Below are 144,179 nucleotides of genomic sequence, written 5' to 3' on the forward strand. Positions count from 1 at the left end.
CTGCGCCACCAGGGAAGCCCCGATTATATTTTCTAATTGGTTTTGGCCGATACATATAAAAAAGCTGTAAATTATGATGATTTGGCCACATTCCTATATAAACTCATTTCTTTTTCACATTGATTTTGTTGTCTAGAACTGTCAGGAAAATGTTGACTACTGCTGGTAATAGCTAACAACTTATCTTCTTCCTGACTTCACTGGAATGCCACAGTCTTCTTAATCTCTCTATCCCATACTTCTCCAGGAAAACTACCAAAACTTGTGGCCAGTGCAACTTGAAACCTCAAAATAAATTTAACACCATAATAAAACAAAACAGTGGTAGTTAACAAACATGATTCTTCCGAGTACACTTTGGGAACTTGAGTGATGATCATATATGGTTTCTCACTTAACTCCCTAAAGTTTATGAATTACATATATAGAATTTTATTGTTGAACTATCTTGCATTCCATTTTTAACATTCTTGGCTGTGGTGTGTTAACCATTCAGTGAACTGCAAGATTTGATTTGGTGTTATTTTATTGTGGAATTTTGCAACTGTGAGTGATGCTGGTTTATAGTGTTTGGGAAGAGGGAAACGTGTGTGTCTTCACATTTGTGTCTATACTTTGTCAGTGTTTTCAATAATCTGTTCCTATGAAACAGCCATCTGAACACAGTGGCTTTAAATGACACCATTTTATTAGCTCTCCCAGTTCTGTGGGTTGACTGGGCTCAGCTGGGAGGTTCTGCAGATCTTGCTTGGGGTCCCTGATGCAGTTGCATTCAGGTGGTGGCCTGGCTGGGATGGCTTGGCCTCTGGTCTGCATGTGGGCCTCTCCCGTGGTTCTCTCCAGCAAGCTGGCTGGGCTTCTCACCTGGCAGCTTAGGACTCCTGCAGGGTTAAGAGGGTGGATGTGGGTGCTGCTAGTTTTCTTTCTTTTTAAATTTTTTTTATTGTTTAAAAAATTTTTTTATTTTTTTGGCTGTGTTGGATCTTCATTACTGCGCGTGGCCTTTCTCTCATTGTGGCGAGCAGGGGCTACTCTTCGTTGCAGTGTGCAGGCTTCTCATTGCGGTGGCTTCTCTTGTTGTGGAGCACGGGCTCTAGGCATGCGGGCTTCAGTAGTTGTGGCACACAGGCTTATCTGCTCCACGGCATGTAGGATCTTCCTGGACCAGGGCTCAAACCTGTGTCCTCTGCATTGGCAGGTGGATTCTTAACCACTGTGCCACGAGGGAAGTCCCACTGCTAGTTTTCTGAAGGGCTAGGCCTAGTACTGAACTAGTACCACTTCTGCCAAATCCAGTCAATTAATACAGTCATAGGCCCCCAGATCCAGTGAGGAGGCCACGTGAACCACATGAAAGCAGAATGAGAGGCCCCACAGTCAGATGGGGTGTCAGTGTCTGGTGTCTCTTTTTAGTGGTGCTTGTTACTTTATTTCTAATAGAAATGTACCTTTTAAAATAGCATTAATACCTACAGAACCATCTCAGTATGAGTCTTCTTTGGAGAGAGATGATGATCTTTGATGAATTTTTTATTTTCTTTAGTTTATGGTCAAGTTTTCTACTTTTTCTTAAGGAAATTTCAGTTAATCATGTTTTTCTAAATATTTTATTCTATATTTCGAAATGTTCTGAGGAATTTTTTTCTTTTCTCTACATATGGTCATTCCTAATATGTATGTCTTCCCTTTTTTGTCTTAGTCATATAACTAAAAGAAGTATCTGTAATGATAATGCATTAATCTTTTAGGATTTAGAGGAGGGAGATGTAGATTTCAGATGATCTATTGCTTTTCACAATTGATAGTATTTTTGGATGAGTTGAATTTATTCTATTTTGTAACTTTACAAAAAACAATGTTTTCATATAGTACAAAATGTAATAGCAAAGAAAGCAGCCATCTGCAAGTCAAGGACAGAGGCCTCAGGAAAAACAAACTTGCTAATAACCTTGATCTTGGATTTCTAGCCTCTAGAACTGTAAGAAAATAAATTTCTTTTGTTTAAGACACCCAGTCTGTATTATTTTGTTTTGGTAGCCCCTGCAAACTAATAGAGGGTGTTAAATACCTTTTGAAAAAAAAATCTATTTCCTTATTGATGGACACTTGAACAGTTTCCATCCTTTTGCTATTATAGACAAACCTATGTGAGTAACCTTGTACATATATCATTTTATACATATACAGCTTTGTGTATAGGACAGTTATAATTTTGATGGCTTTTGCCACAATATGTAGGAATTAAAATTTGTACTACCACCAGAAATAATGAGAGTCACTCCCCCTTACCCCCTTTGCTAATAGTATGTTATTCCCAGTTTGGGGCTGTTACAAAAAAGGTGCCAGGAACATTTGCATACAAGTCTTTTATGGACATGTATTTCCTTTCCTTTGAGGCAAATAACTAGGAGTAAAATGGCTGGGTCATACTGTAGGTGTAATTTTAACTTTTTAAGAAACTTCCAAACTCCTCCAGGGTGGTTGTGCATTTTGCATTCACACCAGAAGTGTATGAATTCCAGTTCTTCCAACACTTGCTACGATTAGCCTTTTAAATTTTACCCATTCTAATAGGCGTGTAGCGCTATCTTGTTAAGATTTTAATTTGCATTTCCCTAATGACTAATGATGTTGAGTATCTTTACATGTGATTATTTGGAATGTGTATATCTTGCGTTGGTGAGTTTGTCTAAATCTTTGTCCATTTGTTAAAAAACTAGGTTGTTTTCTTATTGAGTTTTGGGAGTTCTTTATATATTCTGGATATAAGTCCTGTATGAGATATATGTTTTGCAAAGATTTTTCTCCCAGTTTGTGGCTTGTCTGTCTATTCCTTTTTTTTAACAGAATCTTTTTTTTTTTCCTTTTTAAATTATTTATTTATTTATTTTGGCTATGCCAGGTCTTAATTGAAGCAGGCTGGATCTTTGGTTGCAGCACGCGGACTTTTTCATTGCGGCATGCATGCGGGATCTAATTCCCCGACCAGGCATCATACCCAGGCCCCTTGCATTGGGAGCACAGTCTTACCCACTGGACCACCAGGGCAGTCCCTTAACAGAATCTTTTGAAAAGTAGACATCTTTGGTTTTGATAAAATCAAATTTATTCGTGTTTTTTAATGCTTTTGGAGTCATATCTAAGAAATTTTTTTCCAGCCCAAGGTCACAAAATTTTTTTTCCTTCATCTAGAAGGAAACTTTTAGGTTTTACACTTAAGTTTATGATCCCTTTTGAGTTAATTTTTGTATATGGTGTAAGGTGTGGATCCAAGGTCACGGCAGGGGTGTGGGGGTGGTATATGGATATTCAACTGCTGTAGTACCTTGTTCTCACAATATGCAAGTGAATGGTTTGCTGTGCCAAGCAGTCTATTCATAAAGTAGGCCCTGGGGCTGGGCTTCACCCACAGCATGGAGTTTGCCCACCTCTGTTCTATTCCTTGACCTCTGTAGTGATCTTCATGATTTCCTTCTGTCTGTTTACTTCTGGTTTAATTTCTTCTTCTTTTTCTAGTTATTTAGGGTGGAAGCTGAGGTCGCTGATTAGAATAGTTCTAGAAATAGATAGCATTATCTAGTTTGCTCCAAATTTCAACTTTTTCTTATTTGTCTTGGCTGTGCTAAGTCCTTTGCTTTTCATATGAAATTTAGGGTCAGCTTGTCAGTTTCTACCAAAAACAGACCTGGTAGCATTTTGTTTGGAACTGCATTGAATCTGTGTGATTCAATTTGGGAAGAATTGACATCTTAACAACATTGAACCTTTCAGCCCATAAACAGCCCAGTTATTTTTGTCTTCTTCCTTTTCTCTCAGCAGTATTTTGTAGTTTTCAGTATACAGGTCCATTGTATCTCTTGCCAGCATTTCATAGTTTTGATGCTGTTGTAAATGGTATTGTTAAATTTCAAATTCTAATTGTTTATAAATAGAAATACAATTGATATTGAACTTGTGTCCTGCATCCTTGCTAAACTCACTTTTTAGTTCTAATAGCTTTTTTGTAAATTATATCAAGTCTTCTACGCCACGGTCATGTTTTCTGTGAATCAAAAGTTTTATTCCTTCCTTTCTAATCCAGATGCCTTTTATTTCTTTTTCTTGCCTAACTGCACTAGTTAGAACCTTTAGGAGAGTACCGGATAAAAGTGGTCTGAAGAGAAGTCCCTATCTTGTTCCTGATCTTAGGTGGAAAGCACTCAGTCTTTTACCATTAAGTATAACATAACTCTGAGTTTTTTGTAGATGCCCATTATCTGGTTAAGGAAGTTCCCTTCTATTCCTGGTTCACTGAGAGTTTTTATCAGGAATGGATGTTGGATTTTGTCATATCCTTTTCTGCATCTGTTGAGATGATCATAGAGTTTTTGTCTTTTAGTTTATTAGGGTCATCAAACTTTATTTTAGACTGCAGTCCACACAGTCTCTGTTACAGCTGCTCAGTGCTCAGTTGTAGCACAAAAACAGGCCATGGGCTAGCTTTCACACACAGCATGAAGTTTGCCAACCCCTGTTCTTCTATTCCTTATTCCTACAGTGATGTTTATTATTTCCTTTCTTCTGCTTACTTTGGGTTTATGGCTCTTTTTCTAAGGTGGTAGCTGAGGTCACTGATTTCAGACCTTTCTTTTATGATCCATTTACTTAGTGCTATGAATATTCCCCTAAGTACCGCTTTTACTCCACCCCCACAAATTTTAATATGTTTTCATTTTCAGTTAATTCAAAATATGTTCTAATTTTTTCATTGCTTTGTGGGTAATTTCAGTTTCCAAATATTTGGGATTTTCCAGATGTCATTCTGGTCTTGAATTCTAATTTAGAAAACCTACTTTTTTTTTTTTTTTAAATTTTATTGGAGTATAGTTGATTTACAATGTTGTGTTAGTTTCAGGTGTACAGCAAAGTGATTCAGTTATATGTATACATATATCCATTCTTTTTCAGATTCTTTACCCATATAGGTTATTACAGAATATTGAGTAGAGTTCCCTGTGCTATACAGTAGGTCCTTGTTGGTTATCTATTTTATATATAGTAGTGTGTGTATGTTAATCCCAAACTCCTAATTTATCCCTTCCCCCACCCCCCCCATTTCCCCTTTGGTAACCATATGTTTGTTTTCAAAATCTGAGTCTGTTTCTGTTTTGTAAACAGAATTTGTATCATTTTTTAAATTAGATTCCACATATGAATGATATCATATAATGTTTGTGTTTCTCTGTCTGACTTACTTCACTTAGTATGATAATCTCTAGGTCCATCCGTGTTGCTGCAAACGGCATTATTTGTTCTTTTTTATGGCTGAGTAATATACCATTGTATATATGTACCACATCTTCTTTATCCATTCATCTGTCGATGGACATTTAGGTTGCTTCCATGTCCTGGCTATTGTAAATAGTGCTGCGTTGGGGTGCATGTATCTTTTCAAATTATGGTTTTCTACAGATATATGCCCAGGAGTGTGATTGCTAGATCATATGGTAGTTCTATTTTCAGTTTTTTAAGGAACCTCCGTACTATTTTCCATAAGCTTGTACCAATTTACAGTCCTACCAACAGTGTGGGAGGGTTCCTTTTTTCCCACACCTTCACCAGTGTCTTCTTTGGAAAAATATCTATTTAGATCTTTTGCCCATTTCTTGATTGGGTTGTGTTTTTTTTTTGACATAGAGCTGCATGAGCTGTTTGTGTATTTTGGAGATTATCCCTTGTTGGTCGCTTTGTTTGCAAATATTTTCTCCCTTGCTGTGGGTTGTCTTTTTGTTTTAAAGTTTCCTTTGCTGTGCAAAAGCTTTTTAAGTTTAATTAGGTCCCATTTGTTTATTTTTGTTTTTATTTTCATTACTCTAGGAGGTGGATCAAAAAAGATATTGCTGCGATTTATGTCAAAGAGCGTTGTTTTGTTTTTTTAATTTATTTTTTGGCTGTGCTCTGCTGCTTGTGGGATCTTAGTTCCCCGACCAGGAATCGAGCCCAGGGCCCATGGCAGTGAAAGAGCTGAGTCTTAACCACTGGAACACAAGGGGGTTCCCTAAGAGTGTTCTGCCTATGTTTTCCTCTAAGAGTTTTTACTCTCTGGCCTTACATTTAGGTCTTTGATCCGTTTTGAGTTTATTTTTGTGTATGGTGTTAGAGAGCGTTCTAATTTCATTCTCTTACATGTAGCTGTCCAGTTTTCTCAGCACCACTTTTTCCCATTGTATATCCTTGCCTCCTTTGTCATAGATTAATTGACCACAGGTGCGTGGATAGAAGAACCCACTTTATGGTGTTGAGTCCTCCTATCCAAGATCTGATCTTTCCGTCTATTCCAGTGGTTTAAGGTTTTTCTCATTCAAGCATGTACAGTGACTGTACAGATAGTGGGGAGGTGCAGCAGCTTCAGGACAGCGGTTGCCTCCAGGAAGGTTGAATGCAGTAGAACAGGGACTGCACTTCTATCCAAAATGTTGTAACAATGTTTTTAATACATCTGAATGTTTATGTAATACATATGAATGTTTCTTATGAAACTATTTTTCTATATCTTTGAAATATTTAATAGTTTAAAAAATACTTAGGGACTTCCCTGGTGGCACAGTGGTTACGAATCCGCCTGTCAATGCAGAGGACACAGGTTCGAGCCCTGGTCTGGGAAGATCCCACGTGCCACAGAGCAACTAAGCCCGTGCACCACAACTACTGAGCCTGCACTCTAGAGCCCACGAGCCACAACTACTGAGCCCATGCGCCACCACTACTGAAGCCCGAGAGCCTAGAGCCCATGCTCCGCAATAAGAGAAGCCACCGCAATGAGAAGTCCACTCACCACAATGAAGAGTAGCCCCTGCTGGACACAACTAGAGAAAGCCCAAGCGCAGCAATGAAGACCCAATGCAGCCAAAAATAAATAACAACAAAAAAACACTTAGAAATCAATTTTAATAGAAAAGGACTTTTATTGCAAATACAGTGACTCTTCATATTACAGTAGTTTATTCTGATAAACCAAATGGCCATAATTTATGTATATTTTGGATATAAAACTATACTTTTTTTTTTTTTTTTTTTTTTACAAATAATATACTTTCCAGTGTGATGACACTTCAATGAGGAAAAGATTGCATTCACAATAGAAACCATCCTCCCTGAGTCCACAGTCCTAAAATAACAAGCACTGTCCAGACATCCCTGCAGTGGAGCTGACCCTGACAAAGGGGCTTCCCCTCCTCTATCCCTCATTGCCAGTTGACAGTCACAGGAAGTGAAGCATTTCTGGAGTGTCTGTATCCACCCACTATGGAGAATGCCAGTGACTCAACCAGAGCAGCAACAGTGAAATGGTAGAACTGCAGAGCCCTGACTTTGCATTTTAGTCTCTGTAGCCAAGGTCAGAAGTAAAACATTAAAACTATTTTACCATTTACCTTGCTGAGAGCCCCCATAACCTGTTTCACTAGTAAGCAGCAAAATTAGGAATTTTACCTAGGGGACCACTAAAAAAAAATGTAGTCTTTTCCAACATGTCTGTTTTCCCCAGCATCTGGCACATAGTCGACCTTCATTAAGTGCTTGTGGGGCGAACAGAGAATCATAATCCTCATCTGTCCAGGGGTGTGTGGCCAATGAGCCATAGAAGTTATGGCATCACAGTGGTTTACTTTTAAAAGATGTTCTTTCAAAATGAACTCCAGGAAGAAAAGTCTACACAGAGAGAGATGCTGAAGCGATCTTATTGAGTAGTTTGTTGAGAGCTCTAACTCTTTCTTCCAAGAATCGGGATTTTTTCTCAGCACCTCGTTGCTTCTCTTCAGTGACCTGAAGCGCTTTCGTTAGGTGAGCATTTTCCACATAGAGCTCCTTGAGCAGCAAATCAGATCGTGTATTCTTTTCAAACTGGACAGGGGAGAAAGCCACACTGCACCGTGAATCTAATGCAGAAATGCCACGCTACCAGCTTGCCCCTCCCAGTCTTCCACGTTGTTCAAACCACAGTTTGGGGATTCTTACAAATTGGAAACAAATATTGGATGTAATGACAATTTTTGTTATCCTGGCGGGAGAGAGGAAATTGAGAATCTGATGAACTATGTGGTAGAGAAAACTTAAGCCAATTTTGCACAAATTGATTTTTACCATAAAATGAAGACAAAAAGACCAAAATCTGTAGGCCTCAAAAAGAAGGAAATTGTCAAGAATACCCTGTCAAATTGGGTGTCAAAGGAAATTGTCAAGAGTACGCTGTCTGCGCTCTCACCTGCCCGCCCAAGTCCAAAACCTTGGAGTCCTGATGGACCCCTTCCCATCTCATCTTTCAGCTAGGCCTTCAGCGTGGGATACAGAGCCCCCATCTCTTGGGTCCTAACAGCTGGTGTCCTCGTTTCCTTTGATGTGCTTTCAACCAAACCTGGGGTTTGGGTTGAGGTTTTGCCAGGAGTGACTGGGGGAGTCACCAACTCTGACTGCTGGGAAGGAACGTGAGGACCAGGGACAGAGAGGGTGGGAGGATGGCAGTGCCAGCAGGGGAGGGGCTGCAGAGATGCGGGGGTGGTCAGGAGCGGGTGGCCTGCACAGAGTCACGCTGCCTGGGAACCTGCAGCTCCGGATGCCGCAGATGAACCAACCATACTTGACTGCTATGTAAGAAAAGTATCTCTACAGATTCTCACATTTCATTTCCTGGAGCTCCAAGTAGAATTTTTAGGACAGCAATGGCCTCTCTCTCTCCTCTCCCCCTCTCAGCAATTCCACAGGACATGGGGTTCTCTTGGGTTATGTCTCCCTGATCAGCTACTTGAATGCCCAAACGAGGCGTCATCACTCACCTGCTCTTTCAGCTCACGCACTTTCTCTTGGAGGAGCGCTTCCACGTTCTTCAAAATCATTTCCACCTCCTCCACCCGCTCTTCTGCAGCTTTCAGCTGTTTTTCATGTGCTTCCTGCACAAAAGGAGCTTAGAGATCAACACTGTACATTTTAAAAAGAATCATCGCGGGTTTGTTTACTTTAGAATGGAAATTAGCTGAAGTGTGCAAATCTGAGCATGTGGATAACCTTTCATCCGTAGAGGGAGGGTTAGAAATGTCTCACAAGCCACAAAGCTGCATTTCTCATTGTAGTCTAAGCAGATCAGCAGACTGCTTTGTGCTAGGATTTGTCCTTTGAGTCCTAAATGACTCAAAGGTGAGTTTCCCCAAACACATTAGTCTTTCTAAAGGATTTCTGACTAAATTTCTTTGTTTTGTCAATAATCTCTCACAGCTTAACTGTCTCTCCAGCATAACGTTTTTGCATAATGCTGAAAGGCTATTCTTCGTTAGAATTTGTGTTTTACAAACGTCGAATTTCACCCACCTTTGCAGGCTTGGCCAGTTCCTCCCTCGTGAAGGTGCCTCGCCCTCTGGCCCCACCCCCACCCCCACCTCATGAACTCTGAGGACCAAGTTGTGCCCCGCAGGCTTACACTTTACGGTGCTCACTCACTGATGCCTGAGAGGCTGCTTTGAGGTGGGAACCGCTGCCACCAGAAGTTGACAGAAACAGAAGCACAGAGAGGTTAAACAAGTGGCCTGAGGTCACTCGGCTGGGGTGGTGCAGCCAGGATCCAGATCCCTGCAGCGCGTGCTCTGAGCCACTGTCCTGCTGCCCTTTAAGGCTGCGACTCTGTTTCTATGTGTCTAGACGCCTAGGGCAGCACCTGGCACACAGCCGGGCTCCCCAAGTCTGTGCTGTCACTGCGCTGACCTCTTGTCCAACCACCCCCCACGCCCTGGCTACCTTTAAACATGCCGAGCACAGCCCACCTCAGGACCTTTGCACCTGCCTGTGCTCTCACAGGGCTACACAGGCAGGGACCCTGCCCGTCGCCTCCCTCGCGGCCCCTCTATCACCATTTTTCAGGCCTGGAAGCGGGGACCGTGTGTGTGGCTGTGTGGCTGGCTGCAGACACGTGCAGCCCGGAAGACAGACTGGGGGGCTTTGGGGGGCCTTCAGGGTCAGCTGCTCAACGCCCCCCAGTTCTCAGGGAAAGTTGGGTCCCATAGCTTCCATAAACCAGTCCTCACGTAGTGGGACATCTGCGGGGCCATCTTCCCCTGGGCACCTGGGCAGCTTTTGGCTAAGTCACCAGAGAGCCAGCCTCCCCCTCCCCGTCGCCCTCAGGCGGCCCTTGGGCCCCTGTCCTCACTTACCCGTTCCTCCTCCCGGAGCTGCCGAGCCGCCTGCCGCTCCCCTTCCAGCAGCTGCTGCAGCTCAGCCACGCGGCCCCGAGGCACCAGCCGCTCCATCTGCTCCTGCAGCTGCTGCACCTCGTGGGCGTGCTGGGACCGGGCCAGCCTCAGCCTCATGGTGGCCCCGTGCAGCTGCCCGGGGAGAAGGCACCCAGTGTTGGGGTGACCGCCCAGAGCTACGGGGTCACTACCAGACACAGAAGACTGCATCTCTACCTTTAAGGTCACCCCACAAGGGAAGTGTCTGCAGCAAAACCCACGGTTCCTAAAGAGCCTGTTTAGCTGAATTCTGACGCCCAAACTCCATTCAGCGGGCGCTTCTACACAGTGAGAGCCAGGAAAGCCTGCCTGTAATCCTCCACGTGACCTCCCGCCGGATTACGTAACCTTCTGTCATGTTTACCTTCCGGGTACATTACTGGGGTGTAATTCCTTTAATACTGTGACCCACGCCAGCTGTGTACGGCAGCCTTCCTCTAAGTGAAGAGTTCATGCGCCTGACACTTGGCTGCGGCCGGGGTCCCAGAGGTGGGTTACACGGTGATCAGCCAGGGGCTGGGAGCAGGTGTGGATGTACCTCAGCACCCGCTCCCTGGGCACAGAACCCACTGGGTTGTTGGTACCAAGCTGTCCAGAACCTGGCCACTTCCCCTGACGGACCACCTGGGAGCCCAGATCTCAACACCACTTATATCACTTGGACTCTGGCAGCTTCGTCTGGAACACACAGATCTTCCCTCTGAGACCCCACAGACAGGAGAGACAACAGCTCTGCCAGGGGTCCTGCCGAGGCAGGTTGGAGAGGAGGGCGCTGGCCACGCCAGGCAAGAGCGAGGCTGTGAGCCCACAGCCCCACTTCCCTCACTCTCCCATGTCACTGCGTGTCTCAGGGGCCACCCCAGGCGGTTCTCCAGGACGGGTCCCCCCAGAGACACACCCGTACACACGGGTCCAGCAGGGCAGCTACCATGCTCTTTGGGATGAAGAGAGGGGAGGATAGTTCTCACACACCCTCCACCAGATGTAGCCTCCTCTCAACTTTCGAGATTCAGACGGTCACTCTGCAGTCACTCTGGCCCGTGTCTGAGCCCCGCCCGCCCGAAAATGCTCTTCACACCCCCTGCCCAGGCTCCTCGCCGCCCGCTCTCCACTTGGCTGGGTGGTACATCAGCACCGCCCAACTGAGTGCCCCGAGCCCCCTCCTTGTGAAGTGAGGTGCGGGTGGAGGCTGGGCTGCCTCCGGAGAGCCGTGCTCAACTGCCATGTGAGAAGGGGGACGTCCCCAGGAGAGCAGTGGGGCCACTGCAGCCGGGAAGCCAGGGCCTTCACGTTCTGGATGCCAGGGCGGGGCAGCAAGCCCCTCGGACAGCAGCCCCTCCTGCCCTGAATCCAAGCTGGACCGGCAGAATGTGGGGAAGTGATATTCAGAACTCCCGGGCACTGGCCTCAGAAGCCTAGCCACCTGTATGCTCTTCTGGGGGCGCCTGTTGCCGCACCACGAGAACCCCATGCCGTGGAGAGGCCGGTGCGGGTGCCCCAGTCCGTGGCACCCCTGTAAGTGCCCTCTCGGACGCCTGGCTCCCCTGCTGGACCTGTGACCTTGCAACCACTCGTGGCGCACCGGTGACCACGCCCTCCTCCGTGGCTCTGTGTGCACCTCACCTCCGCACACCCAGAGGGTCCCTAAGTGCCCTGGAAGCTCCTTACTTCCCTTCTCCACACTTTCATCCAGGTGTGTTTCACGGGGGTCCTCGTCTAAATCACTAAAAGGGACGCCAGCTCATGTCACAGCAGCCTCTTTAAATGCAGTATCTCCTGCCTGTGACGGCGGCTGCATGCTGGGCATCCCAGCGGGCACGGAAACCTCTGGCAGCCCAGCCCTTCTGCCAGCAGATGGATCTGACTGCTTAGCCTCGAAGGCTCAATCTAGTCCAGGCAATTTCTCAAGGTTCCTTTTGCACTAAAAATAGAGAAGGGAGCCCCCAGTACGTGGCGGCACCTCGGGGAAAGTGCCTGCTTACAGCGGGGGGCTGAGCCCACAGGAGCCTGACAGCACCTCATAAGGCCCCGGTGGGGGGTCCCGCACCCAGACTGACCCCTCTGCGTCCCCGGGCCATCTGAGAAGTGACTGTTCACACCAGGTGACCACAGACAAGTCCAGGAGTCAGGCCAGGGGCCAGTTGGGGAACCTGGTGCAAAGGCTGGGCAGAGGCATGCGGGCTAGAGACCCTCTCCTTTTCCCACTGCCGTACCCTGGACCCCCAAGCACACCCCAGGTCTGAGTCCACACTGGGCCTGTGGCCCTCAGGGAACCTCACCCCGTCACCTCCCTTCTGCTCGAGCTCCTCAGAAGAACCAGCCCCGCATCCCTGCACCTCACGCTGTCAGGCACCCGCCGTCCCTCCTGGGCCCGCTCTGCTCACATCTGTTTGTCCCAGACCGCGAACTCCCTGCCTCCCCTGAGCCTGGTGCGCGCTGGACAAATGCTGCTGCAGGAGAGCGGGTGGAACACCCACAGGAACGTGACACCTGGGCTCCACTGGGGGCGCGGAGCCGGGTCACCTCGGGGGCTGCTCTGCCCTGTTGGCCTGGACCTCAGAGGCCACCTGCCGCATTCCCTGGCCCCTGCATCTGTAGAGGGCACACCTGGAGGCGCTGCTATGGCCTCCTGCCCTCGTGAGGAACAGGCGCAGCTCTTCACGTGGCTCACTCGAGTTCAACCCGACCCTGGACTGAGCCTGACTCAGTCCTGGGCCTGGCGGGTGCCCAGCTAGCCGGGTGGCCTGAGGCAGACCAACGATGCCCCTGGCTGGACTAGTCCCGGCCAGGCTGTCAGAGGCAAGGCTGACCCCTCCCGGGCTGGGACCACCACGCACACCCACCTGGTCCCGACTCTCTTCGAGGGCCTCTCTCAGCTGTGACTGTGCCAGTCTCAGGCTCTGACGTTCCTGAGTCACGTGTTCAAGTTCAAGTTCAAGTTTTTGGATTTGGTTATCCTGTTTTTTAAAAATCAATTTCACAAGTATAAGAAGTATCTTAGCAATGTGACACACGTTTAATGCAGAAACTTCAGAAAAGCAAAAATTACAAAATTCAACTCATCCATAATCCCAGCAGCCCAAGGACCACACCCGACGTTCTGCTGTATCTCCCGGCCCTCCCTCCACACACACGGACTTCTGTCACTAAGACGTTGTATGCTGTGCTTTCCCCCTCTTATTATATCTTGAGTGTTAAATACTTTTCAAAAACATGGTTTTTAATGGCTGCACCATCATTTACTGACTAATTCAATACTGTTGATGATTCAAAGCTGATTCCAATTCTGTTTTGCTATTATAAATACCACAGCAATGAAAATACTTCCAGCTAAGTCCGTACACAATGCTCAGTAAAGTTCCCACTAGCAGAATCATGAAGCCAGAGCACATGGACATTCTTGATGCTCTCGATGTATATTTTGCCATATTGTCCTCCGGAGAGGTGGTACCAACTTACTCTCCTATCATCAGGATTTAATTCCTTTCTGCTACTTTTTCTAGATACCAGGCTTTGCAAAAGCTGCTGAAGTCCACATATTTTCAGGGCTTGCTTGTTAAGTCCCTCACTTTACCTCCAGGCACATCAGGGCCGTTCCTGATCTGTTTCAGGCCAGCCTGTCTGCCCCTCCCTGCCCCGCCGGCCACTCACCTGCAGCTCCTCCCGGCACGCCGCCTCCTCCAGTCTCTGTGTCAGCAGCTGAACAGTGATGTGATTCTTCTTGCTCTGGGCCTGGTGGGTAGAGGCCTCCTCTCCCAGCTGCAGGACCCTGTGGTTGAGCTGGGACAATTCGTCCTTGCATTTCTGACTCTAGAACAAAAAGGGATAAAACATAGATGAAAAAGTTATTTTTTTAAACCAACAGCATTCCAGTGGTTCTCAACCAGAGACCCTCTTGCTCCCCGAAGAACGCTTTGCAATGTCTGGAGATCATTTTGGTCATCACAGCTAGTGGGGTGGGGTTACTACTAGAAACTAGTGGGTGAGGCGCTCAGCGTCCCCAGAGTGATGGGCTCTCAGGCCACGGGGCAGAGGATGAACTCTGGTCCATCCAAGAAGCAGCAGACTGGGCACCAGGGGCGCTCACAGCCCATCAACCTCCAACCACTGCTCTGGAGAACTGGCATGGTTTTCTTGTTTCTCCCACGGTTATTTCTAACATTATCTTAAGCAATTTGAAGGGAAAAAAAGCCCTCGTTATACTTGAGGCACGTGATTCTCTTCAAATCATTGTCATTAAACACAAAAACCGAGGCTCTCGGTGGGGGGAGCACACTGATAAAATTGCCCACTTTGCAGGCAGCGGATGCTGGACCCTGGGCGGTGCTGCTTGGGATGAAACAGCAGCCAGCAGGTGACACACGGAAGTTTGTTATTTCCAACCGGGTGTCACACACCTTCACACAAACCATGTTTCGCTCATCTGCTTTTCCCCAGCAGCTGCTCTGGAGGCAGAGGGTCTGCAGCCCTCCGTGCCTCAGAGCGGGTCTACGCACAGCTGGTGGGCGCGTCACTGTCGCCCCAGGGCTGGGTGTTCCCACCACATCAGCCAGGCGCAGGAAGAAGCAGGCTGGGGCGAGAGCTACAGGTCTCTCCAGGGGACAGCAGAGGTCTGAGAAGCCAGAGGTGACAAAAACACTCCCAGAGGACTTCCCTGGCGGTGCAGTGGTTAAGAATCCGCCTGCCAGGCTGCACTGAATCCACCCGGTTATGCCTTCCACACACACACACACACACACACACACACACACACACACAGAGGCATAATGACTGACTGCTTAGAACGAGTTCCTCTAGCATTACCTTTTTTTCTCTAAATTAGTTTTTTCTTTAAATTTAACCTTCAGGTTTGAGTCAATTAGTTGGCTGTTGCATCATATGATTCTTTGGTTGTCTCCCAGTGATGCCAGATGGGATCAGCACAGCCCCAGGTGCTAGTTGCTAATGCCTATAAAATACGACCCACCCCCACAAAGGAGAATCATTTAAGAGTTCTTTGGACTTCATCTTCAAAAGTAGCCAAAGAATTCATGTGACAGGTTATCCCAGAAAATCTTTTGCAGTTAGTGAAATTAGGGTATAACTAAGAACATTCAGAATACTACACACACAGTTTAGGTGATCTTGGTATAGTGGTGGGACAGCAGTAAAGTAATTAACATGTACATGCTCTGCTGGGGGAGACTAAAGGGAAAGAGGTGTTCAGCCTAGAAAAACACTTCTTAGTGGATTTCCTATGAAGTCAATGTGTCTTGGGTTTAACTTTGAAACAAATTAAAAAATTTAAAAACTGACTTACTAGCATTTGTGGATTTCAGATTGAGACCCATGTAAAAGCAGTGTTTTATTCTGTGAAAAAAAAAGAATCCACCAGCCGACGCAGGGGACACAGGTTCGATCCCCGGTCCGGGAAGATCCCACATGCCGAGGAGCAACTAAGCCCGTGCACCACAACTAATGAGCCTGCGCTCTAGATCCTGCGAGCCACAACTACTGAAGCCCGTGCTCCCTAGAGCCCACGTGCCGCAACTACTGAAGCCCGTGTACTCAAGGGCCCGCGTGCTGCAACTACGGAGCCCACGGGCTGCAACTACTGAAGCCTGCGCACCTACAGTCCGTGTTCTGCAACAAGAGAAGCCACCGCAATGAGAAGCCTGCGCACCACAAAGAAGAGTAGCCCCCACTCTCCACAACTAGAGGCAGCCCGCGCATAGCAACGAAGACCCAACGCAGCCAAAATAATAATAATAATAATAAAATTTTAAAATTAAAAAGAAATAAAAACACTCCCAGAAAGAATAAGAGCTCAGCAAGGTGTCAGGACACAAGGTTGGCAGGTGAAAATCCAGTGTACTTCTATGTCCTGACAGTGAACATGCAGAATCCCATGTGAAAAACAAAACACCATTTCTGGCTTCTGGTCTGGCCTGTAAAGAGCTTGAAGTCGTCACTACCATCCTCCCAACAAGAAAAATCTGAGTAACTGAAAACTCAACCACTCTTCTGAGACCCATCAGAGAACTGAGGTCACAGGGCAAATCAATGCCCTGAAAACTGGAGAGACGGCCAAAGAGAGTCACAGCTCACCAGGAGCTGATGGCTGGAGCCCGAAACAAAGTTCCTACTGTGGGCGGAACTGTGTCCACAAACTCTCGGCTGTGTCTGGAGACAGGGCTTGCAGCAGGTAATTAAGGTTAAATGTGCTCACGAGGTGGGGTCCTAATCTGATAGGACAGTGACTTTATGAGAAGACACAGTGAGAGGGCATCGTCTGCAAACCCAGAAGAGCCTCGCCAGAACCAAGTCAGCCCTGCCTTGATCTTGGACTTCCGGCCTCAAGAACCGTGAGGCAATAAACTCCTGTGGTTTAAGCCACCTGTCTGTGGCATTCTGTACAGAGCCTGAGCAGACTAAGACAGTGACCATTTTGAAGTACACAGAGCGTTCTGTTCTCCTGCCCTCAAGGGAAACGTCCTTTTTACCAGATCAGAACCAGCGTGGGGAAGGGGATACCCAACTGCAGCCCCCTCTAACCTTTCTGACTCAGTACACACCTATCCGAGTGGCTAAAATAAAAGAGTGACAACACAAGTGTGGACAAGGATGTGGGGAAACTGGATCAAGCACACATTGCTGGCAGGAACGGAAACTGTTACAGCCACTCTGGATAACAGTTGGGCAATTCCTTATAAAACTAAACATGTAACTACCATACAACTCAGCAACTGCTCTCCTGGGCATTTAGCCCATGAAATGAAAACCTATATCCACACAAAGACCTGCCTGGGAATGTTCACGGCACCTCTGTGACAGCCCCAAACTGGAATCAGCCCAGCCGTCCTTTAAAAGGTGAGCGTTAAAACAAGCTGTGGGCGACTTCCCTGGTGGTCCAGCAGTTAAGACTCCGTGCTCCCAAGGGCCCGGGTTCGATCCCTGGTCAGGGAACTAGATCCCGCAGGCCACAACGAAGATCCCGCGTGCTGCAGCTAAGACCAGGCGCAGCCAAATAAAGAAATAAATATTAAAAAACAAAACAAAACAAGCTGTGGGACATCAATGCCTTGGAATAGTGTCCAGCAACAGGAAGAAGCTAACTGTGGACACACAGCCGGGAATTATGATATGCGAGAAAAGGCAACCCCAAAGTTCGTATTCTGTATTCCTTTTGTATCACATTTTGAAATGACACAATTTTGGAAATGAAGGGCAGTTAGTGGTTTTCAGGGGTTAGGAGCTGGGGTAGGTGGGCAGGAAGGCGGTGGGTGTGGTTATGAAAGAACAACGTCAAGGATCCTTGTGGAGCTGGAGCTGTTCAGTATCTTGACTGTGGTCGTGGAGACACGAACCTACACAGGGGATAAAATTGCATAGAACTTGATACACACACGAGTACACAAGTAAAACTGGGGAAGCCCGAGTAAGGCCCATGGATTGTATCAATGTCGACATCTTGGTTGTTGATATTCATTATGGACTGAGCCCTGCCAATTCACATGTTGAAGCCCAAACCCCCAATACCTCAGAGTGACTGTATTTGGAGACGGGGTCTTGAAAGAGGTGATTAAGGTAAAATGAGGTCATATGAGTCCAATATGATGGTGTCCTAATAAGAGATGAGGACACAGACACATCGAGGGACGACCATGTGAGGACACAGGGAGGGACAGCTGTATACAAGCCAAGGAGAGAGGCCTCAGAAGAAACCAGCCCTGCCCTGATCTTGGACTTCGAACCTCGAGAACTATGAGGAAATAAACTTCTGTTGTATAAGCCACTCACTCTGTGGTACTTTGTTATGGCAGCCCTAGCAAACTAACACAGATATATTATACTATAGTTCCATAAAATGTTACAACTGGAAGAAACTGGACAAAGTGTATTTCTCTGTAATATACTTCTTATAACCACCTGGGAGTCTGCAATTATCAATACTAATTTCAATTAAAAAAAGAATTAAAAAACAAAAACAAAAACAAGAATGACACATCCCAGCTTCTGTGCTTCAGTCCAAAAGCCAGTAAGTGAGACCAAGTACAGAAGGCATTTACTTATGGGGCAAAGGGAGACCAGTGTGGAGGTCAGTGCTGAGTGAGACAGGGCATTTACCCGCAGGGTAAAGGGATTAATCAAATAGTTAAGTAAATCTATTGAAGATGAGGAAACCAGGTTTTTCATTGCTAGAGGCAAGAGTTACAAATATGGAAACGGAGAAAACCAGAATTATCCCTGTGATGTTGGAATTGCAGATAAGAGTTTGAATTCATGGTTTTCAGTAGGGAGATATATAAATAAATATACCTGAAACCATGTGCATGTGAGCGTAATAAATATACGTATACACTCCCTAGCTCTATGCACTAACTGCACCTGGACATAGCAATGCCATGAGCACTCCTAGTGCCCAGATCTTGGTCTCTAAATACCATTCGGAACTAAAGGTCACCAAGGGCTCCTTGGAGAAATGACTGCTTCCAGGACTGGGGCAGGGAAGTACTAGATGAACCTGGAATATCGTGGGGCACCAGAAAGTGAGGAAGTGCTCAAAGAATGACCAGGACCTGTCAGGAGGACCCAGAAGTCACCCTGAGGGGGCTCTTATTGGCCAAATCTGGGACAATCTGAGCATAAAAATAAATACTGATGGTAACATATTAATAACCCATTGAATAAAACAGGAATCTATGATAGTAACATAATGATGAATAAATAAATGGAGGGCTTCCCTGGTGGTGCAGTGGTTAAGAATCCGCCTGCCAATGCAGGGGACACAGGTTCGAGCCCTGGTCCAGGAAGATCCCACATGCCGTGGAGCAACTAAGCCCATGTGCCACAACTACTGAGCCTGCACTCTAGAGCCCGTGAGCCTCAACTACTGAGCCCATTTGCCACAACTACTGAGCCTGTGCTCTAGAGCCTGTGCTCCTCAACAAGAGAAGCCACCGCAATGAGAAGCCCGTGCACCACAACGAAGAGTAGCCCCCGCTCACCGCAACAAGAGAAAGCCTGCGCACAGCAATGAAGACCCAATGCAGCCAAGAATAAATAAATAAAATAAATAAATTAAAATAAATAAATAAATGGAGAGAAGAAAAAGCTCTTCCTTACACTAGAACACCAATTAACAAATATAAAAGGAAGCTGGGATTAGTCACCATCACATTACTGGCCACCATCACAGTAATAACTGACTCCACCAAGAAACAGAGGATGCTAAAACAAGGAGGTAAGAGTTTGATGAAGAACAAGATATTCACATCATATCAAAGCATTTCCCCATAAAATATTCAGTAATTACCAAGGGGAAAGTAACTTTGTGGAGAAGCCTGACCAACACCACCTGACCAAGAATCTAAGTTGACGTCACTAATGCTTGTGTCCCCGGACTGGATGGGATGAGAAGGACACAGCATCACTTTGGGGATATTCACACATAATCTGAATCCAATCACAGGGAAGCACCGGATACACCGAAACAACCACTTGTAATCTTCAAAAGCACCAGGTCCTAACAACAAGGACAGGCGGACTGAAGCCACACGAGGTCCTGGGCTGGCTGATGGGGCAGTTTCATATCCACACTGATTTCCTAATCTGGGGTGGGAGAGGGCTGATGGGTCAGCAACTCACTCTCAAATCTTTCATAACAAAGTTCTGTGCTTCCTTGTAAGCTTGAAGTTATTTCAAAATAATGGAAAAGGGAGGGTGGCATCAGCTTCATGCCAGGTGTCAATACTTCACCTGTGTGCAGAGCTCTTCCATCTCAGAGCAGGCCTTTTCCTTCTCTCTCTTTAAAACCTCAACTTCCTTCCTGTTGAAGAAGCAAAGTTAACAGTTATCACTGACCACTCATTGCTCACGGTCACCTTGGCGGCTTGAATTTGTACACCTGCTTCTGGTACCCTACAGCCACTGCTCCGTCACTGTCCTACGCTATCGCTGCTGCTGGTCCAATCGGATCCCAGCTTCGGAACCAGAGGAACCCTGCCAGCACTGTAAGAACAAACCCTCCATGACGTTCCTCAATCACACACGTTAATCTCTCTCTGGCACATGCGACTGCTCTTCACACCCAGCAGCATAAACACCAACACAGGCTTACATTCACTGACATCTGAGGTCAAAGGGGTCCCAGCACCAAACTTAGGGAAAAATGGTTCCTAGAGGGAAAAACCTTGCAGATTTCAGAACTGCTGTAACGTAACAGCGATCGCTTATTGACCATCCACTTTGGATCCCAGGCTTTCATCATCAGGCACTTTTATCAAATCAACACCGCATTCTCGGCAGTTTAGAGCTGAGCTCATCTTGAACGTCATTAAAAAGAAAGCCAAACAAACCATCCTTGGATGAGGCTCTGATGGTGAAAGCAGAAATCCACTGACAGGCATCCCGAGCCTCCACCGCAACACACACCCACACACACACAGCTCCTGCCTCAGTGCTCAGGCCCCCGACCCCTGACTCTGACTCACTGAAATCGACAGACCAGGAATGAACCTCGGAGAAAAGCACAGCTGAAACCATTATCAGGACAAGAACAAACAGATTCTACTCGCCCAGAAAGGCTGCAAGAGTATCTCTCGCCCCTACGAGAATGCTCGATGCCTCCCCCGAGCCCTGAGCACAATGTGGAGTTATTTCTGCAGGGTGAGCAGTGCTTGCAGAGCAGCGTCAGAGGCACAGGGGCCTGTGCTGGAGCTGGTGGCGGTGGTGCTGACCTGGCACCTCCTACTTCTGCGAGTGAGGAGCTCAGGAAGGAAGGTGGCTGCTGACATCTGCAAGGAGGCCCGAGACCCCCTGTGCCTGGCAAGGCTGGTCAGAGGGCAGCACAGCTCTCCTGGAATGCGGGTTATCTGTGAACACGTCCCACTTTCTACAGCAATGCCTTCTAAGCTTACTCTACGAAGAGCAAGCCCTGTCAGGGACCGGGCGGTCGGGGCGGGACCATTGAGACGGCCCTTACCTCTGTGCAGCCTCTGTCCTTTCTGCAGCTTCAAGCTCTTGCTGGATCCTTGCCAGCTCATTTTTCAAAAACGTGTTTTCTTCAGAAAGCCTATCCAACTTGATTCTGCATGAGAAATTTAAGAAAGGAAGAAGAGTGGGACTTCCAGAAGCTGGTCACCCCCACGCGCTCCAGTCCTGCAGTGACCCTGCAGCCACACTTCCCCTTCCCTAGATGAGGGCACAGGACACCACTTCCTTCACTTTCCTGTATCCCGTGTTAACCTGCCCTGGTTTGCATCTCCCAAGAGATAAGCTATAGAAGACAAAGCTTTCTTAGCTTCTAAAACGGCCACACAATCAACAACTCCCTGGTGTATTCAGCACCTTGGTTCTCTGTGTTCACAGCTAGCCTGTTCCTGCATCTTATAACCTCCACTGAAATGTGAGTGTGCCCATGGCTGGCACCAGTGCAAGATGCTGGGTGAGTCCTCGCGAGGTCACTGCAAGGAGAGTGGCCACCCCCTCCACCCAGGGGACTCCAGCACAAAGCTGAGGAACACAAGGACTGGGGAGGCCGGATCCTAAGGGAAGAGCGCCGCATCCTACATCCTGAGGTCAGTACCAGGAGGAGCCTGGGACGATGCCCGTATCAGTGGACAGAGGGCGACCTGATGCAACATGGAGCCTTCAGGGGGAAAAGCAAGTACCGACAGTGGCTGCCGGGACCAAGTCTGCCCGGAGCCCCCCTGGCTTCCGATGCTCTTAGAGTCTCCCTGGGAAGGTAACCCCATCGATGTGTGACACACGAGCAACTGACCAGTAAAGATCATGGGGAGGCAGCCTGAAACCCACTCCTGCTGCCCAGAGAGTCTATCCTAAACGCACGTTGGTCTTGCGGACACTTATTCCCCTAAACAGGTCTCTACCTGGCATTAGCTTCTTTTCAATCTAAAAGTACTCAAAGCCACATGACCTCATATGTTTATGTATTATTCTTATAATGTCAAGCATAAGTATCTCCTTCATAAGCATAAGTACCACTTCATTTTTCCTCATGAGGAACTAGAGAGAAAAATAAAGACATAGAAGTCAACGGAATTTTAAAAGCAGCAAAGGGTTTCAAGCAGGGGAGTGACACAAATGAGGTCTGTGTTTTGAACTGTCATTCCGGCTCCAGGATGGAAAACAAATTGATTCAAGGCAGGTGTGTGTGTGTATGTGGTTGGCAGGGGATTCTGCCGCCAGCTTCCTGGACCTCAAATAAGACAGCAGTTGCTCCACCCCAGCTGCGCACACTCACCAAATAACCAGAGCAAAGCTGATCATCTAGTGTGTGATGTCCTCACAGAAGGTAACGGAAACCTCCAGGGGTCCCCAGTCAAAAAAACCCGGAAGCTGAAACCAAAGCCATGAGCATTAAGCAACACAAAAGTGGGGTTACCCTGAGGCCAGCACCTACACCAGTGTGGAGAAACCACACCGAGGATACATGCACTGGGCCAGTTCCCTGGAAGAGGTTAAAGTGGTCTCAGATTAAGAGGCTCCCAACTCTTGGCAAAAGCAAAACACATCCTTTCTGCAGGGAGCAGCCTCTACCACAGCTCCCAGGATTCCCAGAGATAAACATCACGTAAACATGAGCTCACAATTAAAGATCACAATATACGTGGAAAAGGACCACCTATGAGAGTCAGAAGAAGCCAGAACAACAGAATTAGATCCTGTAGGAACCTCAGATACTGGAATTATCAGACACAAACTAAGGATAAATATTATGAAATGTTTACTTAACTAAAAGATGGAAATTTAAAAAGGACAAGCAACAAGAAGCTATCAAAAATGATCAGACAGGACTAACTAAACAGAATTTTGGAAAATAAAAAGTCAATGTCAAAAGAAAAACTCACTGGCAGAACGTGCCGTAGACAGAAAAGAAGTCGGAAGCAATGAAAGAGGTTAAGAAATGGAGGAAGAAGGATGCTCAACATCACTAATCATTAGAGAAATGCAAATCAAAACTACAGTGAGGTATCACCTCACACCAGTCAGAATGGGCATCATCAGAAAATCTACAAACAACAAATACTGGAGAGGGTGTGGAGAAAAGGGAACCCTCTTGCACTGTTGGTGGGAATGTAAATTGATACAGCCACTATGGAGAACAATATGGAGGTTCCTTAAAAAACTAAAACTAGAACTACCATATGACCCAGCAATCCCACTACTGGGCATATACCCTGAGAAAACCATAATTCAAAAAGAGTCATGTACCACAATGTTCACTGCAGCTCTATTTACAATAGCCAGGACATGTAAGCAACCTAAGTGTCCATCGACAGATTAATGGATAAAGAAGATGTGGCACATATATACAATGGAATATTACTCAGCCATAAAAAGAAACGAAATTGAGTTATTTGTAGTGAGGTGGATGGACCTAGAGTCTGTCATACAGAGTGAAGTAAGTCAGAAAGAGAAAAACAAATGCCATATGCTAACACATATACATGGAATCTAAAAAAAAAAAATGGTTATGAAGAACCTAGGGGCAGGATGGGAAAAAAGACACAGACCTTCTAGAGAATGGACTTGAGGACACGGGGAGGGGGAAGGTTAAGCTGGGACAAAGTGAGAGAGTGGCATGGACATATATACACTACCAAATGTAAAATCGATAGCTAGTGGGAAGCAGCTGCATAGCACAGGGAGATCAGCTCCGTGCTTTGTGACCACCTAGAGGGGTGGGATAGGGAGGGTGGGAGGGAGGGAGACGCAAGAGGGAAGAGATGTGGGGATATATGTATATGTATAGCTGATTCACTTTGTTATAAAGCAGAAACTAACACACCATTGTAAAGCAATTATACTCCAATAAAGATGTTAAATAAATAAACAGGGCTTCCCTGGTGGCGCAGTGGATGAGAATCTGCCTGCCAATGCAGGGGACACGGGTTCGAGCCCTGGTCTGGGAAGATCCCACATACCGTAGAGCAACTGGGCCCGTGAGCCACAATTGCTGAGCCTGCGCATCTGGAGCCTGTGCTCCGCAAAAAGAGAGGCCACGATAATGAGAGGCCCGCGCACCGCGATGAAGAGTGGCCCCCACTTGCCGCAACTAGAGAAAGCCCTCGCACAGAAATGAAGACCAACACAGACATAAATAAATAAATAATTAAAAAAAAAAAAATAAATAAATAAATAAACAGATAGATAGATAGATAGAAAGAAAGAAATGGAGGAAAAGTAAAAAGACCTAACATCATACATCCAGTTGTAAAGGACAGTGAGGGGAGAAGCAATATTTTACGAATAATGGCTGAGAGTTTTTCATAGGACACAAATCTATACATTCAATAGACAATGTTTTCTAAGTAGGATAAGTAAAAAGAAAACCACACCTATGTCCTACGACCCAACAATTCCATTCTTATGTACACCAGCACCCAGAACAAAAAATGGGGCTCCCCAAAGCCTTCAAGGGTTGCCACTATCCTGACTTGGAAAAGTGACCCCTGTGGGGACTTGTGCTGGGGACACAGATGTGCCTAATTCATCAACAATTCTTCCAACTGCACAAATGTGTGTATTTTTCTTGTGCGTATAACACTTTAATAAAAAGTTAAAGTGAAAGAATACACACCTAAACATACCAAAGAAAAACCAAAGAAGATGGAGAAGTTAACAGCAGCCAGAGGATACAACTCAGATCACCATTCTCAGGTTCTAGGGTTCAGTCCCTAGAACCCGAGAATGAGCTGTTTCATGGCAAAGGGGAATCAACGCAACAGAGTTAAGGCTGCTAATTCGCTGACCTTACACGGGAAGAGTGTCCTGGACTGTCCAGGTGGCCAAGGTGGGCACAAGGCTCCTCAACTGTGGAAGAGGAGGCAGAATAGTGGTCGTCAGGATGGAGTTTGAGGAGGACCAACCAGTCACTGCTGGTGTTAAAGAAGGGAGGGGCCGGACCAAGGAATGTAAGGCCTACAGGTTCTCCTCCAGAGCCTCGGGCAAGGAAGGCAGCTGCCGACACCCAGAGTTCTGCCCAGTCGTACCCACTTCTGACTTCTCGGCTCCGACACTGTGAAATCCTAAATCGTGATGCTTTAAGCCTCTGACTTTGTGGTAATTCATCACAGCAGCAATAGGAAATGGATGCTCACACAAGGCGGCAACGGTTGGATGGAGCAGACTGCCCAGGTCAAAGGGCAGAGGGCAGCCCTTTGACTGCTCATCTAAGTTCGTGCTCCTAGAAAGACCATCCTTCAGAAACAGGGGAGAATTTGAGACATTTTCAGATAAACAAAAAACTGAGGGAATTTCCTCCAAAGAGAGTTTCACTAAAGGCCACACATCAGAGGAAAGAAGATGGTCCCATAAAGAGGGCATCTAACCAGGCATCCAAGCTGAGGGCCGTTCAGCAAAATGCCTGGTCTGGATTCTTCAAAAATGTCCATGTCCAAACGCCCAGAAACAATCTACCAAAACTGACTCAGGAAGGAACAGAAGAGCTGAACAGACCTGTAACTAGGGTTACAGGTGCTGGAGCATGGAGTCTCCCCCGAGCCCCACCTGGGCGGGGTGGGGCGGGGCGGCTGAAAGCTCCAAACACGTCTCGCTCCTGGCTGCACCCCCGGCTGTGCTGGCACATGGCAGTGCCCAGGAAACAGTGTCCAATGATGCAGACCCCACTTAGACGCAAACTGTGACTTTAGCTATGGGGCCAACAGGCCAGGGCAGGCAGCGGGGCAGGAGGAGCAGGGAGAGGACCAGGACAGCCTGCTGGGCCTCGAGGCGGGGGCTGGGATGGAGAATTTGGACAGCACAGGTCTGGGCTCACGTGTCTGTCCACCGGGAAGCACCCGAGATGGACAGCAGAGTGGGATTCTGGGCGCAGGGCTGCGTCTGTGCCGAAGGCCCCTGTGTGTGCCTGGAGCCTACTGCGGACTCGCGTGTGCGCTGGGTCTGAAACCAGCCTGTCAGCAGCAGCCAAGATAGTAGACGTGTGTCCACACATTCACCTCGGGCTCTGTGCCGCTTGTGTGGCCCGGCACCAGCTCTGCTTCATGGTGGAGGGAATTCAGAAGTCAGGCCACCACAACCAAGGTTCCACGTCATCTGGGACACCCATCTCTGAGGCAGGGGCACAGAGCAAGGTCTAGATGGTGGTAAACGGTCCAGGTACCTCCGGGAGGAGTGAGGGGGTCTGGGGACAGAGCCCGGGGCTTCTGGCTATGCTAATGTTTTCTTTCTCAAGCTGGGAGGTGCACTGACATTTATTCCTTTTGGTTTATCACAAATCCCACGTAACCCTTTTTTTTTTTTTTTTTTTCCACGTAACCCTTTTTTTCAGTGAAGCAGGCTGCCCCTGGTCGCCCAGCGAGCGGGAGCTGGAGCCTCAGCCGGACACACCCGCGCCTGTGGCGAGCCAGCGTCACCTGCCTGGACAAGTGACACGACACCTCACGGAGCCTCTGTCTCCACGGGACCTTGCAGGTGTGCTGTGCGGGGGTTAATGGGGCCAAAGACACTGCACGCAGAGCAGTAACCAAGTGCCTGCATCACCTCTGCAGCACCTGGAAAAGCCCTTCTAGAATCTTGGACTCCTGAGATGGAGCGTGTGCCAGCCTGAGCCCCCGGGGGGGCCGGGGAGGAGGGCCAAGCTGCACACCTGGGCGCTCCCCTCACCCGCCCACACACCACCGTCTCCGGCCACCTCCCCACCCTGAGGCTCCCCTGAGGGATCTCGAGGCCCCCAGCCTCCCGGTGGAGCCCAGAGGACAGGTGTGTGGGCCCTTCTCCTGTAACACAAAAGACCATGTTCCAGTTTTCCAAACTATCCCTGTCTCTCCTTTGCTCACACATCTCAGCTTTTTCAAGAACCCCACTGACCCAGACTAACGGCCTTTCCTGTTATTTTGGGGCTTTTAGGCCTTTTATCCACCTCCCCAAGGACCATGAGATGACAGACGATGGAGACCGTGTTGCCCTTGCTACCAGGAGAGTCAGAGGCAGGAGGTAAAGTGAGTTAAAATTCTACAAAGCAAAGGGCTTCAGGGCCTAAGCTCTAGTTAATACGTATTTTTGAAGTCAGAATCTTTGGGACTTCCCTGGTGGCCCAGTGATTAAGACTCCGTGCTTCCACTGGAGGGGCATGGGTTCGATTCCTGGTCGGGGAACTAAGATCCTGCATGCCGCGTGCACAAAAACTGAAAAGTCAGAATCTTTGTAAAATAACCTGTTCTTTCAGGGCTCACGTGTCTGCACCAACGAGAACCACTCAGGTAACAGCCATTGTGATTCTGAGCAGTTTGCCCAAATCCAATTTCAAATTCGGGTTCTGAGCAAGAAACCCTGGACACAAAATCCCAAAAGGATGCAGTGCCGGACCTGACCCGCTGCAGCGCCTCCTCCAGCTGGTCCCTCTCCTGGGCCAGCTGCCGCGCGTGGCCCCGCTCCAGCTCCACCGCCCGCTGCAGCCGGTCCCGCAGGCCTCGGACAACCTCCTGCGACTCCTGGTGCAGCGTCGCCAGCTCGGCCTTCTGACCCTGCAGCACGCCAACCTCGAGCTTGAAGGCCCGCTCCAGCTCCTTTCTCTCCTCCGCAAAGGCCCTTTTCATCACCTCCATTTCCCTTTCATAGTAATTCACCTGGGAAAAGAAGCGTGAGCGATGTCAGCCAGGGGCCCCTAAACACGATCTGCCTGACGATACAAGGCTGCCCGGCACAGCATCCAAAGAGCGGGGGGCCCGGCCTCAACAAGGTGCTGGGGCCTGTGAAAGGCTCCCCAGGGCCCGTGTGGCCGCCTGCTTCTGTCACGTCCCGTAACCTTCACTGCGGCCTTGGGGGGCAGGCCTGGCAGGCACAGAAAGGCTGCTGGGGGCCGAGCTGGGCTGGGTGCCTGGCAGCAGCAGCAGCAGGAAGGCAGAGGGGGGACAGTGCCTACCGCGAGGCCGCAGTGGCTCTGAACCCCCAGGAGACCTGGCGGGCAAGGCCACAGCAGGAGCCCAGGGGCAGGACCGCAAGGAAGAGGTGGCCCTGCCTCGCTGGCACAGTGACACCTGACGACACATGGGTACCGTCCCTCAACAAAACCCACCACAGTTGGGTCACGGAGCAGGAGGCATGTTCAGCCAAGAAGACAGGCCTGGCCAGGGTGGCCCGGGAGCCCCCCACGCAGGGCAGTCCCAGGGTGCTTCAGCTGGAACAGAGTCGGGAGCTATGACTCCCCAGCACAGAGCAAGCAGGGAGGTCTGGCCTCAGCGCAGCCCTCGTGACGCTGGGATACCACAACCCTGCTCCCTCCCATTAGTAGTTATGCCTTCTGTCCTGCCTGCTTCCGAAGTGGGTGTGAGAACATCAATGGCATGCACGTTTCCCTGCAAACCTCCGTCCCCCTGAGCGCGCTCACTGTGGGGCAGACGTGTGCGCAGAAGCGTCCCAGCAGCAGGAAGCTCCCTGACCCCTCCGGCCTCCCTCAGCCCCCCTGACCTTGGTCTCCAGCTGGATCTCGAGGTCTTCGTAACGTTCCTTCACCTGCTCCAACATTATCTCCGTCTCTATACTCACTGGGACGGAATTACCCACAAACGTGACAATGCCTGCAACAAGAGGACACTTCCGTTTATGTCCTGCCCAGGATGCTGCGGGGTCTGATCCAACCTCCAAGCCGACATCTGGACGAAGCACAGCCTTCCGCGGGCACTTTCCGCAAGAGGAATGCAATGCTGGCAGTAAGAGGACATGGGCCATGGACAGTCCGTTGCGCCGAGTTCTCAAAGCTGGCATCTTTACAAACCAGCATTTCGAGTCTTTGCCAGACGCAGATCAACTCAAAGGTATGAACGGCAAGGAAGCTCCCTGCCAGATTTGTCAGGCCCTTGAATTCCCTGAAAGATGCCACATGGGGTACATGTCCTGCCCCCGTGACCGTGGAAGGCACACAGAGGGATGGGAACAACGGGAAAACGTGACCACAGCACAAATAGTGCTTTAGGATGAGCCATGACGAAGCTCTGTCTTCGTTCTTTATTTCGGCTTCCTCCTTTTCTCAGAGGCCCTCCCTACTTTCTATCACATCACACAAATCATGGCGGGGGGCGGGGTCTCAACAAAAAAGTCAGGCAAACTAAGCACTTGTGGAAGCTCTGACAGATCGTAGGAAGAGGGTGTGAGCTACACCTGGTCCAGAAGATTCTCCCCACCGGCAACATCACCCGTCCTTACAGCTCATCCCCAAAGGGCGCCTATGAACCCACAAGCGCGGCCAGCCCTCCTGGGCCCAGGGGTCCCCCACGTTGTGCGTGTTGGGGGGCACACCCAGGGCTTGACTCGGAACGTGGGTGTGACCGCCGCTGCTGGTCCACAGGCCGGAAAGTGAAGGGAGCAGACGCACCCTGACCTCTCGCCCAAATTGTTTTCCACGAAAAAAAGTGACAGGCTGAACGACATCCTGAGAGAACTCAGAGTAAGTATCTCAGGAAAGAGGGCATCCCGTTGCCCTGACAACTGGAAGCCGCCACCTGGGTCTGGCCAAGTGACACCCGTCAGGAGTGGCCCCAGCTGGATGCACTGCCGGCCCAGACTCCACGATCCACAGGTCCCCGCCACCACAACTCTGCTGTCCTGACTGTCCCTCCTCCTTTGAAGGGTCCAACAGGACCTCTACGGTCAGACGAGGGGGGAAAGTGTAAGAGAAAATGCTCCAGCTGGGAGAGCACTCTGGTTGTATCAGTGCCAACACGAAGCTTGGGGCTGCCTTCGGTGCCACACCTCAGAGACTTCTGGACACGGCACCCTGGGCACAGAACCCGTCTCTCCGCTCCCTGCGTTACAGATCGTGGCTCTCGACAAGGGTCACATGCTCTGTGCAGCTCAGTCCCCTCCAGGGACAGAGGAGGTGACAATAACCCCCTTCCCCGTGGCCACACTGGCACCAGACCCTCATCTGGGGATCAGGTGATACCAGCGCACCAGCCACATGCCAACACCTTCTGGCAGAGGGCAGCAGGGCTGTGGGTCTCGGCAGCCATCAGCTCCACTAATGCAGCTGCAGGTGAGGGGCTCCCTTTGGGCCCAGGTGCACAGAAGACCCCACTGGGTTTCCCTTGGAGACTCCCATGTTGACTTTCCTGTTTTAAGTAACAGCTTTAGGACAATACGGGAGCCCGATGCTCTCAGGGTTACAGATGAGAGCGACATGTCCTCTGGGGCTGCGTCTGCGTGACGTGTGGCCACAGAGGCGGTCGGGCTGCTGGGCTGGGGCTGTCACGGTGGTTCCCACGGCAGCAAGGGGCGTGGAGCCTGGAGCACGCAAACCCGAAGGGCCCGCCCCGCCCAGCTGCCAGGGAGGGCGCAAGCAGCCAAAGCCCGTCCTCCTCAAGGACAGCTGTGGCCTCAGAACCTCCAGCCCAGTCTCTAGAAGGAGCCAAGAACATTAACCTCTTGGTGCTTGCAGCCCGTGGAGACCTCCCGGCCGAGGAGGCAGGAGCCTGGTTTTTCCGAGTGACGCCTTTGGCGTCGGCTCTGCATGCGGCAGGTGGAAGGGCCCTTCCCAGGTGCCACGGCCCCGCCCCGTCTCAGACCCCTTCCACAGCGGCCCGCCGGCCTCGGTCCACATGGTTGAGCACCCGCCTTGTAAGAGCCGTCACAGACCCGAGACCAGCCTGTCCCCTGTCCCCCCAGCCTCCTCTCTCCTCCCCTCCCCCAGATGACCGTCTGTGTGGAGCATCTCCTTTGATCACCAACTCCCCCCACCCCTTCCCGGGACCCAGGAGGCTCCCTGGGACATGCCTGCCCTGAGGTCATGGCAAGGTCATCGTAACCTTCACCACTTACTTCTACCCAAACGGTAGAACCCTCATCCTCCTCCATCTCCCTTGGGGCTCTGGGGGTCGCACAGACCCCTGGCCTCAGGTAGGCCCCTTCTCCCACACAAGAGGTTGGAAGGGCTTGTGACCACCTGTGCAGCTGGCCAGCCCCACGCCCCACCCCCAGCCCCGGGAAGGAGCACACGACCCACCACCTCGAAACACCGGGCTCCTACCTGCCGGGCCATGTCCCGGGGGCAGCTGGCCGTGCCGACTCGGGGGCAGCTGTGCCCGCAGGCCTTCCAGCGCGGCCTGCAGCTCGTCGTTGCAGTCCTGCAGGTCCTGTGGGCAGAGCCAGACCCTTCCTCCAGCCGCTGTGGCCACTGGGCCCAGGAGCGGGGCATGGAGCCGGCGCCCGGGGAGCCGCTCAGCCCCCAGCTCAGCAGGGCGGCGGGGGCACCGAAACCGCACCCAGGCACCTAACTGCTCCACGAGCGACACAGGAGCAGGGGTCATCTCCCGACATCTTATGCCGGGCACCACCTTCCATCACGGGATACAAGGAAGGGACTCAGGGAAAAAAAGTGCAGTGAGAGTGAGAAATGGAGAAAATACAGAGAAACCACAGGTGGTTGGGTGAGCACGCACATAAGGGGAAGAGGGCACTTGGGGGTGTGAAGGTTTAAGAGGAAGGGTCTCTGGGAATTCCCTGGCGGTCCAGCGGTTAGGACTCGGCGCTCTCACTGCCGGGGCCCGGTTCGACCCCTGGTCGGGGAACTAAGATCCCGCAAGCTACACAGCGCAGAGGAAAAAAAAAAAGAGGAAAGGTCTCATTTGTGACAAGCGTCATTTGTCCACCCACGAATGAAATACACCTGAACAAGCACATTTGGTCACCTGACTTTCAGAAGGCCAGAAAGGTCAGCGTTCACATCCCACCTTCCCAGGTGGCCCCAGAGCCGGCACCACGGCCACATGGCTCTGGGTCCACGTCCTCCTCCCCCCAACCCCGGGTGGGCTGTGGCCGCCACACCTGGAGGACGGCATGCGTGATGCAGCTTCCACCCGGCTTCTCCTCCCGGGAAACTGGCTCTGGGGGAAGCCAGACCAGCCAAGGCCACGGCACGCCCTCAAGGCCCCACCTCCCTCCCTGATTTTTTTTTTTTTTTTTTTTTTTGTGGCCACGCCCCATGGCATGCAGGGTCTTAGTTCCCCAACCAGGGATTGAACCTCTGCCCCCTGCATTGGGAGCGCAGAGTCCTAACCACTGGACTGCCAGGGAAGCTCGCTCCTCTCTGATTTTTTTTTTTTTTAAAGGAATTCCTTTATTTTTATTATTTATTTATTTATTTATTTTTGGCTGTGTTGGGTCTTCGTTTCTGTGCAAGGGCTTTCTCTAGTTGCGGCAAGCGGGGGCCACTCTTCATCGCGGTGCGCGGGCCTCTCACTATCACGGCCTCTCTTGTTGCGGAGCACAAGCTCCAGATGCGCAGGCTCAGTAGTTGTGGCTCACGGGCCCAGTTGCTCCTTGGCATGTGGGATCTTCCCAGACCAGGGCTCGAACCTGTGTCCCCTGCATTAGCAGGCAGATTCTCAACCACTGCGCCACCAGGGAAGCCCCTCTCTGATTTTTTAATCTATTTGAGTTTCTTCTCCAGGCAGCTCTTGTCAAATAAACCTCATCTTCCTGAACTCCCCGGTGGCCAGTGCCTGGCTTGTCTCTGCATCCGCCCTTGGAGAAGGAACCTTTCATCAGCAGTTCTAGGCCGTCTGGGAGAAGGGACAGGCCCTGCAGATCTCAGAAGAAGCACAGATTTACTAGTATCACTGTACCTCCTTCAGAAACTCCTGGGCAAACACACAGTTTCCCCACAGAGGGAGCAGCTCCTTCCTGGGGGAAAGGGCAGGGCCGGGATGTGACAGCCATGGGGTAGACCTGCGGGGCGGCAGGTGTGGGCACCCCCGGCCCCTCTACCCTACGATGTCGCCACGCCAGCTACTGAGCATGTCAGGTGTGGTCAGTCTGGATTGAGGTGTGTGTAGCATAAACTCTACACCGATCTTAAACACTAGATTCCCAAAAAGGGATGTAAAATATCTCATTTAAAATGTGTTTATATTGATTATATCTTGAAACAATGACATTGTAGATGTAATAGAGGAAATAAAATGTAATTAAAATAATTACTGTCACCTATTTCTTTTTACCTTTTTTAATGTGACTACTGGAAAACTTGAAATTACACGTGTGACTGGTATTTTTACTGACAGTGCTAATCTGGCAGGAAACACTGACAGAATCATTTCTACCCAATGTCCTCCCCCCTCGGTGGTTCTTTCTGCCCCTCAGATGGGTATTTTAAGAGCATATGCACATCCCACAAATTCAGCAGTGCCAGAAAACAGGTCCTTAGGTGCCATGCTGGGCACAGACTTCTCTGCTCTCAGGCACCACTGTCAGTTCTAACCGATGAGGGTGACATGTGCCGTCCTGGGTCCCAGCCGGTCTACACAGCGGGTGTCCCAGGGCTGGGAGCCAGGGTGCCTGTTTTCATGTGGGCTGCATGTGAATTTGGGGATGCCTGTGGATGCCCAGGGTGGTCACAGGGTCATAGGGTGTTACTGTGCTAGCCAGGAAAGGCAGCAAGTCCGCTGCACACACTGTAGCGCTAAGGCTCTGAGGGCTCTGGACCTGTTGAGGCTTCTCTTCTCGTTAGCGGGAGAAGCGAGCTCAGCAAGGAAGCAGGGGAGGGGGGGATTTCAACAGCAGCTTGGAAAGCATCGGAGAGGAATGCAGAGGCGGCAGACCAACTGGGGAGCCGGGCCGTGCTGAGTCAGCACACACAGAGGGGCTGACCACCCAGGCACAGGCAGTGGGGGGGACGTCTGTCAGGGCTGGTGCGTGTCTCAGTCCATCCGGGCTATTGTAACAAAATTCCACAGATGGAGAGTTTATAAACAACAGAAATTTACTTCTCACAATTCTGGAGACTAGAAGTCCATGACTGAGGTGCCTGCAGATTCAGTGTCTGGTGGGAGCTTCCCGGTTCATAGACGGCCGTCTTTTCCCATGTCCTCACTTGGTGGAAGGGATGGGGGAGCTCTCTGGGGTCCCTTTGTAAGGGCACTAATCCCCTTCATGGAGCTCCACCCTCATGACCTAATTGCCTCCCAAAGGCCCCACCTTTGAACACCACCACACTGAGGGAACAGGCTTCAACATATGGATTTATGGGGGCATACACATTCAGGATGTAACAGGGTAGAAATGGGTAAAGAGAAAATCTGTATCTGGCACTTCTGACCAAGGACAAGCTACTCCATTATGGTGTCCACCCGAGGCAGCAGTGAAAATATGAAACCACAGAGAACCCCTAAGGAGGAAGCGATTAACATTTTACACTTCCCCCCACTTTTTTTTTTTTTGGCTGCGCCTCACAACATGTGGATCGTAGTTCCCCAACCAGGGATGGAACCCATACCCCCTGCATTGGAAGTGTGGAGTCTTAATCACCAGACCACCAGGGAAGTCCTTACACTCCCCTTTACCAAAGTCAGCCTTGCCCAGAAAACTGAGGCTGACAGTTGAAAGAAAGAAAGAAAGAAAGAAAAAAAAAAATCTAAGACAATAGTTGAATAGGAAGGAAACTTGGCAACAAGGGAAAACATGGTTCCTGTGCTAGCAAATATCCTGCTTACAAGCACGGGGAAATGTCAAACAGTGACTTTGGAAAGATGGGTGACACACAGCAGGGAGGTTCAAGGTCGTCTCTACTCTGGAGACCGACGATAAGAAACACCCTAGGCCTGAGGCAGCGCCCCCAGGAGGCTGAGCACACCCAGCACGCAGATCTTGGTCTCTAAAGCCATTCTCTCCAGTTAGGAGCCAGGACTCATTGGAGAAATAGCTGATTCCAGCGCAAGGGCAGGGGAAGCAGAAGATGAGTCTGGAGCATCTCACTGTGCTAGAAAGTATGGAAGAACTTAACAAAACATGACAGTGACAAGTCACAAGGTCATGGCTGCCGGCCGGAAGACACTCCCACTGGCCAAATCTCACACGACTTGAGCACCAAAGTAATTCCACATAGTAACGAATTATCAATACAAACCACTGACGAGAAGGGCGATTCCTGAGCCCATACCAACCAGATACACAGATAGATAGACAGGACTTCTCTGCCTGATGGCAGATGCCAAGTGCCAACTGACGGATGTGGAGTGGATGATGGAAAACCATCCTTTTGCAACAACCATTGTGGCAAAGACGGGAGTTGGCAGGAATCACTAACTGATACTGAATCCAGTGAAACTTCTGATGAAGAGCAGGACATTTGCATGGTCTTAAAGTGTCACCCCACACTGTGACCAGGTGATCAAAATTAACATCACCTACACTGTGCAGCTGAGAAGGCATAACCTCAATTTAATCCAAAGGAAGTATCATGAAAACACAACATGAGAACATTTCTATTGAAAAGGAAGGAGAGACTGTATTCTTCAAAAATATCCACGTGAGGGACAAAGAAAGGCTGTGGGAATGTGCTACAGACAATGTGTCTCCCTAAATTCATATGTTAAATCCTGATCCCCAGTGTGATGGTATTTGGAGGTGAGGCTTTTGGGAGGAGATCAGGTCAGGAGGATAGAGCCCCAGGACGGGGTTTGTGCTCTAATAAAACAGCCCCCAGAGAACTCCCTCGCCCCTTCACAGAAGGACACAGTGAGAAGACAGCCGGCCACCTGCAACCCAGAACAGAGCCCTTACCAGACACCGAAGCTGCCAGCACCTTGGTCTCAGACCTACCAGCCTCCAGAACAAAGGAACGAAACCTCCATGGCTTACAAGCTCCCCAGTCTATGGTATCTTTGTTACAGCCACCTGAATGGACTAAGAATGTTCCAGATTAGAGGACGTCAGACAGACATGACAGCTAAAGGCAACACCTGGCCCTAGACTGGATCCTGCACTGGAGGAAGATGCTCTAAAGAACATTGTTAGGGGAATTCCCTGGTGGTCCAGTGGTTAGGTCTCCGAGCTTCCACTGCCGGGGACCCAGGTTTGATCCCTGGCCGGGGAACTAAGATCCCGCAAGCCAAGAGGCACAGCGAGGAAAAAAAAACAAAAAACATTGTTAGGTTGACTAATAAAACTGAAACACAACAAGCAGGTTAAAGGACTGTGTTGGTGGAAATTGTGAAGTTACTAAGTATCCACAGCTACCTAGGAGGTGTTCGGAAGAGGGCTCTCTAGGAAGAAAAGCCCAGCTTTGTAGCTTCTGCACGTTTCTTGGTGTAAATAACTCCCCCATCAAAGATTTATTAACAAGAAGCCAGCAAAGTTCCTGAACAGGTAACATCAACGCTGGGCACCTGGACAGCACCGCGAGGTTGAAGGGTCAGCCTGCTCTCAGGAAGTGCGTGGACCGGTTCGGGGTGGAGGGTCATGATCGCCCGACTCTCCTCCGATGTACGCGTTCGCGTCCACGTGCACACGGTGAGACGTACACAGCAGGTGGACTGCGGCAGAGGTATCCAGCTGTTCCCCAGACTAGTTTCACTCTTGTAACTTCACGTATTAGAAATTACTTTCAAATAAAACGCTTTTTTAATGCTCTAAATGTTAGTTTGAAACAGCCAAAAATATCCCAAATAATAGAGAGGGCAAATCTCTAAATAAGTAGCTTAGCACTAAAATGTAAAATATTTCTGCTGATATTTGAAAAAGTAAAAGTTTGAGAACCAAAAGTGAAGTCCGCAGCAGCAGTTAAGTGACAGAGTCATGTGAAAAAATGAAGCCGGTTACATTGGTTTGAAAAAATTCAGGTGCACTAAAGCAATGTATTAATTGATGGTTAGTTACAGGTGCTCAAAGTGAGAGGGAAAACACAGCAGGAAAGAGAGTTCCTTTCAGAAAGTCAAGCGGCACATTCCAGCTGCACCACATCCCCTAACCACAAACCACACACACCACTCGGGCACCCAAGGAGGGTAAGAGCTGACCACACGCAGGCGCACCCGGGATTCAGGGTGTGGAGGGCAGGAGGTAAGGGTCACGTCACACTGCAGACCAGCACAGGCTCACCTTTATCCTCTGGTGTGGCCAAAGCATCGTGTGCAGAAAGACAGTTCTTAACATTAATTGGGAGGGAAATCATTAAGAGGCAAATGGATACTAGACCCCTAACTCCAAACAATAATGTTCTATCTGCTGGGTTCCTCGGTAATCTCGAGAGAGTAATGGGTTACGATCTGTTTCCCCAGCACTGACGTTGTGTCACCACCTACGCCCTCTTCTGCACAGCGGCAGCGCCAGCTGAGCGGGCTCACATTGGTAGATTTGGCCCAGGAAACGCAAACACTCAACCACAGGAGACAAGATGAAGCCCTGCATGATGCCCGGACACACAGAGGGGGCCTTAGAACAGGGGCCGTCTCGCCACCTGGGCAGCCCGTGTGGGGCTGGGCACACGTGCTGAGCAGGCAAGTCCCACCCGTCTCCTTTCAGAACACGAGGCTCGGAGGACCCTGCGGGCAGAAGGCAGGCCGAGATCAGAAGCTCTGCCTGCTCTGCTCGTATGGGGATACTCCTGTGGACCCGGGCTGGACCACCCTCCACGTGGAGGCCAGGGGGTGGGAGGGACCACCCGGGTCTGAGCGGACAGACCCTGACGACCCCGGGGGTAGGGGGGCACATACCCGGCACTTGAGCTGGTAGTCCTTCAGGACCTCTGAGAACCGCTCCTCCTGGGCCAGGAGCTCCGTGCTCTGCGGCTCCAGCTGGAAGCCAGATGCAGGCAGGAGAATGAGGGCCGGGACCTCAGGCCAGGCAGAGGGTGTGTTGTCACCCCCAGACGCTGTCCCCACCAGGCTCATTAGCATCTGCAGGTACAGCCGCCCATCCCTCCTCTTCTTCCCCTCCCCTTGTCTAAAAGGTCTCAGGGCAGAAGGATGTTTGGAATTTACGGAAGGCGGCCATGCTCCCACCTGGAGCCTGGGCTGCCTTCCTGCCTTGGCCACCTGGGAGGCCCCCTGCCTGGACCCTGCACCTCCCCTCCCCTCCTCCTCTGAAGGTGATGGTAAGGGCCAGCTGGGGGGGCCTCTAACCTCTCCTCCGTGCCCCCCACCACCAAGACCCTGTCACTGGGGTCTGTGCAGAGGGTGCTGACTGCTCCAGGCTTTGTCACTAAAAGGCCAACGTGCAGGGCATCACCCGGGCGTCACCAGCACCCCTGCACTGCATGAAGGGGAGGAAGACACAGGGAAAGTAGCCGTGATAATTTTCTCTCCATTATAGAATTTTAGTAGAAAAAACCCTAAATTCCATCGCCTGTGTATTCTTCGTCAAGACCCTGACGCCCTTTTCCCAGTGCCCACGGGCGCCTCTCTGGAGACTCAGAATCAGCAAGAGGACCCACCTTGTCCTTCAACACAAACTCCAGATCATTCTGCAGCTTCAGGACCAGCTTCTCCGACTCTGCAAGCTTCTCCACGACTTCAATCATCTCCTTCTGCAGTCGACTGTTTTCCTACAAGACACAGGCCAGCGGTTGGCCGGCTTTGGGGGCGGAGGAGGGAGCTGTGTGGAAGGGCTGCCCCCTCCGAGCGAGAGGCAGGGCTCATGAGCAGGGAAGGTGGACCCCACGGAGCCCTTGCGGATACCCCCCCTTTCCCACCGCCTCGACTTCTCCCACCCACCCAAGCTCTCGGGCAACCCTTCCCGAGCCGTCTTCTAAAAAACAAATTGAAAGCTGTACCACGACGGCCCAGGTGTCCACCAGGAGGAAGGCAGTGTCCTCAGACACGGGAACCAACAAGAAGGCATGCCCAGCCTCTCCTCCAGGGGGACGGAGGCGAGGGAGGCAGGGCAGGTGTGGACAGAACCCGCAGCCCCAAGTTAGGGAAGGAGGAGGAAGAGGGGCCGGGGACACCTCACTGGAAGCAAAGGCAGGGTGGGTGCCGGTCGTGGGACGCTCTCCACAGCCCAGAAGACTGCGTCTGCCCCAGGGCTGGGGGCGCAGGCTGATGCTTTTGTCTTTTGCTGACCTCACTGGTGCTCTGGTCCCAGGGGTGCAGCAGAGGTGGCTGTAGCCGCTGACCCAGAGGCCCTCGGGTCCCCCGTCCTGCTGCCCACACGGCTGGAGATGAGGGACCATGTGTCTCCCAGAAAAGCCAGGACCCATTCTGCTTTGGCTGAGACATGGGCTCTTTCCATGGCTGCAGGAAATGTTCTTTAGTGTGAAACCCCCAGCACCACGGGGAGGGTTTAATCCTGGACCAGGAAGGTGTGGGTGTGGAGGATGGACCCTTAGGCAACCTCGCCTCCGTCTTTCCGGGCGGGAGGCCCTGGGGAGGCGCCCCTCCGCCCCCCGAACACCCCTACCTTCAGGGCCAGGGTCAGCTTCTGGCGGAGGCTGGCCTCCTCGGCCCGAAGGCGCTGCAGGTCCTCCTCCAGCGCAGCCCTCTGCCGCCGGGCCTGCTCCCAGAACAGCTCGCGCTCCACCTCCACCTCGGACCGCAGGAGACTCAGCCGCCCCCTGTACCCCTGCTCCAGGCGTCTGCAAGGCACGTGGCACATGGCTCGTCGGGCTCCTGAGGGGCGCCACCTGGGCCCCTCCCTCCCCGGGGTCTCTCGCCGGAGCACTCGGCCACCGCGTCTGGGACTCTTTTGTCCCCCCTGGCAGATGAGACAGCTGCAGATGCAGTGCGGCGGGGCCTCCTTAAATCCCTCCTCGGGGCTGGTGGAGGTGACCCCACACAGACAAGGTGAGCCAGCGGGTCCCTTGGCCTCTGGGGTGAGCTAGCGGGTGACCTCTGGGTAGGTCTCTGACGCTCCTCGGCCATTCAACCTCCTCCACATCATCAAAAAATGACTGAATAAATAAAGGCAGCACCAAAGCCTTCGGTGACCAAACGCGCACAGAAGCCAGCCTCTGTCACGAGGACACAGGCATCAGAAAACCAGTACGTGGCGAATCCCAAAGCAGCCAGAGAAAGGTGCGGAGGCCCTTCCCCTCAGACTCTGCAGTGATCTTCTGCAATAACCATTTCTTTGTGTTTTTTTTTTTTGGCTGCACCTTGCAGCATGCAGGACTTTAGCTCCCCAACCAGGGATCGAACCTGTGCCCCCTGCAGTGGAAGCACGGAGTCTTAACCACTGGACCGCCAGGGAAGTCCTCGCAATAACCATTTCTATCAGCAGGGAAAACAGTGCTAGATCTTAGCTTTATCACTAAAACAGTTGCTTAACAGGATTCTCAGACCCAGTCTATCTAGATTGAAGATGAATGAAACTCTTCGGCAGAGCTTGGCCACGTCAACAATCGAGCATGAGAAACACTGGGCTCGGCCTCCCTCAGTCTCACCCCAGAGCTTCGAGGCGAAGGAGGGCAGCCATCACTTAGGGAAAAGGTTTGACGAGTGTGATTAATCTAACAGCCCACAAATCCTCGGGCTAATTTTACAAATACAAATTTGATCATATCACTCCACTCTTTAAAGGGGAAAGGTGCAGTAAAATACGGCAGAACAGACCCACATCATGGGTGCTCTGTGGCCATCAGAAAGTATATGCAACACAACACCATTCTGTAAGTAATCACGTGCACGGAAAAGCGAGGGACTCACAAAAAATGTTAGGAGTGATAACCTCTGTGGATGCGAGACTTTTGCTTTTATTTTTCCTTTTACTCGTATTTTCTTTCTTTTTTTATTATTTATTTATTTATTTATGGCTGCATTGGGTCTTAGTCGTGGTGTGCGGGCTCTTTGTTGCAGCACGAGGGCTTAGTTGCCCTGCGGCACATGGGATCTTAGCTCCCCAACTGGGGATCGAACCTGCATCCCCTGCATTGGAAGGCAGATTCTTAACCCCTGGACCACTGGGGAAGCCCCTACTTGTATTTTTAAAGTTTTCTACAATGAACATGTATCATTTATTACTTTTGTAATAAAAACAACCTAACACAACCACAAAAACTATTTCTAAAAACGTACCAATGATGCCCCATTGCTCACTGGGCAAAATCCAAACACTCGCGTGGCCCTTGAGGCTTCGTGTGTTCCCCGACCAGATTCTTGGACTGAGATACGGCCTTCGAGTCTCTGGTTCTCCGACCCAGAGAGAACTTCCCTGAGTCCCTTCTGGGCCGTTGGGAGAGTCAGGCCGACCGGGCTGAGACCAACGCAAACCAGTTCTCAGCTCCCTGACCGATCGTCTAAAATCGTCCACACTTAAGCTTGTGGGCGCTGGGGAGGGGGGCAGCACAGGCCACAGAGGAAGGACGTGTGCGGGTCAGGCTGCTCCAGAGCAGGGAGCCCCAAGGACCCCGCGTCCCCAGGCCTCGCCTCAGGACACAGCCCCACGTCCGCCCACGTCAGGGATGCGGCAGAGCACAGCCGCGGTAAAGAGCCACCGGGAGGCGGGTGGCGCCTCAAGAGAGGGGGAAAGCCTTTCCAAAAGGTCAGAAATTCTTTCCTCTGGTTTGTCCACCACCAGCCCGGCCAGCTCACCAGGAGTCCGCTCAGGCCACCCCATGGGCGATGCCCGGTGTGCGGTTTTGGGCTCCGGGCTCCCTCCTGCGGAGCCAACAGGCTGCAAAGGCATTCCCTGGTCCTCTCAAAACGTCCACCCGTCTCGCTGATCACAGGCACAGACAGAAGACTCAGCTTGAGTGGGACAGACCCCGACAGATGGAGCAGAGAGTGAGGTCAGCAGAGCACTTTTCCCCGCAGACGCTCGTCACAGGCACTCGGCCAGACGCCACGCTCCCAAGCGAAGGGCAAGACTGCTTCTTAAAATGCACCGTCTTCCCTCAAGGAAGGACGTCAGCAGAGTGCTGGGCTCAGGTGAGACAGCAGGGCCTCAGCTGGCGGCCGCCCACGTCCACTGCCCACCCTCGGGGCCGGGGACCCCGGCGGGACCTACCTGACCTTCTCCTCTGCGAGCTGCTCCAGGGCAGAGTGGAGGTCGTCCGTCTCCTTCACAAACTCCAGGTGCCTCTGCTCCGCCTTCTCCAGGTCCTGCCTCGCCTTGTCTCGCTCCCTGGTCATCTGCTCTACCTGCCCCCTGCGCGAAGGAGGCGGGGTCAAAGGGGACACCGCTCTGGGCCCAGCCAGCCCGTCTGCAGGAACAAACACGGCTGGCCTAACGGCGCTGAGCAGCGGCCAGCGCTGGGCTCTGACCCGCCTCCTCCCAGGGCCGTTTCTACAGTTACTGTGCCCAGTTTACAGAAGCACATACAGTGACAGGCCAACTGCCTGGCAAAGGGGTTTCTAGCAGGTTTCCGAACCAGGAGGTCTGAGCCTAGAACGTGCAGCGTGCCGCCCCTCCAGATGGCCTCAGGACAGGCAGGAATTTATCTACGCTCCCTCTTGCCTGCAGCTGGGCCTCAGGCCCCAGGGATCCCTAGCACCTAACCTGGGACTGGATGCATGAAGGGGAGAAGGCTGGCCACCCATTATCCTGCCTGGCCACAGCGCTGCCACCTGCAGCCTGGCATCAGAGTGACTGTGCAGGGAGTTGCCCAGAACAGAGGAGATTCCTGTATGTGGCCCTGTCCCTGTCTGGTCACCCTGGGTCCCGCCCAAGGCTCTGTGCAAACCACCTCTGGCACCAGCTATTCTGGTGCCTGTTTCTCCCACTGAAGAAGCATCTCTGTCCCAAAGCACAGTCTTTCTCTGGTCCCCTTTGCCGAACTGCCTGACAGGAGGCTCATCTGCTGGTACCTAATGAGATGCAAAGTCTTGAGGATCGAGATGGGGATTTCTGCCAGCCTTTTCTGTAGCTTCAGAAAATCCATAAAAACACGAAAAACAATCTTTGTGCCAACCTGCTCAGCAGATGGACGGCCTGAAAAGCCAGCTCAACCAGAGCCAAACCCAATTAAAATGGATTGTGTTCTTGGCCCAACTGCCGTGCTGTGCTTTGTGACTGTGTTGGAAGCATCCTTCTTTCTCCTCCTGCTGGATGCCTGAACCCGGGGGCAAGGAGGCCGGTCTAGCCAGCGGCACCCACACACCCTCCCCATCGGGGCTCTTACTGGCGGAAGCTCAGCTCCTGGCGGTAGCAGGCCAAAGCTGCCTGCTGAGTGGCGCTGCCCACCATCATGAGCTCGTTCTCAAGGGCCCAGGCCAGCTCCAAAAGGTTCACCTTCTCGTCCACACTGAAGTCGAGGCTCTGAAAATAGCAAGGCCCATCAGGCAGGCAGGATGAGTGGGTCTCCAGACACTTCCTGGCTCCCTCAGGACAGTCAGGCCCAGACTACGTTGTCCCTGCACCTTCCTTTTCTCTCTGCAAAGTCTCTGCCTCTTGGGTGGAGCCCTTCCCCTGCCCCATCCCCGCTGACGGTGCCCCCATCCCTGTCAACCCGTGTCCCCCCATCCCCACTACGGTCCCCCCATCCCTGTCAACCCGTGTCCCCCCATCCCCACTACGGTCCCCCCATCCCTGTCAACCCCAGTGTCCTCCCCATCCCCACTATGGTCCCCCCATCCCTGTCAACCCCAGTGTCCCCCCATCCCCACTATGGTCCCCCCATCCCTGTCAACCCCAGTGTCCCCCCATCCCCACTATGGTCCCCCCAACCCTGTCAACCCCAGTGTCCTCCCCATCCCCACTACGGTCCCCCCAACCCTGTCAACCCCAGTGTCTCCCCCATCCCCACTATGGTCCCCCCATCCCTGTCAACCCCAGTGTCCCCCCATCCCCACTACGGTCCCCCCATCCCTGTCAACCCCAGTGTCTCCCCATCCCCACTACAGTACCCCCATCCCTGTCAACACCAGTGTCCCCCCATCCCCACTACAGTCCCCCTAACCCTGTCAACCCCAGTGTCCCCCCATCCCCACTACGGTCCCCCCAACCCTGTCAACCCCAGTGTCTCCCCATCCCCACTACAGTCCCCCTAACCCTGTCAACCCCAGTGTCTCCCCATCCCCACTACGGTCCCCCCAACCCTGTCAACCCCAGTGTCTCCCCATCCCCACTACGGTCCCCCCAACCCTGTCAACCCCAGTGTCTCCCCATCCCCACTACGGTCCCCCTAACCCTGTCAACCCGTGTCCCCCCATCCCCACTATGGTACCCCTAACCCTGTCAACCCCAGTGTCCCCCCATCCCCACTACGGTCCCCCCATCCCTGTCAACCCCAGTGTCCCCCCATCCCCACTACGGTCCCCCCATCCCTGTCAACCCCAGTGTCCCCCCATCCCCACTACGGTCCCCCCATCCCTGTCAACCCTAGGGTCCCCCCGTCCCCATCAATGCTGGGGTCCTCCTTCTCCCTGTCAATACAGAGCTCTCCCCTCTACTGTCCCTGCCTCAAGGGTGGGCATGACCCAGGCTGGACAGAGTCCCCCTCCCTGGACAAAGTGACAGACACAGAAGGGGGCATGTCCCAAGCAGAGGACTTTGGGGATTGATAGGGAGGCCAGAGAAGGGCTTTTTCCCTGTGAAAGCAGGTGTTGCATAAACCACGTGGGCCCTGGGGAGCTGCACAAGGGGACTGGACCTGAGGCCAAGGCCCCCAAGAGGCCAGCAGAGTCCAGACAACACCCGGAGCTGGGACCCCCGAGCCTAACGTCCTTCTCCGACTGACCACGAAGGTCCCTAACGTCCTCCTCCTGCCCAAGCTAGTTTGACTTGGGTTTTTGCCATTTCAGACTCAAAGAATCCTGACTAATATGTCTCTGAACTATACAAACAGATACAGGAACAGATGGGGGTTCTGTTGGTGGACACACGATCTATCAGAGAGAGACGAGCCACAGCCCAGCATTCCAGAGAGTCACACTCATTCACCCTCGGGATTCGGAAAAGTACAGTTAAAAGAATGGAAAAATTTTGTTTTACGTTATTTTACCATAATAAGAGAAAGAGAGAGTAGGACAGGAACGCCCGTCCATCCTGCTGGCTGCCCAGTAAGAACAGTTTTGCCACGTCTGCTCTTTCAGCGATGGGTGCCCTTGGCTACAAGGCCCAGACACACGGGCGGGGCAGGCACGTGGCAGGGCCCACGCGGAGGCCCTTCCTTTAACTTATGAGGTGGAGACTTGAATCTCCGTCCTTCCCCACGGCCGCGAGTGCTTCTGGAGAGAAATGACACTCAGCTGAAGCGTGTGCAGCAACTGGGAAGCTGAAGTCCTGACACAAGCGCACACTTCTCAGCAACGAAATCACGGGTGGGGGCAGAGGACAGAAAGTGGTCCCAGCAGCAGTTTTCCAATTAGAAAACCACGTGGCACAATGTGGGCGCCTCCTGGCATTCATGCCCACGTACTCCTGCTGTGCTGACCGGGATGGACCTACGTAACCCCCAGGATGGTGCCAGGGTGGCAGTGTGTGGCTTCCCAGGCCAGGGCGTGGGAGGCCGAGGCCCCTCTCCGCTCTCCTGGATGGGGCTCTGGGGAAGCCAGAGCCACGCTGGGAGGAAGCTCAGGGTGCCCTGGGGAGGAGCCCACGTGGCAGGGAGGGGAGGCCTCCAGCCTCCAACGAGGTCCACTCCCCATCCTGCTGGGCCTCGGGAAGACCACAGGGCAGGCTCCTGGAGCCCCCAGGCTAGGAACACCCAGCTGCGCGGCTCCCGATTCCTGAGGAGGTCAGGGATCCGCACAGAGCAGCCCTGGCGGTGGTCCCACAGACACTCGCGTGAGGTCCTGAGAAGCTGAGTGTGGGAGGCCAGCACGTCCAGGCCAGGGCTCGCCTAGCGGGCTTCCTCCCCCAGGGAACACACCTCTCTCTTGCAGGTGGGCTCAGGGCAGCTGGCGGTCCCGTCCAGTGTCACAGGTGAGCAGTTATGGACCTGCTGCGCCAGGACACCCCGACTGCCTGCCAGCTCGCCCGAGAGCCACCCCGTGTCAGGGGGACAGATACGCCTGGGGGGCCAGGTGGAGAGTCCTGCTCAGGGGAGTTCAGTAACATCGCTGCCTCTCAATTCAATGGAATCAAACCCTGAGCAAACTGGAAAATCATCAGTTGCTAAAGGAATGGAAACATGCTGTGACAGCAAGAGAGCGGTAAAAAGAGTAAGTCCTGAAGTGTCGGGGGCAAGCGTGAGACTCGTCACTGGCCAGATCCTGACGGCAGCCAGCCCACCTCCAAGTGCAGGGAATCAGGAGCAGCGGCTTAGGGAGAATCTCAAAACCATGAGCCTCTGGGACTTCCCTGGCGGTCCAGTGGTTATGGGCTCCATGCTTCCACTGCAGGCGGCACGGGTTCGATCTCTGGTTGGGGAACTAAGATCCTACGTGCTGTGTGGCACAACCAAAAACAAACAAAAAAACCCCATGAGCCCCTCTCCTCTTGGCCCTCCCCGGGGGCCCATTTCAGTGGTCCGGGCTCAGCCTCTGGTTGTCAGAATAGTCCTGTGGGCCAGCTGTCCAGGGATGGCCTTGCGTCGGGCTCTGCCCGGGCTGCTGGGCAGCGGGACTTGGCAACGGCTAAGCTTAGGTCCAGGAGAGTCTGGCCTGAGGAGTCGGGCAGATTGTCTTAAAGGCTGGTTTCTTGCTCCTTCCTGTTCTATTGGTTTGTGCCAATAAGGACATTTTTGGAGGCAATACAATAGAAGCTATCAAGAGGTAAAATGCGTACCTTCAGGAATCCGCCCTACCGAGAAATACCAGCATAGGGGCAGGAGGGTATACGTACATTACACATGACGAGATTCATAACAGGAAAAAAACGTACGTGTCCCACAATAGGGAAAGCGTAATGTAAATTAGCAAGGTATACGGTATGACACTAATTTTGCAAAAGAAAATTTTTAAATGGGAATGTCTAAATATGCATTTCTTTCCTGTGCCAGGGAAGAGCTCGCAGAATGCCCACCAGACCTTTACCTGTCGCCATCCCTGGAGACCAGGAGCAGAGGGGGGCAGGCTTTATTATTCTATAGATTTCTGTAGAGCTGAAGCTTTTTTGCACAACGGAAAGTGAAATTCGGAAATGAAACTAACCCATCTAGTTGGCCACACCTGCCCCAGCACCCCTCCCTTGCTGTGCCCGCCCTGTGTGCACCTGACTTGCCACCCAGGGCAGAACTCCCTCCAAAGCCCCAGGGCTGCCCTGTGTCCCCACAGAGGGGACTTGACTGACCAGGGAGAGTACAAGCCTCCTCGTGCGCGACCACTGGAGGGAGGTCAGAGGGCGAGTACGGGGAGAAGAACTCCCCGCAGAGCTCGTCCGGGGCGAGGAGAAACGCTCGGACGTCTGTGACAGTGGTGTCCACTAAGACGTCCCTCCTCCAGGTCAGCAGATCAGCTCTGGGGCTGACACGCACTGGGGGGGGAGAGTCTAAGATGCTGAAACCTACCTTCAAATGGATTTGTTTCAGGCTGTGGTTTTCTCTGCTTTTTACTTATTATGTTTTTAAGACTTCCTATATCTCAATATCAAAAAATAAAGAAAAAAGTATTACGATGGGCCTTCCCTACACAGGGCCTGTGTCTGCGGGGGGCGACAGGGGAAACTCCGTCCAGCCTCCCCTGTGGGCAGCGGCCCCGCCCACCTAGACGCCTCTGCTGGGGCAGCCGTGCGCGACCGGTCCAAACCTGCAAGACCTCCCTGCCGTTGTGCACCCCCTCCTGGGCCCATAGGGTGACGATCTGCTCCGGGAAGGCGAAGCCGGTGCCGTCGTCCACGCTGCACAAGAGGCGCGGGCCCGAGCTCACGGACACGAGGGATGACGTGGTAGTCTGGCCACCACCCTCCTCTGGGACCTGCACGTCAGGACAAGCTCTGTGAGCCCCCGTGGCCTCCTCATGCACCCTCCCCGACCTCCCCGCCTGTGTGGCCTCACTGAGGCCTGAGAACAGCGCTGATTCCTGCTCCAGGGAATGGGGCGCCCGCAGGATCTGACTCAAGCCCAGGGCTTAGCGCTGTCTACGCCAGGCCATGCAGGGGACGCCCAGCGCCTGCCAGGTCCCGAGGTAATTTCTCCCCAAACCACTAATGGCTTCCTGCTGAGGGAAACCTGGTCTGTGCAGAGAAACCCAAGATGGGCTTCAGAAGGAGGGTGGGGGTGGCCCAAGCAGAGGACGCGTGTCCTCAGGATTCAGGGTCAGGGAGTTTTAAGACAAGGGCAAAAAAATCCCTCAGCCAGAAAGCTGACCGGTGAGGCCGAGGTGCTGCAAGAATCCAGCTGTGCTTCCTGCCCCTTGGAGGGCAGGGCCCTTCAGACACGCGTCTGCAGTCGGGGCCAGAACAAGGAGCAGCAGCTGGGGCCCCCCAGACCACCAGGCCCACCCGTTCCCCTGATGGAGCAGGAGGATCTCTGTCTGGGCCCAGGTGCGAGGCCCCACGTCACCACTCCAGTCACGCTGGCATCCACATGCACAGGACGCAACCCCATGGTCATGTCAGCACTTCCCGGGCAGGAACGGGGGCCGCTGTACCTCGGAGGAGGCCCTCCCTCCCACAGGCTCTGGGCACGATTGCACTGCGGTCTCTGCCCTCAGGTGGCCTGGCACCATCCCTCATCTCTTCTGGTTCCTTCCCTGTCTCGGTGGCTTCAGGTGCAGAAACCTGACTCTCAGACGCGCCTGGCCTAGCAGAGAACAAGGTCACCGTTCCTGCATCGCCGCCCACAAACTGCGGGATCAGCCACGTCGCCAAAGAAGCCTCAGCAAGACTCCCCAGGACAACCGTGCCCTGTGGTGGGAGAGGGAGCCTGACTGTCCTGGGATTGAGAGAAACCACATGCACCGCACATCACAATTTAAATAACCACCTAAAATCTGCTCTCCTCCAGCTGGCCTCGTACAGGATAAAATTCAGGAATACAGGATGGGGAGAGCACAGCTCCAGGAATGCTTGTTAAGGCTAATCCTGGGGAAGGCATGGACCCGTCAGTGACTCTGCCCTCCGGGGAGGAGGGAAAGGGGGTGCTCGTGTTGGAACACAGTGTACCCCACATTGAGGCATAACAAGGAACTGCCAGGGAATCCTCATAAGACCCCTATGAGGTAGGTGTGTCCATTTTACAGACAAGGAACCTGAGGCTCAGAGAAGGTGAGTAGCTCACCAGTGACACACAGCTAGGCAGGAGCAATGCCAGATCAGCCCAAGGTTGCACAGCCTCCCATAGCACACGTGTGTGTACACACCCCGACCAACTCCTGGGCCCCTCTGTGGGGACCAGGCAGAGAAGTCAGGCCTGCAGAAGATGCTGAAGGCCAGAGAGTGACGGCAGTCGCTCTGGGGTTCAAGAGTTAATTGTCCCATTTTACCTGGTGATGAGACCAGGACCCGCTCGGTTTGACAAGTGTGGAAGATTCCAAAAGTTGAGGGGATCCATGATTGAACAGGCCAAGCTGGAATTCCTCTAGACTCACTCTGCCGTCGCCGTCTTGGTCCAGCTTGTTGAACAGGTCTTCAAGTTCCTAAATAAAAGCCCCCAAGCATCTGCTCAGAGGCTCTCCCACTGCAGCCGTGCCCACCCCACCCAGGCCTGGCCCCCACCCTCCCCAAGCAGGCAGCTCGCTGTCCTATCCAAACAGTGGTCTCCCGGCTCTGGCTTGTGAAATCCACACACATGGTCAGTTTCCATCCTGCTGTGAATGGCCACCTGCGCTTCCCCAAACCCACACACACCCATCCCGTGTCTGCCGTGCCAGGAGCTTGCTGGATGGAGGGACATGTACGTATGGAACATGGCCCGGGCCCCCAGCAGTTGAGGGTCAGCAAGGGCGGGGCTGAGGGCACTTCGGTAAGGAGGGGCCTGTCCCATCATACTGCCCTCCTCTTCCCCTGGCCCCCGCAGGAGGAAAGGGGTGAATACAGCTGCTGGGAGCGTAGCCAGACGCTGCGGGCACCACACTTGGGCTGGGTGGCAGATCTGGGCCACTGAGGACGGGTGGGGGAGGAGTGCTCCCGGCAGAGGAGGATCCTGCGTGAAGGCGGCCAGAGACGGACCTTCAACACAAGCCCTGGGAGTCAGCACAGGATGTGAGACCAGAAGGTGACAACTGAATCAGTGTCTGACGGTGAAGGGGTTTTCCAGGCCCAGCACCAGCCATGACCACCACAAAGACCCAGCCCATCAGGGAGGTCCACCCCACCCTCTCTCACCTCCTTCTCCAGGCCCTGGAGCCCGACGCTCTGGCAGAGCAGGGCCAGCTCCTGCTCGGTGAGGTGACCGCTGCTGCCCACACCCAGCTCTTCCCAGAGGCCCCGGACCCGGCTCTCGGGGGTGTCGAAGGAGGAGTTGCAGGGCTTCCGGAGGCTCCCGAAGACCTCGGAACCCCAGGCTGGCAGCTGGCCTGAAGCGGGGCACACATACCAAGGCTGTAATTTACTCTGAAATCGGATGCACTGATGAATGGGCAGAGGGACAGGCACATGGACACATGTGAGAGACAAGCTTCAAAGGAGGAATCTAGGTGGTGGGTGCACAGCGCTCACGGTACAATTCTTCCACTTTCGTTCTATGCAAATTTTCACAATCAAGTGGAGGAATCTGCTGCCTGTGGGGAAAGCATTTTCTTTTTTCAAAAGAATATTTATTTATTTAGGTTGCTCCGGGTCTTAGGTGCAGCATGCAGGATCTAGTTCCCTGACCGGGGATCGAACCTGGGCCCCCTGCATGGGGGTCACGGAGTCTTGCCCACTGGACCACCAGGGAAGTCCCAGAAAGCATTTTCTGAAGGGAACCTGCGAAGCCACAGCACTGACAGCACAGCTGCAAGGTTTGTACTTACGATAAAAAGGCCGGGATTAAAAAACTAATTTTTAGAAACTCTTCAGACCTACCCAAAGTAAAGAGCACAGTCCAGCAAAGGCCAGTGGTCCTGTCCCTTGGGCAGCCGGCCACATCTACCCCCGTTTATTCTTGCCCAAGTATTTGAAAGCAAATTCCAGCTGCCGTGTTCTCACCCCTGTGTGTTTCGTGTGTATTGCTGATCCCAATGCCACTATCACCCTGCAAACCAACAATGATTTACCCAGCTCTCTCTCAAGAGTCTCCCGACAGTTGATTTCTTTGAATCAGTATCAACACAGAACCCTCCCTGTGCATGTGGTTATTCCTCTCGAGTCTTTCGATCACGAGCACCTCACTGCCTGCCCCACTCTGCCCTCGCATCCCTCCATCACTAACATCGTCTGTAAACCGGAAGTTAGCATCAAAGCCTAGTTTGGATTCAGGCTCAGTTTTTTTTGTTGTTGTTATATGTGAGCATGTTTTATTGCCTTTGCTAGACTATAAGCTTTTTTTTTTTTAACATCTTTATTGGAGTATAATTGCTTTACAATGGTGTGTTAGTTTCCGCTTTATAACAAAGTGAATCAGTTATGCATATACATATGTTCCCATATCTCTTCCCTCTTGCATCTCCCTCCCTCCCACCCTCCCTATCCCACCACTCTAGGTGGTCACAAAGCACCGAGCTGATCTCCCTGTGCTATGCGGTTGCTTCCCACTAGCTACCTATTTTACATTTTGTAGTGTATATATGTCCATGCCACTCTCTCACTTCGTCCCAGCTTACCCTTCGCCCTCCCCATATCCTCAAGTCCATTCTCTAGTAGGTCTGTGTCTTTATTCCCATCTTACCCCTACAGGTTCAGTTTTATCTTTTTTCTTTTTCTTTCTGGCAAAAACGTCCCAAGGTGGGCGGTGTTCTCCACACCACCTCACAGCAGGAGGCACAGGTGTCTTTGAGATGCAAAGACACCTCGGTGAGTTTGGATGACAGATGGCCAGGTTTCATAACTTTTCTACTTTAGCCAGGTGGCTTACTGAGGTTTCCGAAGCTTTGCCAGAGAAACACACTTTAGAAGAGGACAGACCTTGGGGGTGCCCACAAGGAGCTCTCCTCGGATGCGCGAGGCTTCAAAGCAGAGTCCCCTCCACGCCCAGGCCACACCACCCAGCCCAACACAGGAAGAGGGCTGCCTGCACCTGACCAGACCTGGGCTCTCGGCCAGTGGTCTGGAGTTTTCAGGAGAGGAGCCACCTTGGCGTTACTTTGATAACCCAACTAACGATCAGAAAGCCACTCTGCCAAGGAAAGCTAGGGCCTGTGTGCTCACGAATGATGCTGTGGGTTGGGCTGAGGAAAACACAAGGAAAGGGCCACCTCTGAGATCCCTTCCAGCTTAAAACATCTGAAAGTTCTACGTAACAACAGAAAAGCAATTCTGACACCGGGGTGTATTCTCATGGCTGGCAGAGGACTTATTTAAGTCCTCTGAGGTCTGATATGACTGTTCACACACCAGTGTCAGTTCTAACCTGGGGGGAAAGAAGAACTCCAACCTGTCTCTGGGCAGAGTCCGAAATGACTCGGTGAATAACCTCCCCAGGAGCCCTTCCTCTCGTCCCCTAGATTTACACTGAGTCCAGGGAATTTAGGACATGATTTGGCTGCTCTTCCGGACACAGAAGCGTCCATCTGCTTCGTCCAGTAGCACAGGCACTCTGGTCATTCCCCTGACGTCACCAAGCTCAATGCTGAGCCGCCAAGAGCCTCAGCCCCCAAGGACCCCAGTCTGGATAATGCTCAGTGCCAGTGCAGACTTCTCACTCAGGAGAAGCTCAAGGTCAGCTCGGGTCTCGCCCTCGAGCCATGTTCCTGCACGTTCTGCCCTGTGACACACTCCCGTGGGAGGCGTCCTTAAGGCACCTGCAGACCCATGTGCTGATGCACCCAGATTTGCTAAGCACGCCTGCGGCTGCCTTCCAGGTGCTCCGTCAGGCTCTCCAGGACCAGAACCACATCTTACCCTCGACTCGGAGCAGATAGGGCCCCAGGTGGCGGGGAGGCTGCTGGCCCATGCTGGGAGCTTCAGGAAAGAGTCCCCAGGCCCACGCCTGCCGGCTGGGGTCATGCTGGTCCTCCCAGACCGTGAAGCTGCTCCCTTAGCCAGCGGCCCCCCGCCCGAGGGTCTGACCTCAGGGGTCTCCCAGAGCTGGGACCCTGCCCCCAGGAGAAGGGCCCCCCAGGGACACCACCCACACTGGGCACTTCCCAGGAAATTGTCCTTGGCTGGTGGCCCGCTGCCTGGCAGCCCAGCACTGGCCAAAGGTGGCACCGACCACAAGGCCAGGCTTTACCTTGTGCTTCAAACAACTCATTCTGAGGGTCCTTCGCACTTTCGGTTTCTTCATCGGACTTGAGACTCTGGAAAAACAGAAAGAAAAGGACGTGTGAGTCCCCAGAGGAAAGGGCAGCGGACAGAGCACCGGGAACAAGCAGAACGGTCTGGTGGGGCTGGGGGGGGGGGACACCTGAGGAAGGGGAGCCCCAGCCCACAGGGCAGCCCTGGTGGTCAGCCACGAGGCCCCGCGCACACCAGCTCCCTCCCTCGGACCGCACGCTGCGGCCTGCACTCGGCACCCTCTGCATCCCGCCCCTCATCACCCATGTCTGTCGGCAACAGTCAAGGAAGAGCAGGTCTCTGGCCCCCAGGTGCTCCGGAGACAGCAGGTGATCTGCTGAGACCTCAGTGCCCAGTGCCCAAGGGGCTGGGCCACCAAGAAGTCCAGTAAAACCTCATGCTTCTGTGACCGTGTCCACGGACCACAAAGTCAAAGTCTGCTTCTGATTTTGGAAGGAACGCTGGCTTGACCAGGACTCAGCACTTGGAACCGGCGCTGAACTGAGGCTGGAGCTCTGGGGGCAGGTGGTATATCTCATTTTTCTAATGCATTCAACCTGCTGACAACCCTAAAGGCAGCACCCCTGGGTCCTAGTTCTGGGGATCAAAGATGGTTTTAAGAAGCAGAACGGCACCACAGAGATGGCGCGGACATGTGAAGCCTTCCATCCCTGGGGCCAAATTTAAGAGAGAGAATAAAGCAGCAAAGGCCTAGGATTTATTGGTGCCGCCCAAGTGCAGCACATCCCTGAGAGAAGCGACTCCAGGATCTAAATACATATTTATTTGCTTTTCCTATTGGCCTCAACAAATGTTGAAAATATAAACAATTAATATGGGGGCCCAGAGCTGTCTTATTAAAGGGAAGCCCCCCTAGAGCCTCATCAGACAGAGGTGGACATCATGGGGAGGAGCCAGGAATCTTCTGGAACCCCGAAAACAGGTCCAACGGGCCACGGTTAACCCGTGGGGTGTGGATCTGCCCCGTGGACATCCTTCCTGACACAAAGCCCTCGAGGCTCCTGCGGTGGACAGCTCAGGGAGCCTGGGGTCCCCGGAGGCATCTGGCATGACATGCCCGCCAGGTTGTGGAGGGTGAGCGGTGGTCACACCCAGTGCTGCTTTCTCTATCCTCAGCTGATTAACCTTCCTCTCCTTCTGGCAGTGCCAGGGGAGGGGGGTAGTGGTGAGCGGGGGATTCTCCATGGCCCCCGTGTCTGAAGGAGGACGCCAGAGTTTCCCTGCAGACAGCGAGACCCAGAGACATCTTAAAACTAAATGTCACTTCCCAAAGTGCTCTGGCGATGAGATAGATGCCCCCTCCCATCTTCCCGTATCATGTCACGTGAGCAGTGACTATGGGGGAGGTGTGCGTACTTGGGGGAGGGCAAAGGGGGGGTCGACCCACCTCCACACTTTCCAGGGACGCGGAGCGGCGGAGCTGGCTTCTCACACTGGGCCTGGCAGGCTGCTCCGGTAGACACTGGTCTCCACCTGCAGCGTCGCAGGGCTCGGGCCAGCTCCGACGGCCATACCACTTAGAGCCGCTCACGTACTTTGGGGGGACGGCCCGGGGGGCACCTGGAATGAAAATGGGAGGTGTTCTCTCAAACAGCCTCTGGGCCCACACGTGCTGCCAAGATGCCCTTTACGAAGGTGCAGGTTTGGGCGCAAAGCGTGGCTCTCAGGGACACACACGGAAAACGCCTGGAAGAACACAGGGAACGGTCGACAGCGGGGCTGGGGCTGAGACAGCCAGGCTGGGAGGCAGGGACTTTCCATCCTAAACTCTAGGTGCTGTTTAAATGTTTCCAAGCAAAATACGCTTTTGTTATGCAATAAAAGACTAATACAAAAATCTAGCTTTTTACACAAGGAGAAAAGCCTCCAATAATCCAGCAACATACTGCTCTAGAGACCAGAAGGTCACGTCCCACCCACCCCCCTCACTACAGGACCCCCCCGCCCCCCGGACGGGATGCGGTAGGCAAGGCCCTCAGCATAGCTGGGGAGCCTCAGACTCCACGTGGGTCTAAAGTCTGGGACAGAGGCAGGAGTGCATTTTAGTTTGGGATTCATGAGAATCCCATAAGCCCTAATAAACCCCTTGCACTTTTCTTCCCTCCTTACCTGCCCACGTCTGCAGAGCAGTGGGGACCCCGCAGGCAGAGAAGAAATGGTGCTGACTCTGTAGGGAATCTGGGCAGCCAGAGAGAGACTGGGGAGGGCGACGTGGGCCACGGCCAGGAGAGGACACAGGTTCAGAAGGAAGCAACCAGAACGGGCAGGTTGGGGGATAGGATCCAAGGAAGTAAGGCCAGGTCAGGAAAACTGAGGACCGTTTCACACAGATGCGTCACGCTTCCTAAGGCCGAGTACCACCTCCCTTCTCTCCTCCGCACCAACTCTGCAGCCCCTGACCTTGGGACCATCAGAGGAGGAGGCTGGGTCCCACCTGGCCAGTGATGCCACTGACCAACAGAAACTGGGAACAAGGGAGGAGTTTGGGGAGGAAGCTGCTGAGTTCCAGGGCTGCTGCCCGGCCCTGTAATCTCTCCCGTGTGGGAACTCCCGGGGCTGCTGGAGAGCAGGGAGCGGACGCCCTGGCAGGGAGGAAACAGGAGGCTCTGAGTGCCCCACGCAGCGGGGAGGGGCCAGCACACAGGCTCCCCACCTTTACTGCGGGGGGAGGTGCGGGAGAAGGAAAGCCACGGGAGGTGGGAGTGGGCAGCTGCAGCACATTTGGGAAACCAGCTGCAGAAGACGAGGAGGGGCCTGACGCACGTGGGCCCTCCCAGCGGCCCGGCCCGCTCGCGGCTCACCTGGAGGTCGTGACCCAGCACCACGTCTGCCCCCCGTGGCTTGACCTTGCTCCTGCCCTTCCCCTCCTGAGTTCCCCGCCCTGGTCCGTGTCCGGAGTCCCACCCGCCCTGGACGTGGCCCCATTTCTTCATCATTTCAGCAGGTCAGCACTTTCCTCAGAGGAATGAGACGCCCAGAAAACACACAGCTGTTTCATAATGTTCCCCAAACGTGTCACCCCCCTCCCTCCAACAGAGAGAAACGCTTCTCTAGAAAAGAGTGTCCACGTGGCAAATCATGATAGGAAGGGGGCAGCTTCCCACCACCCACAGAACACAGAGCCGTGGCCTCTCGGCGGGAGGCACTGGGGGTCACGGCCAGTCCCCACCCGCTGCCCAGACGGCCCGCAGAGCACAAGGCCAACGGTGCCCTGTGCTGGACACCCGGCTGTGCCTCCTGTGTGTGCGTATTTATTTATAGGAGCAGAATCCCAAGGTCTACAAGTGAAAAGACATTGGTTGTATGTTCTGTAACAGCCTTTACTAAAAGGAGCCGAATGATGGGGAAGCGGGATGTTCTTCAAAACCCCGGGGCGTTTGGCCCCCTGATGACGTGCTCATCCCTGGAGCATCAAAGCTCCAATCATTTTTCCAGTCATGGTGGGAGACGGTGGGAAGGACTGGCAGACAGATTAGAAAGCAGGAGAGAGCGACACTGTGGACAGGGCCGGGGAAGGAGGGATGAAGCCCCTGGACGGGGGAGGCTGGGAAGGTGGCTGCGGTGAGAAACTGAAACGCGCCCGGCCCTGGAGGACGGGGCAGGGCTCGCCCCGGCTCTCACAACGCGTGGCTGCAGGGCCACCCGGCGCCCTGCCTCTGTGCACAAGCCCCGTCCGAGCCGCCTCACGTGGGCTTACGACCGTGTAATTGAGGAAAGCACTGAAAATCAAAAGAAGAGAAAAACAACACAAAACAAAGCGGAGGGCTTCCCTGGTGGCTCAGTGGTTAAGAAGCCACCTGCCAATGCAAGGGACACGGGTTCGATCCCTGGTCCATGAAGATCCCACATGCTGCGGAGCGACTAAGCCCATGCGCCACAACTACTGAGCCTGTGCTCTAGAGCCTGCGAGCCACAACTACTGAGCCCACGTGCCACAACTACTGAAGTCTGTGTGCCTAGAGCCCGTGCTCTGCAACATGAGAAGCCACAGCAATGAGAAGCCTGCGCACCACAACAAAGAGTAGCCCCTGCTCGCCACAACTACAGAAAGCCCGCGAGCAGCAACAAAGACCCAATGCAGCCAAAAATTAAATAAATTAAAAAATTTAAAAAAACAAACAAAAAACGGAACTGGTGCGGAAAAGCGCCAGTCCTGAAACAGCTTCTCCCGTCTTTGGAGGAAGTGAGGACACACCCCACAGACGCACACGTGTTCCAGCATGGAGAGGGGGGCAGTGACACGGGCGCGGCCTTTCTTGGGCACATCCACGTCCACGGTCACACGATCACACTCCAAAACCCTGAGTCGGGAAAGGCAAGTGGGCTTCTTCCCATCTCAAGGAAGACAAGTGGGAGACAAAGCAGCCAATGACGTGAGCCGCAGGGCGGTGGGGCTGCTCGCGGGCTGACTCCTCCCCCGCATCAGGGCTCCAGCAGGAGGGGGGCGGGGCAGCTGACTTCAGCCCCAGGGGCGGGGGCGGGGCCTGGCTCCAGGCTGCAAACCACCCCCTGATAACAGGCAGGAGCAGCCACAGGACTTCTAGGACGGGTCACTGGAATCTACATACAAGGTCCATTAGCTCCAAGCCTGGCACACAAAGCCTCCCTCACGGTACCCCTGGTGCCCAGATCATCGTGCACCTGCTCCCAACCAAGGACCTGCCCGGGGTCCAGGAGGAGACCGGGGGGCCGCTGCGGGGCAGACTCCTCAAACGCCTGCCCCACGTGGGAGGGAGGGACCCACTACCACTTCACTCTCCTTCCCAACACTCGTCAAACGCAGCCGTGACCAGCCGGGGCGCATCAGGTGCTGCCAGCAGCAGCCGAGCCCGAGGGTCCAGCACGGCTTCGAATGAGCGTGTCCGCCATCACCTTCCGACTGGAGCCCGCAGTCCACACATCGAGCGGGCCTCCCTCCAAAACCCTCCCTCCACCTCCTGACCAAAGCCACCACTTCCGTTTGTTCTGAAATGTTACCTTTGTCCCACTGGCCCTGCTAGAAACCAGGATTCTCACAGGTCCTAGGAGCACAGAGCACTAGTGTCTGAGACAGAAGACAGGCTGAGGGCTGCCTCGGCTGGTGGCATCCTGCCTGCTCCGCCAGCCTCCAAGGCCTGGCTAACACCTCACACCTGCCCTGCGCTTTTGATTCTGCAATGCTTCCACCCCCAACACCCACTTTATCTTGTCAACACCCTATGCTGTAAGGACAGCACGCGGTATTAACTTGACATTTGTGATACTGTGATTTATAATAAATATGTATTTGGTCTTCCATCCCCGGCACACCTCCTAAAACCCTTGGAATTTCCTAAGCGATGAGAGCAACCACACCTGAGTTTATGTAGATGCGGTGACTTTTGGAACTACACCTCAGGATGGGCTGGTTGCCATGGAAACCAACGATGTAATCAGAGTGTTGGAACTTTCAGCCCCACACCCTGATCTCCAGGGATGTTGAGTTCAATCCCCGATGCCCAATCATTTGATCAGTCGTGTCTGTGTAATGAAGCCTCCATAAAACCCAAAAGGACGGGGTTCTGAGAGCTTCCTAGTTGGTGAACATGTGCAGACTGGGGAAGAGTGAGGCCTGAAGGGGGCATGGGCGCTCCGAGCCCCTTCCCACAAGCCCTTCCCACAAATCTCTTATCCTGAGTCATATCCTTTTGTAATAAACTGGTGATCCAGTAAGCAAATGGGTTTCCCTGGGTTCTGCTCTAGCAAATTAATTGAACCCGAGGAGGTCGTGGGAGCCTCTGATCTATAACAGGTGGGTCAGAAGCACAGGTGACAACCTGGATTTGAGATGGTTGTCTGAAGAGGGTGCAGTCTTGGGGGGCTGAGCCCTTCCCCTGTGGGGTCTGACGCCGTGTCCAGGTAGACGGTGTCAGAACAGAGTTGAACTGTAGGACACCCAGCTGGTGTTGCAAAACAGCCTGGTGTGGGAAAAACCACATATATCTGGTGACCAGAAGTGCCAGTATATTCAGAGGATTGTGTATATTGTAGAGGAGAACAAAAGAGTCTTCCCCTTACAACACCATTTTACAAATAAGGAAGCAAAAGAAGAAAAAACCCAAACGTCAGTTCCAGTCTACGCAGCTTGGCAGAGACAGATCTGCTGCGTCGTTCGGTGAGAACATCATACTCCAGAAGTCACGGAATCACGGGAAGAGATGTAACAGAGACCGGGCAGGCTTCTTACCTGGCTCCAAAGACCCACTGTCTTCATCTGAGGAGCCGACGCCAGCCTGTGATGACAAGACGGCCACGAAACCGTCCTTAAATTCCTCAAAGTTAACCTGTGGATTTGAGAAGAGAGGTCAACGCTACTTTCTACAGGTCACATACGTAACACCCTGGCCTTTTGGGTTTTCTCAGATGGAAGATCTTATGTTGCCTTCAGCACTGAGGACATTCATTTTTTCAAATATTTACTTAAGATTTAAAAGAACTGAAGATGTAATAAGGCAAGTAAAAGTGAACCATAACCCCATCACCAAAAAACACTATTAACAACTCCGTAAAAGTAAATCAGACCACATAATTAGAAAGCAGTGTAGAAAAGAGGTGTCTGATGACCACAAACATTAACACATAAAGAAAAAGAAAAATCCACGTTCTCACCACCCACCAAGAAAGAGAAAACGGCAGCACCTGGGCGAGCCCTCCACCACGGTTCCTTTCCTGATTAAATCCCCCGGCCCCTACTCTGACTCTAATAACATCCTTGCTTTTATACCTCATTTGCATGCACCCCTAGACAATACAGTTTACTTTTGCCTCTTTTTAAATTTGATCTAAATGGAATCATGTGTATATACTATTTTGTGTCTTAGACTCAATATTACTTCTGTAATATTCATGTAACTTGCTGTGCCTGGTCCACCCATTTTCTCTGCTCTGCGGTGTAACCGAGCAACAATTTATTAATCTACCCTCCTGCTGGTGGATATTCCCATTGTTTCCAGGGTTTAGTTATTTTAAAAAAAACAAGAAAAAAACCCGGCTTTGAACAGTTACACATGTGTCCTTAGGCATTTCTTTGGAGTATACGCCTAACAGTGGGATTGCTGGGTCACAGAATATACATTTAAATCCTCTTGGTGAATTTAATCTTTTATCACTATAAAATGCTGACCCTCTTTAGTTCAGTAATGCTTTTAGCACAAAGACTAGCTTTCTTATGGAGTATTTACGTGTTATATCTTTTTACCAAACTTTGCTTTTTTAACCAAACTTTTAATAATGTCAACTTTTTATATCCTTATGTTTTAGACATGTCTCTTATGAACAGTATATAGTTGGACTTTTTTCCCCCAGTCTGAAAATCTTTATCTTTTAACTGAAACATTTTACATTTAATGTCGTTACTGATATATTGGGTTGGCCAAAAAGTTCGCTTGGGTTTTTCCATAATATTTAGATTTAAATCTACTATTTTATTTGTGCTTTCAATTTGACCTGCTTGCTTTTTCTCCTTTCTTTCCTCTCTTTGGATTTACTGATTTTCTTTTAGGACTTCATTTTTCCCCTTATTAATTCATAAGTTATACAGTCTATTTCCATTCTCTTATTGTTTATCCTAAAAATGACAGTACACATCCTTAGCTTGAAAGTTTACTATCAATCAATGCTTTTTGTTTCAGCAAAAACATAATTTATTAAAAGACTAGTGGAAATGATCCAGATGTCCAAAAAGAGAATGGGTAAATAAATTGTGATTCAGTCAGACAACGAAAGATGACAATAGGGGGAAAAAAAAAACAAACCACCGACAGAGACAATATATCTACATTGTGTGAGTATAGCTCACAGACATAATACGGAGTAAAAGAACCAGAGAGTATACACTGAGCATATGCTGTGTATTTTCCCTTGTATAAAGTTCAGAAACAGGCAAACAAATCTATGCTGTTGGCATCAGGACAGTGGTAACTGTTGGAGGCAGAAGGACCGCAAGGGCACCTGAGGAGGGATGCAGGATGCTGGCAGCCCAGGTGTGTTCAGGGTGGATGTTCACTGAGCTGCACTCTTCAGCTCTTTTCTCTACCTGTGCTTCTACTGAAGTCCCACAGAAAGAAATTAGCACAAGAGCTTACTGTCACCAGTAAGTGCAGAAAAAGCAGGCCTGGGCTGTAGGTCCAAGCATGCTTCCCACACCTGGCACAGAACTTGAATGAGCACATTCTGTTGCTGCCGATGGGCACTAAACGCAGCTGTTGGCTTGGGGGCACCTCTGCCTCAGTTACACACGTATCAGATCTGACACTAGATTACTTGTTTGTTTATTTTCTGTCTCCCCAACTAGCATGTGATCTCACAGTGACACACTGTAAATACTCAACAAATATCTAATGGATGTGTTTGCCTCTATATCCTATCAAAACTGAGCAGAATTCACCTTCTCACAGATGCATTCTTTCACCTTTGTTCTTAAAGAGTATTCTTTTTTTTTTTTTTTTTGGCCACTCCTCGCGGCATGCGAAATCTTAGTTCCCCGACCAGGGATTGAACCCTCGCCCCCTGCAGTGGAAGCTCGGAGTCATAACCACTGGACCGCCAGGGTAGTCCCCTTAAAGGGTATTCTTGCTGAGTATGGGATTCAGGTTGGCACCAGTCCTCTTTTAGTACATTGGAGACACCTCTCCATTGGCTTCTGGCTTCTACTGTCACATCTGAGAAGGCAATTGTCAATCTAACTATGGCTGATTTTCAGGATATGTCTTTTTTCCTCTGGCTGCTTTTTAAAAAATTATTAAATGTTTCATTTTGAGATAATTATAGATTCACATGCAGTTGTAGGGAAAAAATACAGAGAGATCATGTGTACCCATCTCTGGCTGCTTCTAAGATGTCTTTGTTTCCCTTCAGTTTCACAATAATATGGCCAGGTGTAGATTTCTTTTTATTTATGCTACTCAGAATTCCATGGGTTTTTGGAATCTTAAATCTGTTTTGGAAACTTTTTAGCTATTATCTGTTCACAAAATCCCTCCTCATTCACTCTTTTCCTCCTGGGATTCCAACCAAAGGGATGTTCGCCGGTCTTCACCTTCTCTTTATAACATCATGCTGCATCCTGGATGAGCGCTCTTTTCAGCTGTGTCTTATCTGCTGTTAAACTCTTAAAAGTTGTATTTGTTTCTTTGTTCAGATTTGTAATGTCACTTTTTAGAGTTACCTCTTTCCTGTGGATATTTTCAAGCTTTTTTTTTTTTAATTTTTTTAATTTTTCTAAATTTTTGGCTGCATTAGGTCTTTGTTGTTGCACGCGGGCTTTCTCTAGTTGCAGCGAGCAGGGGCTACTCTTCGTTGCGGTGCACGGGTTTCTCATGGCAGTGGCTTCTCTTGTTGCAGAGCATGGGCTCTAGGTGTGCGGGCTCAGTAGTTGCAGCATGTGGACTCAGTAGTTGTGGCTCGTAGGCTCTGGGGAGCGCGGGCTTCAGTAGTTGTGGTGCACGGGCTTAGTTGCTCCGCAGCATGTGGGATCTTCCTGGATCAGGGATCGAACCCATGACCCCTGCATTGGCAGGAGGATTCTTAACCACTGTGCCGCCAGGGAAGTCCCTCAAGCTTGTTTTTTTTAAATCTCTCCTAACATAGTAACCATAGTTGGCTTATACTTTTTGCCCAGTAATTCCAATACTTCACATCTTTGTGCTCTGCTTCTGTTGCCTGTTGTTTCTCTGGCTCTCGCTCATCTTTATTTTGTGCCTAGTTATCCTTGACTGTATGCTGGTTGTTGTATACGACTATTACTTAGGAAGAATTACACACCCAGGATGAGGGAACTTTCTCAAGAGAAGAATTCTGTTTGCTTTTGCCACGTGCCTGAGGGCACCGCCTGTACAGGACCACCTGATCTAAGTGCAAGGCCTGAGGTCATCTAGACTCCTGAGCGCACGCAAGCCCAGACAGCAAAGAGTACAACGGCTGATTCACTTACCCTACATCTTTACCTTACAGGTGCACCCTCAGGATCCTCCCTTAAACTGGGGGCTGGTTCATCAGTTTCTCCTTGGGTGAGCCTGTGTTTACACATGCATTTCACTGGCCCTTTAAAACCCCCAAATGACATATCAATTTCACAGTTGCTATTTAAGACCAGAAAATATTCTCAGGGCAAATGGGGTTTTGTGTGCTGAGCTTAACTTCTCTCGATACGTGACTTAGCATAGATTTTTAGGTTGTAATTCCCCCTGACTTGTTTGCTCTTTACCATTTTCAAGATCTTTTGTTTTTTTCTATTTTGTTCGGCCTTTTTAGTAGCACTAACTGGAAGGTAGGCCTGAGTTTGCTAACCTGCCACTACGCCAATGTCTGAAGTCTCTTCCCTCTTTTTTAGGGATGAGGCATACATTTCATCATTTGGATCTACAAGAATGTATTGAACTAATCTCATATTCAAAAGGCTGTTTCCAGTCTTTTGCCATGTGAATCAATACTAGAATGAATAACCTTGCATAGATTTCATTCCACAAAGAGAGAAGTTGTATTGCTTTCATTTTTACATTCCTAGCTTCTAGATGTTGCCTCGCACATAATAAGAGCTCAAAAGTACTTGTTGACTACATGGGAGCAGAATGAAATGGCCATTTTGTTTGATCCAATCTCAGATTTCTCTTGTATCTTTGATAATATTGATACTTATCAGCTGACTTTCTTCTGATCCATCAAACAGGAGGCAATCTGATTGCCGAGTGTGCTGCTGTTTTATATGATACCATTTTGACTGTGCTTGTGTGTGCTTCTGTGCCCTCTCCCTTCACAGCTCACAAAAGAAGGAAGGGCCAGCCCACGGCATCAGGTGTTTGACCCAACAGGATACACCATCATCCCTGCTTGATCACAGACTCTCCTCACAAATGAAGAGGCTGGACCCTGTGATCAAGAATCACTCTCAGGGCTTCCCTGGTGGTGCAGTGGTTGAGAATCTGCCTGCCAATGCAGGAGACACGGGTTCAAGCCCTGGTCTGGGAAGATCCCACATGCCGCGGAGCAACTAGGCCCGTGAACCACAACTACTGAGCCTGCGCGTCTGGAGCCTGTGCTCCGCAACAAGAGAGGCCGCGACAGTGAGAGGCCCACGCACCGCGATGAAGAGTGGCCCCCGCTTGCCACTACTAGAGAAAGCCCTCGCACAGAAATGAAGACCCAACACAGCCAAAAATAAAATAAATAAATAAATGATTAAAATAAATGTCTAAAAAAAAAAGAATCACTCTCAACCTTAAAATTATTTTCAGTAACGCTACGTTATCAATTATTTTTTGAGAGGAAAATTCTCTTTCTACCCAAATTTAAAAGTACTTGAGGTAAGAGCCTCACCACTGGTAAAGAAACATGAGAAATAACAAAACGTACATGGAAATTTCCCAAGTCACAGGACTCTTAGGCCACGTCAACTTTCTGGCTTGAAACTAGACCTGATAATGTTTCTTTAACGGGAAAAAGGAATTAAAAACAAGCATATTGGGACTTCCCTGGTGGTCCAGTGGTTAGGACTCTGTGCTCCCAATGCAGGGGGCCCGGGTTTGATCCCTGGTCAGGGAACTAGATCCCACATACCGCAACTAAGACCCGACGCAGCCAAATTAATTAATTTAAAAAAAAAAAGCATACCCTCATAGCATTAAAGATTACCTTATTAATTCAGATATTATAATACTGTTTCTTCATTGTTATAACTGGATTACTGTATCAGTGACTAACATTTCTGTGGTGTCATATATGTTGGTTCCCGCAAGGAAACTGAATATGCGATATTTGAATTGAAAGCCAATCCATTCTCCTGGACAAAGGATTTATCTTGTTTTTCTTCAAAACTTCCTGAAATCTCCACCATTTGGTTTCTGTCACAGAAAATGGTGACAACTACCTGGATACTTCTGGCTTGACACTGGTGTCCCTAAAACCTCTACAGAATGTTCCACCTAAACGCTGGCTGTGTGCGCTCCCCCGCCTGTGGATGAAGCAGAGGAATGGTAACAGCCCTTTTCCCTTTGCAGCTGCTCCAACACTGACCTTCCTCCAAGCGTAACTCAGGGTTTCAAGGTCACGCTCCCTTTCTCACAGACAAAGCACAAAGCAGAGAAAGGCCGGGAATGATACATCTTACAATGAATCTGGGCCCAAAAGTGATTCTTTCGGTTTTGAGTTTTCCAAACTGTCCAAAATCATCAAGGAAACCATCTGTTTATGCTGTTTTTTGTTTTGTTTTTGCCACACATGGCATGCAGAATCTTAGTTCCCTGACCAGGGATTGAACCTGTGTCCCCTGTGGAGGAAGTGCAGAGTCCTAACCACTAGACTGCCAGGGAAGTCCCTGTTTGTGCTGTTTTAACCAGAGTGTTGATTTTCACAAATGTGCCTTTTGCTTATCTAGCCTCCAAATACAATTCCAGGTGATATCAAGAGGGGCTAGGACATTATCTATCAAAAACACATCTGATTCTTAAGTCCATAAAGAAAAAGCAGGAACAGAGTAAAGAGACAGAGAAGGGTGCAGGGGGTTTGTGAGGCTGGGTCCTCCGCGCAGGGGGAGCAGGGCCGCTGACAGCACTGGCCACACGGCCTTGGGGGAAGTAACAGGAGGTCAGATCCGCCCGGACCCTCCCCCAAGGCCAGCAGGGAGGGGTTTCTGGTTGTTCTTCTTCATTTGTTTTTGCCCAAAAGCCAACTCAGAATATTTGCAGCTAGATTTTTTTTTCCCAGTCAAAATGAAAACAGTTTTACTGAGTTCTGTGGAAAAAATGCCCTTCCTTCAAAGGTAAGATTACAGGCACTGGTGTTTTTTTTTTTTTGGTCTGCGCCATGTGGCCTGCGGGATCTTAGTTCCCTGACCAGGGATCGAACACAGGCCCCTGGCAGTGAGACCCCGGAGTCCTAACCACTGGACCGCCAGGGAATTCCAGGCACTGTTTTTAAAACGAACATGTTAACATCTGGACACATTTAAGAAGCAGGAACACTAAGAAGCCTCTTAGTGTTTCAATCGGGAAAGCAAGTTGTGGTCCAGGCTCCAGACTACCGTTCTAGATGACCTTGAATTTCCTAGAGAAAAGAACTCTCTGAGTGCATACTTCCTATCTGGGATAGATACACTCACAGAGATACACTCTGAACACAGGGAGCCTTGGTTCCTGCAACAGCAGTGGGCAATGTTCTGTCCAGCTGCTGGATGAATTTCACGCTGGGTAATTTTACGAGACAATGTGCCTTCGAGGTACTTTGAAGCTGCCTCTGAATGACCGAGTGTGTGAGCTGCGCACAGATCACTGTGTTTTGTGAACCACACGCATCACCCATACCAACCTTCCACTCCCCGGATGAATCACCCAAGCATCTTTCCGGAAAAAACAGAACAAAAACAAATCTCTGGAAGTTACTATGCTTTAAAAAAGCAATCTTAAGGAACTTCTTTCTACAACACAGATGTTGCACAGAAGGAAAAATAGCACCCCATTTCCTCCTAACTTTCCTTTGATGAGTATCTCCAGTCAATTGGTATTTCTCAGATGCCAGCAGCTATAACCACATGTTCTCTGTGCTTTTCTTTGTGAGAATGAAGTCAATGAAGTTACCCACCCTGGCAAAGTGGTCGTTTCCGAGAAGTGTTTGCAGAAGGACGGGCAGCTGCTTTTCCAGATGAAGCTTCAGGCAGAGTTGGGTCAGCTCCTCCCGGTCCAAGAAGCCTGTCCCCGTGGTGTCACAGCTGCTGTAGACATCCCTGAGCTGCGAGACATAGTGGCTCTCTTCCTCTTCGTCCATCCCATCGCAGGCTGCATGAAGGGAGAAGAAGACAACGGTGCCCTCTGACTGCCGCTCCCACCTCCCTCCACGGTCCCAATGCGCCAGGCAGTGTGGCCCAGGGCAGGGGAGGAGCTGGCGTGTGGGAAGGGGCACCAGGGTTGTCTCAGGACACGTGAGGCTGGAGGAAATCAGGAGAGGCCAGAAACGTGTTCCCACGGGGTTCGTTCTCCTTCACTGGCTCAAAGAACCAGAATTACATTGTTCTGTAAAAAAGTATCTATTACAGAATAATCAGAAAAAAAGAAATAAGTGTAAAGAGAAAGAAAATCATCCAAAATTTCACCACCTGAAAAAAAAATCATTTTAATATTTTGGCAAATATACATTCTACTTTTTCTCTATACATATACACACAGGGCCTGCTGGATGCCTGGCACACTTGCCCGAACTTCTGCCCCAGGATTCCGGTCTTGGGCAGAACTCAGGCTGGAGGTCAGAGGGCACCGAGGGCCCTCCCAGGAGCAATGACAAGCCAGCCCCCTCCTGAGAGAACTTGCTGGTCTGCCGCCTCCCCCCGACCCCTGCCTCCATGCAAGGGCTGATTCAGGGGCGAGGACCCTGCACACTCAGCCCACATCCCCTCGGTCATGCCAGCTTTGCCCAACACACAGTTCAGTTCCTGACCACTCAGGAACACTTCTTTTCCTCTCCTTTCCCTCATCCCCAGAAATCTGAGACACTGTCTCAAGACAGCAGGTGATTCGTCTCTGGCCATCCAGGTACAGGCTAGTGGTGTGACTCAGGCCCAGCATTCTACAGGTCAGGCAAAAAGATCTTTCAGTCGCCATTTGCTAGGACACTTCCTAACCCCCATCCAAGATAAGGTCCATGCTTTGCTTTCAAAGTCCTGGGAAAAACACTGGGAGAAAGGAGGCACTGCTTCTGGTCATGTGTGCCCTATGGAATTCGCCCTCCTCTAGCCCCAGGATTGGGGGGGGGGGTCTTTTTGTAGCTGAGATACCACATGACAAACCTCAGTGCTGAGATGGGCCAGGAAGGCTTGGAAAAACTCCAAGGGCACCTTCATCTGGGAAATACAGCCCGGGCTCAGGTCTGTACCACGACCACCGCACTGGAGTCACGCTGATGCACGTGGATTCCCCGGGACTCCGGAGTCCCAGAAAAGGGCTCAAGTGACAAGTCACTGGAAACTCTAAACACCTTGGAACGATGGAAGGTCTCAGGGGTCATGTATAAGTCTGAATGGGGCTCAGAATCCTGATGTTCACACACCCCCATTTGCTGGAAGCTGAAGGCACTGATTTGGAGGGTGATACATGTGGGAGGGGAGAGGGGAGTAACCCAAGACATGCACACAAGCACACACACATGCAGAGAGAGAGAGAGAGAGAGAGAGAGAGAAACTAATATCCCCAGGGAGATGAAGGAAAAACATTAAAATCATGCAACAAGATAGACTACTGGACAATACGGATGATTAGGCACCAAGGGAGGTTTCCTGACATTGACATATGATAATCACAATAAAAAATTCAATGGCAACACTGGAAGACAAGGACAAAATACATCTTCTATTAAGTGTACCCAAATAAAGAGACAAAAAATGAGACAGAGAAGAAAAGGAAATTAAAAATCAATAAAGTAACCAAAAAACATAAAGACAGACAGAGACCAATGGAACACACTTGAGAGCCCAGAAATAAACCCTTGCATATGTGGTCAAATGATTTTCCAAATGGCCAAGACCACACAATAAGGAAAAGACAATCTCTTCAATAAACGGTGCTGGGAAAACTGGATATCCACATGCAAAAGAATGAAATTCAACCCTTACTTTACACCGTAATCAAAAATGAACTCACAATGGATTCAAGATCTACACATAAGATCTAAACTATAAAATTCTTAAAAAACAAAAACAGGAAAAGTTTCATGATGTTAGATTTGGCAACGATTTCTTAGATATGACACCAAAAGCATAGACAACAAAAGTAAAAATAGACAAATGGTACTATATCAAACTTAAGAATCTGCACATCAAGGAAAACAATCAACACTGTAAAAAGGCAACCTATATACAGAAAGGGAGAAAATAATTTGCAAATCATACATCTGATAAGAGGTTAATGGTCAGAACAAGTAAAGAACTCCTATAACTCAACAACAAAAACCAGTAACCCGATTAAAAAAATGGGCAAAGGACTTGAATAGACAATTCTCCAAAGAAGATACACAAATGGCCACCAAATGGCCAAGCACATGAAAAGTGCTCAACATCTCTAATTAGGTACACACAAAACAAAACCACAGTGAGATATTATCTTGCACCCATTAGGATGGCCACTATAAAAAAAAACAAGCAAACAAAAAACAGAAAACAACAAGTGTTGGTGAGGATGTTGAGAAATTGGAGCCCTTGGGCACTCTTGGTAGGAATGTAAAATGGTGTAGCTGCTGTGGAAAACAGTATGGAGGTTCCTCAAAAAACTAAAAATAGAATTACCATATGATCCAGCAAATTCCACTTCCAGGTATACACCCCAGAGAACTGAAAGCAGGATCTCAGACTTATCTACACTCCTATGTTCCCTGCAACATTATTCACAACAGCCAAGAGGTGGAAGCAACCCAAATGTCCATTACAAAAGAAAGGATAAAGAAAACATCAATAAAATGGAATATTATTCAGCCTTAAAAGGAAGGAAATCCTGTCACCTCCCACAACATGGATGAACCTTATGTTGAGTGGAATATGCCAGTCACAAAACGACAAATACTGTATGACTTCACTTCCGTAAGATAACTAGTCAAAATCAAGGAGACAAAGTAGAGTGGTGGGTGCCAGGGGCTTGGGTAGGGGGATAGGAAGGGTTGCTCAGCAGGTACAGAGTTTCAGTTTTGCAAGATGAAAAAGTCCTAGAGATCTGTTACACAGTAATGTGGATACCAGTTAACACTACTGAAGTGTATATTTAAAAATGATTAAGAGGGTAAATTTTTTTAAAATTTATTTTATTATTTATTTTATATTATTTTATTTTTGGCCGCGTTGGGTCTTACCTGCGGCATGCAGGATCTTCATTGAGGCATGCGGGATCTTACTTCCCTGACCAGGGAATAAACCCACGTCCCCTGCATAGGAAGGCAGATTCTTTCCCACTGGACCACCAGGGAAGTCCCAAGAGGGTAAATTTTATATCATCGTGTTTTTTACAATTAAAAATTTAAAAATAAGAAAAAACTTTTTTTAAGGAAAAAAAGTTCAATATTTGGTGGCTTGCTTTCTGAAATTGCCTGGCTCTGTTCTGCGGCACTTTTACCTGGATTTTCTTTCCTAAAAAAAAAAAATCAACACCCAAAGTCCAGGCATCCTCTAAAAGCCCAGGAAAGGCAACCAGCTGATGGGAAGGGAGGTTCTGGAAAAATACAAGACTTTTCCAAGCAGACAGACGGCAAAGTCCCACCGTGAGGGCCAACAAATAAAAACATCCAGACCGAGTAAATCCTCAAGAAACTTCAGAGCAAACAAACAAGTCCTAAAAATGTCTAGAGAGAAAAGAGCATTCTGCACTCAGCGCCAGGCGTGACTCCCGCAGCAAGAATGGGATTGGAGGCTGAAAGACATCCTGAGGAAAGAGCACTTTCCACCAATCTGGAAGCTAGCGGACGGGTACTTCAGCCAAGAAGGAGGAAGACACAGGTTGTAGATCTGGGTCCCCTGCAAGCAGTGGACACCGTTCTGGGAGGGTGGCCTGGGGCAGGGCCACAGTGCAATCCACACAAACTGGCCACTAGGGACCCTACGGTCCCGTATCGTGGGACCACGTGGAAAACAACATGGGTGGTTTCTTCTTCTTTCTTAAAAAAATATTTATTTATTTACTTATTTGGCTCCGCCATATCTTCGTTGTGGCATGTGAGATCTTCGTTACCATGTGAGGGATCTTTAGTTGCGGCACGCAGGCTCTTTTAGTTGCAGCGGGATCTACTTCCCTGACCAGGGATCAAACCTGGGCCCCCTGCATTGGGAGCACAGTCTTAACCACTGGACCACCAGGGAAGTCCCCAACATGGGTGGTTTCTTCTTCTTTTTAAAATTTTATTTATTTATTTATTTATTTATTTATTTATTTATTTATGGCTGTGTTGGGTCTTCGTTTCTGTGCAAGGGCTTTCTCTAGTTGTGGCAAGCAGGGGCCACTCTTCATCGTGGTGTGCGGGCCTCTCACCGTCGCAGCCTCTCTTGTTGTGGAGCACCGGCTCCAGACACGCAGGCTCAGTAGCTGTGGCACACGGGCTTAGCCGCTCCACGGCACGTGGGATCTTCCCAGACCAGGGCTCGAACCCGTGTCCCCTGCATTGGCAGGCAGATTTTCAACCACTGCGCCACCAGGGAAGCCCCACATGGGTGGTTTCTGACAGAGCTGATGGACCATTTGGAAAAGAATAAGGATGTTAAAAAGTAATCATGGAAAAACCAAGAAAGCCTCCATAAAGCCAAGCTGGGCACAAGAATGGAACTGTAACTGTGCCCCAGACAGCGTCCCTGTGGTAGGTGGACAGCGCATCTTCCGTGGGGGGTGGGAGAGACAGGGAAGCCTCGAGGTGAGGGTTATCCAAGGTACCAGCCTGCCCGTTTATGGCCCAGGGGATGTTTCTCAGGCCTCCATAAAGCAGCTCCAGACAGGAGTCCAACCGCATTTAGCACCTCCACGGCTGCTGTGCGCCCTCCCCACCTGGGGAACTGACTCCACCCCCGCCGGCCCCCCACAGTGAGACCCTGAAGCCAGCACAGAGCCCGCGTTGGGAGACTCGCCCTGGTCAGCGGTCAGGGTTGCTGACTTGAGCTCTGGCCCATCCAAACCCTCTCTACTGGGAGCACCGCATCATCAACCAAAATGGGAGTGAAAGGCAGGGAGGGGACGGTGCCGCCTCCCAAATGGTCTGCTCAGCGGGATGATCTCGCTAAGCAAGGAACCATTGTGTCCTCACTTGGGCTCTTCCTCGAAAGAAGACACTAACCCTTGTGCAGCCCCCCCACCCCACCCCACCCTGCGTCTGCTCTTGCCTTGGGTTCTGAAGGCCTCCCTCCAGCAGGCCTCCCTCCTCAGCCCGTCCACCTGCTGCTGGTCCACTGGGTGGGCATGGGGCGGGCAGGGATGGGGGCTCAGCAGGCACCGCGCTGCAGACACAGCAGGAGGTGACGGAGGATGCTCTCGGGACACGCAGCTGCACAACCCTCCACATTGGTTTGCAAAGTTGGCTCTTGGTGTCCGGTGGGTACTTAAGACAAGTTCTCAAACCGACACTGAAATGGACTGGATTGGGGTCAACTCCCTTCAGGTCCCAGGATCTGACCCCCCGAGCCTCCAGGCACCAGATCCCCCCTTAAACCCTGCTGTCTGCACGTTAGTGGCATCACTGCAGGGTGGGGAGCCCAGAGGCCACGTTCCTGCTGCCAAGGTCAAAGGAGACCGGCCAAGGGCTCCCTGAGAACATTTTAAAGCATCAGAATCTTCCTGAACCGTGCAAAGGCCACCCTAAAAGACCCCAGACATGGGCAACGCTGCCTTCACAGCTGAGGTGACCCATCCCCTATCCCCATGCCTCTCTGCAAGGCTGCAGGGCCCCGGCCAGGCTCAGCTCTGGGCCAGTCAGAGCTTCTGTCAAATTGGGTCTAAAACACCACCTTTGCTGGGCTGCTGAGGGGAGGGGCAGGTTTCAGGCCCCGGTACTCATCACACCATGAACGACAGCAGAATCACCATCCTGCACACCGGTCCCCAGACCCCCAGCCTCCCTGCTGCTCAAATCCTATTTCCAGAAATGTGTCACTGGGAAACCCCCCTCCCTCCCGACTGGGAAGAGCGATCAACCTAAACCACAGAACACAACAGTGAGAAGGACAAGGGCCTTAACCCGGCCCCTCCCAGCAGGGAACCTGTAGCTCTGTTCAGACTCCCTGAGGCCGGTGTGTGAGGGCAGAGAACGCCGTCCCCTAGAATCCTTGCACAGAACCCCGGAAAGGAGAAGAGAAACAGGGGACCTCTCAGGCGGGGCCCCGCCTCCTGCACCACCCATCCTCGGCGCCCAGGCCTACTCGCACGCGAAGTGCAGGCCTCACAGCCAAGTGGTCGTTATAAATAATAAACATCCAAGGGCCTCTTCAGTTTCTTCTTCACCCAAACTGAATTATTTAATCCTCTCTGGATTCCACAAATGCATAAATGTCCACACATCGAAACCACCAGAAAACCCAGCTGTGTTCAGCGCTGACTGCAGACAGGGGACAATGTTCCAGATAAAGAGGAGCCCTTGGCTTATTACGGTTTGATTCTTTTGAAACTGGAATCAGTAGACTCTCAATAATTCTAATGCTATAAAGCTTAATTAAATATATGAGCATAAACTTTGCTACCCAGTGAAGCAAAACACTGTTTTCATCCTGGGGAGAAAAACCTGCCCTCAAACAAACTGGATACGGGCCAAGAAACAGCTGCTGACCAGCACGCTGCAGGACCACGCAGCCCTCTGGAGGGAAGGTGTAGGTTTGCATTTAACTGATGCACAGCGATGAGGGAATTTAATCTGTGGCCCTGGAAACCCGCTGGGTATCAAGGACAGGGAAGAGAACTGTGGCCTCGCACAAGCAGCTGGGTGTGCCGATGTCTGTGGACCCAGAGCATCGCACCCAGGAACAACTCCAAACACGGCCCTCCATAAAAACCTGTAAAAGCCTGCTGACCCAGAATGAACAGCGCCAAGGTAGCATCCTAGATGGCACGTTCTGTATCTGGAAAGATGTTACGACCCGGATAAAACATTGAAGCCCAGCCTAGGGTTCCGGAAGAGCAGGTCTTGGCACCATGTCAAATAGCCTTGGGGTTTGTAATCAACCTCCATACTTCCGTAGTTCTGAGCTTGTAGGATTAATTTCTGCATTAACTGTTTTCATGCCTTCTTTCTTGTTTTTCAAAACTTACACTATTTATTTACTTTGCCAATGTCGGCCCTAACTATCCCAGCAATAAGGCTTGAGAAGCTATCATTTTTATCAAAGGGATTTTCCAATCCCAACAATATAAAAATAAGCTGATGCGTCACTTAATTGGCAATTAATATAGTATTTGCTCTTCCTACAAAGTAGATATTTAGACTAAAAACTATAAGGATATCAAACTCTAAAACTGTCCTAGAAAACCTGCTTTCTAGGGTCTCCTCAAGAAAACATTGTGGGACCCACTCACCTCACATAAAAACTTTGTACCCTTTGGCCAATATCTTCTTGGTTCCTAAAGATTTTTATAACCACATGTACTTATATTTGTGCTAGGACTATAGCTATAGACCCAATGGTTATAAAACATCTACATAATTGTAGTTATACATATTATACATACATAATTAGTTATACATATACAAGGTTATCCACATAAGGTTCTACATACAAAAAAATGAGATTTCTCTATATGTATCGTGACATATATGCAAATGTAGAAAACCTACTCTCAGTATCAATATCAACTTCTAACTTAAATTCAACTAGAAAATTCTACCATAAAGAAAGCAGTAGTTTCTCTTCTTTACTAAAAATAGCTAATAACAGTGTAGAAGAAATGACAGAACTGGAAAATTACAATTTTGAATCCCCGTTGTAATAGGTGATAGGGTAAGGATCATTAATGTATGATTTAAAACAGTGGGGAGGGAAAAAAAAACAGTGAGGAGGGAATTCCCTGTGGTTAGGACTCTGTGCTTTCACTGCCGAGGGCCTGGGTTCAATTCCCTAGTCAGGGAACTAAGATTCCCAGAAGCCGCATGGTGCAGCCTAAAAAATAAATGAATAAAAATAAAAATAAAAACACTAGGGAGAGGTGACGTCATGCAAAGTGGCAGAGGAGGACACTCCACCAAAGCAAAACTGAGCCATAAAGAGTGACTGGAACCCAGTAAGGAAATGGGAGGAAAGGAGAGATGATACTCTGATTCCTCTTTGACTACAGGATTTAATGCTGGATGTTCTTCATATATGAGTGGGTAAACGTGTCTGAGGATGAAAGAGAGGAAGAAAAGGATGTAAAGAAGGAAGCGAGGAAAAGAGGAAGGGAAACAGAAAGAGTAAGAAGGAAGAAAGAAAGAAAAAAGAATTAAGGAATGAGGGGAAGGAAAGAGGGAGGAAGAAATGAAGGAAAAAAGGAAGGAAAAGCTAAACGTTTTTAAAATGTTTCTGTTGGAATATTTATAGACATTTACCCCTAACAATCAAATAAAGTAAGCACTATAGTTTTTAATTTTATGGATGAATCCCTTGGATGATGATGATGATGATGATCCCAAGTCTTCTTATAAAGTTTCTCTCTTGGGCAGCAGGTTACTGTGTAATAAAATTGCTTATGAAAAGGAAATGCAAAAAAAAAAAAAAAAAAAAAAAGAGTGACTGGAAGGAACTATATTGAAACTCTGGAACCAGATCAGTCACTTAGAGCAAGGTGATGAAAACAGGCTGCTGATGTTTGTAAGAGAGCGGCGAGCAGGAGCCATCTACCACCCTCAGTGCCTCAGGGACCAGAGCCGTGAGGACAGCGGTCCAACGTCCTGGAGTGTCTGGCTGGAGCCAGAGTGGGCAGTGGGGACCATGTCCTCCATAATCTGGGGATGTGTGTTTCGGCTGGTCTGGTGATTGAGGGGCTAGAGCAGATTCTGGCCTTGGGGTCAGCCTCCTTGGGCTGCAGCAGCTTCCCTCAGAGTATCTAGGAGAAGATATCTGGGGGGACCTTTGTCAGGTCACTGGCTGACCGCAGACATAGCAGAACGGAAACTTCAGTCACCATGCACAACAAAGAATACACTTTGCAAAAACTGCTTGGAAAAATCGCGAAGACAGCTGCAGCCCTCAACTAGTAAAAATCGTTAATCCCTGAGGCGTGGGAGAATCAGAATGTCCAGATTTCAACAAAAACTTACAAAGCATGCAAAGAAACACATACGCTGGAGTCTTTTTCACACTAGAATTTCTTTTTTTTAAGGCAGTGTGGTCCATTTTATTTAATTTATTTATTTTTGGCCACGCTGCATGGCTTGTGAGATCTTAGCTCCCTGACCAGGGATCGAACCCATGCCCCCTGCAATGGAAGCACGGAGTCCTAACCGCTGGACCATCAAGGAATTCCCTATACTAGAATTTATAAATTCAACTCTCTGCACTTCTACCCAAACATTAAATAGCATTTGCATAGAATACGAAGAGACAGTTTTTCCTCCTAAAGGAACCAAGGTGAGCGCAAGGGAAGGGCATTTGCTAAAACAGACTTCTGATTCTCGAGCACCCCCAAAATAACTTTTATTCAGTTTAATCATTGCCGCCCAATCTCCCTCAACACGATGATATTTTAAATTAATTAATTAATTATTTAAAATTTTTTGGCTGTGTTGGGTCTTCATTGCTGCATGCGGGCTTCTCATTGTGGTGGCTTCTCTTGTTGCGGAGCATGGGCTCTAGGCACACAGGCTTCAATAGCTGTGGCACGAGGGCTCAGCAGTTGTGGCTCACGGGCTCTAGAGCGCAGGCTCAGTAGTTGTGGCACACGGGCTTAGTTGCTCCAAGGAATGTGGGATCTTCCTGGACCAGGGCTCGACCCCGTGTCCCCTGCATTGGTAGGCGGATTCTTAACCACTGTGCCACCAGGGAAGTCCAACACAATGAATTTTTAAACAAACGAGTCTGTCTTTAAGCTTCATTTGTTAGAGCAGATGGACATTTAACCAAGGTGATGAGTAACAGCTCATTATCTCAATGAGTATAAACTTGAATTTTCAACACTGAGCAGGTCTGGCAGCCATGGCCCACCCTCACTGTTTTCCTCACATGGACTCTTATTGGATGTTTTACGAGTGATTCCTCTAACCTTGTTATTCAATCCAGATATCCCCCGGATAAGCTGCTTTCTTACTTTGCCTGTGACTCTCAATCTCAGGATAATGTTACAGAACATCAGAGGCAGAAGGGGGTTCCCAAAGAGCGCCATTCAATCACCCCATTTCACAGATGAGGACTTGATATCCTATAAGTAAGCACAGAGGTGGATTTCCTCAGTCAGCTGAAGAATGTGGGCGGAGCATACAAGGGTACAGGCAGGGTGCAAAGGGAACGTTTCCCTGCCATTCCAAGTGTGTGGTGCTTCCCTGAATCTCCAGGTGAGACCTTCTATCCATGTAAATGCCTGCTGATGCTTATAACTGTACACAGTCACTGTATACAGCTCAGTGACCAAGGAGCAGCCCCCATGGGTTCCCTGCTGTCCTCTTCTCCTGTCTTAGACTTTGATGGCTTTCAAGAGGTACCAAATGGGTAAAACCAGGTAGCTGGAGCTGTTCACACTGACTGTTCACAGCTCCATCCAATTCTGTCTCAATGGCATCATGTTGGTAGCTTAAAATCTGCTCTGGTGGGACTATTTACACACAGTGGTTGGAAAATGCTACAATTCAGGGCTTTGGGGGGCAGTTGTGAAAGCTTTATCAGTATACTACACCACGGCTGAAATATAAAAGACTGATCATATCAAGTACTGGTAGAGACATGGAGCAACTGGAACTCTCAGATCTTGTTAGTGGGGGTATCATTGGCACAAGAGCTCTAAAAACCTGCTCAGTTTTATCTACCAAAGTTAAATACATATCCACTCTACAACATGGCAATCCAACGCCTAGGTACCTACTCGACAGAAACCATGGATTTGTGTACCAAAAGACACACTTTCTTAGGCAGCATTATTCATAGCACCCCAAACTAGAAGCAATCCAAATATCCATCAGTAGTAAAAATAAGTAATTGGTGGCATATTCTGGGAAACTGTAAAGGCATGGAGAGGAATGAACTACATAATGACAACCTCATTCTTACAAACATGATGGAAGAAGTAGATATTGCATTAAGTTCAGAAGCAGGAAAAATCAATCCATAGTGTTAGAAGTTAAGATAGCGGATGGCAGGGAGGGAAAAATAAGTAGGAGAACATATGAGGGGCTGTTCTGGGGTTCCTGAGATACTCTGCTTCTGACTGGGATGGCGGTTACACGGGTGTGTTCACTGTGACAGTACATTATTATCTGTGCACTTTTCTGTGTGTGTGTGTGTGTGTGTGTGTGTGTGTGTGTGTATATATATATATATATATATATATATATATATATATATATATACACTTATTTATGCATGCATGCATGCTGCACCTCCTGGCATATGAGATCTTACTTCCCTGACCAGGGATCAAACCTGCGCCCCTTGCAGCAGAAGCACGGAGTCCTAACCACTGGACCGCCAGGGAAGCCCCTCTGTGCATTTTTCTTCCGTATGCTACACTCCAACTTCAAACAGTGAAGAGGGAGAGTATTAGAAACGCTGACGGCACTTCCCTGGTGGTCCAGCAGTTAAGATTCCTCACTCCCAACTGCAGGGGGCCCGGGTTCGATCCCTGGTCAGGGAACTAGATCTCACCTGCCACAACTAAGACCCGCCACAGCCAAATAAATAAATAAATATTTGAAAAAAAACAAAACGCTTATCTTCCACACCCACCTCCTGGAACAGTGGCAGGTATGTGTTTTACGATGGACTCCTGTTGTTTTGTCATGGCTAGAAGACAGACATTCCCAAAAGGGTAAAGGAAACAAAGGGCCTGAATGAGAAAGGAGAAGGCCCAGGAAGCACTTAGGAAAATAAAGCAAAACAAAGCAAACCTGCAAACTGTTTCCCCAAAGCCACTCCTGTTGCCCCTCCCCACAGGTGATTTCTAAAACTGTATGAGTATTTTCTGTAAGACTCTTCATAAGACCTGTAGCTCTGGCTCCTTCACTCCACTGGTGTGACGGAACCAAAAACATGCAAAGCCATGGAGTCCATGCTGGGTAAACAGTCGCACATCATGTGGCCTAAACTGCTTCTCACAGATGCTACAAAGTCAGACACTGTCCAAGACAGGAAAAATAGGACATACTTGACAAATTGTCTAAAAGTGAATCATACTTTAGCTGTACTCTTCATAGAGCAATAAAAAGAATAAATAAAAAGAAATGAAAAGTGACTCTGACATACCCTAATTAAAGTCAACAAAATGCTATGGGCTTGTCCTTAAGAATCTTGGGGATATTAAAATAGCCTGCATGTAAGGAACAGTGTATGGGGGACCATATCTCTCTTAGTCTGTTACGGCTACTATAACAAAATACCATAGACGGTAGTTTTTTTCTTTTTTAATTTTATTTGTTTATTTATTTATGGCTGTGTTGGGTCTTCATTTCTGTGCGAGGGCTTTCTCTAGTTGCGGCAAGTGGGAGCCACTCTTCATCACGGTGCGCGGGCCTCTCACTATCGCGGCCTCTCGTTGCAGAGCACAGGCTCCAGACGCGCAGGCTCAGCAATTGTGGCTCATGGGCCTAGTCGCTCCGCGGCATGTGGGATCTTCCCAGACCAGGGCTCAAACCCGTGTCCCCTGCATTGGCAGGCAGATTCTCAACCACTGCGCTACGAGGGAAGCCCCCATAGACGGTAGTTTATAAACAATAGAAACTTATGGCTCACAGTTCTGTGGGCTGGAAGTCCAAGATCAAGGAGCCAGCCTGGTCACGTTCTGGTGGGGCCTGCTTCCTGAGTCTTACACTGGCACCTTCTTGCTGTGTCCTCACCTGGTGGAAGGGATGAGGGAACTCTGTGGGGCCTCCATATAAGGGCACTAATCTCATTTGTGGGGCTCCACCCTATTGACCTACCTCAGCACCCTAAAAGACCCCACCTCCGGACACCACCACCTTTGGGGGTTAAGATTCCACATATGAACCTAGGGAACACACACACTCAGACCACAGGAGTATCTTCCAAGCTCAATTCTAGAACTTCCTAAACATTCCAAAGCTAACTTCTTCAGCCATCGCCATATGTGAATTACACCATGCACTTTTATTTAAGGGAAAAGAAAGCTTACAAGGTAAAGTGGCTAAGATATTATTATGAACCAAATGTTTGTGTCCCCTGAAATTCATATGTTGAAGGCCTAACCCCTCAGTGTGGCTGTATTTGGAGATGGGGTCTCTAAGGAAGTAATTAAGGTAAAATGAAGTCACAAGGGTGGGGCCCTGATCCAGTAAGATTCATGTCCTTATAAGGAGAGACACCAGAGAGCTCTCTCCCCACAGGTGAGCTAAGATGATTTATATGAGCAGACAGCAAGAAGGCAGTCGTCTGCAAACAAGGGGAGAGTCCTCACCAGAACCAACCCTGCTGACACCTGCATCTCTGACTTGCAGCGTCTACAGCAATGAGAAATGAACTTGTGTTGTTTCAGCCATCCAGTCCGTGGTACTTGTTAAGGCAGCCGAAACAGAATCATACAGATTTAATAGCTTTTGAGAATATGTATTTCATCTTTCACATATGGAAGGAAATAAAGTAAAAGACTTCTTATTTTTTTAATATTTATTTATTTATTTGGCTGTGCTGGGTCTTAGCGGTGGCACTCGGGATCTAGTTCCCTGACCAGGGATCGAACCCAGGCCCCCCCCGGCGTTGGGAGCACAGAGTCTTAACCACTGGACCACCAGGGAAGCCCAAATGACTGATGAAGAAAGATTCATGAACAAACATTTCCTAAGCCCCTTCTATATGCTAGGCTCCAGATGCTGCTCTCATGAACTAATGTTAGTAGCAAGGATTTTGCTGCCATGATTCCAAGGCAGAAATCGATGGAAATGAAGAGACCACTGGAAAGGCCTCTAACTTGACAGAGGACTTGGCTGGAGACACCGCCACCAGCAGAGGGAGGTTCAGCCATGTCCGGGTAGGAACTGGTCATGCAGAGACGTCCAGTTTGTGCAGCACGTGAGATGGGCTGGTTGGGTATGAAAACACAGCCGACCAAGAGGAAAACTGGCTTGTGAACAGGCAACGGATGCTTGACTTAGTCCTGGTGAATCATTAATTTTAGAAATCCATGAAGATACAAAGATGGAAACTATCAGATGAGCAGAAACTCATGGAGGCTGCAGGGTCTATGCCGCGCAGGCTGGGCGGCAACCTGTCAGCAGGGGGAGGGGAGGCCCTGCTCGGCACTGCCTGTGATGGGACCTCCCGCGGGACTGGGAGACATCGAGTTTACACGGGGGCAGGAGGAACAACGCAGACCCCTGCCATCCCCACAGATTTCATCTTAAATTTCTGAAAGTCTCCATAATCAAACAAGGACCTGCACTGCCTGATTCCCCAGAGCTTTGCAATTCATTGCTACATTTGTCACAAACATTTTTTTAAAGATTCAAATTTATTAGCAAATGCTTTATTATCTGAATGAAAACTATTCACTAATCTGACTAGTTACAAAATTAGTAACAAAAAAATTAGTAACCTTCACTCCTATAGTCAAATAACAAGAAGCAGTTAGTAGATATAATGAAGAAAAAGCCTATTTACATTAAAATAAATACACAGGATGGGCTTCTCTGGTGGCTCAGTGGTTAAGAATCCACCTGCCAATGCAGGGGACACTGGTTTGAGCCCTAGTCTGGGAAGATCCCATGCCACGGAGCAACTAAGCCCGTGCGCCACAACTACTGAGCCTGCGCTCTAGAGCCCACGAGCCGCAACTACTGAGCCCGTGTGCCACAACTACTGAAGCCCACAGGCCTAGAGCCCGTGCTCCGCAACAAGAGAAGCCACCGCAATGAGAAGCCCGCGCACCGCAACGAAGGGTAGGCTCCGCTCCCTGCAACTAGAGAAAGCCCGCACGCAGCAACAAAGACCCAACACAGCCAAAAATAAATAAATAAATAAAATAAATACACAGGAATAAGCTTAAGGAATGTGCAAGATCTGTATGAAGAAATGTTTTAATGTTCCTGAAAGGCACAGAGAAAAGACTTTAACAAACACAAAGAGATATCACGTTCTTGCATAAGGAGGCTCATTATATAAATATCAAGTCTCCTTCATCCATACATTTAATGTGTCTGCAGTAAAAATACAATGGGGTATTTTGGGGATATAGACAAATTGTTTCCAAGGTTTGAATAAATAAGCAGAAAAGTCAGGGTTTTCTGAAAAGGAAGAAGAATAAGAGAGGACCAACCCTATGAAATGTTAAAACAATTACAAAGCTGCAATAATTTAAACAAGGTAGTATTTATTAGTGTAAGTCCAGAGAAAAAGAGCCACTGAGCAGAAATAGAAAACGCCTAAAAAAATAGATGAAGACATACATAGGAATCTAGCGTATGATCCAGGTGACACTGCATAGCAAAGTAGAAAATAATTCATCAAGAAAACGCTACCCAAAAAACTGATTAGCCATATGCCAAAAAAAAATTTTTTTGGATACCTATCTCATTCTTTTCAGTAAAGTAAATTCCAGAAGAATCAGAAATTTAAACCAAAAAAAAATTAATCTATAAAGGAACTAAAATGAAATGCAGCTTTTGCATCATCCTTAAAAGAGTGGGAAGTTTGACTTAAAAGTCAAAATTTCTATGAACAAAAGAATAACATCAGAAGATAAATGGCAAACAAAAAACTTCTAATATAAATCACAACAAAAGGCTAATTTACTTAATAAAGAGCCTCTAAAATCAATAATGAAAAAGACTTACATCCTAAGTGATCCAGCAAAGGAACTAGACTGCATACAAGGAAACACAAACGGCTCTTAAACATGTGAAGAGATGCTTACCTGTACTTACACATCAGAAGAGAAATACAAACAAAGCACAATGACATATGACTTTCCACTTATCAGACTGTGGATTGGTTTGCCAGGGTTCCATAACAAGGTACCATACACTGGGTGACTTAAAACAACAGAAATGTATTTTCTCACAGTTCTGGAGGCTGGTAGTCCAAGACCAAGGTGCTGGCAGAGTTGGTTTCTTCTGGAGTATCTCTCCTTCCTGCTGTGTCCTCACATGGTCATCCCTCTGTGTCTGCCCGGATCCTAATCTCTTTTTCTTGTAAGGACACCAGTCACACTGGACTAGAGCCACCTGCTGGGCTGCACCCCTGAAGGGCCTGCAAGCCTTGTAGTTGCCCCACCGTGAGACCAAAGAAAGACCCCAGATACAGCGACAGAGACATCCATGGTTTATTGAACAGAGAATCTTACAAGTCTGAAGTAGAAGGTCCTCAAGAATTTTGCTGCAGCTCCTGGGATGGCCCGGCTGGTAGGTCTGGTCAGGAAGCAGCTGTGTGGCCTCCGTCAAGGTGCTTCAGCTCACAGGGCCTGGGCTTCCTGAGACACCAAATGAGGAGGCCAACCCTCATGGCCCAAGGCACCTTCCATGCTCTGACATCCTAGTTCTCTCCGGTCCAGCATGGTGTCTTTGGGCTCCACTCACCACTGAGCTCTGCAGGTGTCCAGGGGTGAGGCCGCAGAGACACCAGGCCTCTGGGTCCACGCCTCCCACACCCGGAACCCCCAGAACCAAGTTTTGCCCAGACACTGTCTCCTGTCTCCCTCTGGCCTTTGCGTGGATTCTGGATCAACGTCTGCTGAGTCTCACTTTCTCTCTCCCTCTCCTGCTCTGGGCTGGGGAAAAGGCGACATGAATTTTTCTTTGACATCCATGCAAAGACTGGCAGAAACTCATTATGCATCATTAGCAGAAAACTAATTATGTAACCAGAGGTACTGGAGCACAGTGCATGGTGGCTAAACAGACCCCATCTTAAACATCAATAAGGAAACGCCCTGATACTTTGGAGCTCCAGAATCGACATTCTGGAATGCCACTCAGACATTCAGAATGACAACTACGTTTGTCATTCTTTCCAACCAACTTCACAATGTCCTAAACACAGTGAAATGTTTTTTAAAATGTGTCTACATGGAAAAACTTGAAAGTCAGGTCAGTCTCAGAACATGAAAGACGGTATTTACAAGGCTCTAGCCCAACTCGCTGTACACATGGCCATCCACAAATATGCAGCCAAAGATGAAAATAACATGGATCAGAAATGGACTCAAAGCTGACAGAACAGTGAAAAAGAACATATAAATAAAACATCCAACGTAACATAACGGAGGGCACTTGTCTCTCCTTTCCAGACACTTTGGATCACATCACATTTACTCAGAGGAAAAGGGACTGCCGAACAGACATAGAAAAGTGAATGTATTAAGAAGTTATTCCCCTTAAGCCTTTTCTCGTTTTCTCCCTCCTCCACTCAAGTAAAAGATCTACTAAAAGAACTGTAATACGTAATCCTCTGGGCTTGTGAGGCCAACTGCACCTTTACCCTATCAATCAAACACAGAAGTGGATTCCAGAGGTTTTGTTCCAAGCCAGGCTGGCACAACGCAGACAGACACCACCTCCCAACGATCTTCTGTGGGAATCAGGGTGGGCTCCACGCCCGGCCAAGGCCTTTGGGTGGAGTCAACTCAGCCAGGTCTAGAAACGCCCCCTCGGGAGGCTGGAAAGATCCAGGTGCCAGGCTAGGCCCAGGAGAGAGAAACAGAGGGACGGAGCAGGTCCTGGGAAAAGGAAGGAGACACAGAGGAATTCAAACAAGCTCTCTGGTCAGTTCTCACAGCTTCGATGACAGGTTCTGGATGGGCCCCCCTGGTGCACCATTAGCTCGGGGATCCAATAAATGAGCAACTTCACCTCTGACGAGGTGAACCACACCCCTGAACCACAGCAGCTGCACACTGACTTACCTCCCCACGGCTGCACGTGAGGATACAGGCCTTGGGGACCTGCAGTCCGTCCACCCCTCTGCTGCCAGAAGTTATCTCTCATCCTTGCTTTATGCTAGAATCTTAACTGGCCCCAGAAGCACTTTGGGAAAAGAAGCGTGTGATCTAAGGCAAAGGCTGGAGGAATGGCACTTTAAATGGAACCGTGTGCTGATGGGTCCTGGGTGTCCCGACTCCTCTGAGCAACTGTGTCTCCAACCGGTGGCCTGTGGGCAACATCAGGAAAGGCTTTTTCTCATTTCCTTTATGGTTAGAGACAACTTTGAGAAAAAGAATCATCATACCACAGCGAAGATACGTTCCTCTGGTTCAACGGTGGTGCAAACTGGCCTGAAGAAATTCCAGCTGGGTTAGCGGGGAAACACGGGTCACGAGGAAAGCCTGAACAAGACCTCATTCCTGGGACTTCCCTGGTGGCGCAGTGGTTAAGAATCCACCTGCCAATGCAGGGCACAGGGGTTCGAGCCCTGGTCCAGGAAGATCCCACATGCCGCGGAGCAACTAAGTCCGTGTGCCACAACTACTGAGCCTGAGCTCTAGAGCCAGCCCACGAGCCACAACTACTAAGCCCGCGTGCGCCACAACTACTGCAGCCCGTGTTTCTAGAGCCTGTGCTCCACAACAAAGAGAAGCCACCACAATGAGAAACCCACACACTGCAACAAAGAGTAGCCCCTGCTCACCGCAATTAGAGAAAGCCCGTACACAGCAACGAAGACCCAACGCAGCCAAAAAATAAATAAATAAATTTATTAAAAAAAAAACAAAAAAAACCCCCTCATTCCCTCAATGAAAAATACACACCGTGCACCCCGGATTGTGTGAGCCTGGGTCAAGAAGGACTGTCCTTCCCACGCATTTCCCCACGGGGAAGACAATGGAGAAGGAAAGAGCATTCCAGTGACACACCTGCGACAGGTGAATGTGGGCTCGTGAAAGAAACCATGGTGCATCATAGACAGAATGACACTCCCTGCACACCTGAATTTAAGGTTTGTAATTTATATGCAGTACAAAACTTGTGATCAACTCTGCAGCAGCATGGAAGGGAGACCAGTTGGGGAGGGGACAGCTGGGGGAGCAGCTGGCAGGCCGGGGGTGTGGACGCTGATAATCCATTAGGTGGCATGGGCAGGAGGCGTCCTTCCTTGTTTTACAGCTTGTGGATGAAGGTCATGTGATATTAACATTTCAGGTCACATTACTGTTACACTGTTTGAAACTCTTTAAATACTAAAACAACCCTATTCCATTTTGCAGGTGAGAAACGACAGGTTTCACTATATTTGAAGGTGTACATTCCTTTGAGGCTCATAGGATTTGATTCATGATTTGAGATCTTTTGCCAGTTTTGGAAAATCCTCAGCCATTATATCTTCAAATATTGCTTCTGTCCCATTCCCTCTCCTCTCCTTCCGGGACTCCAAGGACAGGGGTGTCAGACCCTTTCATGCCATCCTCTGTGTCCCTAACACTCCTCTCTAGGCCACATTTTTGCTCCTCTTGTCTACATGCTTCCTTCTGGATGTTTTCTGTCAGATCCTAACGTTTTCTTCATTGGTGCATATTCTAAACATATCCACTAAGTTAACGGTAGTTAGTTATTACAATTTTTAATTTCTCTAATTAATTCTTTTATAAACTATTATGCCCTTTGGAGTAGTTCAGCACTCTGATAACATCCTAAGTCAAGATCACAGGTTGAGATGAATAAAAATGAGGTTTGGTTCCCGAGAAGGCCAATCTGTTCCAGTTCACTCCTGCTCCTGGGAATGATCTTTCAGGTCCTAACCTGAACGCACGCAGTCTGCCAGGTGCTCTACCTTGGTGAGGTCTGGACACCAGTTTCTGTCCACCCGACCCTGTGAGGCTGTCAAAAGTGCTGCTCAGCCTTCTCACGTCCTTCAGAATGTATGACGGTCCCACAACGATGCAGCCCCAAAGGCCAGACTCCCCTTCCTGGGCTTTCACCCCCTCCAGGGTTTGACCTGTTCATGTTTTACTGCCTCCTAGTTCTCTAGGGTCTTCGAGTGATGGTTAAAAAGTCTGCCCAGATGTTTCCACTTGACTACAGCAGGAAATCTAAATGACCCAGCCCGACATCACTACATTCTAAGGTAGTTCCCAACCCTACTTACAGTCAAGGCTCACTGCTTTACCCACATACTCACTAGTTTTTTTTTGTTTTCCCATTCTTCTTGCATTTCTTTTTTTTTTCATTTTTTTCCCTTAATTTTAATTAATTAATTAATTTATTTTTGGCTGCGTTGGGTCTTTGTTGCTGTGAGCAGGCTTTCTCTAGTTGCAGTGATGGGGGCTCCTCTTCATTGGGGTGTGCAGGCTTCTCATTGAGGTGGCTTCTCTTGTTGCGGAGCACAGGTTCTAGGCGCAAGAGCTTCAGTAGTTGTGGCACATGGGCTCAGTAGTTGAGGCTCACGGGCTCTAGAGCGCAGGCTCAGTAGTTGTGGCGCACAGGTTGAGTTGCTCTGTGGCATGTGGGTTCTTCCCAGACCAGGGCTCGAACCCATGTTCCCTTCATTGGCAGGCAGATTCTTAACCACTGCGTCACCATGGAAGTCCCTCTTCTTGCATTTCTGACTTTGAACTATCTTTCTTTTGCCTAGAGTACAGCACTTAGAACTTCATTTTGGGTCTGCGGGTGGCAAACTCTGTTTTTGTCTGTTTAAACTTCCTTCATCTTCATTCTTTTCTCCTTAATTAATTAATTAATTAATTAATGGCTGAGTTGGGTCTTCGTTGCTGCGTGCGGGCTTTCTCTAGTTGTGGTGAGTGGGGGCTACCCTACATTGCGGTGTGTGGGCTTCTCATTGTGGTGGCTTCTCTTGTTGTGGAGCACAGGCTCTAGGTGCGTGGGCTTCAGTAGTTCTGGCGCACGGGTTCAGTAGTTGTGGCACACAGGCTTAGTTGCTCCATGGCATATGGGATCTTCCCAGACCAGGGCTCAAACCCGTGTCCCCTGTATTGACAGGTGGATTCTTAACCACTGTGCCACCAGGGAAGTCCCTCACCTTCATTCTTGAAGGATGTTTCCACTGGGCATAGATTTCCTTTATCATGTTGAAAGTCATCCATCTTCTGTTCATTGTTACTGTCGAAAAGACAATTGTGGGCTATCTGTTGCCCCTAAAGTAACCTGTCTTTCTTCTCTGGCTGCTTTTAATAATCTCTATTTTAGTTTGTTTTCTCTCATTTCTATCAATACATTTACACTATGATGTACTTTTTAATTTATCCTGCCTGGGATTGACTAATTTCTTGACACTATGGGCTGATGTACCATTAGTTCTGGAAATTTTTCAGTCATTATTTCTTCAATTATTGCCTCTGCACTGTTGTCTCTTTCCTGCTAAGACTCAAATCAAAATATGTTAGAACTTTTCCAACAAGCCACTCCGTCACTTATTCCCATCACTTCTTTAGTTCTACATGCTGCATTCTGTATAATTTTTACTTACCTGCCTTCCAGTTTGCTAATTCTTTCTCCAGCTCCATCTAATCTACTGTGAAGCATGTCCATATCAATGGCTTAATTTTAGTCACTGTATCTTTAAGTTGTAGGATTTCAATTGTGTTCTTTTCTAATTTGCTGTGTTACTTTTTATTACTTTTTACTGAATAATTCCATGCTGAAATTTCCAAGCTTGGCTTTTATTTCTTTCATTATGATTAGGATATTTGTTTTAAAGTCTCTGCCTGATCATTCTAATATCTCATGTCTTTGTGGCTCTGTTTCTGTTGTCTTTTGTTCCTGCTGGTCCTGGTTCATAGTACCTTGTTTGTTTCTTTGTGTGTCTGGTTATAATTGACTATCTATGAACATTGTACATGAAAAATTACTTGGGGTATTATTTTTTGATGCATGGGATAATTAAATCTTCCTCTGGAGAAAATGTTCAATTTGCTTCTGCCAATAGATTTCTGGGGGCAATACCAATCTGAGACAAATCCTTGTATAATAAATTTATTTATTTATTTATTTATTTATTTACTTTTGGCTGTGTTGGGTCTTCTGAGACAAATCTTAAACTACATTCAAGATTTCAAATTCTTTGAACCACAGAAGTTGTATTATACTACAAGCCACTGCAGGTAAATGGAATACTTCTACTCCATTCCCCAGTCAAAATGAGGGATGGTTTGGTTAGTTAAATAACCCAGAAACAGAAGTCTTACCTGAAATTCTCTTTACTGAATAACATATCTTGGATATTATTCCATATGTGTATGCACAAATACATTAAGATGCAAATGTAAATATCATTCAGTTATAGAAAGAGCTTCCTTATTCTTTGCTACACCTACATGTACCACATTTGCTTAACCAATTTCCTATCAATGAGCATACATTGATCAGATATATATATATATATATATATAATACATATATTTCTTTTTCATATTCTTTTCTATTATGGTTTATTACAGGATATTGAATATAGTTCCCTGTGCTATACAGTAGGTCCTTGTTGTTTATCTATTTCATATATAGTAATTTGTATCTGCTAATCCCAAACTCCTAATTTATCCCTCCCCCCATCTTTCCCCTTTGGTAACCATAAGGTTGTTTTCTATGTCTGTGAGTCTTTCTGTTTTGTAAATAAGTTCATTTGTATCATATTTTACATTCCACATATAAGTAATATCATATAATATTTGTCTTTCTCTGACTTAACTTCACTTAGTATGATGATCTCTAGGTCCATCCATTTTGCTGCAAATGGCATTATTTCATTCTTTCTTATGGCTGAATAGTATTCCATTGTGTATATATACCATGTCTTCTTTATTCATTCATCTGTCGATGGACATTTAGGTTGCTTCCATGTTTTGGCAGTTGTAAATAGTGCTGCTAGTGCTGCTATGAACGTTGGGGTGCATGTATCTTTTTGAAATAGAGTTTTCTCCAGATATATGTCCAGGAGTGGGATTTCTGAATCATATGGCAACTCTAGTTTTAGTTTTTTAAGGAACCTCCATACTGTTTTCCATAGTGGCTGCACCAATTTACATCCTTACCAATAGTGTAGGAGGGTTCCCTTTTCTCCACACCCTCTCCAGCATCTGTTATATGTAGACTTTTTAATGATGGCCATTCTGACCAGTGTGAGGTGATACCTCATTGTACTTTTGATTTGCATTTGTCTAATAATTAGCAATTTTGAGCATCTTTTCATGTGCCTTTTGGTCATCTGTATGTCTTCTTTGGAGAAATGTCTATTTAGGTTTTCTGCCCATTTCTTTTTTTTTTTTTTTTTATTGAGTTGTATGAGCTATTTGTATATTTTGGAAATTAAGTCCTTGTCAGTCGCAGTATTTGCAAATATTTTCTCCCAGTCCATAGGTTGTCTTTTTGCTTTGTTTATGGTTTCCTTTGCTGTGCAAAAGCTTACAAGTTTGATTAGGTCCCATTAGTTAATTTTTACTTTTACTTCTATTGTCTTGGGAGACTGACCTAAGAAAATATTGGTACAATTTATGTCAGAGAATATTTTACCCATGTTCTCTTCCAGGAGTTTTATGGTGTCATGTCTTTATATTTAAGTCTTTAAGTCATTTTGAGATTATTTTTGTGTATGGTATGAAGGAATGTTCTAACTTCATTAATTTACATGCAGCTGTCCAACTTTCGCAACACCGCTTGCTGAAGAGACTGTCTTTTCTCCGTTGTATATTATTGCCTCCTTTGTCAAAGGTTAATTGACCATAGCTCTGTGAGTTTATTTCTGGGTTCTCTATTCTGTTCCATTGATCTATATGTCTGTTTGTGTGCCAATACCAAGTTGTTTTGATTACTGTAGCTTTGTAGTATTGTCTGAAGTCTGGAATGGTTATGCCTCCAGCTTTGTTGTTTTCCCTCAGGATTGCTTTGGCAATTCTAAGTCTTTTGTGATTCCATATAAATTTTAGGATTATTTGTTCTACTTCTGTGAAAAATGTCATGGGTAGTTTGATAGGGACTGCATTAAATCTGTAGATTGCTTTGGGTAGTATGGTCACTTTAACATTATTAAGTCTTCCAATTCAAGAGCAAAGCATAGATTATTTCTAATATTTTGCTGTTATAAACAATACTACAGTGAATAATCTTATATATAGGTCATTGAGCACATGCATTAGCATATCTGAAAGATGTATTACTAAAAATGATGGACATACTGGGACAAAGGATCTGCACACTTACAATTTTGATAGATATGGCCAAATGCTCTTCGTCGAATTTAAATGGGACACACCAGCAGTTTGTGTCCTCATACCCTCATCAACACAGTGTTACAAGTACTTTTATTTATACTTTTGGGTTTTTTTTTTTTTTTAGGATTTTTAAAATTACAAGACAGGAGAATATAATATATATTACTGCAACTTTTTTTTTCCATTAACAATATATGATGAATAATTTTCCAGGTAGATAAACAGAACACTAACACACTTTTTCTAAGTAAAATTTATACTGAAGTATAAATATTCAGGACTTCCCTGGTGGTCCAGTGGTTAAGACTCCACGCTTCCACTGCAGGGGGCACAGGTTCGATCCCTGGTTGGGAAAGATCCTGCCTGCCATGTGGTACAGCAAAAAAAAAAAAAGAAAAGAAAAGAATATTCAAAGATAAAAGTACACAAATCATAAAAGTATGGCTCAATGAATACTTACAAAGAGAACACACTCATGTAACTACCATCCAGAATAAGAAGAAGACATTGACAGAAGGCCCCATTAGTCATTATCTACAAAAGTAATAAAATGATTCTAACACCCAATTCCAACATGTGTGTGTGTTGTGTTGTTTGTGTGTGTGTGTGTGTGTCTTCCCACACCACCAAGCAATTCTCTGATACCAGCTGGGTGTCCTGTAATTCTACTCAAAATTTTTAAAAATTAATTAATTAATTAATTAATTTTATTTTTGGCTGCATTAGGTCTTCGTTGCTGCACGCTGGCTTTCTCTAGTTGTGGCGAGCGGGGACTACTCTTTGTTGTGGTGCACGGGCTTCTCATTGCAGTGGCTTCTCTTGTTGCGGAGCACAGGCTCTAGGCACGCAGGCTTCAGTAGTTGTGGCACGCAGGCTCAGTAGTTGTGGCTCCTGGGCTCTAGAGCGCAGGCTCAGTCGTTGTGGCGCATGGGCTTAGTTGCTCCGTGCCATGTGGGATCTTCCTGGACCAGGGCTCGAACCTGTGTCCCCTGCAATGGCAGGTGGATTCTTAACCGCTGCACCACCAAGGAAGTCCCTCTACTCAATTTTGACAGTATCCACCCAGAGACAGCATCAGACCCCACAGGTTAAGGGCTCAGTCCTACAAGACTGGCCCCCCCCCACCTTCTTCAGGCACCAAATGCAAGTCCAGGTCATCACCTGTGCTTTTGACTGAGAGGCTATAGACTAGAGGTTCTAATGACACTTTCCTTGGGTTTATTTAATTTGCTAGAGCAACAAACAGCAGGGAGATTCAGGAACGGAGTGATAGACACTGTGTCCATTTCCCATTTTCACAGCTTCTAGGCTGAGGGAAGCTCCAGCCCACACCGTGTGAAGTAGCTAAAACTTTGAGAGAAAAACACAGTTTTGATAGCTTACAGAGTTTGAGGCAACCACAGCAACTGAAAAATGAGCGAGGAATCCTGAAAAGGAGAACACCAAAGAGAGAAAGCTCCGAATTCTGCAAATGTTACCTAACTCTCCAGAAAACCCATGGACTATGCATGTGCGGAGCAGCCTCCAAGTAGCTCAGGCAAGAATAAGAGAACTGAAATGCGGGCTTCCCTGGTGGCGCAGTGGTTGAGAATCTGCCTGCCAATGCAGGGGACACGGGTTCGAGCCCTGGTCTGGGAAGATCCCACATGCCGCGGAGCGACTAAGCCCGTGAGCCACAATTGCTGAGCCTGCGCGTCTGGAGCCTGTGCTCTGCAATGGGAGGGGCCGCGATAGTGAGAGGCCCGCGCACCGCGATGAAGAGTGGCCCCCACTTGCTGCAACTGGAGAAAGCCCTCGCGCAGAAATGAAGACCCAACACAGCCATAAATAAAAAATAAAATAAAATAAAATAAAAAATTAAAAAAAAAAATCCAGAAAGAAAAAAAAAAAAAAAAAAAAGAGAACTGAAATGAGATTTGAGCTGCTTCAAGAGGCAGAGTTTTCAGTCTGAGTCCAATCTCACTGCCTACTAAAACAAACACAAATGAACACTCTTCAGAGAAATATAACAGAACCTTCATTCTCCACAACACAACTTCACAATGTCCAGGATACAGTCCAAAATTATTCACAAAAATGAAGAACCAGGAAAGAGTAAGCCATTCTCAAGAGAAACCACAACCAGAGATTAACCTCAAGATGAATAAGACATTGGAATTAGCTGCTTTAAAATCCTCTGCCAGCATAATTATACTCAAGGATGTGAAAGAAAAGATTCTCCTAATGAATGCACATATAGAAAACCTCACCAGAGAAACAGAAACTATAAAACAGAGCTAAATGGAAATCTGAGAACTAAAAAACACAATACCTGAAATCTTAAAATTCCAATGAAGCGCTTAACAGCAGAATGGATATGACAGAGGAAAAAGTCAGCAAACTTAAAGACAGATGAATAGAAATCATCCAATCTTAAGAAAAGAGAAAAGGAAATTTTTAAAAGATTAGCCTCAGGGATTAAAGAGACAATTGTCAAAGGTCTAGCATACATCCTAGAAGGAGAAGAGAGAGAATTAGGCAGAAAAACAGACTGAAGGACAAATGGCATAGATTATCCCAAATTTGGTGAAAAACAAAAATTTAGAGATTCAAGAAAGTCAGTAAACCCTATTTAGGATGAATGTTAATAAAGTTATACCCAGGCACATCAGAGTCAAACTGATAAAAACCAGTAAAAGGAGAAAAACCTTGAAAATAGCCAAAGAAAAACAACACATCACATATAAGGACACAATTCAAAATGACTGCTGACTTCTCATCAGAAACAATGGGCTCCAGAAGACTGTGCAACTTCATCTTTAACATGCTTAAAAACAAAACAAAAGGAAAACTCTGTCCAACTATAATTTCATACACCAAAAAATATCCATCAAGAGTGAAGATAAAATAAATACATCTTTTATTTAAAAAAAGCAGCTAAGAGAAATGCCAGCAGGCCTGTTCTAAAATAATGGTAAAGGAAGTTCTTTAGCTGAAGAGAAATTATACCAGATGGAAACTTGTATTTTCGGAAAGGAATAAACAGCATCCAGAAAAGTAAATACCGGAGTAAAATAAGAGAAAAAAGTCTTAAACTAGGAAAAAGTACAAACAACTGAAGTAAAATAATCATAACATTGTCTTGTCAAATTTATAACATATGCAGATGTAATACACATAACATCTAAACTATCATAAAGTGGGTGAGATGGATGTATACATTTGCAGGATTTCTCTATTACATGTGAAAGTGGTAGAATATTAACTCCAAATAAATTATGAAAAGTTAAGTCCATAAAAAAACCTGCACACAAATGTTTACAGCAGCTTTATTCATAATTGCCAAAACTTGTTAATAACCAAAATGTCCTTCAATAGGTAAGTAGATAAACTGTGGTACATCCATACAATGGAATATTATTCACCACTTTTAATTAATTAATTAATTAATTAATTAATTTTTGGCTGTGTTGAGTCTTCAACTGGGGAAGTCCCTATTCACCACTTTAAAAAAATGAACTATCAAACCATGAAAAGACGTGGAGGAACCTTAAATGCACATTATTAAGTGAAAGAAGACAATCTAAGAAGGCTGCATGCTGGCGTTTCCCTGGTGGCTCAGTGGTTAAGAATCCGCCTGCCAATGCAGGGGACACGGGTTCGAGCTTTGGTCTGGGAAGATCCCACATGCCATGGAGCAACTAAGCTCGTGTGCCACAACTACTGAGCCTGCACTCTAGAGCCCGCAAGCCACAACTACTAAGCCCGCGTGCTACAACCACTGAAGCCCACTCGCCTAGAGCCCGTGCTCCGCAACAAAAGAAGCCACTGCAATGAGAAGTCCGCGCACTGCAATGAAGACCCAGTGCAGACAAAAATAAATAAATAAAATAAATTTATTTTAAAAATAAATAAATAAAAATTAAAAAATAAAAAGGCCGCATGCTATATAATTCCAAGTATATGACATTCTGGAGAAAGTAAAACTGTGGAGACAGTAAAAAGATCAGTGGTTGCCAGGGGTGGGGATGGGGCATGGCTGAACAGACACAGCACAGGGAATTTAGGGCAATGAAACTTCTCTGTATGATACTGTAAAGGTGGAAACGTTATTATGCGTTTAAAAAACCCTCAGGATGTAAAACACAGAGAGTGAACCATAATGTAAACTATGGACTCTGGGTGATAATGATGTCAATGTAGGTTCATCAGCTGTAACCACAGTGGTGAGGGATGTTGATGGTGGAGGAGGCTACGGGGTGGGAGAAGTATATGGGAACTCTCTGTACTGTCTATTCAATTTTGCTGTGAACCTAAGAGTGCTCTAAAAAAATAATGTCTATTAAAATTTTTTTAAGAAAACAGAAAAAATCGTTGGATAAAATACTGATGATGCTACAACATTTATGACCCTTGAGAACATTATGCCTAATGAAAGAAGCCAGTCATAAAAGACCACATAGAGTATGACTTCATGTATATGAAATGTTCAGAATAGGCAAATCTATAGAGACAGAAAATAAATTAGTGGTTGCCCTGGGCTAATGGGGGCGGGGTGTCAGAAAGAAATGGGGAGTGACTGCTAATGTGGAATTCTTTTGAAATGATGAAACTGTTCTAAAATTTGTTGTGGTCATGGTTGCACAACCCTGTGAATATACTAAAAACCACTGGATTATACATATTAAATGGGTGAATTGATGGTATGTGAATTGTATCTCATTAAAGCCTGTCATTTTTTTAAAGTAAAGCTGCAATTTTTAAAAAGTAACTGGTTAGAACCCATACCATGCATACTTTAAACATTAGAATGCTGAAGAGGCCATATTAATAGACTTCTAGAGACAGGGTATTATCAAAGATAGACTTTTCATAGTGATAATTCAGCAGGAAGGCATGTCATAAATATCCACATGCTTAACAACAGAGTCTCAAAATAAACAAAGCAAAAACTGAAAGAACCAAAGATAGAAATAGACAATTCCGCAATTATAGTTGGAAATTTTAACACCAGTTTCTCAGCAGGTGATAGAACTAGATTCCCCACCCCCCCAAAAAATATCAATAACGATACAGATGATCTACACAACACCATCGACTACCTTGCCTAAAGATAAATATGCTGGGACTTCCCTGGTGCTGCAGTGGCTAAGAATCTGCCTGCCAATGCGGGGGACACGGGTTCGAGCCCTGGTCCAGGAAGATCCCACATGCCGCGGAGCACCTAAGCCTGTGTGTCACAACTACTAAGCCTGCACTCTAGAGCCCGCGAGCCACAACTACTGAGCCCATGTGCCACAACTACTGAAGCCCTCGCGCCTAGAGCCTGTGCTCCACAACAAGAGAAGCCACCACAATGAGAGGCCCACACACCGCAACAAAGACCCAATGTAGCCAAAATACATACATACATACATACATACATACATAAAATAAGTATGCTGAGTATAATGAGCAGTGGTTAAGCATTCATTTCATAATAATTTTTTGTCTCCTCAGAACGTACAAGGATCTTTCAGTGGTCTGAAATCTTAAGTCTTTGTAAAGAAGCTGACCAAGGTAATTTGCACTGATGCCTTCTTCCTTCTTAACATCCTTTTCCAAACATGAAGATTCATTCAAAACCATTCCATTTTCCCCAAGGCACAGTCACCTTATTCTTTCCTCTTAGACTTTTAAATTCTCTACTCCCCAGAACCCAGGTGGTTTTGATAAGAAGCCCTGCTTCCCTTCAGAAATGTGTTGAGGGCCAATCACAAGCGGTCAGTCAGAGGTAGGGGCTATCCAGGCGGGTGGTTTTTGAGTGCTGCAAACACCACGCAGCAAAAAATGGACCTGGCCTGTATCCCCATTTCATCACACGGCAGCGGACACCTGGAAGGCATTTGTTCATTTCCTAACAGCAAGCAGCAGAGTCGAGGCACAAGCTGGAGTCTCCTGCTTTTCGCAGGAGGTCGTTTCACCACCAATGCCTTGTGATGTTCTCCAGAGTCTTAGGTTCAACATAAGTGACTATCGTGTAACGACATATGGCCTGAAAAGACAGCCCTGTGTCTGGAGCATCTGCACACCAGAGAGCCTCCATCGCACGGACGAGGCCACATTGCGGGCTCATGCTCCTCCATCCTAAGGATCAAGGGCCCCAGGGCATGTCCTCTCCCTCAAACCACTCCCAGGTAATACAAGTTGCTCTGCATCTGTGGGACCAGGCTCGGACAGCAAGGAGAACATTAAAGAGGAGGTACCATTGGGGCTACGTACACCATGGGAGGATGCCAGGGACAGCTTATTTTTAAAAACGAAGAAAGAAAAGCAAGTTGCAAAACTGTATTCTTTCATTCAAGAAATATTTACTGAGGGAATTCCCTGGCAGTCCAGGGGTTAGGACTCCGTGCTTTCACTGCTCAGGGCTCGGGTTCAACCCCTGATCAGGGAACCAGGATCCCACAAGCTGCACGGCAAGGCCAGAAAAGAAAAAGAAGAAATATTTACTGAGCGTGTGCCATTCTAGGCACTTGGGACACTGCAACTAACGAAGCAGACAAACGCTCTCAAGCCGGCAAATAAGCAAATCCTATCTTAGATGGTGCTAAGTGGTACAAGAGAAACAAAGCAGGAGGGGGTGGGGGAGTTGGCTCACAGTTTTAAATGGGGGGACTGGGAAGGCCTCCCTGTAATGTGGCCTTTCTGCACGCCTGAAGGTTCCCTCCCTTGGTCTGCATACATATGCTTCACAAAAAGCCAGGTTGGCCTCAAATGATTTCAGGAGGTCCCTGAACCCCTGAGTATTCCCCTGCCTTCTTCTGAAGCCTGAAATTCCTTTAATGAGGGTGGAAAAAAACCTATTTAATTACATACTCTCAAAGAGGAATATCTGATGGTTTTGGAAAAGCTGGCAGGCCGTGCTCCCATGTCACCAGGCGACCATGGAAGCATATGGCTGATGGCTGGGCTTTGCTCTGTCATAGGAGAAGGGGGGCACAAATTCCAAGAAGACAGGGGGTCACTGAGTCAGGAGGAGCAAAGGGGGATATCAGACGGCACTCATCCAGGCTCAGCTACCTCTGCCTGTTGGTGCAGGACACAGCAGCTGTCTGCTGCGTGGTGCTTATGTTGTGTGGCTGACACCAGGCAATTCCAGTACACTAACCATGATGTTTACACAAGACAATTTAGCAGTGACTGAGCGCCCTGGCGACTCACCGATCAGCAGCACTAAGCTGAATCCTTACCTTCTGCACCATCCGCAATAAGGTGAGAGGAGAGCTCTCCAGCAGACCTGCTCTGAAAGAAACGTTAAAGAAGATTCTTCAGATGGGAAGGAAATAATACCAGAGGGAAAAGTGAAATTTCAGGAATAAGGGAGGAGCAATAGAAATGGCAAATAACTATGTAAATATGAGACTATTTTGTATGTACATGTGATATATGTATGTGTGACAGCAAAAAGCAAAACTTCTAACACTGAAGCAGTTTCTGATGCATGAAGATGTAACACAAAGTGGTGGCGTGGTTTCTGTGTTCCCCTTGAAGTGGCACAATCTTATTTTCAAGTAGACAGAGAAAAGCTAAATATGAGTACTGTAATCTCTAGAGCAACCACTAAAATAGCTATACAAAGATACATGGTTAAAAACTTCAAGAGTGATTAAAATGGGACACTAAGAATATAGTCAATAATAATGTAGGGGAATATAGTCAATAATAATGTAATATCTTTTATGGTGACAGATGGTAACTAGACTTATGGTGATCACTTTGAAATGTACAGAAATATCAAATCACTATGTTGTGCACCAGGAACTAACATAGTGTTGTAGGTCAATTATACTTCAAAAACAAACAAGCTCATAGAAAAAGATATCAGATTTGTGGTTATTGGAGGGGTATGGGGAGGGGGAATTAGATGAATGTAGTCAAAAGGTACAAACTTCCAGTTATAAGATAAATAATTACTAGGGATGTAATGTACAACATGATAAACATAATTAACAAACACTGCTGTATGGTTTTTTTGGGTTTTTTAAAATAATTTTTTATTTTATTTATTTTTGGCTGTGTTGGGTCATTTGCTGCACGCGGGCTTTCTCTAGTTGTGGCAAGCGGGGGCTACTCTGATGAGGTGCACGAGCTTCTCTTGTTGTGGGGCACGGGTTCTAGGCACACAGGCTTCAGTAGTTGCAGCATGTGGGCTTCAGTAGTTGTGGCTCGTGGGCTCTAGAGTGCAGGCTCAGTTGCTCCGCGGCATGTGGGATCTTCCTGAACCAGGGCTCGAACCCATGTCCCTTGCATTGGCAGGCGGATTCTTAACCACTGCACCACCAGGGTAGCCCCACTGCTGTATGTTATATATGAAAATTGTTAAGAGAGTAAATCCTAACAGTTCTTATCACAAGGAAAAAATATTATTTTTTCATTTTCTTTTATTTTGTATCTATATGAAATGATAGGTGTTCACTAAACTTATTGTGGTAACTATTTCATGATGTATGTAAGTCAAATCATTCTGTACATCTTAAACTTACAGTTTTGTATATCAATTATACCTCAATAAAACTGGAAGAAAAAAATGAAATAAAAAAAAAGGAATACTAAGAAACATTCAAGTAATCCAGGAAAGGAAAAGAGAGAAATAAAAATACAGAAGACAGGGCTTCCCTGGTGGCGCAGTGGTTGAGAATCTGCCTGCCAATGCAGGGGACACAGGTTCAAGCCCTGGTCTGGGAAGATCCCACATGCCGCGGAGCAACTGGGCCCGTGAGCCACAACTACTGAGCCTGCGCATCTGGAGCCTGTGCTCCGCAACAAGAGAGGCCACGATAGTGAGAGGCCCGCACACTGCAATGAAGAGTGGCCCCCACCTGCCGCAACTGGAGAAAGCCCTCGCACAGAAACGAAGACCCAACACAGCCATAAATAAATAATTTTTTTAAAAAAAGATCCTGTTTAAAAAAATATATATATGTATATAGAGGACAGTTATATGTCAACTGTATCTCAAAAAGCATACAAACACACACCAGGGACAAACAGAAAACAAATAATAAAATGATAGACCTATTTCCAAACATATTAACGGTTACATTAAATGTAAATGGTCTAAACACACTGACTAAAAGAGAGGGACTATGAGACCCAAATACATGCTCCCTACAAGAAATCTACTTCATTTTTTAGTAGAAGGATGGGTAAAATAAGCCATACAAACAATATTCCTTTATGTGAAGTGGCTATATTAACACCAGAAGTAGACTGTGGAGCAAGGAAATTACCAGAGATATAGAGGGGCATTAAATGACTTCAAAATGTCCACTCACCAAGAAGACATAATAATCCTAAATGTAGATACACCCAAAAATAGACCAACAAAATACATGAAGCAAAAATGGACAGAACAAACTTCTTTTTCAGTTCCACAGCTTTCTTGGGGCAAAATTCTCTGGAGCCAGTAACTGATAGAAACACATAAACAGTACGTGACAACTGCTGGAGGCTGGAGATGGAGAGATGGAGTTTAAAACTCCTGGGCTGGGGGGAGGGAAAAGAGACGACACACATTCATGAGTTTTACTTCCAGGATCCCCACCAGGTCTTCATGGTAAAGACTGGAGAAAAAAAAAATCTCTCATGATTTGGACAGGGAGGAGAGGAAAACTTACAGTTTTGAAATGCACCCAGAGAAAAGTAATCATTTTGAAAAACCACCCATAGCAAATGCCTTGCCTCAAAAGAAAACTATTTTATCAGAGCCTTATCAAACCTGTGGGGAAGGGCAACTTGACAACTGGAGTGTCTTCTAGCCTTCCTGTCTTACAACAGGGAGGAAAAACAACAACAACAACAACAACAACAACAAAGGAAAAACTAAGAAACTTCTGAAGGGCACAGTCCAGGACCTCAGGCCCACAAAAACAGTCTGACTCACAGGATTACGGAATGCTTTCCTCGCCTAGCACCTCACCACCACATGCACAGGGCTCCAGTAGAAAAGCAGTTCATTACACCAAGAGAGCTGCAAGACACAGATTCCATTTCAGATAGAGTTTCTGGGGAAACCTATAGACAGTAGGGAGACAACAAAGGAATCTGAAGAATCTGAAGCCTCTACCACTTCAGCAAACATCAAACACAGTAGGAGTTAGGATTCCTAGCCAGAAAAACATAAAACCTCACAGTACACATCTACTTATTTCAGTTCCTATTACCCGATATGTCAAGTCCAGTTTTCAACAAATAGTTACAAGGTGAGCTAAAGGCAAGAAAAAGCAAAATTTGAGGAGATAAAGCAGGCATGAGAACCTGACTCAGATATGGCAAAGATTTTGCAATTATCAGACTGGGAGTTTAACTATGATTACTATGCTAGGACCTGTAATGGAAAAAAAGTGGACAACCTACAAAAACAGATGGATAATATAAGCAGAGAGATGGAAATTCTAAGAAAGAATCAAAAGGAAATGCTAGAAATCAAAAAGACACTAACAGAAATGAAGAATGCCTTTGACAGGCTCATCAGTAGACTGGACATGGCTGAGGAAAAATCAGTGAGCTTTAATTTACGTCATTAGAAACTTCTCAAACTGAAAAACAAAGAGAAAAAATAATGGAGGGGGGGAATAAAGGAACAGAATATGCAAGAACTGTGAGACAATTACAAAAGGTGTAACATATGCATAATTAAAATATGAGAAGGGACTTCCCTGGCAGTCCAGTGGTTAAGACTCCACACTTCCACTGCAGGGGGCATGGGTTCGATCCCTGGTCGGGGAAGTAAGATCCCACATGCTGTGCAGCACAGCCAAGAAATAAAAAATAAGAATAAAAATAGGGGCTTCCCTGGTGGCAAAATGGTTAAGAATCTGCCTGCCAATGCAGGGGACACAGGTTCAAGCCCTGGTCTGGGAAGAACCCACATGTCGCGGAGCAACTAAGCCTGTGTGCCACAACTACTGAGCCTGTGCTCTAGAGCCCGCGAGTCACAACTACTGAGCCCACACGCCACAGCTACTGAAGCCCATGCTCCTAGAGCCCATGCTCTGCAACAAGAGAAGCCACCACAATGAGAACCCCGTGCATTGCAACAAAGAGTAGCCCCTGTTCGCCACAACTAGAGAAAGCCTGCACGCAGCTACGAAGACCCAACGCAGCCAAAAATAAATAAATTAATAAATAAATAAATTTTAAAAAGAAGACAGAGCCTGTTAGAGTGGATAAAAAAACAAGACCCAACTATATGCAGTCTACAAGAAACCCATTTTAAATATGAAGACACACATAGATTAAAAGTAAAGGGATAGGGACTTCCCTGGTGGCGAAGTGGTCAAGAATCCGCCTGCCAATGCAGGGGACATGGGTTCGATCCCTGGTCCAGGAAGATCCCACATGCTGCATTGCAACTAAGCCCATGCACCACAACTACTGAGCCCGTGTGCCACAACTACTGAAGCCCAAGCACCTAGAGCCCATGCTCCACAACAAGAGAAGCCACCACAATGAGAAGCCCGTGCACTGCAACAAAGAGTGGCCCCCGCTCTCCGCAACTACAGAAAGCCCGTGAGCAGCAACGAAGACCCAGCACAGCCAAAAATAAATTTAAAAAAATAAATTTATTAAAAAAAAAAAAGTAAAGGGATAGAGAAAGATTTACCATGCTAACACCAATCAAAAGAAAGCTGGAGTAGCTATGTGGATCTCAGACAAAGCAGACTCAGAACAAGGAAAATTATCAGGGATAAAGAGGGACATTAGATAATGATAAAGGAGACAATTCTCCAAGAAGACATAACAATCCTTGAACATATGGACTAACCACAGAGTACAACATACAAGAGGCAAGATATGATAGAACTACAAGGAGAAATAGACACATCCACTATTACGGTTCAACACTTCAACACACTTCTATCCATAACTGACATATCCAGCAGGCACAGGATCATTAGGGATGAAGTTGAACTGAAGAGCATCATCAATTATGTGGACCTAATGGACCTTTGTAGAATACTTCATCAGAATTCATCAATATTCAAAAAAAGAAAAGAAAAGTGGCAGTCCCGTGGTTAGGGTTTGGCGCTTCCACCGTGGTCCGGGTTCAATCCCTGGTCAGGGAACTAAGATCCCACAAGCCTCACAGTGCGGCCAAAAAACCCCCCCAAAACACAAGGATTTTATTGTATAGCACAGGGAACTATATTCAATATCTTGTAATAAATTATAATGAAAAAGAATCAAAAAAAAGGATATAGATATATACATATATATGTATAACCGAACTACTTTGCTCTACACCTGAAACTAACACAATATTATAAATCAACTATACTTCAATTAAAAAAAAAAGATTCATCAGTATTCATAGACTATAATAACAGAATGCATCTTCTTCTCAAGCTCACATGGAACATTCACCAAGATAGACCACATCCTGGGTCATAAAACATACATCAACAAATTTAAAAAAAAACTGAAATCACACAAAGCATCCTATCTAACCACAATGGAATTAAACTAGAGGTAAGTAACAGAAGGAGGAAAATATCCCAACACTTGGAAATTAAACAACATACTCTTAATAATCTATTGGTCAGGGAGAATATCTCATGGGAAGTTTTAAAATATATTAAACTGAATGAAAATGAAAGTGCAGCATATAAAAATCTATAGGGTGCAGCTAAAGTAGTTCTCAGAGGGAAATTTCTATCACTAAATACTTATATTAGAAAAGACAAAGAGTCTTGAATCAGTAATCTCAGCTTCCACCTTAAGAAACTAGAAAAAAAGAGCAAAATGAGGGGCTTCCCTGGTGGCGCAGCGGTTGAGAATCTGCCTGCTAATGCAGGGGACACGGGTTCGAGCCCTGGTCTGGGAAGATCCCACATGCCACGGAGCAGCTGGGCCCGTGAGCCACAATTGCTGAGCCTGCGCGTCTGGAGCCTGTGCCCCGTGACGGGAGGGGTCGCGATAGAGAAAGGCCCGCGCACCGTGATGAAGAGCGGTCCCCGCACCGCGATGAAGAGTGGCCCCCGCTTGCCGCAACTGGAGAAAGCCCTCGTACGAACCGAAGACCCAACACAGCCAAAAATAAAAATAAATAAATAAAAATACAAATAATTAAAAAAAAAAAAAAGAGCAAAATGAATGTAAACACAAGCAGAAGAGTGCAAATAATAAAAAGGAAAAATCAATGAAATTGAAAACAGAAAAGTAATAGAGAAAAATCAATAAAACTCAAAGCTGATTTTTGCTGGAGATGATTGATAAACCTCTAGCAAGACTAACAGAGAAAAAAGAGAGAAGACACAAACTGTCATCATTAGAAATAAAAGAATATCTTTACAGATTCTGCAGACGTTAAAAAGATAATAAGGAATGCTACAAATACCTCTACACACATAACTTCAACAACTTAGATGAAATGGACCAATTCCTTGAAAATCACAAAGTATCAGAACTTCCCCAAGATCAAATATGTAGATAATCTAAATGATAGTTCTAAAACTATTAAAGAAATTTAATTTGTGGTTTAAAAACTTCCAAAAAAGAAATTGCCAAGTGCAGATGGCTTTACTAGCAAATCCTACCAAACATTTAAGTTGGAAATAACACCAGTTCTATACAATATCTTCCAGAAAATAAAAGAGACAACCTTCCCACCTCATTTTACGAGGCCAGCATTATCTCGATACCAAAAGCAGGCAATGACAATACAAGAGAAAAAAACTTAGGTCAATATCTCTCATGAATATAGATGCAGAATTCCTCAACAAAATATTAGCAAATCAAATCCAGGAATATATAAGAATACTAATACACTTATGAAGTGGGTTTATACCAGAAATGCAAGGCTGATTTCATATTCAAAAATCAATCAATGGTAGTACCAAAACATCTACTTAAGTTCTTTCATTTGTACCATTCCTTCGAATAAAGTAATTTGGTACCTCCCCACCTCCTTCCCCTCCCAAAAACAGTCAATGATTGATCATTGCAACAACAGACTAAAAAGAAAAACCTACACAATCACATCAGTGGATGCAGACAAAGCATTTCAAAAATTCAATATCCACTCATTCCAAAAACTCTCAGCAAACTATGAATAAAAGGGAATTTCCTTAAGCTGATGAAGAGCATCTACTAAAAAACCCATAGCTTAACCCATCATACTTAACAGTGAAACACTGAATGTTTTTTCTGTAAGACTGGGAAAAGCAAGGACGTCCAGTCTCACCCTTCTTATTCTGCATCATACTGGAAGACATAGTACAATGAAGGAAAAGGAAACAAAAGCCATTCAGATTGGAAATGAAGAAACAAAACTCCCTATTCACAGATTACATGATTGTCTATGTAAAAAACCCCAAGGAATCTACAAAAAACTCCTAAAGCTAATAAGTTTAGCAAAATCATAGAATACAAGTCAACATACAAAATCAATCATATTTCAGTGGAGGTGAAACTGAAATTTACAAAACAATACTATTTACAACACCTCTGCAAAAAAAAGTGAACATTTAAATATAATTCTATAACGCAGATCTGTATGCTGAAAACTACAAAACACTAATGAAAGAAATCAAAGAAGATCTAAATAAATGAAGAGACATACCATTTTCATGCATTAGAAGACTCAATATAGTTAAGATGTCAACGCTCCCCAAACTGACCTGTAGATTTAACATAATTCCGAAAGAAATCCCAGCAGAGTTTTTTATTTGGACAGGCTGATTCTAAAATGCATATGGAAGGGCAAAGGAACTAGAATAGACAAAGTATTTTGAAAAAAAGGAATAACGGGAACTCCCTGGCAGTACAGTGGTTAGGGTTCTGTACTGAGGGCCCGGGGTTCAATCCCTGGTTGGATAAGATCCTACAACCCACACAGCTCGGTCAGAAAAAAAAAAAAAAAAAAAAAAAGGAATAAAGTTGGAGGATTCATATTACCTAATTTTATGACTTATTTTAAGTCTACAATAATCAAGACAGTGTGGTGTTCATGAAGGGATGAGCACAAACAGTCCTCTCCTGGTATATCCGCAGGGGATTGGTTCCAGGACACCCTAGCAGACACCAAAATCCGCAGATGCTCAAGTCCCTCATATAAAATGGCAGAGTCCAGTCGACCCTCCATGGCCCTCCACATCCCAGGGTTCTGCATTCAGGAATTCAACCAACTGTGGATCAAACTGCACGGATACGGAGGGACAACTGTGTACATACCTAAATCAGTGGAACTGAATCCAGAAATAGACTCACAAATACAGCCATTTGATCTCTGATAAAGTTGCAAAATCGATTTGATAGAGTAAGAATAGTGTTTGCAGCAAACGCTGTTGGAACAATGGAATATCCATATGCAGGAAAAAGAAACAACGAAAACCTCACACCTTATACAAAAATTAAATCAAAGTTTATCATTAATCTATACATAAAACATAATAGTACAAAACTTTCAGAAGAAAACATGGGAGGAAATCTTTATCACTTGGAGTTAGATGAGTTCTTAAAAAGGATACAAAAAGTAAAATCCATTTAAGACACCGATAAATTGGATTTCAGCAAAATTAAAACTTTTTGATGTTAAAGGTACTGCTCAGATAATGAAAAGACAAGCCACAGACTGGGAGAAAATCTCTGCAAATTACATATTCAACAAAGGACTAGCATAAATAATATAGAAAGACCTATTAAGGGGAATTCCCTGGCAGTCCAGTGGTTAGAACTTGGTGCTTTCACTGCCAAGTTCAATCACTGGTGGGGAACTAAGATCCCGCAAGCCGCACGGCACAGCCAGAAAAAAAAAAAAAAACCTATTAAAACTGAACATTTAGAATATCACCCTTACAAAAAACTTCCAAGGCACTGGAATGGACACACTTCCAAAGGAGATACATGGATGGCAGATAAGCACATGAAAAGATGCTCAAGGGACTTCCCTGGCAGTCCAATAGTTAAGACTCCTTGCTTCCACTGCAGGGGACATGGGTTTGATCCCTGGTCGGGGAACTAAGATCCCACATGCTGCAAGGCGCAGCGAAAAAATTTTTAAAAAAAACAGAAAAGAAAAGATGCTCAACATCTTTCACAAATAGGGAAATTCAAGTTAAATTGCCATGAGATACCACCACACACACCTATTAGAATAGCTAAAATTAAAATGTTCAAGAAATTCCAATACCCAGAGCTGGCAAGGACAGCAAATGAAACTCACACATTGGTGCTGAAAATGCAAAATGTGTAGCCCCTCTGGGAAAGCAGTTCCTTATGAAATTAAACAAAGGTTTACCATGGGACCCAGCAATCCCGTACCTCAGTATTTACCCTAGGAAAATGAAATGTTTACAAATGCAAATGTTTACAATAGTTGCATTCGTAACCGTCAAAAAGTGGAGACAATCCTAACGTGCTCCATCAGGTGAACGGATGGACCGGCTGTGGTAACCCTCACCTGGAACGCTGCTCTCAGTGAAAGGACAAGCATCCGTGCAGCCATACCGACGCTGAGAGAAAGAGCCAGCTTAGAAAGGCCACGTGCTGTAAGATTTCATTTATGTGACATTCTGGAAAAGGCAAGACTATGGGGTCAGCAAACACGGGCAGGGTTAGGACTACCCAAGGGCAGCACGTGTTTTTGGTGATGGAACTGTTGTGTTCTCATTGTGGTGACAGTTACACAAATCTGCACGTGTTAAAACTCTTGGAACGATACACACGCATGCACATATAAGTCAATTTTTGTGTAAGCAATTTTTGTTTTTAAAGGGAGAGAGAGGTGATTTTCCAGAAACTTCTGTCTTCAGCCCTGTAACATAAGTCCCCTGGAGGCAAGGGAACACCAAGGTCTGGTACCATCTTGGAATGGGAAAAACAGATAAAACACATATTGTGGGTTTTTTGTGTGTTTGTTTGTTTTGGCCGCACGGCACGCAGGATCTTAGTTCCTTGACCACCAGGGATTGAACACACGCCCCCTGCAGCAGAATTGCGGTGTCTTAACCACTGGACTGCCAGGCAAGTCCCTAAAACACATATTGAATTTCAATAAATTATCCAGCTGCAGGCTTACAAACGCTAAGGCACGTATAGCTAGCTTGACCAAACGAAATCACTTCAGTTTTCCTCTGAGGGTCTGTTATTAACTTCCCAACGGGTTTCAACCTCACTCCCGTTGGAGCAGCAAAGGCGTGGAATGTGAAGCTGCAATTCCCTCTCATCCCACACCCAGTCTCAAACCCTGGGAACAGGACCAGCCCCAGTAAATGGAGGTGGGCGGGTCACCTGCTCCCTGGAGGCCACTGTGGAGGAGAGATGTGGGTGCAGATGCATTCTGAGAGACAAACGAGTAACCTACATTTCTCTGCTTGAAGTGAGAGGCGAGGGCGCGCTGGAACCAGCAGGGAGGCGGGCAGAGCAGAGACTTTCCCAAATGGGATGGACAACTCAGACCCAAGGCTGTGAGCCCCATGACCCTTATCACTAGAGAAATGTTATTAGTGGTCACAGAACCACCTAGAGCTTTATCAGCAAGCCAGCTGGAGCATTTGATTCTCTATCAAAGCTAGAAATTCCAGAAGAGAATCCACATAAACACTATTTTTTTTTTCTTTTCCAAAACTTTTGAGATCCAAACTTTGAGGTGAATGGATGTTACGGTGAAGGCTCCTTGTTCACGCATTAGTCAGAGGACAGACCAGAAGGTCAGCGCAACAATGTTGTCAACATACCCAAGAACACAGGCTGAGTCCTAAGGGCGTGATCTTGCTTTTCTTTATCAAAAATAAGCAAGCATTTAATAGGCACAATCTTGCTAATCACTAAAGAAACCAAATTAAAACAACACAAGCAAGAGGTTTCCACCACAGGATGCACGTGAGCTGACTCCACCTGCCTGGCCCGCTGGGGTCAAGGGCTGGCCCTCCCACACCCCTCGCAGGGAGCAGCTGGTGAGCATGCTCCGGTCAGAGACCCCACGGCACACTCATCCCACCGGCCACATAAAGGAGCAGTGGCAGGGCTGGAGGAAAGAAGCGAGGACGGTGCTTTCATATCCAAAGAGAGGGAAAATAGGAAGCCTGAAATTTTTCATTGAATGCTATCTGAAAGTCCCTAACTGCTCAGAAAAAAAACAAGAAGCCTAACCAGAGGGAATAGCTCAGCACACCAGGTGAATGCTTTCAACAGCAGTGAAAATGGACAGACTTGTAAACGGCATGAACACACAAAGCTCATCTTTTAAAAAACTACAGGGACTTCCCTGGAGGCCCAGTGGGTAACACTCCATGCTCCCAACGCAGGGGGTCTGGGTTCGATCCCTGGTCAGGGAACTAGATCCTCCATGCATACCGCAACTGAGTCCACATGCTGAAAACTAAAGATCCCATGTGCTGCAACTAAAGATCCCACATGCCACAACGAAGATCCTGTGTACTGCACAACTAAGACCAGCGCAGCCAAAATAAATTGAAAAAAAAAAAAACACTACAGAAATTAGCAGAAAAAAACAGAAGTCTAGCACACATTTCAACTCCACACAATACATTCATCCACACTGGAGGTAATGAGGACAGAACCTGCAGGGTAATGATAACGTCTTGGTAAATATATTCTTTTTCTTTAAGTTACCCATGTTTATCACTTTTTGAAATGTTTGTATATCTTGTTCGCCATTCTGAGTAGTTTCTTTTTGTGGGATAATTGTTGCAATTTATTTTTGTTTCAGTCAAGTGACCTTAAAGGTTGAGAGAGAAAAATTAAAAGGGCTCTAGGAGTTTTTCTCAACGCCCCACACCCAGCTGTGCAAGCCCTGGAGTCTACTTTCTGTGGACAGTCAGAGCCACTGGAGATATGTCTCGACCTTTGACACCTCCATAGGATGCTTGCTTTTGCTAAATAATCTTGTGACAATATAAAACTAGTATTTCTTAAGCACTCATCCTGTAATGGGCACATTCCTAAACACTGAGGAATTTAGCTTTGTGAGGGAGGCACTATTATCAACCTTCTATTAAAAGCAAGGAAAATGAGGCACAGAGAGGTTAGGTAATTTGCCCAAAGTCACAGAGCTAGTAAGTGAACACACCCTGAGGTCTAACGACACAGTTAGAGCTACCAACCTTAACATACTACCTCATGCCTACTAATAACATGTAAACCCACAAAGCAGTTTTGAATAGTAAAAAAAAAAAAAAAAAAAAGTTTTTCCATGAATAAGTGCAGGAATCCGAAATCCAGAATAGATAGGAAAATGTCTCTTCTAGCTCTAATCCAAACTAGAAAGTCCTAATGTTATGCAAGAATTTTGGATTAGGAAACCTAACTATAAGGAGAGAACATTAACTTGGATAGTCCCCCAAATTAAAAAGCAGTACTTCAACCAAACATTCTGTGCCCCAGTCCATTTCTATTCATCTGTTAGGAAACTTTCTCTGTGCCAGAACCTTTCTTGTGTTGTGTTGATAATAAAGAAAACAAGAGAATAAAGTAACACGGCCCACAAAATCAATTCAGAAAACCCTGTGAACAAACTGCCCCCTGCTCACTGTTATCCCTCCTTTCTTAACTTAAATTCCAGCCATGAAGTTAGGAGCCTAAAGGCACATCACACAAAACTGTTGATCGGGCTTCCCTGGTGGCGCAGTGGTTGAGAGTCTGCCTGCCAATGCAGGGGACACGGGTTCGAGCCCTGGTCTGGGAAGATCCCACATGCCGCGGAGCAACTAAGCCCGTGAGCCACAGCTACTGAGCCTGCGCGTCTGGAGCCTGTGCTCCGCAACAGGAGAGGCCGCGACAGTGAGAGGCCCGCGCACCGCGATGAAGAGTGGCCCCCACTCGCCGCAACTGGAGAAAGCCCTCGCACGGAAACGAAGACCCAACACAGCCCCCCAAAAATAAATAAATAAATAAATAAATAAAAAATTAAAAAAAAAAACTGTTGATCTTCTTTGTTCTCTACACATATTTAAAAGTCCAGAGAATCCAGCAGTGGCCTGAATACCCTGGGTTTCTCCTTCTAAAGAATGAGCCTGCTGTGAAGGTCACTGTCAACACCAACAACTCAGTGGTCCCCAAAGCAGATTCAGAATCACCAAGAAGTAATCACCCAAAATGCAAATGAAACATGGTAGTGGAGAAACTAGGCCACAGGGAAATCACAGTATTTTGCTACTGCAGTTGCTTTAAGTCCATGCCAAACAAAATAAAGGAAAATGTTACCATCCTGGGCTGATTCAAAGTTTCCCAAGTCAAATGGCGCTACAAAAGACTCAGATGGAGCCATTCCCACGTCTGACACACAGGGGTTCAAGAACAAGTGAGACAATGTGGTGCTACAGAAGTTCCAACCACACTCACAGTGGCCCCGGCGTGGAGAGGAGCCCAGAAGCACCAGGCACGGCCAGTTCTATAAAACGCACCTGCTCCTGATGGAGCCTGCCAGCATCCGGTGTACAACCAACCCCACCCGACTCACCCATGAACTGAGCACCGTACCGGAAAGAAACCTGGGAGGAAGTGCTAGGAGTCAGGGAGCAGCAGGGTCGGCCATACACTTGCAGGAGCTCAGAGCAGGGTCTGCCTAGCGGGAACTGGCCACTTGAATGATTCTACTTTAAAGCCTTCCTAAAATGCTCTCATATTTTAAGTCACAGAATTTCAGAGTTTTATGGTAACTGAACTTGCCTCGTACATTATCTTGACAGACTTGGGAAAAATATCCTCATTTGACAAATGGGGAAAATGAGGCACAGACGTTTGGAGCCCAAAGACACTTCAAGAAATAGGCGGTCTAGGACTTCCCTGGTGGCGCAGTGGTGAAGAATCCACCTGTCAATTCAGGGGACGTGGGTTCAATCCCTGGTCCAGAAAGATCCCACATGCCACGGAGCAACTAAGCCCGTGCGCCACAACTACTGGGCCTGTGCTCTAGAGCCCACGTGCCACAACTACTGAAGCCCGCGCGCCTAGAGCCCGTGCTCTGCAACGAGAGAAGCCACCGCAATGAGAAGCCCGGGCACCACAACGAAGATTAGCCCCCGCTCACCGCAACTAGAGAAAGCCCATGCACAGCAAGACCCAACACAGCCAAAAAAGAAAAAAAATAAAGCAGCCTCTGTTCCAGGCGAGACTGGGACCCACCCACCCCATCTCCATAAGCACTGACAGGTCCCTGTGCTCCTCCCACGGGGCCATTCTGGAGCCAACTCTGGTTAAAAATCAGGTTTACACTCCCTGAGATAGGGAACCCAGAGGAAGAGCAGTTTGGGGTGGTAGAGGTGAAGACAGAAATCCAGCCTGGAATGTGTTGAGTTTGAAATATCTAGCAGGCACGGAGGTGGAAATGAGCAAATGCAGCCGGATATCTGGCCTGGAACAAAGACGCGAGCTGAGAGACTGAAAAAACTTTACACATGAAGCTACTCGAAGCAGTGTCTTCTTTTTCCCACTTCTCAGACAAAGCCAGAGAGAATACCATATTTCATCAAATCCACGATGCCACTGATTCTAAGACAAATCACTAAGAAAGAAAAACTGATGTCAAAACCTGACACAATGGGGGCTTCCCTGGTGGCGCAGTGGTTGAGAATCTGCCTGCTAATGCAGGGGACACGGGTTCGAGCCCTGGTCTGGGAAGATCCCACATGCCACGGAGCAGCTGGGCCCGTGAGCCACAATTGCTGAGCCTGCGCGTCTGGAGCCTGTGCCCCGCGACGGGAGGGGCCGCGATAGAGAAAGGCCCGCGCACCGCGATGAAGAGCGGTCCCCGCACCGCGATGAAGAGTGGCCCCCGCTTGCCGCAACTGGAGAAAGCCCTCGCACGAACCGAAGACCCAACACAGTCAAAAATAAATAAATAAAAATAAATAAATAAATAAGAAAATCCTTTAAAAAAAAAAAAAAACCTGACACAATGAATTCTAAGAAAGCATTGATTATAAGATGCACCCCAAATTCAGAGATGTTATAAGATGAAAAAAAATGCATCTTAGAAAAGATGAAATATGGGACTTCCCTGGTGGTGCAGTGGTTAAAACTTCGCCTTCCAACGCAGGCGGTGCGGGTTCAATCCCTGGTTGGGGAGTTAAGATTTCACATGCCTCCCGGCCAGGGGACCAAAACATAAAACAGAGGCAATATTGTAACAAATTCAATAAAGACTTTAAAAAAAACAAAAAAAAGAAAAGATGAAATACTGCAAACTTTTATTGGTGGAAGGTATTTAGATTGCAGTGAATCCAGGGTGGACACTTGTCTTTGTAACTTTTTATTCTGATAGCATTTCAAATGTATAGAGAAGTTGCAAGAACAGTACAAAGAATTCTCGAATACTCTTTACCCAGCTAGCTTCACCAATTAATTGTTTTCACTTTGCCCCATTTATCATGTCCACATGATCATTTTCTTTCCCACCCTCTCTCCCCTTCCCCCACTGAGTTTCAGACTTTGTGCCCTCTTATCCCTAAATACTTCCATATGTATTTATAAACTCAAGGACATGGTCAGAGCATGATGATCAAACTCGGGAAATGTGACATTGCTAACATACTATTGGCCAATCTACCTTTACACTCACATTTTGTCCACTGTCCCAATAATGTCCTTTATAGTCACTCCCCCCCAATCCAGTCTACGGTGAAGCACTGTATACAGAGGACTTCCTTGGCAGCCCAGTGGTTAAGACTCTGTGCTTCCAATTCAGGGGGTGTGGGTTCAATCCCTGAAGGGGGAACAAAGATCCCACATGCCACACGGCACAGCCAAAAAAAAAAAAAAAAAAAAAGCACTGTATACATACAGTTGTCAGATCCCTTTAGCACTTTTTCAACTGGAATAGTTCTTCAGTCTTTCTTTGTGTTTCTCGACCCTGAAACTGTGAAAGTTTTGAAGAGTACAGAGGCCACTTACTTTATAGAATGTGGCTCAAATGTAGTTTGTCTCAGGTCTCCGCACAATGAGATTCAGGTTACGGCGGGAATACCCCAGGCAAGGTGGTGTCCTTCTCTGTACCTCTTATCAGGAGGTTAACGGGGACCTTAACATTGATTGCTTAGTTAAGGGGCGTCCACAGCAGGACAATCAACGTCTTATTTGATGTGTACAATTTGGAATAATGAAAATTCAAAAAGAATTTAAAATGTATCAAGAACTGCTTAGGGACTTCCCTGGTGGCGCAATGGTTAAGAATCCGCCTGCCAATGCAGGGGACACGGGTTCGAGCCCTGGTCCGGGAAGATCCCACATGCCGCGGAGCAACTAAGCCCGTGAGCCACAACTACTGAGCCTGCACTCTAGAGCCCGCAAGCCACAACTACTGAGCCCGCCAGCCACAACTACTGAGTCCGCGTGCTCCAACTACTGGAGCCTGCGTACCTAGAGCCCGAGCTCCGCAACAAGAGAGGCCACCGCAATGAGGAGCCCGCGCACTGCAACGAAGAGCAGCCCCCGCTCGCAACTAGAGAAAGCCGCGTACAGCAACGAAGACCCAACACAGACAAAATAAATAAATTAAAAAAAAAAAAAAGAACTGCTTAATTTTAAAGCCACATTGCTGCATGAACTATCAGCTATTTTTTTACTTTTGCTACAGAGCAGGGCCGGCTAAGTCTGAATTACGCAGGACCCTGCAAACATCCTGTTTGAAGAGGTTTTCTGAGGAGTGCTACCAGCAGCGAGAACAGGCCATTAATGTAGATTATGAGGTTTAGAAATTGGGCATTCATGCTTCTGGCCCAGTCAGGGGGCAAACTCGCCCTGTCACCTTCTTCGTCTAGATCCTCGGAGAGCGGTGACTTCTCTGGAGCCAGACCACAGAATCGGTCACCTGGGCCCAGGGAGCTAACCAGTGGGGCTGCAGTCAGCACAGAGGAATCACCCCCCCTGGGACAGAAGGCAATGCCCTCCCTGTTATCACGGGGTCACACATTCCCCAGGGTGAGGGGAGGAGTCTCGTCTGTCCAAGGCTCCATCGTCCCTCCCCAGCTGCAGAACTGATGATTCTGCCCACTTTTGCCTGGTTTTGTCCACTTCCATGAAGGCAGCCGGAAGCCAGGAGGCCACGTGGACGGACAGTGCCAGCACCTCCCTCCTCGGACCACCCGAGTGCAGGGCAGGTGGACATACTCTAGATTCGGTGAGCTCTCCCTGGGGTGTGACAGCCTGCTTGTCAAACTCTCCACTGAGCAGACTGCCTTGTTGGGTTTTAAAGAATTTACAACCATTTACAAAATTCCTGTGCCCTGAAACTAAACTCCAAGTCAGTGAATGCTTCATTACATTACTTGATGTTGGCTCTTATGTTCATGCCATCTTGTGACCCCGAGAGCGACCCCACAGCCCGGTGTGAACCGCGCTCTGACGGATCTGCCCCGGCAGGACCAGTCCACCGCCCTCCGCGGGAAGGGCTAGCAGAGGCTCAGCCCGATCCCAGCATCAGACTCTTTTGTTGTTATTGTTAGTTGTCGTTGTCACTTCCGAGGGCACACACAGCCACGAGGCCCACAGGAGGCAAAGCCCAATTTATTAAGCCATCCACACTCTCGCCCACAGGGGGAATTTGGGTGGACAATTCCTCTCTTGCCCCGCACTTAACGTGTCTAGACAGATCATGTAAGTCACAGGTTTGTATCAACACTGAAAACTCCTCATTTTCTTTCTAATGTAAAGAAATGATGTTGTCACTGAGGCAGCGAGGTCCAGTCTTCGAGATGGGAATGACAGCACTCCCCAGCTCAGCCGACTGCTTGCTGCTAGCACCACCCAAAGGAATTTACCCAAAGCGCTGAGAACAGAGCCTGGCACACAGTGAGTGCTCAGCCAAAATTTAAACACAGCTCATCAAGAGACCGGGGCTCCATTTCTGACAGTAGCTTGGCCAGGGCACAAGCTCAGGTACTGGGGACATGCCACCTGTGTGGCGAGCCACACAAGCCCTCCGGTGACCAGGCACCCAAAGCCTGCCCCCCGCAGTTCCCACACACCCCACTTCCAGGGAGTAGCGGCAGGGAAGTGGGGGGACCTGACACAGATGGGGGAGGGGGTCGTCTCCCAGCCAGTGACCGGTTCAAATGGCCCGGAGGCCAACAGGTGTTTTATTCCTCATTCTTTTTTCTTTTTTTAAAAATATTTATTTATTTATTTATTTATTTAGGCTGCACCGGGTTTTAGTTGTGGCATATGGGATCTTCATTGCGGCATGTGGACTCTTAGTTGCAGCATACATGCAGGATCTAGTTCCCTGACCAGGGATCGAACCCGGGCCCCTTGCATTGGAAGCGCAGAGTCTTACCCATTGGACCACCAGGGAAGTCCCCACTCTTCATTCTTAAAGCGAGCCATGGAAGCCAAACTCCCTCTCCCTCCTGATGTGGGTGAGACAGACACCACCAACATGACACTGTGAGGAAGAGGGGCAACCTGGCCCCAGAGGCTGCTTCAGCCACTGGAACAAACCCATCCTGAAGCCTGTACTTTCCTTTTGGGACCTCTATTTGTTTAAGCCAAGAATGAGTCAGGCTGTCTATCACAGGCAGCTAAAAACATAACTGATGTATACCTACAAATGTAAAATTCTTCACTGGAAACTTAAAAACCTAGAGATTGTGAAGACTGATTTCCCTTCAGATCTTTAACAATCACAGTAAATGATGACCATTTTGAGAAACTCCAACATACCTAAATCTTAACTTATTAAGCAAAGCAGATCCCCAAACAAGGTAACTGGGTTATAAGAGCATGTGTCACATCACAAGGATTTGCCAGTTTCCTCTCATGAAATACAAAATAACTGTCAACACACAAAAGCTGGTATGTGCCAGCACCTTCAGGGCTTTGGTTCATTTGAGACTATGCACCAGTCTTGAGAAATGAGAAGGCATCATCCCCTGAAGTCTAAGGAAGGACATTCCAGGGTCGAGAGAGACAGAAAAGTGCAACCACCAGCAGCAGATGCAAACTCCAACCTCCATCAAGAGGTTAAAAACACCGAATGCGGGGCTTCCCTGGTGGCGCAGTGGTTGGGAGTCTGCCTGCCAATGCAGGGGACACGGGTTCGAGCCCTGGTCTGGGAGGATCCCGCATGCCGCGGAGCAAATGGGCCCGTGAGCCACAACTGCTGAGCCTGCGCGTCTGGAGCCTGTGCTCCGCAGCAAGAGGCCGCGACAGTGAGAGGCCCGCGCACCGCGATGAAGAGTGGCCCCCACTTGCCGCAACTGGAGAAAGCCCTCTCACAGAAACGAAGACCCAGCACAGCCAAAAATAAATAAAATATAAAAAACAAAAAACAAACAAGCAAACAAACAAAAACAAACAAACAAACAAAAAAAACACCGAATGCTCCAAAGGACTCCTTTGTCCCATGGTTCACAAACCAAAAGATGACGACAGTCAGAATCCTTTGGTAGAGAGGTTTCACCAGGGGCTCAAGGTTACCTCAAGGATGGGGGAAGGAAAGCCTTCTGCTGTCACCTCCCTCCAAATAGCTCCAGGTAGGGTCTGACCCAAAGTTTTGGCCTCCTGCTTGTGATTAACCAAACTGCTGGCCTTGAGCCTGAATTCCTAATTCGTACTTGAAGCCAAGGACTAAGCTAAGCCCAAATCGAAAGTCCAGTTACAGCCACTGCTACTCAACTTTTTAGGGAATGACCACGGAATCGGAGAGCAAAGTGGCTACGGCACTGGAAACACCCTTCCAGGCCGGAAGGAACTACTCTTTCCAGTCAAGAGCCACACCACACCCCTGACTCCACCTCTGAAAAGTCCACTTCAAGGCCACGCCAGACACTGTTTTGCCTCCTTCTTCTACATCTGTCTTGAGTCAGGGAAGGAGAGAGATGTTTAGCAACCACCTGTTTGTGGCAAGATCCAAAGCTAAGTGTCCAAGGTGAAAAGAATGTGGTCAGAGGGCTCTCTCATATGCCCCAAGTCCCAAACGCCACGTGTGTCATCTTCCAAAAAAACACGAAACGAACTATCCAGTAACCAGCACCTAAAGCCACTCATAATAAAAGGGCAGGATCTGAACACCCTGAATACTTACAGTTAGAACTTTGCAACTCTTTTGTTACTCTATTTCCCACCACCAGATGTTCACAAGGACTAAGGACACAGAACCAAAGACGCACTAATGCTAAGGGACTCACAGCATGGCATCAGCAATGGCACAGCTCACCCACCTCCGAGCAGCCCTGCAAACCGCAATATCTGGGGTAACCATGAGCTAGAGAAAAACAGCTTTCCATCAAAGTTTATATAAACTCCTCAGTTGAAGGGAATTCCCTGGCGGTCCAGCGGTTAGGACTCTGCGCTTCCATTGCAGGGGGCACGTGTTCGGTCCCTGGTCAGGGAACTAAGATCCCGGCAAGCCCTGCGGCACGGCCAAAAAATAAAAATAAAAACATAACCTCCTCAATTGAAAAAATGTTGAAACCCTAACTTTCCCATAAAATGTTCTCTTTCTAATTTGATGATGTAACGTTACCTGAAGTTCAGGTTCTTTGAAGATGGCTTGTTATTTTACCATTTGTTATTTTACCATTCTGCAAAAACGATTATCCTCTATTTTTTATTGAACCTGAGCTATATATTTGTTATTTGCCATACAGACCAGTTCAATCTGTAATAGCTTAAACCACTACGGATGATGTGTAAATCAAACAGAAAAGGGACAGCGCGGTGGTAGCCGCTTCCCTAACCGCCTTAGCTTTTTTTAATATACACTTACTCCTGCACTCGGTTCATAAAACTGAGAGGCTGCTGACTTAGCCTTCTGTTTAACCGACCAGTTTTAACTATCTTTTCTTTTTTTTTAATTTTCTGCTTTTAAAAGTATCCTAAGTCCGATGTGGAAAACCTGGAAATCACAGCAGCTGCCTCTAAGGAGCAGCTCACCCTCACTCAAGAGTCGCTCCGTCCTATCGACAGTGTTGGCGGTGGGAGCGCGAGCGTCACTCGACCCTCCCGGCGCTCCAGCTCCACAGTTCTTGCCCCCGACCCCTCCCTGTTCCACAGCGTGGCCTAAGTCTCCAGTTGCAGAAGGGAACCCAGCGACCTTCTTCACTTCCATCCTGTGCAAATACACGGAGCTCCCTACACGGAGCTCCCAGTAATCAGCACGATTTATGGGTTCTGCGACTAAGCGCACTGGCGGGAGGAAAGCTGCGCTTCTGCAAACAACTCACGACAGACAAAACTCGCAGCAGACTTTTCCGCCCCAGAGCGTGAGTCCTTATTTCTAACAATTTTTCCATGTGCAAACTCCTGATACACCAAAAGAAGCAGGTAGGTCCTAGAGCTTCGGCATAGTGGGGAGATCTTATTCAGAGCTCATCCCGTGCAGTAACTGGACGCCAGCAGCCGCCCAGAGGACGGGCCCGGCAGCTCCGCGACCCCAGCCGAACGCCCGCCGGCCACCTGAGCCAAGGTCCCGGAGCGCCAAACTAGACGCGGCCCGCCGGAGGGCCTGGCTCTACCGGACCCGCCCCGCGCTCCGGGGTCTCAGGAGAAGCGGGGTCCCGCCGGACTTCCCGAGGGGCCCCCAGGCCCGGAGGCGGAGCGAGGCGCGGGCCCCCCGGCACTTGGTCCCCACCAACCCACCCTTGTGCGCCCCCTGATGCGCTATCACGCCCCGCGGCCGGCTCACCTGGGCGGGGGGGCGTCTCCGGTTCCGCCTGCGCGCGCACAGGCCAAGGGCGCGCGCGGGCGCTCTTCTCCCACTCGCGTCCTGCAGCCGCTCTTTGTGTCTGGAGGCACCCGCGCCACGCTCCTCCCGGCCTGCAGGCGCCGAGGCTGCGGCAGGCGCGGGACGCGGAGTGCCGAGCCCGGGGCGGGGCCGAGGGGCGGGGCCAGAGGAGGCGGGGCCTGAACCAGGCGCGGGGCCGAACTCAGGGGCGGGGCCGAAGAGGAGAGGCGGTAGAGTGAGCGGGGCAAAGACGACAGGGGTACCCTCCTTTGCAGGGACAAAACCAGGGGCGGGGCAGGAGTGGGTGGGGCCGACAGAGGAGGGGCCATCTTAAGCGCGGCGGAGGGGCGTGGTCTGTGCTGAGTGGGTGGGGCCTGGTGGGCGGGTCCGGAGCGGTGGGGCCTCTTCGGAAATGTGATGGGTAGGGATGCGAAAGCCGGCTGGGGCTGCCCTGCCGCCCCGGGGGCATCTCGGAAAAGTTTAGAGCCTCGGGGAATGAACCCAGGAGCTGACCTTAGTCATCTTTGTGAGCGATGCACCATTGTTCACAGGTCTCGGTCTAGCATCCTCTTTTGGAAACAAGCCGAGGAGGCCAGCCAGGCAACACTCCAAATCGCAGTTGAGGAAACCGGAAGACATAAAACTTTCGGTTATTGTTTTACCATCATGTATTCAATCAATAAATATTTATTGAGCACCTACTAGTGCCAGGCATTGTCCTAGGGGCTGAGAATAGAGCAGTGACGATGGGGGGAGGGCGTTGGCAAAAACAATCCCTGACCCTCGTGGAGTTTACACGTTAGAAGACAATTGAAAAACTTAAGGGAAATATACAAAAACGTTAGATAGTTTTAAATGCTAAGGAGAAGCAGAGTAGGAGAGGAGCTTAAGGAGTGCAGGAGGTTGGCCAGCAAAGGTCAGCGGGAAGGTCAAAAGGCCAGAAGAAGTGAGGGAAGGAGACAACTCTGGGGGACCAGCTGGTTACACCTTCCAGGGTCTTTACAGTCTGTCACTCTGGTTTTCTCTCTTTCTCTCTTAAAGCCCCAAACATCCAACTGCCAACTGGATATTCTACTTGTGTGCCCACACAGTTTAAACGCAACCAGTCAACAGGTCTCAAACTGAAATATTTATCTTTGCCTTAAACATGCTTCTTCTTATGGGTTCCCCATGTTGATGAAGGTCACAGCCATTCCATCACCTCCTCATATTTACTCGGTTGCCGGGTCCTATTGATTTCTGTGTCCTCTCTCTCAAATCCCAGCCACACCACCCCCTGTGTCAGGCCCTTGGGTCCCCTCCCAGGACCACCACAGGAGGATTGCTAAAGCTTTTAAGACCACTGTCTGCACTTTGTGCGTGCCACCTCCGTGCAGTGGCCAGATGTACTTTCTAAAACTTACACCTGTGTTGTCCCTCTCCTGCCTAAAGCCCTGCAAGTTCTCCTGCTGAAATTATTCTTCTAGACCTGGCCCTGTCACCTTTCCAGCATTACCGCCCAGCTCACACAGCCTTCAGGCTGCGGGGCCTTCCTGGTTCTCTGTGAATGAGGCAGACCCTGGGCGTTGCAGACGCCCTGGTAACCTCTTGGCCAGTTTTCAGCATTCAACCCAGAAATTCCCCCACCTGTGTTTGCCCCTTTCCTCTGTCCTCCCAGGACACCCATGCTCACTTCCAGACTTGTATCACTCTTTACTTTGATAATCTCTACATCAGTTTGCTCTTTTGGCAGTTTCTGACCTCCTGTGGGCAAGAGTCATCTTTTTTCTCTGCCTGCCCCCAGTGCCTAGAATCCAGCAAGCGTTGTTTGCTATGCTAAGTGATAGAGTGGGCTATGCTGACACCGTCCCTCTTTGACCTTGTTAGTGATGCCCCTCCGACTCTTTGCTCCTTCCTCCCACCGCTGATGTGGAAGGGGAAGACTTAGTAGCATAATAATACATCAATATGATGAAATAAGCTGTAATCTAGCATGGGGAAGGTGTATATACTTTGTAGGGACTCCACTTTAAAAGATGTGAAGATATAGGGCAAAATGGTTTGGGAAGGAGGTAGGAAGAAAGCTAGACGCTGGGGGAAAAGGGTAGGAAACTGTGGGCAAGGGACCAAGGGGAAGCAGCAAACTTCACACAGAGTGAACGGCAGCCAGAGGGGGTTAGTGAAGATGTGCTCACACCATGCTCTGCTGCTCTGAGTGAGGCTGGAGCCCTTCTGCTGTGCCTGCAAACTTCCTCAGCCAGGGAGGGGCACAGCGGCAGGCCACACCACGCAGATGTGGTCAAGCTGCCAAGACCCTGACTGATTCCAGTTGATGGTATTAAATTCCCAGGGGTGCATGCTGCCAGAGTGAAGAATGTCTTTTCTCTAATGTCCCTTACTCTCTGCTTGGATTTTCACTCACCAGTTGGAGAATGAATTTGGGGTCAGATGATGCAAATCATAGTGCCATTTTACTGGCTGTTTGACTGTGGACCGGGTGGTCACTTAACCTCTAGCAGCTTCAGTTTCCTCATCTGTAAAATGGAAATCTATTGATAAAAAATAACCACCACACGGGGACTTCCCTGGTGGTCCAGTGGTTAAGACTCCGTGCTTCCACTGCAGGGGGCACAGGTTCAATCCCTGGTCGGGGAACTAAGATCCCACAAGCCGAGCAGTGCGGCCCAAACCAAACAAACCAACCACTGCACAAGCATGTACTAAGTTTAAAGGAGCTAATCAAAAATTTAAATGCCAGTGGGTAGGTCCTACCTGCCAGAGATTCTGATTTCATTTGCTCAGGAAAGAAACTTTGAGTCACTCTTGACTACCTCTCTTCTACCCTACATTCAATACATCATCACATCCATGTGGCTCTCCTACTTTAAAACTTTTTTTAAATTTTGAATTAGCATTAAATTTATAGAAAACTTGCAATAGTAGTATACAGAGTTTCCATATACTTCTCACCCAGGTTCCCCTACTATTAACATCTTACATAATCATGGTATAGTTATCAGAACCAGGAATTTAACATCAGTACATTACTGTTAACTGGAGACCTTATTCAAAAAATCAGAAATGGACTTCCCTGGTGGCGCAGTGGTTAAGAATCCGCCTGCCAATGCAGGGGACATGGGTTCGAGCCTTGGTCCGGGAAGATCCCACATGCCGCGGAGCAACTAAGCCTGTGTGCCACAACTACTGAGCCTGCACTCTAGAGCCTGCGAGCCACAACTACTGAGCCTGCATGCCACAACTACTGAAGCCCGCGTGCCTAGAACCAGTGCTATGCACCGCAATGAAGATTAGCCCCCGCTTGCCGAAACTAGAAAAAGCCTGCGTGCAGCAACGAAGACCCAATGCAGCCAAATAAATAAATAAATACATTAAAAAAAAATCAGAAATGTCTCCAAGGTATCTTGCTTAGGTGGAAGGTGAAGTTGCAGTGTTGCCCAACACTTTAGGGAGAAATTAGGTGCTCTGTTCTCACCATGACTTGCTAGTGGAACATTGACTGTAATTGTTTTATAAACTGAGTATTGTTTAAATTTAACCAGAGATGAGGCTCAGGGGTAGAATCCAGTGCCTTCATTTAGAAGCATATTATCTTGCCCATGGCCTGGATTTAGAAGAAAAACTGATGGCAGTAGGTCAGTAAATGAAGTTAGGAAAATTCTGTTGGGTTGTTTGTAAATCTTGTCCTATGAGAAATACTTTTAGTCTGTCTCTAGAGCATACTTGATGTCTGGAGAGACTAACGATGCAAGAGCAAGAACATTCAAGACATGGGGTGTGGGTGTCACCCCCCCCTTGAGATGTGAAAGAGAGAAGCCAGGCTCTAGAGTTCTGAAGACCACTCACAACATAAGATATGCCTTGGGATTTCCCTGGTGGTCCAGTAGTTAAGAATCTACCTTCCAACGCAGGGGCCGCGGGTTTGATCCCCGGTCAGAGAACTGGGATCCCACATGCCGCAGGGCGACTAAGCCCATGTGCTGCAATGAAGAGCCCGCGTGCCGCAACTAAGACCCGATGCAACCAAAAATAAATAAATACATTTTTTTTAATATTAAAAAAAAACATAAGATATGCCTTACCAGGTTACACTCAAAGCCCCCACCTCCCAAATGTTTCTCCTCCCATCTCTCTATGTGCTGTGACAAAATGACTTTCGTCTTCCCCCAAACATCCCGTAACCATGTATTCCTTTCCTCAAGGCCTTTGGTGACTCCACATTTACTAGATAGGGAATCCAGATTCATGTCCCTTGTCCAGGATCATTCAGACATCCCAGCCCACCTTTCCAACTTCTATCTCTTGCCTCATGAACCCCTGGCTCCAGCAAAGCCATGTACTGACTGCCTCCTGAGAGTGCCCTTGGCACTACTGCCTTCATGTTTGTGACAGGCAAGCCTCCTTTCTATCTGCTATTCATTGGTCGAGGTTGTGCTCCAGCCTGGCCACTTCAGAGAAAAACCCCCAGCACCGGCTGTCTGTCCCAGCCATTGAGTAATAGTCCTATTCTGCTTTGTGCCAATCGTTCTGGTGTCCTATTTATGTCACTATCTGAAGTTCCACTGGTAGGGCCTTCTTATTTGAGTCCCACCATATATATATATATGGTTTTTATTTTATTTTTGGCTGCGCTATGTGGCTTGCGGGATCTTAGTTCGCAGACCAGGATCGAACCCGTGCCCCTTGCAGTGGAAGCACAGAGTCCTAACCACTGGACCACCAGGGAATTCCGAATCCCAGCTAGATTATAAACTCCTACAGTCAGACACGATGATTTTTATGTCTTTACATCTCCCACAACACATTAGTAGAAAGCCTGGTAAGTGGTAGGGTTTATTATTTTATTGGATTCTCAGGTTGATTTTATGCTTCTGGCAATTGTCTCAATTAATGTTGAGTGGAAAAGCATAGTTTTTCTCTGTGATATAGATATCTTAATTTTTCTTAGATAACCTATCATGAAATTGCTATCTATGAATTCCAATGTCATGCAGGAAGTTGAGAATGGCCAGCAAACCCTTGAATGGCTATGCTTTGGCAAACAGCCACAAGACACTGCATTTGTTTTTATAGCATTAACTCACATAGATTTTTCATAGTCAGTTCAACTTAAAACAACAACAATCAGATGACTTAACAGAGAACTTTATCCTTTAATCCTTTTAAAGGATTTATCCTTGTAAAGGAAAGATTTGCCATATTCAGGTTCTTAGAACATTCCCTGGGAGTCATGGCTAAGCGCTGACCTCAGCACATTTGGAAAATATATTCATTTGTGGATATTGTTGCTTCATTACCCTTTGATGAGCCTTGATAACTCACATATGCCCAGATTAACTCAGTCTGATTATATCTAACCCTTGCAGTAAATTACACTTTCTTTTTCTTTTAATAAGAACTTATTATTTTGGAATAATTTTAGATTTATAGGGTAATTGCAGAGATGGTACAGAGAGTTCCCATATACCTCTCATGCAGTTTCCCTTAATATTAAGATCTTACATAACCATGGTACAATGATGAGAATTAGGAAATTAACTACTAATGACATGACTGTTAGCTAAACTCCAGACTTCACTGGGATTTCAGCAGCGTTTCCACTAATGTATGTTTTCTCTTCCAAGCTCCCATTCAGGATCTCAGATGGTATTTAGTCATCACGTGTCCTTAGTTTCTTCAGTTTCTCACATTTTCCTTGTTTTTCATGACAGTTGTGAGGAGCTCTGGTCAGGCATTTCATAGAATGTCCCTCAATTTAGTTGTGTCTGCTGTTTTCTCATGATTATACTGGTAATATAGGCTTTTGGGAAGAACACACAGAAGTGAAGTACCCTTCTCACAGCATCATATCAGGGGTACCTGACATCCTCCGAACATTATTGGTATTGTTAATCTTGATCATTTTGTTCAATCGGTGTCTGCCAGATCTTTCCACTGCAAAGTTTCAATTTTTCCTTTCCATACTCTGTTCTTTGGAAGCAAGTTACTATGTCAATCCTACACTCAAGAAGGGGAGGATCAAACTCTACCTCCTGGAGAGGGAAGTATTTACGTATTTTATTTAGAATTCTTTATAAGGAAGATCTGTTATTTATTTATTTGATCATTTATTTATATCAGTATGGGTTCATGTGTTATTTATTTTATACTCTTGGTTATAATCCAATGCTATGTTATTTATTTCATTGCTCAAATTATTCCAGCTTTGGCCATTGGGAGCTCTTTCAGATTAACTTCTGTGTCCCTTTGACAGGCCCCCATCTTTTGCTTTTGGAGCACTTCCTTAGTTTCTGGCACCATAAGATGTTCCAGACTCAGTTTATACTTTGCCTGCCCCAGCCCTAGTATCAGCCATGTCCCCAAGGAGCCCTGGTTCTTTGCACTGAAAAATGGTATTTAGAAACTAAAATCTAGATGAGGGTATGCTCACTGCTATTGGAGCTGTCACTGCTTCTAGGCACTCTCAGGACACAGCTTCAGGTAATATATGTATGTATAATGACCCGTGCATACTAACGTAATTACAAATTATCTATATCTATCTATCTATCTATCTATCTATCTATCTATCTATCTATCTATCTATCTATCATCTATCTATCTAGCGCAATTTACCTATTAAACTGAATATGAGTTCATACTGATGTCTCCTACTTAAAGGAAATTAAGGGACTTCCCTGGTGGTCCAGTGAGTAAGACTCTGCAATCCCAGTGCAGGGGGCCAGGGTTTGATCCCTGTTCAGGGAACTAGATTCCAAATGCCACAACTAAGAAGTCCACATGCTGCAACTAAGAAGTCTGCATGCTGCAGCTAAGAAGTCCGCATGCCACAACTAAAGATCCCGCATGCCACAATGAAGATCCCACATGCTGCAACTAAGACCCAGTGCAACCAAAATAAATAAATAAATAAATAAATAAATAAATTTTAAAAAGTAAATTAAATTTAAATTAAATAAAAGTAAATAAACTGAGGTGATTCTAATGCCTTAGCAGCCTATGTAAACAAACCAAAACCTAAGCCTGAAATGCCTCAAGGTTAAGAAATCAACACCTAAGGACAACCAATCACAAACGGCCAACCAGGCTTTCCCAAATAAGGCAACCACTTAACACTATAGCCAATCAAATAATTTTCTTGCTTTGCTTCCACATCTTCTCTATAAAAGTCTTTCCCCAGCTCTTGTCAGTGGAGCGCTCCTACCACTTCCAGTTTGGTGATGCCTGATTTGAATCAATTTTTGCTCAAATAAACTTAAAAATTTTAATATACCTCAGTTTATCTTTTAACAACAGTTAAGTCAAAGTATAGATATACTTATCATCTTGAATCAAAATGCTGTTGACAGAAGAACATGTTTTAGAAATTACTCCAGTTTGAAGGTGTTAAAGTAACCAGATTAGGCCCAAGATGGAGTCGCTCATGCTAAGCCCCACATCAGCAAACCAAAACTTAACTAAGGCTCAGCTCTCCCAGGAAAGGAAGGCCTGGGTCCACCAATCACACTTCCCTGCCCGGCACAAGTTACCTGAGCTGCTCCAAGACTGCCCTTTGCTCCACAGAAGGAAGGAACCCTACTTAGCCAATCAGCAAATGCCCAGGATAACTTCCTTGTTCCCACTCACTTTGGTCTATAAAAATCTCCCCCCTTGTACAACCCTTCGGAGCCCCTTTCTATCTGCTGGATTGGATGCTGCCTGATTTATGAATCACTTTAAAGCCAATAAAATCATTAAATTTACTCAATTGAATTTTAAAGATCTTTAATTTCTAGAGAAAAAGGTAAAGGAAGTAATTGAGAAATGAGGGAATCTAAGATGTTCTTGCTATGGGATTTTTTTCTTTTATTCCTGGAATTTTCTCATTTAGAATAAAGTTTCCCTTTAAAGGCATGTATGATTGCCTACAGTCAAGGCTCTTCAGGACCCAGAACCCTGGGTTAGTTCTGGCTCCTGAAGAGTTTAGATTGCACCCCAGTGGAGTAAAGCCCCAAGCCCCAAGGGTCCACTGGACAGAACACCCAGAAGTGGTCCAGGGCCTCTGGGCTGTTGTCTTGGCCGGGAATCACTGAGAGCCCACAGTCCTGTTCACACATTGGGGCTTTCACAACAGAGGGAATATACTGAAAGTTTCCATGAAGTATCCCACATGCTTCAAGCCTGTGAGCTCCACGAGAACAGAGCTGGGCTCCTTTGTTTCCCTGCTGTGGACTCAGTGCCCAGGGCACCCCACTGCACGCACACACACACCTGGTGTGTGTGCACTGCTCACATGTTCGCTGGCTGAATGATACAATAACCAAGTCTTGCAAGTCTAACAGCTATTACCTCCTGTATTAATCTGTCCAGGATGCCGTTAACAAAATATCACAGACTGGGTGACTTAAATAACAGGAATTTATTGTCTCACTATTATGGGAGGCTGGAAGTACAAGATCAAGGTGTTGGCAGGGTTGGTGTCTCCTGAGGCCTCTCTCCTTGGCTTGTAGATGGCTGTCCTCTCCCTGTGTCCTCATGTGGCCTTTCCTCTGAGGGCATGCATGTCCCTGCTTCTTCTTATAAAGATATCAGTCCTATCGGATTAAGGGTGCACTCTTATGACCTCATTTAACCTGAATCACCTCTGTTTTATTTTTAATATTTATTTATTTGGTTGTGCCGGGTCTTAGTTGCAGCATGTGGGATCTTTGTTGCCGTGGGCAGGATCTTTAGTTGCAGCATGTGGGATCCAGTTCCCTGACCAGAGACCGAACCCAGGCCCCCTGCATCGGGAGCGCAGAGTCTTAGCCTCTGGACCACCAGGGAAGTCCCCTGAATCACCTCTTTAAAGACCCTGTCTCCACATAGTCACATTAGGGGTTACGGCTTCAACATGTGAAATTTGGGGAGACACAATGCAGTGCAGACACCTCTCGTCACCTGCAGGTCCCTCACCCTCCTTCTCCTTACATACGTAATTCCTTCTCTTCTCTCTCCATGGACCCACTTTCTCTTTTTCTGTGGTTTTGCTTGATTTGCTCTTTTAAGTGTTCACTCAAGAGAGTGGAATGTGCTGAGTTCACAATCCTGGGGCCCGTGGTTTCGCCTCAGACCTGTTTTGCTTGGCTTGACGATCAGGGCCCTCCTGCGGGTCACCCCCTTCTGGGCTTGCTACAGTCCACACCACCTCTGTGCCCTCGCCCCGGCCCCCTTGGCTCCTCCTCAGGCTGGTCTGGCCCCCATGGGCATTCATGAGTGGAATCCCCAAACTAGACCCTCTCAGTCCCAAGTTGTAAGAAGAATCTGACGTGCACAGTTGGGCTCACTTGGTGGCTGCCGACCGCCCCACCCACCCCCAGCCAGAGAAGTTCGGAGAAGAGGCCAAGGACAGGAGTCCCTGTAAGAAGGAGCTTTGGGGGTTCAGAGGCAAAGACTGGCAAAGAAATAATTGGCATCCCTGGTCCACATCTTAAAGGAGATTCCCAGCCTTTCTCTCTCTGCGTCTGTCTCTCTCACCCAGGAATGTTTTAACCCAGTAAAGGAACCATTTCTTTCTCACGTTGTTCTTATTCGGTCACCACACACACACTGTTAACGCTACAGCACGACACACACACACACCCCATTAGTCATACCCTGCACCACCTACACACCCCACTACACACAAGCCCACTACACAGATACCCCACTAGGCAAACGCATACTCACTACTCACACCCCCACCTGCAACCTCTCTCCTCACACAACCCCAAAACATACACACCCCAGCACTCACATGATTCCACCAAGCACCTCCCACTACACATACCTCACTACTCACACACCCCACTGATAAGCACTCCACTGCACGTACGACTCACACACATATACTGCAGTACTCAGCACACACAGTACTCACACACACTCCTACCCCAGTTACCAATGCTTACACACAGCCTACTACATACACACAAAACCCCCTGCACACACACCCCACTACTCACATATACACATGAACACAGCCCACTGCACCCATACGCCTCACACACCCATGCACACTCACCCACACAACACTCTGTAGTCACTCCCCATCACTCACACACACCCCACTACACACAGACCTCACTATGCACACGTATCTACACCTTCTACATATATGTATACACTATATATATGCAACCCACTTCACGTGTATGCACCTCTACACACAGACACGTACACTTTCACTCCACTAGTCATACCCCCATATCCACACACACTCATCTGTCCCATTACACACATGCACACAAACCCATAAGCTCATACACACAACTTTTACCCCTCCTTTTCTAAAATGTTGGTGACAATGCTCTCCCCACCCCTGAGCCTCATAGCCAGGACTGTCCTTCCTACCTGTCCAAATTTCATTTGTAACCATTCCCTGCTGAGATCCCTTTCTTCAGCCAGGCTGATCACTTCCCTTCTTTGGAGACTGTGAACTCCTCCTGATTGCTTAGCGTTCAGTGCCTGGCACTCAGGAGGGGTCCAATAACTTTGTGTTGAACTGAATTCTCTCTGTACATGTTCTCTCCTTTCTTTGCCCCAATCAAATATTTACATCCTTCAAGGGGACTTCCCTGGCGGTCCAGTGGTTAAGACTCCATGCTTCCAATGCAGGGGGTGCGGGTTCGATCCTTGGTCAGGGAACTAAGATCCCACATGCTGCAGAGCACGGCCAAATATTTTACATCTGTCAATACCCAGCTCACATCTCAATGAAGCCACCTTACGGTAGCTCCCTTATTTGATATTCTGTTAGGAAGTGCTCATCTGGGAATTCCCTGGTGGTTAGGATGCTGCGCTTTCACTGCTGAGGGCCCAGGTTCAATCCCTGGTCAGGGAAATAAGATCCCGCAAGCTGCTCGGCCAAAAATATAAAAAACAAAGGAAGTGTTCGTCTATTTTGCACTATACTCCTTCTTCCTTATGTACCAGGATATTAAAATTGAAACTGTGATCTAAGTCAGTAGATATTAGACACCAAAGTGAGTGTGAGACTCTCTGAAGAGTTTTCAAGGTAATTAGTCAAGAACTTGTTTCCTGATTTTTGGGCTCCCTCACCCATTTCACAAACATAAGAGTTGAGAAAGCAGAGATGGAGGTGGAAGGGAATTTATGGGGTTTCTTTGGAGAGAGCTACTGCAGCCCGTCCCATCACCTTGGGGAGTGGCAGAGGAACTATCTCCTTGACCTCAAACTTAAAGAGTGGGATCCAACGATAAAACTCAGAGAGGCAGGTTGACATGCACTTGCTGCAGAAAGCATGCAAGTTCAAGGGTCCTAGCAGGGTCGTCAGCACAGTGGAGGGATGTGGGTGGGAGTATAACTCCATTCTCATGAATGGTGGGGCAAGGACATAGGAAAGAGGCTGATCTGGACCCACGCAGAGTCCTTCTCATCCCAGGAGGGCTGCCTGAGAGAGAAAGGGGATCCCACTGGTGAGGGTCAGTGGTGAAAAGGCCTACCAGATAACCAGGGCCGGGGGGGCAGCCCGCTGGAGAAGGGGCCCAGGAGCAGCAGCTGGAGACCAGCAGGGGCCTCCAGAGGCCCTGGCAGTGCCCACAAGGTAGTCATGTGAGAAAATCTGTTGGGCCTGCAGGCCTCGGAGCCAACTCAGGACGGTGGCAGGCTCCAGCTAAGCGACAACCACGCTGTCCACACACCATCCTCCCCCCCAACCCCGCAGCCCCCAGCCTGCTCTTGACCAAATACAGCAGTGTGGACTCATCTGTGAGGCTGGACATTCTTCATGTCTGAGTTTCCATCTGGTCTTTGTCCACTGGCAGGGAGAAAGCTTCGCCCCCGAGTCCATGTTAAAGGAACGATAGGTGACAGGGACGTTTCATTTTGATTACATCCCAATGTCATCCTTGCTCAGCATGCTGGTTACAGGCATGTTTCTTAAGTTCTTTAGTTTTTATGTCTGACTACCTGGTGTTTCAAACGTGGCGCCTGCATTTTCTTTCATCTGCCACACTATCTGACCCTTGACTGGGGAGTTAGCACTGGGCAAGCAGGGAATCTGGCAGAGCTGGGGGAGGGGGACTGGATGTGGGCCCCCTCTCATGCTGTGGTAGACGGGCTGTCTCACCAGCTGCGGTGTGTACCCAGTGTACCGACTGTTCTTACTTTGGCTCCATGTTGTTTATCATTCTTTAAGGGAGGAGTCAACCCACTGAATTTCCACAAACTTTGCTCATTCCAAGGAGTTAAATGTAACAACAGCGCTGTTTTCAGAGGAGCACTGTAAATATCTTATTTCAATGACATCTGCTGGACACTCAGTGAAGCACCATATGTGTGATTTTCAAAGTGTATTTTGCCAACTATTATTTTATTTACTTTATTATGTTTTCAAGCACAGATTTCAAACTTGGGAGATGTACAAAAAGATAAAACACACATCTCTAATTATTAGGAACTCAGCAAGTATAATATGGGTGATATAAACCAACAAATAAACCGTCATAAAATTTAACTTTTAAATCATCATTTAAAATTGTACAATTTAGGGGCATTAGTACATTCACAATGCTGTGAAACCATCACCACTATCTAGTTCTAGAAAATTTTCATCACCCCAGAAAGAAACTCTGTATCCATAATGCCGTTGCTCTTCATTCCCGTTTCAGTAAATTAAGTCATTTATCATCTGTCACTTTAAAAAAGCTTGGGTTGAGGATCTTTTCCATAGGTCAGGCAGAGGCCCAGAAAAAAAAAAATCATGACATCTTCCAAGAAATCCATGGAAATAACTGTATTGTCAATGTCACATATGTGAAGACTGGTTAAAAAAATATGCTTTGACCCATCAAGGTCATGTGACTTTTCTGTACTTTTTTTTTTTTTGGCCACATTGTGAGGCTTGCAGGATCTTTGTTCCCTGACCAGGGACTGAACCCAGGCCCCAGCAGTGAAAGCACCAAGTCCTAACCACTGGACCACCAGGGAATCCCCTGTACTGTTAAACTTCATTGTAAAAGTATAAATTGAATGTACTGCACTCAGAAGGATTTTATTATAAAGAAATCTGAGTTTACGTCTTAGAAGTGATTATAGGAACAGAGTTGCCAATCAAAATAAATACCTATGTACAAGCAATGTTGAAAATTCAGAAACACAGAACATAAGGAGACCCACCATCATGATGAAAGTCAGAGAAGGAATGCTGTATACAAGAATATAGAGAATAAGGAAGTTGGGGAAAAGATCTTAAGAAATAAGCTGCATATATAATTTTAAAGAAAAAGCTGTGGGCATGCTGTAAATCTCCACTTCAAATGAGCAGCCTTTCTCCAGCTGTGGGTAGTGACTATGAGGCACAGGCACTTGACCTACATTGAACACAGACTAGAAAAGAACAGCTTCCACAATAAAGGCGAAAGAAGGAAGTACCCATTTAATATTGCTTCTACCCCAAACCCAATGGAAACTATCATAAAGGAATTTAAACACACACACCAGACAAACAGGCACTGACAACAAAACTGTGGAAGGCAGAAAGCATGTGGACAAGTGGCAAAGTAGTTAGTAGATTCAAGAAAGCTGAGTCTAAACCAGCTTTTCTAAACGCTGAGAAATCATGAGGTGCACAGTGACTCCTCCAAAGATTCAGGCACTGATACCACCAGATACCTCAGTCCTGAAGGAGAAGAGGGAGCTGAGTTAAGGAGGATGGGGTAAAAGGTGTTCCAAATACAAATGGAGGGAATTCCCTGGCGGTCCAGCGGTTAGGACTCGGCACTCTCACTGCCGGGGCCCCGGGTTTGATCCCTGGTTGGGGAACTAACATCCCGAAAGCCGCACGGCGTGGCCAAAAGAAAAAAGAAAAAGAGAGAAAACATGCAAATACAAATAGATCCCTAGACCCGTGCCCCCTCCAACCTGAAGTCCTCATTCAACAGAAGTCACAATGCTTCTATGGAAAGAGTAAAACAGAGGGTCTCTAGACTGGGAGAGAGCACACACAACTGGGCTCAGGTACAACCAGAACAGGGATTAAGTGACCATATGCCTCTCCCCCCACCACACACCTCCTTCCCACTCAGCTCCCAGGTGCTGACATCAGACCTCTACCCTCAGTCAGGAGTCAGAGATTCTGTGCTAGGGAGCTAGACCAAGAGGAAAGACCTTCAGACACTGACCCCAGGGGTTCTTCATATAACTGCCTACCCAGATACCCTATAGAAAAGGAACCTCTGAGTTTACAAGACCCAGCCACTCATGCAGAGCTTCCAATCAGCATTTCCATCCTTTCTCTTGTAATAAACATGGTTCACTGGGCATTTAAGGAAAGCCTCTAAGGGGAACAAATAGACCCAAATAAACAGATCAGAGCAACATGGAAGATACAGTGGATTCCGTGGATTCTTCAAAAACTTTAAAAAAATTTTTGAGAGGTAATATTCCACTCAAAACAAAAATGTCAATCAGGGCCTGCATGCCGCAGCTACTGAGCCCATGTGCTGCAACTACTGAAGCCCTTGCGCCTAGAGCCCGTGCTCTGCAACAAGAAGCCGCCGCAATGAGAAGCCTGTGCACTGCAATGAAGAGTAGCCGCCGCTCGCCACAACTAGAGAAAGCCCGTGCGCAACGAAGCCCCAACACAGCCAAAAAAAAAAAAAAAAAAAAACATTAAGAAGGAACATTTATGTAAATCAACTATACTACTCCAATAAAAATTTTTTTAAAAAAAGGGAAGGAACATTTAGAAAATCGAAGAAACTTGGATATTGAAATACATGATGCCAGGCAGGAAAAAAAATTCAATAGGATTGAAAGGTAAAGTTGAAGAAACTTTCCAAAAAGCATTATAGAACAAAATAAGAAATGGAAAAATAGGAGAGAAAAGAAAAGAAAGTGGAAGATCAGTAGAAGAGGTCCAACATCCGAATAGCAGGAGTTCCAGGAAAAGGAAGCGGGAAACACAGTGGCGAAGCAATTATCAATTAAGTAATTACATTTTTCCAGGACTAAGAACATAAGGTTTTGTTTGGAAAGGTTCAAGAGTGCCAAGAGCAGAGGATGAAAGCATAACAAGATACATCATTATGGACCACAGGGGAAAAACCAAAGTTCTAAGAGCTTCAAGAGAAAAAGAAAATTGTCACTTAAAGTGGCTGCTAGACCACAGAGCAATGCCTTTGAAATTCTGAATGATATCCAACTACATGCTGTTAAACTATCAATGATGGGAGAAGAGAATAAAGGCATTTTCAGACACTTAAGATCTGAATATTTTTACCTCTCACATTTATAGGGAAACTACTCAAGGATGCATGCCATCAAAGGGGGAACAAATCAAAAAAGGGAATACACAGGGCACAGGACATCCAACCTAAGAGGCAAAGGGAATCTCCAGGATGGTGATAGGTACCAGAAGAGGGCAATTAGACTGGGGCAGGAGCAAGGGTTTCACAGCTGTACTGACCTCAAAGTGAACAACTGGCCCAGTAAAAGCCAATGGAACCATCACCTTTATCAACAACAGTGGATGGCTGAGATCAAAGATGTATGCTCCTAACATGAACGACTCACAGAAGCTTCATGACTTTTTAAATCAGTTTCTTAGCAAGATCATTGCCTCCTAAAACTGAAAAGCAGGAATAAAAACCTGCCTGAATCAGAGGAATTCTATATACTCATACCTACCTATATACACAGATACACAGGAAACTGCTGACAGCAGAGGCCTTTAGGGCAGGCGGGTTGCTGGAAAAGAGATGAGACGGACTTTTTGCTATTCACGTTTTCACTCTTTGACTTGTGTACCACAAATACTTGTACTTGTACAAGTACCACAAGTACTTGTTCAAAAATGAAAAAAATATATTCCCCAATTTAAAAAATGATGGAATGAAAAAAACCTGAGCATCGTGCACAGCAAGGAAGTAGTTTTGTTAAATATATATTTAACATACACACACTGATATTAACTAAATGTTCACTATAAATGTGTTTAATGGGTTGTGACAGAAAATGTTTCCTATTGTGGGTTGCAAAGAAATCTGAAAGTGCTAAACCAAGTACCTCTGTAACTAAGAAACCTGTCTTTCCCACAATATTCACAATTGCTGGGTCCTGGGCACCACCATTCCTAAGATGTTCATGCACCAGTGGGTGGACATGTGTATGGAACCAGAAAACATCCATCACTGTGTCAGTGTTCCAGGGGCAGTGTCCACTCGTGTCTACTCTAGGCCTTCCTCTGTAATGAGTGTTTGGGAAAGCCTCTGGACAACTGAGAATTTATGGCTTTCTAGGAGTATGGGAAACTATGAAAAACAAAATATTATTCTAAAACAAAAACATTATTAATAAAATAGGTCTATTCCAAGATTTCTTAATATCTTCTGTAACATTCCACTCAGAAGGCAGAAAACCACAAAGTTCTTCCCTAAGGAAAAGTGCAAATGGAATGTAATATTACATTACAAAAAACTCAATTATTTCATTCCCCGCCAGATCACTTTTGCTGACCAACTGCTCACATAACATCCTAGGAGATCTGCTGCCATGATCTGGGAGCAATGAGCCTTCTCAGTGAGCACAGTGAACGCGCTGTGTCTAGACCCATCCCGTGGGTGAGCTGAAAGGACAAGCTCTCAGCATCATGCTCAGCCCACTGGAGAAATCATGCACACAACTATTTTCCTGTCAACATCCTCCAACTTAACAATTTTCAAATAGCTACGATATAATTGAGGTCACATGGACACCGTACCTGGAAGAGCTATACACAAACATTCCCTGTCCACAAATGTTCAGCTTCAGAGCGAACAGTCAAGGGCACAATCACAGTTTTAAAAATTAAGAGTGAGAAGTGCAACAGGCACATGCACAATGGCAGAGAATCCTGTTCTTCATAGAATACTTGAAGGAGCCCTAGCTAAATACACCCCAACTACCGAACATCTTACACTAGTAGTTTCCTATACAAAAGTTAAAAAAAAACACCCTACCAAAAAACAACCCTAATCATTATTTCTTTTTTCCTTAATTAACCATTTTACTCTAAGTTTGGCTGATGAAATCATGAGACTTTCTGGCCTAATGGTCTTGAGAAATTTTTCTAGTTGCAAGATGCCTCCCTATGGAATTTTAATTACTAAGCTCAAAGCAAACTCTGAAATGGATATAGAAATTTGTGAAACAATGACATAGTTCCCAAAATTTGAAAAACAGGAGACTTAAGGCAGATGGTAACACCAAAAAGAGCCAGTCAACTATTAAAATGGCACTCCGGAAATGGTTCATAGCAAAACCTAATTTTCTATTAGTTTTCATCATATGGGTGAAACTATCCAGTCAGCAGACAACAGATGGGGGGCAGCATGATTAGGCCACACCAAGGCAACTCCCAGGAAAGTGACTTCTGGGGCCATGTGGTTTGCACTCATCCACAGCAAGACAGACTGGTCCCTCAACCTCACTGCGTACCTGGGAAAAGATTAGTAAAAGTACTTCCATAAGAGGCAAAGACTAACAGGAACCTATAAGCTCACCCTGGAAAGATGTGAAAATGTAATGGAAAAGGAGCACCATATGCTGATTTTAACAGCTTTTTTACTGGAGGAATTTATTGGTCATGTACACACCATAGGAAAATTATCCCCCCCACGCCCCAAAGGTAATGCAGAAAAATTAGATTCATAAGAGAAGTATACGTTCAAAGTAGGCAAAAATATGGTGCATGTTTTTGAAACAGAAAATATGAAAATAATTTCACTGTGAAATGCCTTGATTTGCAAGTGAGTTGGTACTTATAATAACCAGATCCAACTGCTCTAATAAATCTCTAGTATATATGTTTTAGAATATCTGTTTTTTAAAAAATACCTATTGTTAAGCCAAAACATAAAATCTGTATTTGTGCATCAATGTATAAGTTATCCTCCTTGGTATCTTCATAGATCCAAGATGCTAAGAGATGAACAAAATAATTTTTAAAAAAATCTCAAGCCACAGAGTAACAAATATACTTCCTCAAGTCTTCTGGGTTACACTACTAAACATAAGTTGTAATAACGTACTCTGGATTTTCAGATATAAATACCAGTCAACGGTTGGTTGGCCATTACATGACAAGTATGATTATCCTTAGAACTGGGTCATAGTATATAGAATGCCTTAACTTTTCTTAGTTCAAACCCTGTAATTTGACCCTAAAACTCGTAAGCATACCCTTTTTTGTGCTTTAAGCAGACACACTGACTTTGCGGTCTATACTTTGTAAGACAGCAGGTAACTCTAGCACAGAAGAAACTATATAATGCGGCCTGGGGGATGGCTTCAACGGCACCATTCCATTTTTATTTATCCAGACTGTTGCCCTCAGCCCTGCATTGAGGCCTCCTTGTATATCGGTTTCTAGTGTGTCACCAACCATCACACAGTCCCCAGGCTGTACTCCAAGGAGATCACAGGAGTAATAAAATATGGAAGGTGCCGGTTTCTCCTCTTTCTGCTCTCCACCTACAACAATAGCGTCAAAATAGGACTGACAGGCACAAGCCTTGATCTTCTCCCTCTGGGTCTGTTGTTCTCCATTTGTTAATAAAAGTAGGCGGACCTCCTTTCGAAGTTCAGTGAGCATGGCTTTGACATCTTCTGCTAGTGTCATATGCTGTAAACGTGTAGATTTCCACAGGAAATAACATTCTTCAGCTAATGTCCTATTGGCCGCACCACCTTTTGTTTCCTGGATTGCTTCTTCCCAGTGTGAAGTCCTGAGGTCAGTAATGCAGCTTTTAGAAGGATGAAAACATTCCTTGCTGAGTTTAACTTGAACTTTGTTACAGATGATTTCAGCTTCTTCTTTGTAATGGTATTTTGATTGTAAGAGCTTTATCACCTAAATAAAGGAAAATAACTCCATCAACATACTTCATGTCTTTAATACTCATGCTGTGAGCCTATAAACCCAGAGCACAGAAAGATTCTAACTCCACTCCTCTGTCTTAGGGAAGCTCTATTACCACACCATTTCTGTTGGGAATTGGTCTTATTTTTAAAGAACACAAGAGTGAAGGTTTCCCAACCTTTCTAGACAACTCATTCATATTTTTTTACCAATTTTTTCTAAGAAGATTCTTTATATATATGTATAGCTAATAAAAATCCCTCATTTGTCAGTTTAAGTCTACCACCTTTCATTCTGGTCATGAAGACATGAAAATAAAACTGTGCTTATATTTAGTAAAACATAAATTTTCTAACAACCGATATTTAGACTCTTCCCAGAAATAACGCTAGTTCACCTAACCTTTCCTCATCTATATCCATTTTACGTTCTGAAGGCCTAAATTAACCACCATATAAAAGGGGACCTAATTCTATACTTTTAAAAACAGGTATATGTAGCTCTAATGGAATCAAGCATGTTCTGTGACCTCAGCAGTTTAATGACAGTGCTTCTTCCAAACTTAGGATTCCAGATAAAAAACTTCAAGTAGTTCTGAGTCTCCCTCTTTGTCACACTGGTTCTGAATCCCTTATCATAATCCTTCTTATGTTCCCACAGCTCTTTATCTTGACTTTTTATTAGATTAGGTTCTTATCCCTTTGGCCTATCTTCTAACACTTACCAAGACGCTAATGCGGCAAAGCATTATGCCCAGTACTCACATACATTATTTCTAATCTTTCCTACAACTCTGCAAGGGAATTTCCTTTCTGAGATGAGGGAATGGAAGTTTAGAACTGATAAATAACTTGCCCCAGCTGAGATTTAAGCCCATACTTGCCTAACTCCACAGGCCACATGCTTGCCTTTATACTATGTATTTGGCACTGGAGACTGGACCCTTTGTCCTCATGAACTTATCTGGTGGGGAAAATAACCACCACAAATGCTGGGTTGAGTGCCTTGACAGTCACACAAAAAACTGGAAATAAAATGTAAGGAGCAACCCCAGAGTTGTTGGGTAAGGAGGGCAGAGGAAGGAACATTTAAACCAAGGCGTTACCAAGCCCAAAGGTGGGGATGGGAGGAGGATAAAATCATTCTAGACAGAAGGAACAGCACAAAGACACAGTACTTGGAATTGTGTGAACTGGGAAAGGCAAGAAGCTGAGTTCAGCCACAATGGAAGGCAAATGAGGGCGAGTGCTAGAGATGAGGCTGGGTAGGCTGTAGCTACCGAAATTCCCTTGGCACACCTTACGCCCATACATGCCAAAGGCTTCATACTGCAGGTGCTTGGGCTTCTCTGTCTGGGAGCTTTATCTCGCCATAGGGGCACCCATGCACATAGGCTGGAGCCAGAGTATAGCCCAAGGAGCAGGTCTCAACCAATAAGAAGCAGATATTGGTGGGTTGCCCCTTGGAAGGGACAAGTAAAGTATGTCTACATGTGTCTCCCAGAGTCCCCAACCGTTCACACAGTTCCCTGCTCATGAACACAGCCTGTATTAGATTCCTTCCCTTCCCTGTCTGACTCCACCACCCCCTACACTGCTTCCTAGGGTCACCTTCCAAGTGAACTGCTTGCACTTGAAGCTGCCTGTCCCAGGGACATCTGGGAAAGTCGATCATGCCAAGGCAATTTTGGATCTTTGAGGATGAGGGCAATTCACACAGCTGGGGCTAAAGATTTTCTGTTGTTGAAGTGAAGCAGTCAAAGTCAAGTTAAATTGTGTTACCCTAAACTCTATAGGGAATAAATGATCTGCTACTCACACCAGACACTCAATTCACCTACTGAAAAGGGGAAAGAGCTGAATAGACACATTCTTCCTCCAGAGTATAAAAACCACACCAAAGGTAAAGGAAATATTTTTCAGGCTATTTGTGTTAATCACAAAACATAATAGTTAAGAAAAGTCTTACTAGTCGGAGAAAAATAAACCAGCCCTAAGAATTTTAGGTGAAGGGAAAACTTTGAAATTTCTTGCTTTATAAAGTTAAATTTCAATGAACAAATCAAGCCTTTTCAATCTCCATAGTTATGTCACCATCTTTTCTAGCAATGTCAACTGAATTACTCCTGAGCTATGACTGAAGGTCACTATACAGTTTTAGCAACGCTACTGCTACACAATAAAAGGACACAGGCCTCTAGGACTCCACAGTACTTGCGATTCAACAGGAACTGGCTCACAGTTCATAAATGAAAGCTCCCAATAAAGATCCAGTTTCCTATAAACTGCAATTGGCAGTTTGTTAAGCACATTCTTGGGATCTGAAAAAGCAGATTAGCTCACCTTAAAGGGGAGATTCTTGTAGAGGTATATTGCTCCCAAGTTTCAAAACTGCTTCCCATTACATTCCCTGAATTAACTTTGCCATTTTGTCACACAGAAACTAATTACATATTCATTTGGAACAACAAGTGGCATTTTAATAATATTAACAGCTTTGGGAAAGATGTTTATCAGTCATTCACATATTAATATTAGTTCAAACAGAAATAATACCTAAGGTGAATTAGTCCACATTACTGGTGCAAACTCTCCTAACACCTGCACTGAGAGAATGGGAGTCTAAATTTAATTGGGGATGGAAGGAAAAGATCTCTAATTTAGAGGTGTGATGACATTTTGCATAAGGGTAAGTCAGGCCTGAAAAGGCTTCTGAGTAGAATGAGCCCACTAGGCACGTACAGGCCTGAAGAAGGGAGAGTTAAGATAGTGAGAGAGGGGAGATCAATTTCTAGACACAATATAAACTCAAATTCCATCTACTTCAAAACTCTATTTAAGGCTCTATCTCAACACATACAAAAAGGAAACTCTGTTCTACCTCCTACTTTCTGGACCCAGACTTAAAATACCGTTAGTACTAGTGTTTACCTGTGATTTAAAAAGACTTTTTGAAAAAAAAAAAAGACTTTTTGAGGGCCAGTGTGGGAACCATGTAACACATATGACAAAGATATGAAGTGGCTGAATTCTAAATAAAACTGTTTTAAAAAATACATGCTCACAAAACATGATGGCTGCATACAGACTAACAATTCAAGCAGCCCTCCTGTTATTTTTAGTTCAAGTCTTTGTTCAAACATCATCTACTCTATGTGGCCTAATCTGACCAACCTATTTTAAAAATGCAATTCGTTCTCCCCTCCACTTTTTCTGACACACATAAATAAAAGCACATTTATTATGTTCACTGTCATACCCATTAGAAAGCAAACTCAAAAATGCAGAAATCTTTTTTGCTTTGTTCTCCGAGAAACCCCAATTTTCTGGAGGAGGCTTCCTCTTGAGTAGTGACACTGAAAGACAGGCCTGAAGAGGGTGGAAATAGCTTTCCCAGATGATTTAAAAATAAATTAAAGCTGATAGCCAATATTTTGTAATAACTGTAAATGGAAAGTAACCTTTAAAAATTGTATATAAAAAAAAAAGAGGCTGAAAAAAGAAGAAAAAATTAAAGCTGATATATAGTCAGTATATGACTCCTTTTCCTCAAGCCCAAGGCAATGGCTGGACCTTTCCCCCTTCCTCCTTTCATAAATCATTCAGAGTGATTCAGAAAGCTGGCATGTTACTTTTGAATAGGCTAACATTTGTGGCTGTTGTATTCTTATGGGATAAAGCAATACTAGATACTCGTATACTTAATTCTGCACATTTCATAGGATATTTATAAAGCAAATGGTAACAGAACCAAGTCTGGAGAACTGGACTTTTATCCATCCATTCAACATTCACCCTGTGTCAAACACAACGTGATGAATAAGACAGTTTGTTCCCTCTTTAGAAGCTCACTATTTAGCTGTGGGCATGTGAGTTGGAATGTGGAGGATGAACTGGACATGGTAAGCCTGACATCAAGACCATAGTAACAGTCTAGATGAGAGACAAGTCCAGCTTTAACTAAGACAAGGGCAGGGGGGATGTGCAGGAGAGGACAGACTTGGTGACAGAGTGGACGGTGGTATAATTCTGGAACACTGGACTGTAGGTACTTCCCATGCATTACATTAAACCTACCTGATAGGGTTTTTGAGAACTAATTTCACTATTCAAATATCACTATTTAAAGATTTGAGACTTAGAGCAGTTAACTAACTTGTTCGGGTGCTTTCAGCTAGGTATTGGGAGAGCTGTGATTCAAACTCAACTGTCTAATTTTAAAGCCTAAACTCTTGGCCTGTAGCAAGGATTGGAATAAAACAAGAACTTAATGACAACACACTGGACTTGGCCTGCCAAAAACACACAGGTAAATATGTACAGTTTGCAGCTAGAGATACTGGAGACAATATAGCAGGGGATGGTGCCCCTGAGGTCAAGATCAAAGGCATGAAGATGGAAGGGACAGTCAACAGTGTATAATGCTTCGGTAAAGTCATTAAGACAGACTTAAAATGTCCAGGATTCTGGCAATTTGGGAGGTGCCTATAGATGGTGAGCTTATTTCATTCTAGTGGCAAAAACAAAACAAAAAAACCCACTACAGTGGTTTTGGGAATACACAGGAAGTAGAAACATGGAGATAATGGTATAGATTTCTCTTGAAAAACATGGCTGTCAAGAGAGGTAATGTCTTGTGGAGAAAGAAGGGTCCAAGGGAAGCGTTCTTTTTAAAGTACTGGACATTTTAAAAGATTCTGCATGAATTATTCACATTTGCTTATTTTTTTTAAGCTCAAAAATGGACATAGGTTTGCTGCCCTTTTTTTATTTTTTGCAATAATTGTATAAAATAATCGTTAACATTTTTCCAATGCATATTTTGGAGAAGCATTCTGCTAAATTGTTATACACATTATCTCAATTAATTCCCCCAAACAGTCTTTTAAAGTTGGCCCTAGTGTCGTACTATAATACAGATGAGAAACTGAGGCACTGAGTTGAATTATTTGCCCGAGATCTCAGAGAAAACTGTGGAGCCAAGATTCAAACCCAAGAAATGTGCAAGCTGACTATATATGATTAAACATTATTATATTGCTTATGGAGTATCATAAGAGAGTGGAAAGACATCTTTATCAAATCAACAAATAAAAATAGAGCATTGGACAGATCCGAAAACGCAGCAGGAGTGGAATGCACCAAGAAAGAGGATGAAGAGGCTGAAGATCCAGGGAGACACAACCTAACTAATGAAGCATGAAGAGGACGGGGCACTCAGGGCTGTAAGGATTAGCTTCTGAAAGTGGGTTTTTCAGATATGGCAATCCTTAGTTTTCTCTTTAAAGCTGAATGCAGACGAAAAAAAGCAGGGGTGGCTTCGGGTCTTGAACAGCACGGGAAAGGTCTGAAAGAGCATCAGTAGGTACAGAAAGGGGAGGATGCGGCGGAGCAAGGCCTCGTGAAAGTAAACCTACTGAGGATCACACCCACGGCAGGAACACCTGCGGAGAAAACTCCCTCGAGTCGATAAAGTCCAGGATCAAAGGTCCAACGAAGAGCACGCGGTGGGAGACCATCCTCCCGCGGTCAGTCCCGGAGAGCCGGGTGCCCGCTCGTCCCGGCAGGTCCAAACCTGTCCCGGCAGAAAGCCAGGCGCCTGGCGCGCGGCCGCCTTTCTGTGCGGAGGCGACTCTGCCCTCGTGGCAGTTTGGCGACATCCTTCCGGGAGCCCGAGCGCTGGGAGCGCCCTCAGGTCGCAGCCTGCCCGCTCTCTGAGCGGGGCCGCCGCCGCGGGCCGGCACGAGGGGCCTCCGGGACCAGGAGCGCCGGCGCGGAGGGAGCCGACAGGGCAGTGGGCCGGTGGCCCAAGGGGGCGAGAGAGCGCGCGGG

General features: G+C 47.4%; 2 protein-coding genes across 4 annotated transcripts in view; both read right to left on the reverse strand.

Moving 5' to 3' along the window:
* Positions 1–6,926: 6,926 nt before the first annotated feature.
* NINL (ninein like) lies at positions 6,927–119,645 on the reverse strand. Of its 2 annotated transcripts, XM_057529127.1 has the most exons (24): positions 119,454–119,645; positions 98,059–98,110; positions 66,711–66,904; positions 59,326–59,422; positions 54,508–54,680; positions 53,056–53,122; positions 50,070–50,260; positions 49,229–49,381; positions 47,552–47,719; positions 43,045–43,181; positions 41,931–42,071; positions 39,387–39,561; positions 38,422–38,532; positions 37,703–37,783; positions 31,240–31,345; positions 28,686–28,795; positions 27,585–27,844; positions 21,217–21,321; positions 19,992–20,061; positions 13,905–14,063; positions 13,097–13,210; positions 10,176–10,346; positions 8,811–8,924; positions 6,927–7,881 (listed from the first exon to the last, which is right to left on the reverse strand). In XM_057529127.1, the coding sequence occupies exons 3-24, from the start codon at positions 66,891–66,893 to the stop codon at positions 7,690–7,692; spliced, it is 3,078 nt and encodes a 1,025-aa protein (XP_057385110.1). In that variant the 5' UTR covers positions 66,894–66,904; positions 98,059–98,110; positions 119,454–119,645; the 3' UTR covers positions 6,927–7,689. The 2 variants fall into 2 exon arrangements, with proteins under 2 accessions (XP_057385110.1, XP_057385109.1); XM_057529126.1 differs by lacking the exon at positions 98,059–98,110 and having other exon boundaries at positions 119,454–119,644.
* A 12,140-nt stretch (positions 119,646–131,785) lies between these two features.
* Positions 131,786–144,179, reverse strand: part of NANP (N-acetylneuraminic acid phosphatase) — a 12,676-nt gene continuing 282 nt past the window's right edge. The window contains exons 1-2 of one of the 2 annotated variants that reach the window (XM_057529551.1): positions 143,765–144,179; positions 138,200–138,339 (exon numbers count right to left, since the gene is read on the reverse strand). The exon at positions 143,765–144,179 is cut by the window's right edge and continues 282 nt beyond it. In XM_057529551.1, coding sequence (XP_057385534.1) covers positions 143,771–144,179 — 409 coding nt within the window. In that variant the 3' untranslated portion in view covers positions 138,200–138,339; positions 143,765–143,770. Of the gene's footprint in view, positions 138,340–143,764 lie in introns of both variants that reach the window. The other variant, XM_007191850.2, reaches the window with a different exon arrangement.

Source organism: Balaenoptera acutorostrata, chromosome 15, assembly GCF_949987535.1.
Source record: "Balaenoptera acutorostrata chromosome 15, mBalAcu1.1, whole genome shotgun sequence".
Taxonomy (NCBI): Eukaryota; Metazoa; Chordata; class Mammalia; order Artiodactyla; family Balaenopteridae; genus Balaenoptera; species Balaenoptera acutorostrata.

Excerpts from the sequence above, each read along its gene's own strand:
- NINL (XM_057529127.1), bottom strand. The coding sequence starts at position 66,893 with ATGGACGAAGAGGAAGAGAGCCACTATGTCTCGCAGCTCAGGGATGTC. Across the intron at positions 54,681-59,325 it reads CAGTGGGTCTTTGGAGCCAG|GTGCCCCCCGGGCCGTCCCC; the intron begins GTAAGAAGCCTG and ends TTTTCATTCCAG. Across the intron at positions 28,796-31,239 it reads CCCGGGACATGGCCCGGCAG|GCATTGTCACGTTTGTGGGT; the intron begins GTAGGAGCCCGG and ends CTCTTGTTGCAG.